Source organism: Mytilus trossulus, chromosome 7 (genome assembly GCF_036588685.1).
Source record: "Mytilus trossulus isolate FHL-02 chromosome 7, PNRI_Mtr1.1.1.hap1, whole genome shotgun sequence".
NCBI classification, from domain to species: domain Eukaryota; kingdom Metazoa; phylum Mollusca; class Bivalvia; order Mytilida; family Mytilidae; genus Mytilus; species Mytilus trossulus.
Genome location: NC_086379.1, coordinates 24,474,214 through 24,618,392, shown reverse-complemented (window position 1 = coordinate 24,618,392; position 144,179 = coordinate 24,474,214). Strand labels below are relative to the sequence as shown.

At 33.0% G+C, this 144,179-nt stretch overlaps 3 protein-coding genes and 1 long non-coding RNA gene across 14 annotated transcripts in view; 3 read left to right on the top strand and 1 right to left on the bottom strand.

Moving 5' to 3' along the window:
• Positions 1-25,876: 25,876 nt before the first annotated feature.
• LOC134724811 (uncharacterized) lies at positions 25,877-60,190 on the top strand. Of its 4 annotated transcripts, XM_063588086.1 has the most exons (3): positions 25,877-25,930; positions 31,257-31,341; positions 55,561-60,190. In XM_063588086.1, exons 2-3 carry the CDS (start codon positions 31,300-31,302, stop codon positions 56,635-56,637), a joined length of 1,119 nt encoding a protein of 372 aa, XP_063444156.1. In that variant the 5' UTR covers positions 25,877-25,930; positions 31,257-31,299; the 3' UTR covers positions 56,638-60,190. The 4 variants fall into 4 exon arrangements, with proteins under 4 accessions (XP_063444156.1, XP_063444155.1, XP_063444154.1 ...); XM_063588085.1 differs by lacking the exon at positions 25,877-25,930 and having other exon boundaries at positions 31,186-31,341; XM_063588084.1 differs by lacking the exons at positions 25,877-25,930; positions 31,257-31,341 and adding an exon at positions 48,724-48,844.
• A 12,487-nt stretch (positions 60,191-72,677) lies between these two features.
• On the bottom strand, positions 72,678-76,914 carry LOC134726922 (uncharacterized). Its single transcript, XR_010108676.1, has 3 exons — positions 76,560-76,914; positions 74,803-75,052; positions 72,678-72,997 (listed from the first exon to the last, which is right to left on the bottom strand). It is a non-coding gene; the product is annotated as an uncharacterized LOC134726922 (long non-coding RNA).
• A 6,875-nt stretch (positions 76,915-83,789) lies between these two features.
• Positions 83,790-130,893, top strand: LOC134724810 (cell division cycle and apoptosis regulator protein 1-like). Of its 8 annotated transcripts, XM_063588075.1 has the most exons (21): positions 83,790-83,855; positions 88,266-88,324; positions 92,057-92,274; positions 102,651-102,874; positions 104,445-104,559; positions 105,576-105,648; positions 109,428-109,656; positions 111,396-111,621; positions 112,276-112,556; positions 115,105-115,321; positions 116,083-116,160; positions 117,304-117,438; positions 118,552-118,626; positions 122,306-122,497; positions 123,576-123,767; positions 124,829-124,906; positions 127,157-127,235; positions 127,481-127,632; positions 128,695-128,839; positions 129,273-129,482; positions 130,287-130,893. In XM_063588075.1, exons 2-21 carry the CDS (start codon positions 88,276-88,278, stop codon positions 130,574-130,576), a joined length of 3,258 nt encoding a protein of 1,085 aa, XP_063444145.1. In that variant the 5' UTR covers positions 83,790-83,855; positions 88,266-88,275; the 3' UTR covers positions 130,577-130,893. The 8 variants fall into 8 exon arrangements, with proteins under 8 accessions (XP_063444145.1, XP_063444147.1, XP_063444146.1 ...); XM_063588077.1 differs by lacking the exons at positions 83,790-83,855; positions 88,266-88,324; positions 92,057-92,274 and adding an exon at positions 96,548-96,645; XM_063588076.1 differs by lacking the exons at positions 83,790-83,855; positions 88,266-88,324; positions 92,057-92,274 and adding an exon at positions 102,053-102,150.
• Positions 130,894-143,226: 12,333 nt separating this feature from the next.
• Positions 143,227-144,179, top strand: part of LOC134726290 (uncharacterized) — a 2,393-nt gene continuing 1,440 nt past the window's right edge. The window contains exon 1 of the mRNA XM_063590690.1: positions 143,227-143,660. Coding sequence (XP_063446760.1) covers positions 143,227-143,660 — 434 coding nt within the window. The remainder of the gene's footprint in view (positions 143,661-144,179) is intronic.

Sequence of the window (144,179 nt, the reverse complement as noted above, 5' to 3'; positions counted from 1 at the left end):
ATCTGTTGTGACCAATTCTTAAAATTATTGATAAGTTATCACTAGCCCAGTTGTCAGTACTATGGTGTTGACATGAATATCAATTATATGGTAATTTTTATAATTTTTCTGTTTATAAAACTTCAATTTTTTTTGAAAAAAACTAACGATTTTCTTAACCCAGGCATAGATTACCTTAGCCGGAATTGGCACAACTTTTTGGGATTTAGGGTCCTCAATGCTCTTCAACTTTGAACTTTTTGACTTTATAACTTTTTTTTATCTGAACGTCACTGATGAGTCTTGAATCGACAAAACGCGCGTCTGGCGTATTTAGATTTAACCCTGGTGCCTTTCATAACTAATCATATCTATATCATTAGGAATTGTATCCCTTAAATATAAACTATGTTGTCTGGTGATAATAAAATGTTATGCTCTGAATATGACTTTTCCCTTAACTAATTCTGAATTGCAATATCTAATTTTTTCAATGAAAAATAGGATGATATTAGATGACAATCATACTCTTGCAGATAAATAGTTGCATACATTTGAAGCAAATTCATGTTCAATTAAGATTGAATCAATGTATTTCCTGAAAGACTATAGATTCTAAATTTTCATGATTGATTTATCTTTGAAAATTAAGCACTTGTACACACAACATAAATCTAAAAAGAAGTTTATAACGAGGAAGGCAGTAAAATTCGTCTTATACTTGTTATACGTGTGATGTTGAAAAATAATTAATATAGTTTCTTATATTGACTTCCTTGTCTCGAATCTTAAAGCAAACATTTGTAACATTTCACTCACTTAAATAACTTTGTTGTATATCAATTTATTGTGTCAGTAAAAGTTTTGGCCACTGTTGGTTTAGAAAAACACGAGACCAACTTAAAACTGTGGGAGATCTTATGTGATTCAAAAAGATATGTAGGTCCTGCTCCAGATGTGGTATCAGTCGTGTATATGAATAACGGTCCAAATAGTATGTAATCATTTTTTTTAAGCGAGATCAATAAGAAGGCGTCAAACTAAAACAATCCCTCCCTTTCAACGTCAAATGACATACTTAAGTTTTGTGATATTTCTACTTTTCCTTTTAAAAAAAACCTTAAAATCGATTATTTTGCATCTGCATTGAATTAAAGTGTGAAACATCAGAGAAAACATTACATTATATCATTCTAATTGTATAGATCAACCACACAATGTTTGTATAATTTAAAGGCCAAAGTGTAGCAAATATTTGACAAGTTTGAAGTTGTGACATGCTTAAGTTACACAATGTTCATGCACATTGAGTTGTTTGTTCTGTTATAAGCTGCGACTAGTAAGGATTTTTATATGTTTTTTTCCCTAATAATCCAATAGTAAAGACTGGAACCAAGAAGATTTTTGGATAAGTATGATCTGTCGTGGTCCTGGCATGTGATTCCTTTTTCACCGAACAACTGACAGTGTACTTTCTCGAAACCTTTTTTTTTCTTTGCGTTGAACTTTACATGACAAATAACTGTTAATGATGTTTCAAATAAAAAGGGACCTTTGCACGAAAGTTGATCTGTATATTATGTTCTGTAAAATATATTTAAACCATCTGACTATCATAAAATTATTATTTTTTAGTGTCCTATGGTATATTCTTATATTGTATTAATGTTTTTTCCATTTTTATCTATTAACCTAATGTTTCTTAAATATTGTTAAATAGAAGGCAGAAATGCCCTCGGTCAGATTTGTTTTTCTTTTTTGAGAGCAATGCTCCTGAACTTGATACTAGTAAATGAGTTGGTCTTCCAGGTGTTTTAAGTCGTTTTAATACATCACAAATTATTATCATCAAACATTTACAATATTTAATGTTAACATTAATATTATATTACAAGTTATTGAACTATTGTTGTGAAATAGATCATATTGCACTGTAGTACTGAATTTAGATTTGATATTATGTAGTTTATGACTACTAATCATATATATATAAACAAATCAATAACATAAGTTGAGGTAATGACCGTCATCCATATAATACATTCTGTATGAGTTAGTTGACCACCGAATTCGACTTTCCTCAAAATTGAGAATAGAAATGGGGAATATGTCAAAGAGACAACAGCCGGACCAAAGAACAGATAACAGACGAAGGACAACAATTGGTCTTCAACGCAGCAGGAAAATCCCACACCCTGAGGTTGCCTTGTTCATATCATATCAGCTTTCAAAATATAAAAAAGACATAAAGTTTGATTGCAAATACCATTTATTTATCAAGAGCCTAATTGGACGCAATATGGCCGCATTTATTGATAAGATTGATCTCATAGCGTCCTACGACATTCTTATAAACTAGAATATTTTTTCTTTGTGCATTGAAAGTCGTATACTTGTGACAAAAACTCGTAAGCTTGTAAATCATTGGTTTACCATATCTACTGGCATCGTGGATCATATATACATATCGGTATGATATAAGGAGATGAGGAATGATTGACAATGGTGTGACAGCACCATAGAAGGACAAACTGTCAAAATCAGTGGCAAATGGTTTCACTTGATAAGTCGGCAAAAAGGACGATAAAAATACATGGAAAATATGAAAACAACACACCCAAATAAGAATACTAGAAGGCAAAAACTCATTGATTACGCCAGACATAAAACGAAAATACAAAAAGACACATACAATAGTATATAAAACACAATACATGAAACCTAAAAATGGTCAATACGAGCCCTACCAAATATGGGAGTGATCACAAGGCGGTCAAGCAAACCTGGTCCACATGTCACACTCATCACGTTATTCCTATAAAATATGCAAGTAAGTTGTATCAACAGCTAGTTCGTGGCCAAATACACCATTCAAATATATCATGTTCACCCAGAGTAATGTAACAATCAGTGCACATCTAACGGATTCGGTGTAAAGATATCATAAAAAGTCAGAAAACTCATGAATGTGTGCAGGCCAAAGTATAAATAATCGACTGAATGTAGGATAATAAGGACTAGTAACTGTGCATATGTAATATAGCATTATACGTTAAGTGATATTTTTATTATACCCCCGCTTTGAAAAAAGGGGGGTATACTATTTTACCTCTGTCTGTCCGACCGTCCGTCGCACCGTCCGTCCGTCCGTCAGTCAGTCCGTCCCATGAAACTTTCGTCGCATTTTTCTCAGGAACTACAATACAAGGATTTCTGAAATTTGGTTTCAGGGTTTATCTAAGTCCGCTATACCGTGTGATGCGTTTTCAGATTGATCACTTGACAACTTCCTGTTTACCGAACACTTGTATGATTTTACACATGATAGCCAAGTTGAAAATTTTCGTCACATTTTTCTCAGGAACTACAATACAAGGATTTCTGAAATTTGGTTTCAGGATTTATATAAGTCAGCTATACCGTGTGATGCGTTTTCAGATTCATCACTCGACAACTTCCTGTTTACCGAACACTTGCATATTTTTACACTATTAATATTATCCACTTGCGGCAGGGGTATCATCAGTGAGCAGTAGCTCACAGTTTCACTTGTTTTTCTAATGCAATGTTAGTACCTATACAACAATAATGATATTTTACAACAATGTTGAATTCATAAACGCTAACATAATTGTATACAAGGATATAAACTGAATAATTAAGGATGTGATATTTCGTTTCCAAAAAAGAATTTTACAAGTAAATGCAGTTGTAAAGTTGTTGATAATATAAAACTTTTTTATTCAAACTCTATGATATTTAAATTCCACTAGGTTTCATCGACTTTACTATGTTGATTAAATGTCAAGCTTATTATGAAAACAAATACAGGGGGAATAGGATAATTCATTTTCCCTGTCATTTGACGATTGCGGTTCGAATAAAGTTAATAATATTAAAACTTGGAGTTAGGTCAATGTTAACTTAAAGTAAGATGAAAAATCAATTAACTTCTACATTCATGTTTAAAAAAAGAAAGCCAAATCTTTTCAATAAATTATGTCAATTCTTAAATGTGTTTGATTTCTCAAACATGTTTTATAATAGTCAAAGGATTTTTTACAAACGCAACTTATCTATTATTTAGTTTGATATAATACTTATAGTAACCGATTAACGTACACGAAGTGATACTAATAGAACTACAATTTTAAATTGTAACCGTCCTACACTTTGATAGCTCTAAAAACCGTTCAAAATAAACGTAACATTTTCTTCTTAACTGTTGATGTAAATGTTCTTTGTTTTTTTAAGTCTTTGTTTACTCCTTGATTGTTAATGTCTTTCTTCCTAATTTTAATGTCTGAAAAAATTTCAGATTGACAGAAATCACTATTTACACTAAAAATTCAGGAATAAAACATACTGATAAGATTTGAATATACCTTTCGTGGTTGGATCAACACTTTGATATTTCCTTCATAGTACAAAGGAATACCATTCGTATGTTCTGCATGTTAGATACTTTTTTTGTGTTTGATAATGCAGAACCTGGATAAGAACTCGACAAGTTTGAGTTAAAATTAAGTCATCGGTGATACAAATGGTTCAAAGTTATTAGAACCGGGTCATATCAAATGTATATGATGTGGTATAACTTTCATTAAAAAGACAACGCACCATATACCAAAATAACCTAGATGTGATCAACTTTTTCTCATCGTACTGCTTCCAACAATGCGCAGATACAATACAGTAAAGTATGTCTCAAAAGGCAAAAGACACGACTCACCAACATTTTAAAAGATAACATCAACAGCCTGATAAGTGTTCAAATGATAAACGAAAAACTAGTATTATAGACCGTAAGCATTTCTATTTCAGGAAGGACCTTACATACGTTTAAAATGGAATAGTTATTGAGAAGTGATATATACGATGAGCAACGGCCTTAACAGTATGTATTCATTTTGAAAAGTTAAGATCAGTAAGTAGGCGTCAAAATAAGAAATTCTCTATCATCCATCAAGTTTACGTTTGCATTTAAAATACTTTGAATCGACTTTTTATGCAACTTTATTGAAAAAATGTGTTTAACATCAAAACAATATTCTGTATATTGTACGGTAATTGTATACCTAACCCACAACATGTTTGCATAGTAAAAAGACCAAAGTATAGAAAATATTTAATAAGTATTGCATGTTTAAATTTGTAGTTGTGAATGTTTAAGTTACGTCAGATTCATGCATTGTAAGATCAGGCTAGTAAAAATAGGTATATACCCGTCCTAATAATTCTTTGTTCTGTATTCCAGGGCTCATGTGATAGTGGTATTGTTATGGTTTCATCTGCCCTGGCTTTGGCCTGATGTATTCTTATACATTTTAGAAATATTATCTCAATTCTATGTAATCACTTAGAGTAGACGATTTTTTTTATTGAGAAAAACATTTTGCTTTTTTCGCATCGATGTTGTTTTTAAACTGATTGTGTCATTTTAGTTTGCTTGTACATTCTTTTTGATTTAATCATACCATATACAACTATCATATAACTATAATGGTAAGGTACTGATAAAATAAAGTTTACTATCGTAAATGATTGTGCCATTCTGCTGTTTCGGTTCGAGATGAAGCGTTTATAATGTGCACACAACGCGAGTATGATTTTATTTTTCTACATTTGAAAGTTATTTCTTTAAATATATCAGCATCAATAAAATTGAGAATATTGGGAATATGTAAAAAAGACAACAACCCGAAAAAAGAGCAGAAAACAGCCGAAGGCCACCAATAGATGTTCAACTCAGCGAGAAAATGCCGCACCCAGATGTGTGCCTCAGCTGGCCCTTAAATGAAATGTGTTGTATATGTACCTAACTCTTATAGTCATATGATAGTTGAATATGGTTCTGCTAAAACATTTATAATATTTAATGTTAGCATACGATTTTTAACTCAAGATAAAGTATTGTTCTGATAATGAACTTGAGAGTGATATGAATATTCATCGGGGCATAATGTTTAATTAAGATTCCCTTACAATTTGAAAAAAATATGCTCAAAGGCCACGTTTTCGTTGGTTTATACTTAAGAAATAGTTCATGGGGGCTTGAATATATCGTGATTTTACCACAGGTTGGCCTATTGTGACAAATATTTTACCCTGAGCGATGGCGAAGGGTAAAATATCGGCATTAAAGGACACCCCGTGGTGAAATCTAGATATATTCAAGCCCCATGATTTCAATTCTGATAGGACAAATACGGCAATTTTTTTGGATCGAAGCGCTCTAGGTGTAGGCAAATATTTTCCGTTCCCATAAATAAACGCACTAATAAACTGGCGTTAAAGAACGCAGCAAACTGCATTAGTAACATTCTTAAACTGTTTTAAATAACGTATTTAGACAGTTTTGGATGAATTGAAATGATATTTTATAGTCCAGTCAATCTAGCATAAATTTGACCCTAACCTAAAAGTAATTGCAACAGAAGTTTTTTAAGTTTAAATCTATAGCAGTATACCCCAAATATACACAGAAAAAAGTCCCATAAAATCTAACTTGAGGAAGACTAAAAAAAATCACCATTTAAAATTCCTATAGAGATTTGTATTGAAAAGGGAGATAACTCTTGCAAAAAAGGCAGAAATATCAATAAAAATTGATACAAAATTATAACTTTACCGCTTCTATTCATCACAATGTATTGATTCTTGATTTTGTAGCGGTCTTTACAGAATAATAAACAACTCTTAAGGTGTTTTCATATATTTCATCAAGCTATAATCCAGATTTCGTAATTCATTAGTTGACCATTTATTGAATTTTTCAACATGTCAAGGTAAAGAATCTCAAATTTAATAAAAATACTTAAGCATGTATTCTTCTTTTTGTGGTTTAAAGTTTCTTTTGATAAGTAATTTGCTGAAATAATATAATATACAGATATAAACATTACCAAATTTTCACATTATTTTTTCAAAATGGTTACAAAGCTTCAAATTCAAATTCTTAAATGAAAAATGCCACATCTTCCTATATCTATGAAAAAAATGAAACTACCCATACCATTTTGGTTTTGTACATTTCATGAGCAGAACATTATATATTTCAGTCAAATACAAACTTATAACCCCATCAAAGTATCAAACTGTACATACATTTTCAAGAAAAACAACCAAAAACTGACCAAAAAAGACTCATTTTTTAAGAGTTATCTCCCCTTCCAATGTTAATTTCCATAGGAAATTAAAAGTGCTGATTTTGAGTTTTCCTTAAGTTAGATTTAATGGGACTTTTTTCTGTGTATATAAGGGGCATAATGCTATAGATTAGAACTAAAACATTTTCTGTTGCAATTAGTTTGAGGTTAAATCTTAGTTTGACTGGACTATTACTTATATGTCTTATATGATGTTCTATAGTTATCAAAAGTACCAGGATTGTAATTTTATACGCCAGACGCGCGTTTCGTCTACATTAGACTCAGTATAAAAAAGGGCTTTTGCCACATTTTAGCATCGTTTGTTCAAGTTATGTTTCCTTGTTGTGATTATTTTCGAAATCACAAGCGTGTATTTTCCCGTAGAATGCTTACACTATAATGTCATCGTTCTATGACGTCGGGTATCTCATTCATAAAAAAACATATTACGTGGGAGTACGATCGGAACAGCACTGGCATATTTTACCACGGGTGTGTACTCAAAGCGTTTGAAAGGCGTCATGTTAGAATAAATAATAGTCAACAGTTTGTATATCTGATCAAACAGTATACTTTAAATTCGTAATTTGTAAATCAAATTATATTTTTGGACGGTCCTGAATGGGCTTCAGTATAATATCACGATCATATTGTAACCTTACAGATCATAGATTTAAATGACAAAGTGCATGACTACAACATAACATAAAGTGTAGCCTTTAAACCGAGGTTCATTAAATAGCATTACCTTGTTTGTAAGTAAATCGACCACCGACGTCGACTAGGACATTTTACTTTTGTTTTGTACATAGAGTTACATATCAATCATTATATAAGAATAAGGACATAAGGTTTGATCATCAATTACACATATCTCATCAGATGCAAAACAGAAACTTCTACGGCACTGCACTGCATTCCACAATGAGCAAAACCGAAACCGTACAGAAAGCTTTAAAACTCTTAAGCATGGTACAACATAATAAATGAGAAAATCAATGCCTGAATTGCGATTTTTTTTGTGTCATATGATGTCGTTTAGTTTGAACGAAATTAAAATATCCATTTACTTATGGCAATAACCTACAATATGCGTGTAATCATACAGTAAAGCATTATGAAAAAATCTTCTGGTTTCTAAGTTGGATTTTCACTCTTTAAAATATCATATCAGTTCGTTTGCCATGACTGAACTTGCCTGTACCAAGTCAGGAATATAACAGTTCTTAATTTTGCTATGTGATTATGGAATTTCCGAATTGATTTTCCTCTTAGTTCAGTATGTTTGTGATTTTACTTTTTGCTATACATAGAGCTTTATTCAGGTATTATTTGCAACCATATTTAGGGAAGCTGGAAATGAAAAGAATGTTAACCCTCCTTAAAAACATGTAAAAAACGATAATAAGCTGATTGAGTTAGTATGTGATTTTCTAGAAAAAAAAATAACCTATTTTTTTTCATTGTATTTTATTTTATTGTTATTCTAGTTTACGTTGGTACAAAGTTTCTGTCATCTTTAAATGATTTCAGACAAATTAGAAAAATGGAGAATTCATATCGTTTTGAAACACTTCAAAAGCAATTAAATTGTGGAGTAGATGATAGAACAAACGTTAATATTTCTAGGTTAATTAATTAAGGAAAAGTTCAAAACGTTTGACATTTTCTAAATGATCAAAAAGAAACAGACAATGATCCTGTTTCATTTGTCATCTTCTAGATATTGCCAACACGACATTAACATACATTATCTAATGGTCGATTGAAATTTCAATAAATCATGCAACTACAAATCTACTTTACAATCATAGGAACACCATGATTTTTTAAGGTACATGTAGTAGGTACATTTACACGATGAAGAACTAGATCTTCCATCACTGTATTAGATACCTAAACTACATAAGTGTCCTTACAAACAACGGTATATTGCTGGGTCTTCCAAGTGCTCCACGAAACCCCCTTCTAAATTATTAACATCTATTTTATCAGCAATCAAAAACGGGCTTCAAAGTTATTGTGAAACTGCCTATTCTAGAGGTGGCGTGAATCAGATGTGGTTACTTTAAAATTCCAAAGATCTTTTAGAGTACATACAATCTAACTCTCTTTCATCTTGTAACAGTATTAAAACATTTGACTTTGACAAGTTACCACATTCCAAACTAAAAGACAAATTAAAAGAGTTGGTATTACTTTGCTTCATAAAAAAGAATGGCGAACATAGATATAAGTATCTTGTCTGAGGGAGGGATAAATCCTACTTTGTAAAGAATCACTCTGATTCAAACAAAAAATTCTCTGAAACTGATATTATCAAGATGCTTGATTTCTTGATTGACGTGTTTTTCAACAGACCGGCATCCCAATGGGAACAAACTGGGCCCCTCTACTTGCTTACTTGTTTCCTTATTATTATGAGGCTGACTGTTTATTTAACGCATCATGTAAATATAACGGAATTTGATGAGACTGTTATTAAAGAGAGAGGGTTAGCGCTATAGAACCAGGTTTAATCCACCATTTTCTACATTGAAAATGCCTGTACCAAGTCAGGAATATGACAGTTCTTGTCTATTCGTTTTTGATGCGTTTTGTTATTTGATTTTGCCATGTGATTATGGACTTTCCGTATTGATTTTTTTGATTTTTGTGATTTTACTTTTTTCATGCAGGAACTTCTTAGGAAGAAAGATAAGAAGTTAGCAATATCCTTTAACTCTACTTTCCGCTATATAGATGACGTTCTTTCACTAAACAATTTGGTGACTATGTGAAACGCATCTATCCCATCGAATTGGAGATAAAGGATAATACAGATACAGTTAAGTCGGCTTCATATCTTGACTTACATCTAGAAATTGACAATAAGGGTCGGTTGAAGACAAAACTTTACGACAAAAGAGATGATTTCAGCTTTCAAATTGTGAATTTTCCATTTCTAAGTAGCAACATACCAGCAGCACCTGCATACGGGGTATATATCTCCCAATTGATACGATATTTCCGTGCTTGCATTTCCTATCGTGATTTTCTTGATAGAGGGTTACTGCTCACAAGGAAGCTATTAAACCAAGAGTTCCAAAAGGTGAAGTTGAAATCATCCCTTCGTAAATTTTACGGACGCCATCACGACTTGGTTGACCGTTATGGAATAACCGTTTCACAAATGATATCGGATATGTTCCTTACGTCGTAACTACAATCCCCTTCCCTTTCATGATTTTGACCTACCGAATTAGACTATTTACCGGATTTGTAATCACATAAGAAACACGACGGGTGCCGCATGTCGAGCAGGATCTGCTTACCCTTCCGGAGCACCTCAGATCATCCCTAGTTTTTGGTGGGGTTCGTGTTATTTATTCTTTAGTTTTCTATGTTGTGTCATGTGTACTATTGTTTTTCTATTTTTCCTTTTCATTTTTAGCCATGGCGTTGTCAGTTTGTTTTAGATTTATGAGTTTGACTGTCCCTTTGTATCTTTCGTCCCTCTTTTACAATGTTATGTATTTTTGTCTGAATTCAACCACTATTTCATAGCTTCATTACTTATCCCGGCTTCAGCAGGAAAAATAATCAGTAAATCTCTTAATTTCATATATGAGCGGACTTGTTCTTTAGAGTTTGGCACTACAAATTCGATACTTCTGATCTGAGAAACAGATAAATATGTCAACTTTTTACATTTTTAACTTGTTTTACAATATTTACTTATTTATCAAGATATTCGTAGGAACTATTTTGTTAAATACGTTCTGCAAAGTTAAATCAATAAAAAATAATGAACTCCGAGGAAAATTCAAAAAGCAAAATCCCTAATCAAATGGCAAAATCAAAAGCTAAAACACATCAAACGAAAGGATAACAACTGTCAAACACCTGAATTGTTAAAATTGAGAAAGGAACCGGTGAATATGTCAAAGCGACAACCACCCGACCATAGAGCAGACAACAGCCGAAGGCAACCAATGGGTCTTCAATGTAGCTAGAATTCCCACACCCGTAGGTACATACATTTTCTAATATAGAAAATGGTGGATTAATCTGTTTTATAAATAGCTAAACCTCTCACTTATGTTACAGTCGCATCAAATGTCATTGTATTGACAACGATGTATTACCAAAATAAACAGACACAATAAATAAACTGGTCAAAATAGAGTTATAGCAGTCAACATTGTGTTATCATCTTAATCTGCTTACCCTTCCGGAGCACCTCAGATCATCCCTAGTTTTTGGTGGGGTTCGTGTTATTTATTCTTTAGTTTTCTATGTTGTGTCATGTTTACTATTGTTTTTCTATTTTTCCTTTTCATTTTTAGCCATGGCGTTGTCAGTTTGTTTTAGATTTATGAGTTTGACTGTCCCTTTGGTATCTTTCTTTCCTCTTTTACAATGTTATGTATTTTTGTCTGAATTCAACCACTATTTCATAGCTTCATTACTTATCCCGGCTTCAGCAGGAAAAATAATCAGTAAATCTCTTAATTTCATATATGAGCGGACTTGTTCTTTAGAGTTTGGCACTACAAATTCGATACTTCTGATCTGAGAAACAGATAAATATGTCAACTTTTTACATTTTTAACTTGTTTTACAATATTTACTTATTTATCAAGATATGTGTAGGAACTATTTTGTTAAATACGTTCTGCAAAGTTAAATCAATAAAAAATAATGAACTCCGAGGAAAATTCAAAAAGCAAAATCCCTAATCAAATGGCAAAATCAAAAGCTAAAACACATCAAACGAAAGGATAACAACTGTCAAACACCTGAATTGTTAAAATTGAGAAAGGAACTGGTGAATATGTCAAAGCGACAACCACCCGACCATAGAGCAGACAACAGCCGAAGGCAACCAATGGGTCTTCAATGTAGCGAGAATTCCCGCACCCGTAGGTACATACATTTTCTAATATAGAAAATGGTGGATTAATCTGTTTTATAAATAGCTAAACCTCTCACTTATGTTACAGTCGCATCAAATGTCATTGTATTGACAACGATGTATTACCAAAATAAACAGACACAATAGGTAAACTGGTCAAAATAGAGGTATAGCAGTCAACATTGTGTTATCATCTTAATCTGCTTACGCTTCCGGAGCACCTGAGATCACCCCTAGTTTTTGGTGGGGTTCGTGTTGTTTATTCTTTAGTTTTCTATGTTGTGTCATGTGTACTATTGTTTTTCTGTTTGGAGTTTCATTTTAGCCATGGCTTTGTCAGTTTGTTTTAGATTTATGAGTTTGACTGTCCCTTTGGTATCTTTCGTCCCTCTTTTTTTAATCACTACTTTAGGCCACACCAATTTAATTTCTTGTTCTATGGATTTTTGGACTTCAAAAATTGGGGCGAGCGAGCGATTTGAAAATTTTAATAAAAAAATATTTAATTTGCAAATTTTTGAGGCGAAGCTTAAAAAGTAGAGGCGAGCGATTATAATTTTTTTTTGTAAACATAAAATAGTAGGTTTTGACTATATTAAAACTTGATTTATCACTTGTACCTTGACATTTCTTTAATTTATGAAATATTTTTCCCCTGTTCATGCTTTTCAACAAGAAATAATTGAATAATTAAATCTGGTCTATGTATGTGTGACTGACAATGAGACAATTCTTCATCCAAGTCATAATCAGGTTCAGAACAACCCCTTAATGTTATGAATATCCCTTTTATGAGGGGTCATTATATAAGTTATAATATATTTTTTTTTGTAAAAACACTTTAAGTACAAAAGGGCTAATATTTCCCCAAAGAACTATAATATTTGGTATTAAATGGTCAAAACGTGCCCAAGAATTTTGTAATATTCCTGGACTTTAACCATGTTAACACATTTACTTTAACAGTTTAATATTATTCAAAATATGTGGACCCATCCCTCTTTTAGAAAAGTTGTTTAAAATATAATGTATTTCTCCTCTTTTTGAGTAAAACATTCTAAGTTGTCAAAGGTTTTGTATAGTAGCACTATACAAATCCTTAGTATTTCTATTTTCTTTTCTACTTCAGTAAACATGGTAAAATGACCCCTTCAAGGCCCCTTGTCTGAGGGAAGGTTGTTCCCAACCTGATAATAACAAACATATGTCAAAGTACGGCCTTTTACACATAGCTTTTATCCCGACCAATCAGCAACCTTTAAGGGACCACAACTGAGTTTTGTACACAATTCGAACAGGAAAACCAACGATCTAATTTATATTTCCAAACGGTAAAATACCAATGAACCACATCAACAAACGATAACGGCTGAACGACAGGTCCTTGAATAAACCTGGACAGGTGCACAAACCTGCAGCGGGTATGATCGTCACCATACATTATAATTGCAGTTGAAGGCAAATCCTTCAGAAGTTCTTTGTACTTTATTTTAACAACGAACATTTTTTATAGGGAATACAAGTTAGGGGGAAAGAAACTAACGTTTTGTTCTGTACTGGTATTTCCGGTTATATCGGAGCACTCCAAGTGAAATAAATTGGTTTCATGCTGAAACAAATATTCTCGCAGATATTTACAGTGTTGTGGGGGTACTGATAGGTTTTAAATCGTTATATAAAGGCTAGACTGAGATTTTATAAACAAATGTTGCGATCTTTTTATAATATTTACAAAAAAACGGTGCGGGAAATGGACATGATTTCATTTCCGGATGCGGGAAGCGGGAATATAATAAAAATAAAAAAAATCTGTTTTGAAAAAAATAGGTGCGGGCGGGTCCGTCGAACAAGGAATCAAATTGGTGTGGCCTTATTGTATAATATTTCTGATCTATTTTTATGCCCCATCTACGATAGTAGAGGGGCATTATGTGTTTTGGTCTGTGCGTATGGCACGCCGTTTTTATATTTATTCAAATTTGAAGATATCTTATTTATTTAACAAGATCTCTTATTGAGTATTAAGATATCTTTAATTTTTATGAGATATCTTATTTAATTTGAAAGTAAATAAGATATCTCTATTAGTTTATAAGATATCTCTATAAGTTAATAAGATATCTCTATTAATTAATAAGATATCTTATAATGTATATAAGATATCTTATTAATTATTAGAGATATCTTATAAACTAATAGAGATATCTTATTAACTTATCGAGATATCTTATATAGTAAATAAGATATCTCTATAAGTTAATAAGATATCTCTAAAAGTTTATAAGATATCTCTATTAGTTTATAAGATATCTCTATAAGTTAATAAGATATCTCTATAAGTTAATAACATATCTCTAAAAGTTTATAAGATATCTCTATTAGTTTATAAGATATCTCTATAAGTTAATAAGATATCTCTATTAATTAATAAGATGTCTTATAAAGTATATAAGATATTTTACTTCTTTATAAAGATATCTTTTAAATACATACTTTATAAGATATCTTATTAATTAATAGAGATATCTTATAAATTAAAAGCGATATCTTATTAATTAATAGAGATATCTTATAAACTTATAGAGATATCTTATTAACTTATGGAGATATCTTATTAAGTAAATAAGATATCTCTATTATTAACTATATAAAAGATATCTTATACAGGTAATAAGATATCTTATAAACTAATAGAGATATCTTATATTTTAACTAAGATATCTTATATATTTAATAAGATATCTTTATAAACATTTTAATAAGATATCTTATTTAATATATAAGATATCTAATTTAATAAATCAGATATCTCAATTAATATATAAGATATCTCATTTTGTTATTAAGATATCTCAATTAGTTTATAAGATATCTTATTTAACTCAATAAGATATCTCGAAATTGAAAAAAATATAATAACGGCGTGTCATATGTGCGTCCGTTCGTCGGTCATCCTTTCGTCCGTCTGTCCTACCGTCAGTTCGTCCCGCTTCAGGTTAAAAATTTTGGTCAAGGTAGTTTTTGATGAAGTTGAAGTCCAATCAACTTGAAACTAAGTACACATGTGCCCTATAATATGATCTTTCTAATTTTAAAGCTCAATCAGTGTTTTGGCCCCAAGTTCACGGTTGACTAAACATAGAAAAGGATAGTGCAAATGTCAAGTTAAAGTTTTTTTGGGTCAAGGTATTTTTTGATGAAGTTGAAGTCCAATCAACTTGAAACTTATTATACATGTTCCCTGTGATATGATTTTACCCCAATTTCACGGTCCACTAAACACAGAAATGATAGTGCGAGTGGGGCAGCCGTGAACTATGGACACATTCTTGTTCTTTGTTAATTTACATGTAAAACACAAAAAGATAAAGTAAAAGTGGCATAACAGTTTTAAGAAATATGTTTAGAAAAAGATCTCTTTATTTAAATAAAAATATCCTTTTGAAACAATATTAAGTTTCATTTTTAAGGAAATTTAAATGTTCAGATGTAATATCATCAAATAATCCTTAAAACAATACATTTACAGTTTATGTTCTCCGTCATGTTTGAACGTTCCAGTTAAAAAGAATATTCAAAAATGCTTCCCAAACGCAACATGTTTATGAAGATATGTATTCTCTAACTTCAAAGTGAATAGAATATGGACACTTTCAAGCTTTCTCTGTAATCTATAACTATTTTTCAGATTTTCAGGTGTCTGCTCTTTGGTCCGATTGTTATCTCTTACGACAGATTCCCAATTTCCATACTCAATTTCATTGCTTTTATTACAAATAAACTCATCATAGATACCAGGATTAAATTTTATATTAAAGCTAGACGCGTGTTTCGTCTACAAAAGACTCACCAGTGACACTCGAATCCAAAAAAGTGTAAAAGGCATTATAAAGAGCTTTGAAGACAACTTATTGGAAAATAAATACGTGTATATCGAATCCATTAGGACCAATGCAAACATTTGAAACAATATATAACAAATGTTAGGTAAATAAAGATTCAATGAATGTAATTCCGTTAATCTCAATTATTTGGACAATATGAACTAGTTTGACAGGGGAGTTGCGACTGCAATTTTAAGATAAAGCTCATGGGGAAAAATGATTATCTATTATGTTTGATCATGTTGTACTTGTATAAAAAAAAACCTCTGAATTAAATATAGTATTGCAATATGACGAAGTACACAAATAAACTTGTATCGTAATGTTCTATATATCAAATGTTTAAATAATTTTATAGTTTTTTCTTGAGTTGTGCTGTAAAACCACAGTCCTAGGTAAGGGAATGGTTTGACGCCTGCAAACTTGATTTATCCCGTTACATTCTGCATATTTGTCCTAGTCAGGATTGTTTTCGTTTATTGCTATATGTTATATTGAGTTAGTTTTGTTCATTATTTTGAACACAGATCAGGCCCTTATGTTTCTAGTTTGAATTTCTTTCGTAAAAATATCAACGAAGCTATGTTTTGCAGCAGAGCTAAACATGACTGTCTCCGTATACATGGTATATCTGTTTTAAAAAAACACCCGATTTTAAGTGATTCAGAATGAGAATGTTCTTCAAATAGTTATGGCATACTGAATTCAGCAATTCGAATTCATAACATTTAGAATGGTTCACTTAATTGAAATAAGGTGTTGAAGATCAGAATAATGTCAATTAACGAATGTGTCGATGTACTGTTTGAACAGTAAAACGTTCCATTGTAGAGAATACTGTAAACAAGCAATCCATTCATACTATTTCAAGTATTTAAAATGTTCAGTTATGTAAACTTCGTACTAGGTGAGTTAGGTTATCTGACTTGAACATTCCTTTCACTTGATTTGATGAAAAAAATATTAAAATCACATTTGTAGGTTATTAACAAAATTTCAAACATAATAATAAATTTTGAATAAATTCGGTAACTTAAAACTATATTCGTTCATCAGTAATAGAAATGGCATTTTGCAACAACTGTTTTTGAATTATTTATATTTAGTCGAATTTTATAAATTTGCGTGTTTTTCGGGATAGAACAATTATTTTTCTATTTTACTGGTAAATAAAGACAACAGTAGTATACCGATGTTCAAAACTCATAAATCGATAGAAAATAAAACCAAATCCGGGTCACCAACCAAAACCGAGGGAAACACATTAAATAAAGTGAATGACGAAATAACATTAAAGTGTAACACACACAGAAACAAACTAAGCATTAGACAAGTTGATGAGAATAACAATTATAACATCAATACTAAATACATGAATTTTGGATAGAAAAGTAACCCGACACGTCTTATAATATTGTAAATTCACACTCAAATATAATAGGAAACAAATAACACAAAAGAAACACAACGTTAAAATGTAAATTGGGAGAAATCATGATAAGGGTCAACCATTATTATACCACTGGATGTTCTGGTTTAGAATTTTAGGACCTGTTCAGAACATTTTAAATATATATGGCGGTATTAAGGCGTGATGTTCATTTTTCGGCAGTATACAGACACACGGACGACAGATACAGATAAATATCCATTTAGTATGTACAAAATAATCAGACAACACCTTTTATATAGATATCGTCCTAAAGTTAAGGCTTTTATATATTTAAAAAGGGCAAAGATTTAGTATGGCTATCAATTAGACAACTATTCACCAGAGCCAAATTAAACAACCTCGATGTCATTAACAATAGCATGAAAAGGTCATCGTACAGTGTTCAGCATGAGAAAATCCATACAGTAAAATGAGTGGACATTACAAATGTATTACTAAAATAATTCAAACGGCATGATTTATGTCTGAGCGTCACTGATGAGGCTTATGTAGACAAAACGCGAGTCTGGCGTATAAAATTATAATCCTGGTACCTTTGATAACTATAATGTACAATAAAATGCACGAAAAACAAATATAATAGACAACAAGCATCCCTATTTTATGGAAGACCAACATACAGAAATATATGAACAACGGTATAGTTATTGAATAAGTAAAAACACAAAAATACTGAACTCCGAGAAATTTAAAAAAGGAAAATCAAAAATCAAAAGGCAAAATCAAAAGTCCAAACACATCAAACGAATGGATAACAACTGTCATATTTCTGACTTGGTACAGGCATTTTCTAATGTAGAAAATGGTGAATTGAACCTGGTTTTATAGCTAGCTAAACCTCTCACTTGTATGACAGTCGCATCAAATTCCATTACATTGTCAACGATGCATGAACAAAAGAAACATACTCAAAGAGTAAAAATGTAAAAAAAAATAGGGGTACAGCAGTCAATATTGTGTTATCATCTTAATATCACTATAAAAACAACAAATGAGACAGCGAAGCAACATAATTTGTATATATGGAGAACACTACACCCTGAAAAATGATCAAAGGCCCTGCAAGTAATGAAGACACATTGGTCTGCTCTTTAATCGGGTTGTTGTCGCTTTGACACATTCCCCATTTCCATTCTCAATTTTATTCATTGATAAAAATAAAGTTCTGTTAGTGTGTGTCAAATTAAAAATCAAATTTAAACGATTAAATGACATATTTTAGTGTTGTGATATTTTTATACATTGCTTTTTAAAATCTATCAATGGAATTGTAATGCAACTGTTTTGAGTAAGTGTGACAAAGATCAAAGAAACATCTTACATAATATTCTGTTATATGTATAAGAGATTCTCAAATTGAATTGATTGTATAATTGAAAGACCAATGTATAGAAAATATTTAACAAATAATGAATGATTGAATTTGATGTCGTAAGATTGTTAAAGTTGCTTAAGATGTGTTCACAGTCAGTTGTGTGTTATTTAATATTGATGATACTAAGAATTATTGCCTGCCATTGCAATTATTTCTAGAAAGACAAAGGTTTAGTTGTGGGTTAGCATGATCTTACACGACCCCGCTTTGTAAATAATCTCCCTTTTTAAACAAAATGATATTGGAATTGTTTGAACTCACTAAGAGTAGAACTTAAACTATCGATTTCGGGGATTTTTTTCGTAGAAAACTAGGATTATTTTCTGCTGACATCGACTTTTTCTTCACATTTAAATGTTGACATAAAATTATTAACAATGCTTCCAAACGTAATTGATCATTTCTCAAACTTCGGCCTAATTTATTGAAAGTAGATATAGGAAGATGTGGTGTGAGTGCCAATGAGACAACTCTCCATCCAAATAACAATTTTAAAAAAAGTAAACCATTATAGGTCAATGTATGGCCTTCAACACGGAGCCTTGGCTCACACCGAACAACAATCTATAAAGGGCTCCAAAATTACTAGTGAAAACCATTCAAACGGGAAAACCAACGGTCTAATCAACAAAAAAAAAACCCGAGAAACGAGAAATACGTATATATTACATAAACAAACGACAACTACTGTACATCAGATTCCTGACTTAGGACAGGTGAAAACATTTGCAGCGGGATTAAACGTTTTAATGGATCCAAACCTTCTCCCTTTTTCTGAAACAATAGCATAACATCACAAAATAGAAAAACACACGATAAAATATCAATTGGCAGACTTAACTTAAAAGATATGTTTAAGCCAGCTGTCCATCATTGAATTATAAGGATGTATCGTGTTCGTGTTGTTTATTCTTTAGTTTTCTATGTTGTGTCATCATGTTTTTTATTGTTTGTCTATTTGTCTTTTTCATTTTTAGCCTTGACGTTGTCAGTTTGTTTTTGAATTATGAGATTGACTGTCCCTCTGGTATCTTTCGTTCCACTTTTGTAACTGCCCTGTGGAATCTTCTCACTTTTTCAATTATGAGTTTTGCGCTTGCTTCTTTCTATTAATTCATTTGTTCATCAAATGTCCATATTATTTTAGCAAGACATAAATGAACAGATTAGACACAACTTTTTATGGATTTTAAAATCCTATGTTCCTCAAAAAGAGAGTCAAAATTTACAAAGACATGCAAACACTGTGATCAGGGCTATAAAAGAAAAAAAATATTACAAAACACACGACACAGAAAACCAAAGACTGAGTGACACGAACCTATCCAAAAACTAGGGGTTATCACAGGTGATCCGGAACGTATGAAAATCCTGATCTATATGTGCCGTCCGTCGTGCTGCCAATGTTACATGTAGTTCAAGCACGGTATTAAGTCTTAATTCAGTTCGTCACATTCGGGGAAAAAAATATCTGAAATTTCATCACGGTCAACCAAAGTCGTGATTGCGTCTGTAGAATTTAAGAAGGGATAATTTCAGCTTCATTACTTTGAACTGTTGGTTCAAAACAAACAATCAATTTTGCATTGTAAAACAGATTGCAAGATGATGTTGTACCGTTACTAAATATAGATTTAAATAAACTAAGTGCATTACTACTAATAATTGATAAAAATCAATACCTTAAGTTGTAACCTTCAACAGAGCTTCATTATAGACTATTATATATCTACATCCAACGCCGACTTCGAACTGTAAATACTTTTACGAGGGTGATAAAGGGGGGTGCTTGCACGAAAAAAATCGTGAAATAAGACATAATTTCACGTTGAACGTGAAATAATTTCTGTAATGAACGTTGCACGAAAAATAAATACTTTTATGTGAATCTTTTGTGACTGAGTCACTGTCTTCTTGTATATATTGATTCTTTGTTTTACTTGATATTCCCGATTTAGTATACACATTTATGATATAATTGGTTTACGGCTTTTAAAACAGTATTTCATAACGATCCCTGCCAAGTGTTAGAATTTTATTTGAAAAAATACCGAGCACGCTAAATAAGACTTTGAAAACCACGATGCACGTAAAATTAAATAAGCAGAACACGTTGAAAGAGACACCCGTCAAATAAAAAAGTAAAAACACGTTGAACGTGAAATAAAAAACGGGGATCACGTTGCACGAAAATAACCCTTTACCACCCTCTTTTTCTTACAATATAAAAGGAAACTGATGTTCAGTGGTTGTCGTTTGTTGATCTGATTCATAAGAATTTCTCGTTTCTCGTTTTTATATAGATTAGACCGTTGGGTTTCTCGTTTAAAATAGTTTTATAGATGTCATTTTATTGGCTCTTTATATCTTACTGTTTGGGGTGAGCCAAGGCTCCGTATTGCAGACCGCACTTAGACCTAGTATAATGGTTTACTTTTACACATTGTTTCTTGGATGTAGAGTTGTCTAATTTGCACTCATATCTGATCTTTGTATACATATATGGTTTAATAGCCAAAAAGAGGAATATTCACTAGAGACCAAAATTTTACGAGGAAACAAAGATACATGTGTACCTTAGGTCATCTGGATTATTTTACCTGTATATACAGGACTAGAACACATTATGAGACATCTTGTTGGTGGAAAATATATGTTGTCACTTGAAAAAGAAGTTACCAGTAAGTTGAATAGGCCATATGATATAGCATTCTTATGCCGACTTGACGTGTCTATGTATCTATACATTGCCACAATAAATTCAATCATTTCCTAGCAAGGGTATTATTGGTAGTATACTGATGGACACAGGTTTCCAGGTAACTAAATTTCTTTGTCCAAGTTATATGTTGGGTTCACGGAACTTGGTTTGAGCTAGGAACAGTTTATCTTAATGTTTTTGGTTTAATATTTTAATATTTTAAATATACTTTGTTCTGTTGTGTCGTTTATTTCCTCTTATATTTGAGTTTGAACTCACATTACTATAAGACGTGTCACGGTACTTTTCTATCCCAAATTCAGGTATTTAGTTTTAATGTTATATTTGTTGTTCTCATCAGATTTTGTCTAAATTAAATGCTTAGTACGCGTCTGTGTGTGTTACTTTTTAATGTTGTGTCGATGTTCTCTTCTTATATTTAATTCGTTTCCCTCAGTTTTAGTATGTAACCCGGGTTTGTTTTTATCTATCGATTTATGAGTTTCGAACAGCGGTATACTACTGTTGCCTTCATTTAAGATATAGACTGCTTTCAATGTAGATTCGCATGTATCGTAAAAGAGGGGCGAAAGATATCAGAGGGACAGTCAAACTCATAGATCGACAATAAACTGGCATGGCTATGTCTAAAAAGGAAAAGGACAAACAGACAGATAATAGTACACGACACAACATGAAAAACTAAAGACTAAGTAGCACGAACCACACCAAAAACTTTGGGTGATCTCAGATGCTCCGAAAGGATGAATAGATCCTGCTCCTTATGTTTCACCCGTCGTGTTACTCATAGTATTACAAACCGTGTTCGGTAGGTCACATTCGTGTAAAGGGAAGGGGATTATAGTTACGACGAAAAGAACATATCAAATATCATCTGTGAAACGGTTATTCCATAACGGTCAACCAACTCGTGATGGCGTTCGTAAAATTTACGAATAGATGATTTCAACTTCTCCATTTGAAACTCTTGGTTTAACAGCTTCTTTGTCAGCAGCAACCCTCTATCAAGGAAATCATGATAGGAAACACAAGCCCGGGAATATCGTATCAATTTGGAGATATATTCCGTATGCAGACGCCTCTGGAATTTTGCTACATAGTAATTGAAAGTTCACAATTGGGACGCTAAATTATTTCTTTTGTCGTAAAGTTTTGTTTTCAGCGACTCTCATAGTCAATTGATAGATGGAAGTCAAGATATGAGGCAGACTTAACTGTATATGTAGTATCTTTTATATATTGTTCGATGGGATAGATGCATTTAACATAGTAACCAAATTCTGAATTATTTAGTGAGAGAACATTATCTATATAGCGGAAAGTAAAGTTAAAGGATATTGCTAACTTCTTATCTCTCTTCCAGAAGTTCCTGTATGAAGTCAGCCTCATAATAATTACGAAACCAGTCGGCAAGAAGAGGGTACAATTGGTTCCAATTGGAGTGTCGACAGTGTGTTGAAAACACGTCCTCCAAACGTAACAAATATGTTGTCAATCAAGAAATCAAGCTTCTTGATAATGTCAGTTTCTGAGAATTTTTTGATTGAATCAGAGTGATTCTTTTCAAAGTAGGATTTACCCCTCCCCAGGAGAAGATACATGTATCTACGTTCTTAAAATATTGATAATATCTCTAATATAACAATTTAGTCACATGAAAATGATCAACTTTGCATGATCACATTTATGGATTGAAAGTTTAGTATGAATTTTGTGGTGTTGAGGTTTTTCCTAATAACTGGTATACAATATCAGATAAAACAAAGGCATCAATTATGCAAAAGCAAATGTTATAGATAATTCACCTGATTAAAGAATCAATCTGGTTTTAAATTTAACGATTCGATTTTAAATAGAATTATATTTGATCGCAGGTATTGTCAGTGTGCTATCAATTTTAACTAAGGACATCATTATTACACAACATCTATCATATTCTAACTACGCAGCAAAATGTAATTATTCTATCTGTTTGACTGCCAAATTGGCAAATATAACAGCCATAATCAGGACAAGAACATGATATGCAATTCAACAGACGGAAAAAGAGTACCGAAGATATTGATTACCAAATTCAAATGAGAGTAATTCAGTGATTGTTGTGTGTTATTGTATTATATATAACTCGTCTAACCATCACCCAACAATGTTAGATCTGTAAATTTCCTTTCGCAATTTGTTTGTTCTTCCCTCGCCGATATTCAAACCCATGCTACTGAGATATTGTGACACCAAATCGCCTGCACTGTAGCCGTTCCGCTAAGACCACACGACCACCTGGGCTTCACAAAAAAAAATCTTTCGATGGCCGTGAATTACCTTTCCTCGTCAGTTTTAGTCTATTGTCGTACTACAGTACATGATATATAAGGCATGGAGATGTTATTGTTACAGATCAGCTCCATTATCTATAGTAAAGGATCCTACAATAAATATGTTGTGTACAAGTTGTAAATATTTTGACACATACCATATTGCACCAGGTGATACAGGTTTATCTTCTAAAATGTACCAGTTTTCAATTCAAATTCATATACTTAAACCTAACATTTACAGTTATTCTCCTTGACCTCAAACTGGAAATGAGGATATATGAATGGTTTAAATTTAAATTTTATTTTTCTCCTGATATCATATTCATATTCATAAAAAGCCTTTCTGTCGTCTTATAAAATTGTTGTATCAATGCTCAGTATTACATTGAATGATATAGTCGTGAAAATATGTCAGAAATATGCGAAACAAAAGACTGTTTGCTTGAGTCTGAGTGAAGAAGCTCTTTCCACTTTATTTCTTCAACAAAATATTTGAAATGAACGTTAGATACAGGTATCAATGATAATTTCAGCATTTTTGAAGAAATGTAGGATGCGTGATTAAATTTCCCATGAAAAACATATCTTGTTTAAGTGTTCGTTTTGTTGTAATGCTCTGAAACATTGAATATTTCCCGCTTTGCAGACTTATGACCTCACGCATTCCTACTGCATGCGTCGTCCACACTGAAATCAGTGTAATACATTTTCCTACCGTAGCCATCGTGATTACCCATGAATGTCTCGAATGGTCGGTCTGAAAGCTGGAGTAAAAAACCATTCATGGGTATATGTTTGAGATACAATGGATAAGCGTGTGTTCGCTAAAATTATACCATGAGGCCAGAGAAAAAAAATCACGATAAATGAAAATGCTGGCGCCACAGCAGTGGTTTAATATCGAATCAAATGTCACAGATAACGTTTAACATAGTGAACTTTTCGTATTTATAAAAAACGTTGTTGTACAAACATAATTTACATAATGATGTTGTCAGCTGACAGTAAATGGGTTTTTGTTTACCTGCAAGGCTTGATCAATGTTTCATCTTGCACAATTCGATACGTTTAATTCAATACAGAACCACATTTACAGACACTCGTGAAATATACTTAGTAGTAACAAGAAATATGTGATCGATGGTCAATTTTCAATTGTGTATTTATACGCCTTGTATTATTCACTTAATATAATATTTTGGTACTCTGTAAAAACAAATCATATGATTAAATTGAGTGGTGTTTTGATTTTAATAAGTTCAGTTCGTCGTTGACTGTCTTTGTTATCGTGTTACCTTTATTATTGACGAGTTTAAATAAGACATATATAATGTGCCAGTCTCAACTTAACAAATTCCGTCAGTAATCGTAACACCATTTATATGCGCTTGTCTATTTTGAGTTAATAGTTGAATAAAGATCTGCCGTCTTCTGTAATAATTTATAACACAAATCAAGATATTTTTTTCAGTTTAAGGGCGCTGTATATATTAAGATACGTAGTTGATAGATGTTCACTGTAGAAGGTCTTGTCTAATAGTGACAACTAGATTTCACATTCTTTTGGAAAGAACGTGCATTGATTGAAAAGTCTCATCATAGTTTTTGTCCATGTACTTTTAAAATTATCTTCTTTATCGCTAAAATGAATTGTAAGCACAATTTTGTCTATTGAGAATTCAAAGTTTATGTTAACTCAAGACCTTATAGTTTCAGTAGTCAGACATTGTCTACACATTGATTGCTTCTTAATTACACCAAAAACAAAATGGAAATTTCTTTTATGGCAGAAGTCAAGAGACTCCCTGATGTACATCCCGTGCTGAAGGTGATTAGACGCGCCACTGTCGTCGCTGGCAACTATTTTCTGTTTAGATCTGTTGTCAATAGGATGACATTGCAAAATGTGAAACTGAAATTTTATTGACTTTTTTTCAACTGATAATTAACACAGCCATGATGGTTCAATAAATCATTGAAGCGTTCAGTTTTACAAGTTGGATGTCTTCGTCAATATTGAGGTACGAGTATCGCCAAACAATTTTACCTACCTGGGAATATATCAATTGATTTTAACAGAATTTGTGTTTACTTTCTTATGTTGATGTATTGGTACATTTGAGATTGTTTAATTATGGATAAGATGCTTTCTTTGTAAGTAAATCAATTTACATATATGTATTATAATTTTGTCATCCCGGGTGGATTGATCAAGTACACTGACATAGTTGATTGTAACTCTAAATAGGGAATATAATCCATGTGTATAAAGTAAAAAATACTAGATTTCAAAAAAAGTTATCCAAAACGTTATGAGATATGGTATGTTTTACAAGTAGTGATTGACTTTAGTGTTTACTTTCTAATATGGTAGTCTTAGTACATATTTGGATTCATGAAATATGGATAAGATTCTCTGTTTGTAAGTTAATCAATTTACATATATGTAATAACATTCTGTCCTCCCGGGTGGGTTGATCAAGTACTCCGACACATTTGATTGTAACTATAAATAAGGAATATGATTCATGCTCTGTCATCGTAAGTTTTAAATACTTGATTTTTAGTTATAAATCATATTTTTTTAAATGTTATAAAATATGGTTAAATTTACAGGGTGTTATTTCAAACTTCCCGATGTATTTATTTACTATCAACAGTTAATAAAGAAAATGTTACCGTTATAAGTAGTTAGGAAATTTAAAAGACTTTTAACCATAATTCTTAAAAAAAAAATCAAAATGTTATGAAATATGATTCTTTTCACACCATTTATTGTTTATAAGTTCCTCATGGATTTGACTGGTTTAACCCTCTTTTTCCTTGGTTTAACTGCTATTAGAATAAATATCAAGGACAATTTTTTCGTCAGTAAAAAAAACAAACTTTGTTAAATTATTGTTTTGAAAAATTATTTTTGGTAATAAAGTTCATTAAAAAAATATATGTGGGGAATTTATCGCGTTGATTCGACTCAGTGGCGTGAACAAACATCATTAGTGATGCAACAATACAAAGTGAATCATTTGAATTGGTTTACGATATCTTTGAAAATCTATTGATACATCGAACTGTCATGCATACAATTTTAAAACTTTAAAAGGTTCATATTCCATTCAATGCAAACAATACCACTATAAATGTTTGTCATGATATTTTTATGATAAGTCCATAAATAAATCGTTAACTTTTTGTGCTATTTCAAGTGATTGTTTTGTCTTTTTTTCTTCCTTTAGTTGATCGTTTTTCAATAATATGATTACGTCATTGGACGTAAAACTAACAATAAAAAATGTTCAAGTGTTTTAACAGATCAATAAATTGTGGCATAAGTTTGGTGCAAACGTCTGAACACGTTGTTTCTAAACTTTGACTGTGAACAAAATACTGCGTTACAGTGAGAATAAAAATGTCGTCACTTCCAAGAACCATTAATTAAAAGACCTAAGATATATGTATTGGTTATCACATTTCCATATTTCCTATGAGAAATACATCAATATTTTAATCAACAACCTCTTAATTTCTCAATATTTAAAAAAAAAAAACTCAACAGAAGTAAGAAGAATTGACATGAATGACAATGAAACAACTCTCCATCCAAGTAACAATGTGTAAAAAGTAAACAATTATAAGTCAATGTATTGCCTTCAATACAGGGCCGAAATCAATTTCTGACAAAATATTTTCGATTTTTTTTCCATTTCCGAGAAGTTTTAGATCCACTTCTACCATTACAAAAAATGCGTAGTCATCTTTTTTCCAAGAAGTAATTTTTCCACTTTTCCACATGCTTTCTCTAAATAAAAAAAAGAAGCGTTTCTTTATGTCAGTCAAACTTATATAATACCACACATTAAATATTTCAAATAATACGTTTGGTGTTACGTTTTTGTTAGGGGCGATCATTTGATATTCGGTGGGGGGGGGGGGGGGGGATATTGAAATAAAAAAACTCAGTCTTCATAATCACAAAAATAAATGGTTTGTTCTATGGTAGTTTGGAAAATAAATAACCTAACTTGCAACGAATTAAAAATAAATAACTCGGCAGGTCTGTTCGAAAGCATGTGAGATGGCACCAGATGTAACAAAGAATCTCTATACATGGTGATTTGAGTCCAGAATATTGTCAAAAAATGTTAAAACAGAACTTTCATTGTCAGATTAAGAAAGGGTCTGGGCAACACCCGAAAAAACATAATTTTGCATCATTAGTTCTATATCTTCTTGGTGTCTGCAGCTTCTCCAAAACCCTTCAAAAGTTTGTAACCTCGCTTCGCTCGGCGTAAATCATTTGCAATACTTTTAAGGGAGGCTTATTACAGCCAAACTTTAATCTCTTGTATGTATGCAATACATGTATATGCAGTTTGGAATTCAGCAGATTCATTTCCACAGATGATGATAATTAATTCTGATTAAAGGGAGTACACAATGACTTGACTATACATTTATTTTTTATAATAAAAATGAATTTAAAAATTGTATGTTTTCAAATATAATAAATATAGTTGTGAAAATAAATAATCAGTCCCTTGTTTTAATGAAAATAAAAAATCTTGCTTCAACAGTGCAGAAAATGAATAATCTGTCCTCTTAGTTTACAAAAATAAATAACCGATCAAAAACAAATCCTCCCCCCCCCCCCCAAAAAAAAATACTGATGATCAAATGGTCGTTTCCTTAGTCAAAAATATTAAACAACGACCAGTTATTGTCCCTGTTTTTAATATGATTTAGATCCACATTAACCAGCCGAGATGGTTTCGATCGTGAAGATAATTATAGATTACTTGAAAAGTGTTAGTAAATAATTCATCACATCAAGTTGTGCTAGATTCCACAAGGATTGTGTTTTACAATAAAAATATGCTGTCTTTTGATGGTTAATTAACGCCCAATGGCAAACATTACAAGATCGAAAATAAGTTCAACTAGTCTATACACACAAGCTGTAAGGAAAGAAGATAGATAAGGGGTCAATATGTATCAAACAGGAACGTAGCCTAAGTAATATGTTGATTCACAGGTGATAGACGGGGAAACTAACAAAAAGTCTACCATATTAATATTCTAAATAAATAATGATTTTAAAATATATCAACGATTTCATAGATTCCAGCGAAAAGTATTTCTCGTATATTCAGAACATTAGATATCGAATGTCAAAAAGCACTTGAAACAACTGCTGATAGACAACAACTCTTGACTGGCATTCGATGATTGAGTCGTGGCTATGGTAATGTCTACAAAGAAATATAATCGCTTCACATTTGATTTTCCTTTTGATAATGACTAAAATACATCTTAAGAGTGGTCAACTCCGAATACGACCCATTTTGACATATTTAAGTTTACGTACTGCCTACATTCAAAACAACAGGGCGAGGATATCAATCTCTTACATGGTCTGATGATGAATCTAACACATTGTATAGTTGTCTGACATTCCTGCAGTAACTATGCAAATGTGTTAGTTGTCCGAAATGCTTTGGGATGACCTATGCTTGTTTGTTGATAAACTCATTGTAAGTATCTAAATCACGAATATTTCAAATTTTATATAAAAATAAAATGTAAGCTGTTTTACGCCATTGTCCTTCGATCTATGGGGGGTAGTTGTCTAATTTTAATCATACCACTGTGACTTTTCTTATTTTGATACTAACCAAACAACGAGTAAATTAAAGGTTCAAAATCTAATATCTCACGAATAAGTTTCGATTACTCTCTTTACAATTTTGTTTCACGATTTTAAGTTTCAATTTAAATATTTATTTTGTGTTTTAATAAACTAAATTAATGTATATAACAGTTGATTTTTTATATTTTATGGAAGTCTGTAAGTAAATATATCTAGAATCCGTAGTTCTAACAATGACATGTACATGTATCATTCAATCATATGTCTCTGGTTGTTATAAACTTTTTATAGTCAGATTTTTTAGTTAACTAGAAATTGTGTTGGTATAGGAAGATGTGGTGTGAGTGCTAATGGGACAACTCTCCATCCAAATAACAATTTATAAAAGTAAACCATTATAGGTCAATGTACGGCCTTCAACACGGAGACTTGGCTCACCCCGAACAACAAGCTATAAAGGGCCCCAACATTACTAGTGTAAAACCATTCAAACGAGAAAACCAACGGTCTAATTCATATAAAAAAATATGATTGACATGTTTAAAGTAAAGTTGATTTTTTTTCATTTTCGGAAAGGTTAAAAAAATTCATGTAAAACTTTAAAAAAAAATGAATAAAAACCCATAAGTTTAAAATATTTATAGACCCTCGTGCAAGTGAATAATCTTTGTGTTGGTCAACTACTTGAAAATGAATTGGATCAAATAAAACTCTCATCACTAGAAGATGTTTAACATTATAAAGATTTACTGAATAAGGTCGAACACTTCTGTTTGAATAGGATGTTTACATTTTACGTCAACAGTTTGTCAATTTCCTTCTTTGTAGATTAATCTGTAGTTATTTTTTTTTATGTTGTATAGAGTATAAAATCATAAATATAAATGGTTCCTAAAAAAAAACAAAATACACGTATATACGAGAGGAAATACCGGTGTCAAATTTCAATTTCTCACGGTCAGTAAGTAAGTAAATTTTATTAAAATAAAATCCAGACATTGGACTATCATCAAATACAATACTATTACAAATTTGAAATCAACATGTGATGTTCAGTATAGTTGTCGTTTGTTGATGTGGTTCATAAGTGTTTCTCAATCCTCGTTGTTTTGTTTTTTTATATATTAGACCGTTGGTTTTCCCGTTGAAATGGTTTCACCCTAGTAACTTTTGGGGCTCGTTATAGCTTGCTGTTCGGTGCGAGCCAAGGCTCTGTGTTGAAGACCGTACCTTGACCTGTAATAGTTTACTTTTACGAATTGTGACTTGGATGGAGAGTTGTTTCATTGGCACTCATACCACATCTTCCTTTATACACATGCATGTGTTTGAAAAATGGAACTATGCGATGAAAGCCTCGTTTTACTTACAGGAAAAGCGATGCTGGACATGACAGTCAAGTTAATGTGAAATTAAAATGAAAGTGCTCCACCTTTATCGTTGTGATTGAAAACAAGTTGATCACACAAACTGACCTAATCAATTACTTTAACAGTTGTTTAAATGAAGTAATCAATAGACATTTACACGTTGGGCTATATAACGGAAAAATCAATTCATATTTCATTGGAGATTAAATACAAAAGAAAAATAGTAACTGTTCAGGTATATCCAAGTTCAAAAAATAAGACACAAGATTAACGGTGCTGGCAATTAAAGACAAATATACCCGGTGAATGTGATTAATTATGATCACTGTGGCCTTGGATTCTAAGTGTTCAATCAACCGTACCTGTGATTTTAATATAGACATATCTTTTTTAAGAAACAAACATGACGGTTCTTGTAGGTCGTGGTTCAATAAACTTAAATATATCCAATATTTACTTTCAGAAAAGTAAACCATACGTTTGAAGTATTTCAATGATCGGTGGATATGGGTAGCTTTAGGACTATTGGTAAAAAAATTAAAATGGCGGTGAGTAGTTCTTTTACTATTACTTATTATATATTGAATATTTTAGTTTCATTTAATCTTTCTACAAACAAAAGATTTATTTATGTTGATTTATAAGTCTTGTGCTTATATATATCGTATTTTGATTCAGTTTCACGTAAGTTCAAATGGAATAAGAAAAGAAAAAAAACGCAATCTGATTGTATCTTTTCGCGTTTGATATATGCTAGTTTTTAATGTATTTCGGGACTTTATTCATTTAATTTATTTATATATTTTTATTACCCTCTTTCCTTGTAATTTTCTTCCGGTAACCACCTTAAACTTTTAAATTCGCAAAATTTAGCACATAATATAAAGTTACATTTCCAACGGGATCCCGCTTACATGTTTAACCCCGCCACATTATTTAAGTATGTGCCTGTTCCAAGTCAGGAGCCTGTAATTCAGTGGTTGTCGTTTGTTTTATATGTTAATACATACTGTTTTTTGTTCACTTTTTTTTTTATAAATCAGGCCGTTAGTTTTCTCTTTTGATTTGTGGATTGTCTTATCGTGGCCTTTTATACTGAGCTGACTATGCGGTATGGGCTTTGCTCATTGTTGAAGGCCGTACGGTGACCTATAGTTATTTTTGGACAGTTGTCTCATTGGCAATCATACCAAATCTTCTTTTTTATATTCGTATTGGTTTAGTTTCGGGTTATAAGCCTTCAGAGTAGTCCAATAAGAACCATTTAGCTAACTGTAAGATCTGAACTTAGGGGGAGGGGAAAGTAATTCAATTTTTTATTTACTTTTATATAAAATGATCTCATATATTTAACCTATTGATAGAGAAGGATGTAAATTTAAAAATATTCAGGATATAGTTATTTGAATTAATGTTTTCTTTTCAAAATCGATAATGGATAATTTTGTCAACTAAATGATATGATATGTTTGAAAGTTAGGTCACAATTATTTTGTTACAGAGTGTACACATCTATATGCGGTATGGGGTTTGCTAATTGTTAAAGGCCTATAGTTGTTAATTTCTATGTCATTTTGGTCTCTAGTGGAGAGTTTACTCATTGGCAATCATATCACATCTTCTTTTTATATATATGAACATTCCTGTCAAGTTAAGATTAATTTTATGTATACCAATGCTGACTGGTTCTTGTCATGGTATGCGTCGACGTCAAACGTCTGCTGCTAATATCATGTCAGTTAAAAAAATCTACATACGGATGTTTGTCTATCGTATCGTTGTTTAGGGATCGTCTGTTTCAATTGTATTTAAATAAGGATGTTGGATATTGGACACTTTTCTATTTTCTATCTGGTCCTTCTGTCATTGAGATTGAACTGCTTGATCGCTGTATGCGTTTGTCCCTCAGTCTTTTTAGGTCATTTAGACGACAGAAATCATAATTTGAACCGACTTTTAATCTATCTTTGAACTTTTTAGTCAATCTTTGCTTGCTGCCGGACCATTGACTTGGCGGAAAGTAAAATCTTAACTTGCCCATATTAATTATATTCGGTTTTTTTTCTAACAGGACTTACGTAAAATTCTTTGCTTCATTTGATCATCTGATCAGATAGAAACATATTAAAATAGAAGAACAAACATGCTATTTTTGACATCTTATTTATGTCTATTTTGTAGCAAAATATCTTGTTTAGTTGAATGGAGAAGCTGCTTATATTATTATATAAACACAAAAGATTTTCTCAACAAGAAATTTTCTAGAAAATTTACTAAGGTTTCTTATAGTGTCATTTCTTATGGCCATTCGTCTTACTATATTGAATGACATGTGTTCTCCGTTAATTATGCCAATAATGGCATATTGATAACGTCACTCCGACGTCACCAGATATTGACAAATAAAATTAAGAATGGAAATGGGGAACATGTCAAAAAACAAAACGTTATTAGACAAACATGCATGTATTATAAGTTACATTTAAAGAACAAATAAATGTATCTTGACTACTTTTTTAAAACTTTTTTTTATCAATTTAAGGTATCTAAAAATCATACATTTACCGAACGAAAATGTTCCTTATCTATTCGCACATTTTTATGAAATAAATCAGATTTTAACATTTTAAAAACAACCAAATAAGAGAAAAATCAGATAAACGAGAATTTAAAAGAAATCATGATCTTGGTGGCACTGAAAGTTTAATAAAAGAAATGAAATTATATAAAGACATTATTTGGGACAACGTAATATATATATAGTAGGTAAAACCTATGACCTATTTCGTAATATAATTAGGTATATATCTTTTGAAATGGGGGAGTTATTTTTATTATATATTATAACTGGACCGCGGTTGGTAATCAATACTTTTAAATGATTTTGAAACCAGATATTTTTAATACCGGTACTCGAAAAACTAATTCAATTTTTAAAAAACTTGGCATTCACTTTCCATTCAGCTTACTGTCATGTATTATTTGAGTATTTTAATTGGGACATATTTGAGATCTTATTTAATTTATGGTTTAAGGGTGGGGGTGGGGGTGGGGGGGGGGGGGGGGCGGGTAATGAAAACTGAGCAAATTTTCATAGATTTTTGCATAAACTATATTTAAACGAAACAAAATGACATTAGAAAAAAAAACACATCGATACAAACAACAAAAAAATAAACAAATCTAAATTTAGTCTGAAAAAAGATTGGGTCTGAATAATAATGAATGACTGCCATAAACGAGCAAGGACGTTTAGTTAAAACATATCATCTTATTTTCAAAAGCAGCAAAATGGTTGACAAGCGTATTTGAAATATTGCTTTCCTCCAGATTAATTAAAGACCCCTCGAACAGTAAGGTTCAAAAAGCGATTGTTGTATATCGATATATTCATCAAATTTTTGCTCAATACAATGTGAAACTTTTTATCGCGTTCGCTGCGTGAACTCGCCAAAAAGATTTACATTGTGGCTCGCGGCTGATATTTTACGATATCAATGTGTTTAAAGCCCGAAAATCTCGTCTCCATCCACATCTCAATGTATTAATGAAATACACAATCCCCAGAAACATGCTGGTTAGACAAATAACCGATACAAAGAATAATGCCATTTCTATGATTTAATACTGACTACATCAACTCGAATATATCAGCTGACAATGACGGACAGGCTTGATATTCTCGTTGATAACGGTCAGTATCAAAAATAAAAATGCCAATTTTAAGAATATATATAGTCACATTGCGATTTATGGCTCTGACTTTCTCAGGTTTTGAGAAGTCTCATCTTATCGGACTGTGTTTTTTTTCTCTCTCCAATGTTCAATTGTGGTTTCGTTTAAACCGTATTGTAACTGTAACTTGCATACGTAGTTTTAAATGACAAAATATGTGAACAGATTTGTAATTCTCATTATAGTAGGATATATAGAACTCTAGTTTGCATTAAATCCCCTTAGGTATGACTAAAAAAGTAAAACCAATTAAAGCCCAAAGTAGACAACCTTCGATCAGACGCCGATATAACATAACCTATATACTAACACAATGATATGCAAAATATTTGTTTAATTGCTCAGAAGACAATTTCTAAATGAATTCCGTACCCAATAGAAAAATTGACCTTCTACCCGATTTAGTATTCAAGTTTGTGCTTGACAAACAACCAGTTATGATATCTTTAAATAGAATTCGTCATTTTCTAAAAAAGTTAAGTTAATAAAGACGTTCCCCATACTGATTTGCAATCATATATAATACAAGCTTATAAAACGTTACATTCTTTAACCTGCCTACCCACGCAAGGGAAAATCCAGAATCAAACATTTAAATGTATATAAACATTAACAAGCTAGCAATTAAATAAACCTTTTTATCTGTTTTGGAAACATCAAAATAAATATTTATGAATAGAGAAGATAAATAATCAATAACCAATCAAAAGCAAGCATCTGAGATTGTGAAAGCTCTTCTAAACAAGGTAACAAAACGTATAAGAAAAGTTGTGCAAGGGGTTTCTATAAATATACAAAACGGATGTTGTTTTAACACAATATATTGACTGGGTTGCCATCCAAATTCCTTATGAAGATACCGAGTCTATTTTAGATTTTAAAATTATGTCAATGTCAGATTTAATCGCTGAAATTGGTTACGTCCCGGAGAAAATACCAGATCATTCTCTTTTATACTGTGATATACACGTGCCTATGTGTGATGCTAAATATAACGAGAAATCAGATCACGCGTTCAATCAACGTCGGAAATATAAAGTGTCAGATATTCCAAATGATTTTTTAAAAACCGAAGAGATTTCAAGTAAAGTGCACGAAACCATCCGTAATATTGAAAATTCGATGAGGATTACAAAAGATGTTCAGAATGCATACGACAACTTTCAATCGCTTATTATTTGTGAAATGAATAACAGGTTACCAAGTATTAATTATTCAAACGGAAATATGAAACAGAAAAAGTCTCTATACAAGCCGTACTGGAATGAAACTTTAAGCCGACAATGGGATCAAGCGTGTATAGCTGAAAAAAAGTGGTTAAAAAGTAAAGGATCGAATTCAGCGAAACGTTATCTAAAAGAGGCATTCTGCGCAGAAAGGAAAGCGTTTGACCGTATCAATCGTAAATTCAAACGTCGGTACCAGCAAGAGGAACGTCAAAAATTAGAAGATAAACTTTACTCCTCGAATCAACGTGACTTTTGGCGATCGATAGGTAAAGTGGGAATACATAATGAACGCTCGAAATGCATTCCGTGTGCAATTGTTGATGATAACGGGGTTGTTCAGACAGATAAAGCAGCTGTTCTTGACCGGTGGAAATATGACTTTAAAACTCTGTTCTCGTCCGACAATACAGCTCAACTACCTACAGATAGCGATAACGTTAACACTGAAAGAGACGTATCTGAATTAAATGCGCCAATTACAAGAGATGAAGTATTACAGGCCGTGATCAGTGCAAAAGACAGAAAAGCGACAGGAATCGATGACATTCCGGCCGAAGTGTTGAAGAATGAAGTATCTGTAGACTTACTTTTCGAAATTATAAGTGGATGCTTTCGTATGGGAAAAGTACCATCCCAATGGACAATGGGTGTTATAAATCCGATATTGAAGCCGAATGCAGATGATAATCGGAATCCGTTAAATTATCGCGGAATCACATTAATTTCAGTACCATGCAAGATTTATTGTATTATATTAAATCTAAGACTCAGTCAATGGCTAGAAGAAAATGACTGTTTATGTGACGAACAGAACGGGTTCCGGAAAGGAAGAAGCTGTGAGGAACATATTCACTCCTTATTTTTGACTCTAAACGACCGAAAGATATCGCGTAAATCAACATTTGCGTGTTTCATAGACATGAAAAAGGCTTTCGACACGGTAGACCGTATATTACTCTGGTATAAGTTACAAGCGTTGGGCATCCGTGGTGAATTCTTAAGTGCAGTTCAATCTCTTTATACAGATGTACAATGTACTGTACGGGTTAACAGTGACAATACCCCGTGGTTTGACGTTTCTAGCGGTGTGAAACAGGGCTGTATACTGTCTCCCACGTTGTTTTCTATTTTCATAAACGATTTAGCCAGCAAAATCAACGATCTTAAATGTGGTTTACAGATGGACAACTCTATGCTTAGTATTTTATTATATGCAGACGACATAGTGTTGCTGGCTCCTGATGAAATTAGTTTACAGCGAATGATGGATACGGTTACCGAATGGTGTGAAAATTGGAAGTTAACCATAAATGGTGATAAGACAAAAGTTGTCCATTTCAGACCTTCTACAATGACAATCTCGCGAAGTACATTTTCTTGTGGTGGACAATCGATACAGTTCACAGACTCGTACAAATATCTAGGTGTGTGGCTTGATGAGCATACAACGTTTCAAAAGAATGCAAAAGAGCTCGCAAAGTCAGCTAGTCGAGCTCTTGGAGCGGTATATGGAAAAGTGATATCAGCCGGTGGTGTGACCCACAGTGTATTTAATAAACTTTATTCAACTATGGTAGAGCCTATACTCCTCTACGGAAGTGGAATTTGGGGCTTTAAAAACTTTAGCCAAATCTCGACCGTGCAGAATAAAGCATGTAAACTCTTCTTGGGTGTAGGAAAACACACTTCGAATATAGCGACGCGCGGAGATATGGGCTGGACCTCGACCAAGACTAAACTAAGAAAATCGTGTGTACGCTTACTATGTAAACTTTATAGACTTGATGAGAATCGACTCCTAAGTAAGATTTGGAGATGGTCATCCAGAAGAAGAAAAGGTTGGACTTTTGAGGTGAATAAAATTGTGGACAAGGTGGACAGTAATATTGTTGTACAGGACATTGGCGTTTCTGTGAACAATGCAATGCAAGTGGTCCATGAAAAACTCATCAACTTGGACAATGTAGAATGGCGAAATGAACTTTCAAATGATAAAGGCAACCAAGTAAATGGAAACAAACTTCGTACCTATCGACTTTATAAAGACAATGTTAATGTTGAAACATATACCAGAATAAACATTCCAAAATATCAGAGACGATGCATGGCAATGTTTCGCGCTGGCTCGTTACCGCTAGCCCTGGAGACCGGGCGTTACTCCAGGCCGCCTACTCCGCTTGAACATAGACTTTGTAGATACTGTGAACTAGATGAAATAGAAACAGAAAAACATTTTCTAATGACATGTCCATTATATTCAGATTTGAGATATGACTTTTTACTTGAATGCGTTAAATATATTGAAAATTTTAACAGTATGAGTTTAAATGATCAATTTGTTAATATCATGAACTGCGAAGAAATACAGCAATATTTTTGTAAGAGTCTGCATAAATTCTTTTTACGTCGAAAACTTTTCACTTTTAACTAGTGTTAAAACAAGATTAAGGTCAACCTGATTTTTTCTTTAATTTTAATTTATAACTTTATACTGAAGTATTTTTATTTAATGGATTGCAATTTTATTAACTGTGATAGATCTAGTAACATTATTTTACTTTATTTTTATTCATTACTTTTTAATCGCCAAGTTTATTTTGTTTTTACTTAACAGATAACGTATTTGTAAATTAGTGTTAATACAGATTTTTATAAGAATTTAGTGTAAATATAGAGTTTTAAAAGTGTCTCATAAGTCAATTTTATGGCTGGGTATTGATTGAATGTTTTATGTGATGATATGTATATTGTGTACTTTATTATGACAATCAATATGTGACACTATAATAAAATAAATTTATCTTATCTTATCTTCATCCAAATTTTAAAATTCGGGCTGAGAATTGGGGCGTAGCAGAATTTGATTGGTTAAGAGCCGTTTAATTGATCTTACATCAAATGAATATAAAAAATTTGTTCGATTATTGTGTATGGCGTCGTTAAGGTAGATCGGGTGTCTTTTTAGACGATAGATTTTTCTAAAATTCTGTAAAAGACTTCTGGGTCAATGTTCATTCAATTTTTAATATAATATATATTGCAAAAAAGTGAAACCCTGACGTGTTAAAATGCAAACATCATATACACAAGTGACAAGAGACATGATAGATGTTTTAAAAAGTCAAGTTGATATTAATAATAATATGCATTATATTATAAGTATATAATTGACCAATGTGGACCTTATTTCTGCAATTCCATAGATTGCTTTATATAGTCTACAACACTAGACACAGTATCTTTATTGGGATCTAGAATAGTTTTAGAATAGAGTTTGAGTCAAGCTGGTTAAAATTAGGATAATGAGTTTTAATTGCATTTATAAGGGAATGGCTTACATAACTGATAATTTTGCAATGAAGGAAAAAGTGTTTCTCATCATCTAAAATTTTACATACTTTGCACAGTCTGTGTTCTCGTTGAATTTTTAAAGGGTCACGGACTTTGTTTTTTTAATTTTTTTAAAATATATTGAAATTGATATATATATAATCAAGGTTGTTTTAGTCTTAATAAAGAAAATTACAAAGAGACAAAAAAGACAATTTCCTGTTTTGGTCAAGTGCCTTAATACAAAGGTCATCAGTATAATGAGACGATGGGCAGAACGGTTAGAACGTGAAAGTTTTGTAGATTATGATACAACTCCTTGGAACACATATTAAGGTAAACAAAATGCTTTGTTTTAAGTGTTTAAACATGTCTTTTGGAAACATTTGAGCACAAAACATTGTTGAAACAGGGCCCCAGATAGCTCCGACTGGATGTAAAAGTTGTGTAAATTCTTAATTTATCCGATTTGGTATGAAAAGCGATAACATATATTTTTTATAAAGATGACCAAAGTTGTTTATCAGAAAGTATATGTATACAATAAACTGCAGATACTGAAATTCTACTGTTTACCAAATTGAACCGGAACAATAACTTTAAATTATTCACTTTATGAGCAAAAAAAAACATCCAATGAAAATAGCTGTCCTATATAAATATTTGAAATGTATTGGTAATCAAACATTTAGTAGAACTCTCAAGATTTTATATACTCTTGTTGATCAATTTATTGATGTATTTTTATTACATAAAACTGTTAGAGGATGCATATGCACTGATAAGTTCTGACCTAGAAAAGTTGTACTTTTGTTATTTTTGAAGTAGAAATTAGGTGTAAGTGTTGTCTCGGACTTATCGTATAATGTTTCCTTAAAAAATGGAATATATGATGTTCTCATACACGTGTAGGGATTGCATAATGAACAGAAAAAATTTGGTTGGTTGTATAAGTAATCAATGAATCGTGACTAATCGGGCTCCCCCTTAGGCAGTCAGTGGGACCCCCTCTTATGAAAATTTCTAAATCCGCTACTGCTTAAGTGTTTATTCATATAACTTCAATATGTAATCATTTCGGATATGCCTGTAATATTTGCTGCTAAAAAAGTTAAGCATGATTAATCAATCAATCAAAGTTTCAAAAATCGGGGTCGGTCTTACACAAATCATGGTATTTTCATTATTAAAATCACACTTGATATTCCTGTAATATTTGCTGCTGTAAGTTTAAAATGATTGACCAATCAATCAAAATATCACGCTTTTCTTAACAAGACGAAAACAAATGACAAAGAGTCGGTCAAGCCTCTTCTTAAATGAAGATTTTTGGAAATCATTTCAAACTGGGTTAATTAGTCAAAATTAGTACACACTGACGCGCAAGAAAACTAATTGTCTCTAGTTTCTAGATAAGTATGGGTTCTATCCAATTTTCTAAAAATTGTAACATTAACTTTGTCTATTGACAGTACAATAATGAACTTACTGAGACGTACAAATTACTTTGGAATTCAATTGTTGCTTAAATACCATTTCACAAGGGAGAAAGATCTAGCAGATAAACTATCTTTAACAATACTGTCAAGTCAGTTTTTTTTTGCACTGATTACGACCTAAGCTGGTAGTAATAATCACCCTGTTGTTCTTTTGAATTTGAATTTAAAGTAAATGTATTTAAAAATATATTTATAACTCCATATGATAAACTGAAATGTTCCTTTCCAAAAATTGTTTCCATTATCGTAGCAAATATTTATTTATATTTTCTAGATGTGCATTTGCTGCACTTTTGAAAAAAATAATAATATGTTGAACGTGAATGTTTAGAAGTAGGTGGTAAACTAATTGTCCGGTGTTTTTGTTACGCTTACGTTTTCTGAGAGAATACTGACGTCGTAAATGGTTTTTGTAATTTGAAGACGTTACATTTGTAGACTCAGCTTTGTGCACGCCGTCTTCAGTTTTCAATTACATAATGCTAAATGAAGTATTTTGGAATTTTCATGTTTTTCTTTTTAAATCACGAGAAGGATGTTTTTTTTCAAAATTAAGCTGTATAAGAACCAATTGAAAGACAAGAGTGCGGTTGTAAATAAAATAAATTATGTATCAATTCAAAATGCATTCAATGGTATTGACACAACTTTTACATTTTGAATGAACATATTTTAAGTATTTTCTAATCTTATAAGTGCTAAAGTAGCATTCTAACATTTAAATATTGGTTGATCCCCTTTTGGGATAAGTATATTACATAAACATTCAATTAAAAGTACCTGGTTACCGAGGATTAGTAGTCAACTGCTACTACATTTTGAACTGACTGGTAATGTTAATACAACAATTCTGTCAGTCACCAAGTACTTCTATTAATCTAATTTATTTATTGAATTAACCAACATTATTACTTGACATTGTGTCATCATCCTGTTTAGATATATAATGCATAAGCAGGTATTATCAATATTGATCTAACTTGCTTTGACAAATAATGAGCTTTCTCCAGATTACACGCGTGCCCTTTTTCTCTCTAGAAATTAATGAGACGTGCGTTGCTTATTCGGAAGTCATTGTTCGGCATTAAGGTTTTAAGCGTTTATTATCCTCAGTCGGTTGTAAACTGTTTTATATCTGTCTATACGTCTTTCCAATCGTTCCATGAAGCATCCATAGCATTTTCCAGGAACTGCATATCAGAGCTTCCTGGAATTTGGTATCAGGTTTAATAGGATCGTGATAGACTATAGATCCGTTTTTACATTAATGTTTCCTCAACCAACTGTTTACCGATTACATATTAGTTAACATTCATTGGTCTTCAATTCCCTGTTAACCGAATACTTGTAGCAGGGTCTCATTAGTGAGCAATAACACCAACTTAAAAAAACTTTCTGAACTGTCAGCCGTTGGGTCTGCATGCCCCGAGCGTTTTGCATTTTTTTGGCGTTTCCAACATTTGGGCTCGAGAGTACCAAATGAAGGTTGTTCCAGAAACACTAGTTATGTGCACAGAAATTATTTTTTTTATTGTAAATTTTATATAAATTTTGCATCGAGGGTTATCTAGAACCAAAATGGAGGGATATGTTTATAAATTCCAATAATAGAATGTTGGTTTCGAATGTCATCATTGCTGTTCGATTGTTTCAGTATCTAGATTTTCTGTAGTTCATATGACCAATTATGATCATTAAAATTCATAATCAGATTAGCTATATGTGACAGTGATTATTGAAATACTGTCATAAGTGGAACATTGAAGTTAATACTGAAAAAACAAAAGTTATAGTATTTAGAAATGGATGGCAACCAGTAAGTGCCAGATTCTTCTACGACAATAAAGAGCTAGAAATTGTAAATTCCTGTATATATCTTGGCATGATGTTTTATTTTAATGGAAAATTCTTACAGACTCAGAAACGTGTGTCTCAACAGGGATCACGAGCTCTATCGTCATTGTTAAACTCAGTGAAAGATTTGTTCTTGTCAAAGAAGAAACAACTTGATCTATTTGACAGTATGGTGGCCTCTGTTCTTAATTACGCTTCGGAAATATGGGGTTTCAATCGAGGTAAAGATGTCGAGATTATTCACAATCGTTTCTGTCGATATATTTTAAAAGTTGGCAAATCTGTCCCAAATTGTTTTTTATATGGAGAATTGGGCCATTTTCCTATGTACATTATGAGAAAATTTAGAATTTTGAAATATTGGTTGAATATCTTATCTAACAAAACACCTATTGTTTATGATGTTTATAAATTGTTACTTGATGATGCCAATAATGGAAAAAAAACTGGGCTTCTAATGTACGTGACTTACTATTTGATAGCGGTCTCAATTATATATGGTATCAACAATCTGAAATACATACTACTGAATTTTTTTATGTAATTAAAAATAGAATTATAGATCAGTATATACAAAGCTGGTTATCATATGTAGAAAAGAGCGAAAAACTTAGTATTTATAAGGATATAAAGTTAGAATTTAGGTTTGAGGATTATTTAGATTTTTGTTATAATTCACACTTTTTAACTAAATTGCGAAGTGGTACATTTAAACTGAATATTGAAACAGGAAGATATACTGGCATGGCTAGAGAATTACGTTTATGTAAATGTTGTAATATGCAGTGTGTTGAAAACGAATACCACTTTTTACTAGTATGCCCTGCCTATAGATCAATTAGGCCTATATATTTGCCAAAATTCTATTGTTCTTGGCCAAACCTTACTAAATTACAGTATCTATTTAAATCAAAGTCTGTTTTACATATTAAAAAATTGTGTAACTACATAAAATCTGCGTGGTCAATCAGATCACATATTGTTACTTAATGTTATTTGCTTTCTTGTAATGATTTATATGTATTGTTCTCTGCTGTTTATCATTTGTCATGTTGTAAATATGTTTTTCGTTGCTATAGCATATATATGCTTTTTGCAATAAAGTATTCATTCATTCATTCATATGATTTTTGTATTTTTATTTTTAATCATAGCAAATGTATTTAAACATATTCATTGGATGATTTGGGATTATGATCATTAAAATTCATAATCAGATTAGCTATATGTGACAGTGATTATGATTTTTGTATTTTTATTTTTAATCATAGCAAATGTATTTAAACATATTCATTGGATGATTTGGGATTATGATCATTAAAATTCATAATCAGATTAGCTATATGTGACAGTGATTATAATTTTTGTATTTTTATTTTTAATCATAGCAAATGTATTTAAAAATATTCATTGGATGATTTGGGATGTTGTCTTTTGGTGTGTTTTGTTTATCGATTCCCATGGAATTCCTCACTTAGGCGATGTGCGTTCTTGACGATAGTTAATCCGAGCAGCAATTCTAACGCAACCAAATAAGTTGTATCATCGGTAACTTTCATTCGATAACAATGATACAAAAAAGTATTCGTATCTTCAGCAAACATGTAATAAAAATCAGTGTGCCATGAATGTTTATATTGATTAGTTGTTGCTAGCGAAATAACATCATTTATATTCAAATTTTAATATAGTTTTTTTTTAAATAAGTACTGCCATGACCGCAAATTTTATTCAACATTTTTTTGTTATCAAAAGCAACATAAAAGTACTAAATTCATTTTTTGTTCAATCAATAAATATTATGTTTTCAATCATTTCTTTAAATAACCTAGCGTTTTTTTTTTTAACTCATTTGGTATGTTATAACTTGATCGTCCCATAATTCCCTTTTTTCTGTTAACCAGTAGAAAATTGAATCATTGAACATTTGTGAACAAAGCCACTTTCAGTCAACTAAGCTATATCATGGCGGCAAGTTTGTTTTTTTCATTTATGGCGGAAGCTAGGGAGAACTACTGATATTCGACTGGAAAACTGGAAATCAAGGTCAATTCAGGAATTATCAAACTCACCTTTCACGAGCTGTTTTCGACTCACCACCTCGGCGTATATCGATAAGAGATCACCATAGATGAACTTCTAAGTGAAACTTAGACCTCTTAACCACCAAGGCCCTGGTCAGTAGAAGAATACAAACATATGCGATAAATATTTGTATTACAGATGTTTATACAAAGCTATAAAAAGAAGATAATAATTCAAAGAATAATCACAGTTACAAGCTTTATAACGCCTTTTATATAGATTAAGAGTTTGCTCATATATCTGCAACTTCACCAATATAGGACCTAGTGATTTGTCTATTCTACATTTCAGTGAAAAACGAATATATTTTTTTTAAATGAGATAACAATAAATGAATGTGACCAACGAACGAATCTACGATAATTTTTCAAATACATGTTTAGATTTAGCAAACTTGTCAATAAGCTTTTAGCTTAAGGGGCTACGTTTAAGTTGTCAATCAGATTTATCCGAGGAGATAAAAAGCTTAATTTAAATGGTGCGTACATGTTAAATGTCTATGATCCACAAATCAGTTTTTCCTGGTAAAAATAAATTGAGACCTGCAGTTTTTCGTTTACATGTGATACACTAATTTTTATATATCGCTATTGACACTTGATGAATTTGCATAAAATTTATAAACTAGTATTTAGATTTTTTTTGATTTTTTTAAAATCCGCTGATCTAAGGGTACGCATCATCAAATTACAATAAAGGTCCGGCTAAGTCTGTTTAGTTAAATTTAAACTGAATGGAGTAAATTGATTTAAATAAATTTCATAACGTATAACGGACTTTACACAATGCATGTTTAGGATTTTCCCAAAATGAATCTGTTATCTGTTTATATATGACGAGGGTGATCAGAAATGGATTACTAAATATATATATATAGATATTATTTGGAGCATTGTTTCATTAAAATATTGCCAGGTAAGTTTAGAAAAGAATCAATACAGCACTTTGCAATTGTGTTCAAAACTTTTATTAGACGATGATATCAAGATTTCATATGCAATCAGAATTACTCATGGAAGTGACAAAACTTTGAATTAAAAAAGTATTTCCTAATGCACTCGTTTTGGGTTTAAGTCCAATGGCAGATATTACAACATATTCGATTAATATAAGCTCTGGAAATGTCGTTCATTGATCGTTATATGCACGCGCGAGAGAGAGAAAATGGAAGGGGGTTCTAAAATTTAAATTAAATATACTACACTAGTAATCTGCTGAATATATAAAGCAAAGCAACATAATAATATATACATATAATAAGTACGTTTAAACAAGTGACAAGTCTACGACAAATCCCAGTGAAGGTGACACACGGTTGAAAACACATACATATTTATATATACTCCATTTAATAGTTTGAAATAATTTAATTGATTTTATCGTTTTCTTTATGGTTGAATGAATGAATCCTTGCAAAAACATTCGTTATTGAACTAAAAATTAGTTTTAAAAGTTTACTTGCTTATGACCCCATATACTTATTGTAAGTGTTACCTCCAAGAAGTCATTCGTTACGAAACTTCTGCATAAATCTTATTTTGAATAGTGAATCTGTAATCATACATAACGAAAAAATTACTTTAAATAAAATGATATAAATAAAGTACAGACGTCTGATTGAAAAATTGTACTTTTATCCTTTTAATTTAAGTTGCCAACTCAGACAAACTCATAGAAATAACATAGTTTTTTTACATATATATCTTCTACATAATTCCGTTAGCCTTTATTTCTTTGTGAACTCAAAAACATTGTCACGATTTAATTTACTGTATTGTTGAAATGTTCATTGACATGCAACAGACTGCATACATTGCATTGTTTTTATGCACCTCAATGGAGAAATATAAGATATGTGTCAAATATTGTTCTGAATGACTTATAGCAGTAAAAATAAGAATTGTCTGCATGCAGAAATGACTATACTTTGATCATCGTTTTAGGTCAATATCATTCAAACAATGAGCCTCGAGTTCACAGTATGACGTAAAGGATTTGTTTAAAAAAGGATAACTTTAATTCACAAACAAATCACTTCAATCAGCTTGTATATCTGATATTCAAATAGAACGAAACATGCATCCTAGTTTAACTGGAATTCCTTAGTTTCAATCGATTTTTATATAAACCGTGAAGTTTTTCAAACAATCGTGGTTTTGTTTTGTAAACGATTAGAGGAAATGTGTGTAAATAAATGTCTTAGTGCACCTCAATTCTACTGTTATTCCCTCATTTATGGTAATGCCGTTCTAGCGTGTGTTCCTCTGTCCGTACTGTATGTGATCTTGCAAATTAAACAATTCCTCCTACTTGATCAGTTTTACAAACATAATCCTGATGAAGGTAGATTTAGAAATGCGCTTCGAAAATATTTTTGAATAATTGGGACAAAAATGACTGTTATTGATTTGGGGATGTACGGCGGGCGGACGGGCGGGTGCTCGGCCGGGCGGCAATCAAATGTTGTCCGTGCATTAGCTCATGAACCGTTCAACCAAAGTTTTTAAAATTTTAATATGGTGTTACTGACTGACAACTGAATGAAGGTCAAGTTCGCTGAATAATGGCGATTTTGACTTTTACCGTTCAGGAGTTATGGTTCTTGAAAGATCGTAAAATGGTGTTCCCAGTCGTGTCCGTGCATTTTCTCATGAACCATTCAATCTAAGCTTTTCAAATTTTTAACATGCTGATACTGATGACAAAATGGAGGTCAAATTTGATATTGACGATTTTCACTTTCACCATTCATCAGTAATGGTTCTTGTGATATTGCCAGGACACAAATAAATGTTAATAAATCTGGTTTGCTGTCGTTGTGACAGCCTCTTGTTAAGTGATGTTTTGACTTTTGATGCCCATGTACAACACACACAGCGTGAAAGCAATATCATGCAGAAGTCTTGTTCGGGAATTTTGTACACGAGGCACGAAAGTATAAGAAACCTACCCAACTGACAGTTACAAATCAGTATATTTACATTGGGAACGGGAAATACGGTCCTACTGTCTATATGCAATCTGTGAGAAGGAAAATCTTAATGGTTTCTCCGAATGTACTGTTTTCTGTTAAATTTATTTAGATTTCTCATTTGACAAAATTGCGCATTCAAAAATTATAATAGGCAGTATAAAGTGTAAATTAATAGAATTTATACCGTAAGGGAGACAACTCAAAGCAATTTTCATGTCAAATAGTTAAATTCGAGTCGTGGTCGATTATGATATGCTCTATGAATGAAAGAGAAAAAATCCCAAGTCACCAACAAAGGTTTCTAGGGTTTGATATTCAGGTAAATAAAAGTCGCTGATTAGCAGACTAAAAATATTAAGAAGAAAAAAAAATGAAAAAAAAATAAATAAGGGGAAGACAAAGGATTCTGAATAGTTTTTTTGACAATCAATTTCGTTTTTAAATTGAAACTAGCAGATAAAATGTATTTTTACATCGATCACATAAACAATCACATTTCTGACATTGTAAAAGACATATTGTTAAAGAAAATTGTTTGTGGATTTAATCAAGATTGTTCAGTACTTAATGTTATGACATAACACTCATGCCTTAATCTTTTGTGATATTAAGTCCTGCGTTTAAGAGGAAATGTAAAGAATCCCACTTTGACATCTGAACAAAAATTATCCAATTTAAATCGACTGCAAAGTAACAGATATTGTAACCCCACCCCATCCCCACCCTCCTTCTATGCTTTAAGGATAAGAGCTGATTTGTTTTCTTTTTTTCATTTATTCGCTTTTTTTTCTTTACATGTAAAATTTAGTAAATAAACAAATCAACCGAGCGAACATTGGCATGCTATTCATATTCATGAGTAAAACAGTTTGGTTTCAATTTTATAATAACTTTTTAATGTTTTGCCCCCTTTATATTCCACGAATTATATGTTAGTTATTTCGAATAGTTTAAATTTAAAAAATATATTTGCAGCGTCATAAGTCAACTTTTACTATAGAATTTGATCATTCAATATATTTGTACTGTACGTTGTATGTTATACATTTGTATTTGCTTTGTTAACAAACGTGACACTTTAAAAAATGAATTATTAAATTTAGAAAAATGTATTTTACAACCAATTAGTGATCATTGTTGGAAATTGCAACGAACACAACCGAATTAGAAATATATTGATTTGCAATCAATTATAATATTTTTAACCAATTACCTACCCTTGTAAACAAACCATGCGTGGTAACCCTGGGTCATAGTAAAGTCGGATACCTAAGTAAAGATGTCAGCTATAAGGAAACCATCGAATAATTCCCGAATAAAAGCAGCTATTTTAGCTTTCGTTCAGGTTAGTTTTTTTTAACATTTTAAATTCTAACAGTTTTACACCTGTAAACTTATAATCAGATAAATGATAAAGGTTTTGATATCTCTGTTTCTTGCTGTATCGAAGTCGCCATGACAAGCTTGGGGATCGATACAATTGTATTTCTAGTGTTTATGTAGTTAGTTCTACAAAATGACAACACTTAAAAGGTAATTAATTTCATTATTTTTATTATACTTAAACTTCTTAAACTTTTTCTTTGTTTATTTCTATATCTTTGTAAGGATAAACATATGTGTATCTAATACACCTTACAGGTAAATTACCTGGTAAAATTACAGGTGTAACAATGGTAAGGCTAAAACACGGAAGTTTAACGTAAATGAATTAATAAAATGAAGATGACAATGGACATTCTGTGACAGTTCTATAATGTTAATAGAACACCAATTGGCGACATACACGTTCCATTACGAAGGACGCTTGTACTGTGCCGCTTGTACTGCAGCAGACCCGTGAACGATTAATAATTCATTGATCTAATGACTATAAACCGACTGTTTACAAGCAATTTGTTAAGGTTTTATTTCCATGGAGTCATTTTGGATATTTATCTATAATTTATAAAACTTGAAAAGAACATCCCTTTTGCCATACAGCTTCAGGGTAAAACACATCCATACGGAATGTACAAATGTCATATGGTCATAGTAAATATTTACATCTGATCTCGGCTTACCTCACTGGTTAGGGTCAAGGATTTGTATATGGTATAGTATATTATATATGCTTGGATAGGTCAACCACCGTTTGTGTCTCTATATATTGTCTTCCTAGTTACAGAGTAATAGAGACAGGGCCGGATACAGTCAAATTTAAAGGGGGTTCCCATCCCAGGACAAAGGGGTCCGGTTCAACCACCAGAGACCCTCGATCCGCCACTGTCTCAATACTATTGGCAAATAGAAAGAAAAAAAAAACAATTGTAAAAATACTTAGACATGTAAATGAGTGTCACTAGTTCATCAAAAACAGCCAACACCTTCTTAAAATTTAAAATGTATGACTTTGTTTAAATTTTAAAAGATATTGCCTGTTTTGGTGACATGTTGAAAGAAATAATACTAGATGAGCTATCATAAGTTTGAGATGATTTTTTACAATTGTTTTTTTTTGTTGTTGTTGACGAACGAAAGTATAGAATATAGCAATAGATGCATCATGATATAAGCATTAAAAAAGATTATAATTTTTTACCGAGGCACACGAACGATGATACAATGAACTAATTTGATTTGTAAATAAGATAAGCGATACCACACTACATGACTAAATAAAGATATAATATAAGTAAGCAATGGTTTTTTTTTTATCACCGTTCTAAATACAGGACATGTTGTCATCCAGTTACATGCGTGTATTTAGACGGGGCTTGCTTTTGAAACAGAAAGTGTAATTTATAGGTAAAATTATTGCCAATGTTTTGACAAAATATGGTCCTCTAACTCTCAACTCACAAAAGAGCCCCCTAAGATCGAACCATGGAGCCATTCCTGCACTGGAAAAAAATATGCACTGAAGAAAAAATGTTTTAAACACTTTAATAATGTTTTTCAATGTTAAATTTTTGTATTGTTTATTTGTGTTATTCAGTACACAATCCTTTATTTACTTTGGATTTTATACGAATAAAATATCGCATCTTATCGTATCTTAACTGTGTTTGACAAGGAGCTTACATGCAGATTTGTACAGTAAATTTACTCTTTATATTTACTCTTATTCGAATATATTTTTAATGTTTTGTGGGCAAGAAAGTTGAATTATTTCACTGCAGTTAATCAAACACCAATTCACGACTTTTGAAAAGTGGTTCATTTGTGACGTTTTCCAAGTAAAATAATTTATAGCTTTTCTTTTTCCCTTACTGATAACATTGTATCAATGCTTTCGTCAAACAAACTGCAGGATATAAACTTTTTTATATCGGCTATCAACCTGTCAACAGAGCTAAGATATTGAAATGAGTCATGAACTTGAATTAATTTATGGTCAACACAGATATTGTTGTGAATATGTTTGAAGTCGAAGATTTGGTAATTGTTGTGTAATGTTGATACCAAAACGGTTAAAATAGACACCTCTGATTGAAACACTCACTAAAATGAACCGCAGGTACTTGTCTCTGAAAAAAAGTTACCCATACCTTCATATTCAAGATATATATTCAGGGACAATACTTATAATTTACCCAGAGATAAGTGTGACTGGTACGCATTTTTGTGAATTGAACAGATGAAGCCCGGCTACTGGTGCGGGATTTTCTCGCTGTGTTGTAGACCCATTGGTGGCCTTTGTCTCAGTGTGTTCTGCTCTTTGGTTGGGTTGTTATCTCTTTGACTAATATCCTATTTCCTTTCATAGTTTAATAAGGAATTGAATGCAGCTTTCCCCTTCATGCTAAGTAAGCCAAACGAAAGTAAAATTAGATCAAGAGCAGAGTTAAATATCACCATATTTATTATATTTAGACCAGAGAAAAAGCAACGAAATACTGTTAAGTCAGCAATACTGGAATAATAGATACGTGACAGAGCAAACTAGAAAATCTATGATTATTTCACCTTGTATAAGATGTTCCTATCTATCTCCGATTTCCCCTAGAATTTGTATATAAGTTGTCACGATAAAAGGATGTCTATATATAGATATCACATCATTTGGGTTGAAAGATGATACATGACGTTACGCGGAGATATTGTTTTTAGATGCCATTTAAGACAAATCTATTAAAAAAAAATTACCCTATTATTTACTAGTGCTAATGATTGACCCTTACCCCACATTTACATAAGAACATTCACATTATCAATTATTTCTTCAGGTTTCAACAATAAATTCTATCTTTATATTATTCTCAACACTATAATTTGCCAATATGAAATTATTTTTATACTATTGTGCTATTTTCAATACGGAAAATATTATTGAGGGCAACTTTTACGATTTGCAAATCTTTATTGGAAAAAAAGTAATAACAGCTTTTGAAATTAGAAGTATTGATATTTGTTGGTATGTGTCACAAACTTATTTATTTTAATGGCAGTAAAGTATTGATTTATGATACATAGCATTGTTGGCATAAGAAACGATGCCAATTTAGATACAGCAGATAAGCATTACGGCAGATCCGCATTTCAGCAGAAACTCATTTTGTCAGATACACATTTAGGCAGACCTGGAGAGGCTGGTACACATTTTGACAGTGTCTTTATAGTAATTTTTAACTTTATATATTTGTTGAAATGTAAAACCCTGAAAGACGTATCAGAGGTGTAAGCCCCTTTCCGGACCAAAAGAAAAAAACATAATTAGTATTTTAAATTAAAAAAAAACCACAATAGAATATTAAATATAGTGACAAAAGACACGGTGAATACAAAGGGTACATATAATGAAAGAGGAAAAATACTAGAGGTAGATACAAAACCGGTCGTAGAAGTCCTTTGTGCCCCTTTGAATGCAGTCTTTCTTCCGTTTTACGCCCCCCCCCCCATTTTAAAAAGTTCGAGAACCCGCCCATAAATAATGCTTTTGAATTTTAAATTGTTGTGAATTCCCCTTATCAAAATTAAAAGTATATGCAATGTATACAACTATGTAAGATAAACTATTTACAAATGTTATCAAAGAAATTGACACACTAATCATTAGTCAAAACAGATAAATATAAAGACTGGTGCAGACAAACTTATGATTTACTACTTGTAAAAGTATATTTAGCAGTAGTTGCTTGGTACTTAGAACCCTTAAGGTTCATGTGGACCCTATGGCTAAAATGGCCGTATTTTCACCCTAAAATTTACTCCGAGTACAGACAAACCTGCGCATCTGTAAAAAATTTCAGGCATAGCATGCCCTAGATAAATGAATTTTATATATGTTTTATGTTTAAGAAAAATAAAAACTTACCAGGATTTTGCCGTGCACTTTTTTTCATTCCTCCAGAAGGTGCCAAAATAAACTAAGTTGGGAAACAGGTTTGAAAACTTCCCCACAGGTAAAAATTAAAGTGAGCATTTTTAATTGACATGGACATTAGATGGACAATAGATACCTGATCATAATTGGTTATTTAAACTGTGTATCTGAGTGGACCATATCAAGGTAAACTCAACTGTTTGTTAATTTTATCATCTTCTGCAGAGACGAAAAAAAGTGTACGGCAAAATCCAGTTAAGTTATGAATTTTCTAAATCATACAATGCATTTGAATTCTATTTATCTAGGGCATGCCATGCCTTAAAATTTTTCCTGATGCACAGGTTTGTCTGTACTCAGAGAAAATTTTGAGGTGAAAATACGGCCATTTTAGCCATAGGGTCCACATGAACCTTAAAACTGTATACTTAATGCACTAAACGAAGATGACTTGTTAAGTATCATGTTATAATTTGTAACGTCTCATTGTAACATGATATACCAGTATAAAAGATTTATAAGACTCTTTGTTTGTCTGAAACATCTAGCACAGTTAGGGAATTAAGATAATTCATTGGTATAGTTGTATATCTTACGTTCCCCTATACATGTATACCTAAACTAGTCCGCCATTCCATCTAAAGCTTTGCCCCGTTAGTGTAGTGCTAAATGAATACAACAGGGGTTCATTTTACTATAAAACTTTAAAAGAAAGCAAGGTAGACGATAGACTTTACTCTTTTTGACTGTAAGAGGACAGGAACTTCCGAAGAGAACTGTCCAGTAATAAATATTATAAGTAAGGATACCATGATCTGCTAGTACAAAAGTAGATGTGGTATGATTGCCAATAAGACAACTGTCCACAAGAGACCAAAATGACACAGACATTAAGAACTATAGGTCACCGTACGGCCTTCAACAATGAGCAAAGCCCATATGTCATGGTCATCTTTAAATGCCCCGAAATGACAAATTCTAACAAAACGACATTTTGATTTTGTTTGATTACATACAGAGGGCACCACGATTGCTTATTTGGTGTCCTCTTTTTCGGAAGGGATAATAAGAGTTCATATTTCACACTCCTTTTGCATTGGGCCTTAAGTTAGATGAAATTAACAATAAACAATGTGTCATGCACTTTTATCATTGACAATTGTATAGACATATTGATTTACAACTTTCTTCGTGTACGTAGTAACTGTACTAAGTGTTCGTTACTTTAAGTAAACAGAAAAAACGAGATAAATTATGATTTTGTAAAGTATCAAGTCAATATGATTAGAATTTGAAGTCCTGTTTGTTATGATCAATTTGTGAAATAAAATGGGAAACAACCTTGAAAAGTGTACCTAGTACTCGTTCAGTTATGGAGAACCACATCTTGTTTTTTTGTGATATTGTGAGAATTTGTTTTTACGCATGGACATTCAAAATTATGATGAGTGATTATGCACATATATAATTGTCCCGTATTTAGGCCAATGGTGTTCATTTCAAAACAAGGTTATTTCTACAGGTATTCACTAGCTTTTGTTTGCAGTTTCTCTAAACTATAAAGCACTTTCAATGTGTCACGTATACATATCGAAATATAGTTTCCTATGGACTGTGTGTAAACGCATAATGCTATGTTTTCATAGTTTTGTTCATCTTCAAGTATTGTTTACGCTGATATATATATCGCTTTTATAAATACAGAATACATTATGTAACAGGAGGTTTTGAAAAGAATTTTGCAAATCAGATACACGCTTAAGATTTGTTTAAAAAATGGACAAAAGAACTTTAATAAAAAAAAAATCAGCAATACATTTATAACAAATATTATGCACATATGGAGTTTGCAGTATTAAATCTCAGAAATTGATTGTTGTATTGTATAAGATATATACATTGTATTAATTACAAAATGCATATCATGATACCCTGGGTTGTTAAAAATCTTAAGACATGAATAATCAATAACATATCTTATGTGTATACATTTGTCAATTTATGCAACCATGGAATTTAATATAAGCTCCTTTTGAATTGCAACAAACACAGTAGTTCGGGGTTTAAAATTAGAACGGCTTTGTTTCCTATTTCAATAACTGTTGAGATTGGTTTACAGATACATTTATTTTAAGTATTAAATCAATATATAATTCACTACAGTTTTAATCTTGTTTTGTCAATTGGAAAAGAATCATGTTTTTAATCTTGAACCTGGATAAACAATCTTAATGTGATTGAACAAGTCCACCTTTGCACTAATGATATGAAAAATACATGAGGTTGCAATTTCTGTTCAAAATTTTTAGTTTAGATGATTACATTTAAAAACAAACCCATCTGTTCATGAACATATTTGAATATTTGCTAGTGGATGACAACCAAATAATAAAACAAATAAATCTTTTATTTCAATTAATTTTCTAATTTTGTAAGTCTGCTTTGTAATTTCACAGCTAATATAGAAAAAAGGGGGAAAGCACATTTCAAAATTATTTAAAAAAAACAAAAAAAACGAAGAAGTTGCCTATCTAATTTCAGATTTTTCATCTTCCATTTCAAGTCGAATAGTTTCATGTCTAAAACGCATAAAATATATCCATACCATTTAACTGATAAAACATAATCGCTTCCTGCCATGTGAATAAAACGAACATAAGTTCCACACTTCTCGACATTATCTCCCTTTATCTTATGTCTGTAGTGCTTTATCATAGTTGTTACTATTTAACTAAACATTATTTCCTCTTTTCCAGATGCCTAGAATGCAGAGTAGTTCCAGCCAATGTTGCTTATGTTCTATTGGTGTGTTTATGTTTCTATTTGGCATCATAATGATAGCTACGGGTGCTAGTCTTATTCTTAATTACGGGATAGTAAACGACGATTTGTTGCTACCAGAACTTAGAAACGATGAAGGAAAGAAAATTGTAGGAATTGTTTTAATATGCGTAGGGTTAGTTTTTGGAATAGTGAGTGTGTCTGTAAGTGCTTATTACTTTTGCGCGCCTGAAAAACATCCAACTATCAAACCGGATGATATCAGAAGCATTTCTAATGGAAGTACTTTGTCTGGTACAAGACTAACATCTACACAGAGATCTGGTTCTAGACCTGGTTCTAACCAAAGTGCAAGAAGCGGTTCTAACCAAAGTGCACGAAGTGGTTCTAATCAAAGTGCAAGAAGTAATGGTCAAGGGGCAAGACGGAAGGTTAGTCCAGCTGATGGACCACTCAAACCGATCGAAAAATCTTCAGGGAGTCAATTTTCTCAAAGTATACCTAGTGTTCACCATAGATCGAAAAACAAACATAAGACGAAAAAGAAAAGCAAGCGACTTGTAACAAAGACACCATTAGAAGATATAAAAGAATTAGATACGGTGTCCAGGAAAACAATGGACATCGGTGACGATAATAATTACGATACTCCACGAAGCCCGAGTGAATTAGACTCTGCTTCGATTAATACTAGTGAAACGTCTAGTAGAGTACCAACATACCACGTGACAGATTATAGCATACAACAGACAGATCATAGCATAATAGTACAAAATGGGAGTAGCATAAACAATTCGAATCATTATGACATGCAAACAAATAACAGTGAGATTGACGCATATCATAATGCTCTTCCGGGCACAGCGTCCTCGGAAAACGACAGTGACGATCAAATCATAAATAAAAATAAAAGAAAAAATCATTCGCATGGTAGTCATGACAATCCAACTTTCGATGGTTGTGAATTAGAATCCACCGGAAGCGAGTCTACAATCAACAAAGCAATATTAAGTGATGTATACGACGAAAAGTCCCAAACTTCATCATTGTGATAGTAGTTTTTTTTTTAAATACAACGCTGTGACGTCTGCTGGTTTCAATCGTCACTCGCCTGCTGAATTTTGATTGGCTGGTCCACTCATGTGATAACATATTTGAATGAAGTGCTGAATATTATAAGTCACTGGTGTTTTTAATGTTCTATAACTAGTAGTTACATGTTAAAATGTGTCGTATGCTTGTGTCAAAATGCCAAATATCTCCGTCTTTAAAGTATAAATGAACTGTTTATTAGAAAATATTAAATGCGTTGCCTCCAAACGCTAGATTCATACACTATAATCATAAATGCCACTATTTTCTGGCACTTACAATGTTGCCTATACTTTAATACTATACCAGCTGTCATTAAGTGTTCTCCTTGGTTTTCAGAGGTCCTCTGATCGTTTCCTCAGAAGTGTAGAAGAACATGCACCAATAAGGCCGATATGGTTGTAAACAGTAGAACTTTGCAAACTTTTATTCTGAATTCAATTCAATATATTCAATATTTTCAATTGTCCATATTTAAACCATCGATAATTCTCAGATATACACATATTTTTTCATTTCTCATTTTTTTTCTGACAATCATTGTTATTTTATATAATACGAAATCATTTGAAGTAGAAGTTAAAATGTCATTTTATAAACCTTCAATTTAGATCGTAGAAACAATCTTATTTCTAGACAAGCAAGAACTGACTTGTTTCTGATAAAACAGTATAGTTGCGAAACATATTTTTTATAGATCAAGGACAAACCGCGCCTACAATCTGCAAATTATAAGGCTAGTTAACAAATTTAATTCCTTGCATGATTGTTTACATTAAAATTAGCTTACAGAAATTAATTAATAAAAATTTACATTCTGAAAAAAACATATACAGTATATATTTAGTAGTTACTATATACACGAACTAAAAACTAAAATCTCCGTTATAGCTTAGTATTTCATTATTCGGCCATTTAGATAAAGTTTTGTCTGTCACCAACTGCCTTTGGTTTAAGCCAGATGCTCATGTTTGTTCCACCGTGATTGAGTTGTACGAGTTTAAACAATCATATTAACAATCGTTTTTCATAGTGTAGTCGGGTAGGTTATTCAGGGAGTACACTACTGACCAATTTTATTATTGTATTTAGATATGAATTATTAATGTTAAGAGTTGTGGCAATCTAATTGAAATATCGTTATCTGATTTAATTATACTCATATGAGTATACTCTTATATGTACGAGCACGCGAGTTAATTTAGGTCTGAATTTTTATCAGATTTGAGGTGTGTGTGAGAGCGAAATTTTGGTGCACTTGATCAATGCAGAACAGTCAGAGTATAATCTTTTATTCTTATACATATATTTTTTTGAGTGTTATTTAAACTGAACAGCTTTTTACATGCCATTTATTTTTGTCAATGCAAATTTGTAATGTATGCAGTATGCAGTATACATTTGTAGATAATCATTGTTAATTCTGGTCAATGCAAGCTCATGTAGTGTGTCTGTTAGAAAGATATTTCTTCATATTTTGTATAATTTAACTTATTTTTGTCTGTAAACGAAATATTTTTTTATATCACCAATAATTACTGTATATTTTTTCACCTATTTGTCGTGTAGACAGGTACATAATTCGAAACCATTTTTCAATTCAAGAAGTGGAAAATAATCTTTCAGTTAATAAGCCTAACTATTTAGTATGAGTAGTTCTATTTTTTTTCCAAACAAAACTTGGTTTGCTAGGGAATGTGTCATTTTCAATCAAGTGAAGTTTATATTTGGGAATACAAAAAAAAATCGGAAGTTGTCATTTCATGAATCTAATAGTTTCCATTATTTATTAAATCCAACATGCAATTAAATGCCTGTATTCTATGAATATATTGTTTATGAATTGCAAGTATCCGGTTTGCATGGTTGTAGGTTTTTGAATCATCCTTTTGGGACAAATTTCGACTTTTCGTCCAAACAGAGATACAATAGCCTGATTATTATATATATGGTCCGAAATAAAGAGTCTGTGCTCTTTATTGATATGACTACTATTTGCTTATTTTAATTTCTTTTGATTACAACTTTTGAGAGAAAGATAAAGGCGGCTGCAATAAGTATAATTTCTATGATGGGTTCGTCTCTTTAAAAAAAAACTCATCCAGAATATGCATGAAATATTTGCCACTGGACGTGAAGCAAACATTAATCACTCACTTTTTTGTGTCAAATCCTGCAATAATCCCTTTCCAAAATGATTTACAGTCAAAACTGCTGATGAAACATTTTTTGTGATATTTGTCTAAACTTCTAATGTATATTGTTATCGATTGAAGATCGGAAATTACGTCATTAAACTTTCAAATGTTCACAATTGAAATCAAAGTTTTGAGATTCAGTACGAAATAAAGTTAAAATTGAAATGATCAAAACTTGCAGTTAATTTGAAAACTTACAACAGTTTACGACAATCATAGTGCGGGTTTCTTCTTAATATATCATACGACAGACTTTGCCACTGATATTGCCAAAGTTTTGTCCCTATATAATAAAGCAGGATACAGGTATTCCTCAGGTACAATGTATAAACTGACATTATGTAATAATCATCTACGTCACCAACACACGAATTTCACTCGACAACCTTTTTTTATTTTAACAAAAAAAGGTATTTCCCCTGTTTTTTTTTAAATGGATGTAAAGAGAAGATTGAGTAAAACATACATCAATAAAACATTAACTTGAGCAAGGAACATATAACCGTTTCCAGCTTGAACTTGAGCAAGGAACATATAACCGTTCCCAGCTTGAACTTGGAACTTGCGAACCAAATATGACAATCTGAGAATATATGACATTGAACATTGAGCAAACAATTACTGATCGATAAATCTTACATCGTCTACTTTGTTCATTAATTCAAACGAAAGACATTTAAAGTTAGAATAAAATTGTTTTCAGCTCGCTCTTTGAATATATTTAGATTTATGCCAGGTTCTCCTGAAGTTAGTGGTATAAGTGGAGAGTTGTCTCATGGCAATTATGCCACCTCTTCTTTATTATGTCGAGGAACATATTCCTTAAAAATCATAATTATATTGATTGAAAATCATGAAATTAGCAGGTGATTATTTTGAGCCTTAACTCTCTCGAAGACTGCATGGTCTCTTTACAGAGACATTATTCGGCTAAAGTCTAAGTAACTAAGATAAATATAGCATAAGTAATAAAACAACCAAGTTTTGTATGTCCCTGAATACGAATAAGCTGCACAACATTTATATTATTTACATAATTCGGTATCGGTAACTGTGATAGTGATGCATTGACCCTAATCTTTCTGATATTGCAATAAATTTGTGTATTATAATCAATATTGCAAATATAACGTGATAAAAAACTTGATAATAATTATTAAAAAAAAACATGTTTAAGGGATTACAATAGTACTGCCTTTGAAATATATTATACAGTTCTGTCTAGATTGCTTGTCTTTGTATAAGTGAAGAATATCTTTATTATTATGTTATCTTATGATTTTTTTGAAAATAAAAATCAACATTTAAAAAAACATCAGGTGTTATAATAATTAAATTCAATATTTTACGAAACATAATAAGATATGGACAGTTATTCATTGGAAAGCATTTTATACGCACTGATGAAGTTGCATCCAGCATAAACGTTTGTGATTCCGTTCCACATACATATTAGAAGATGTGGTATGATGAACAATGAGACAACTCTCCATCCAAGTTGCAAATTGTAAAAGGAAAACCCGTATAGGTCAAAGTGCGGTCTTCAATACGGGGCATTGGCTCACACCGAACAGCAAGCTATAAAGGACCTACAAAAAAATACTAGTGTAAAACCATTCAAACGGGAAAACGAACGGTCTTATCTATATAAAAACGAGAAACGAGATACAACTATGAACCACATCAATAAATGACAAGTACTGGACATCAGATTTTTGACTAAGGACAGGTGCAAAAAATTGTAGCGGGTTGTAACATTTTAATGTTACCAAACCTTCACCCTTAACTGAAACAATATTGTAAAATCGCAGCATAGAAAGACACACTATATAAATAACACATAGCTGAAAGGGTGATATATTAGATTGATACTCCGAGAAATATTGTCACCCGCTAAATAAAAAAAGACGTAGTAACACAAATGAACATACACATAACGAACACACATGCATTAATTAATTTCCTGTCCAAGTGTCTGTATATGTTTAAGCTTACACACCTGAATAGCAAGAGCATTGGAGGCCTAGTTTGGTCGAAACAATTGTATATAACTTTATTTTCGTAAACCTAAGTACATTGTTACAGTCGATTTCATTGAGTGTGTAGGTAAAGGTAATATCTTTGGTTAGCTTTCTTGTTAGTTGAACTCTGAAGTCATTATTAGATCAGGTATACCAGCCTTCTTTCGAAGTAGCCTAGTCCAACAGACAGATATGATCTTTAAAATAACATATACTGCTTTGCCACAAATCATGCTGAATGAGCAAAGACCTGTCATCTGAGTTTGATAATATGTTTTGAGTTGAGTCTCGTGTCTTACTGTGGTTAGCCCATTAAAAATCGGACTGAGCGTGCCAGTCTTTTACATAGTAGGGAATATTTATACTTCATTTGACTTATCATCGATCTGTAAATCATGTATTTTTTCATGTTGGCCGTTTTGCAGTCTTTATTAAAGTATAAATCAATCATATATCAATTGGTTATAACTTTTTACACTGAGCAACAAAGATGCAAAAAGGAGGCACACAAGTGTCAGTTATGTGTAGTCGTATCACCGTGTAACAACAGGCTATGCATTCATTACTTTTGATCTTCACTTAAGCTGGGGTCACACATTCACGATTATTTACTACCGTTCTTGATAGGACCATTCCCGATTAAAATTTATTAAAAGTCTGATCAAGATCCTGTGAATCGTTGTTGCCAAAAATTGAGACGAAGGCAAAAACACATCCCGTTGACTGACTTCTGAGGCCTGCTTCTAATGATCCCGACAACAATGATAGTCGTGTCATATACCATTGTGTAGATAAATCAATTTAGATTTACGGCATATTAAGTTTAAGTAGGTTTGACAACCGAAAAATAAAAAAAATAACGTGAATTTGGGACTGGGTATCATTATTCAAAAATTTAGTTAAGTACCTTGTGTTATATTAAGGTATTACCGAAATTACACAAAAAACCATTTAAATTCCGTTTCATCTCCGCTTCGAGTAAGTGTTCTACTACTAATCTATCAGTGCTTCTAACCACCTCCCTAACTACTATCAAAGAACTGGTTATTAACTTTTGTAATAAAGCTTATGAAAATAATGGTATTAATTATTTTTGGAGTGTTAAAAACTCTTTAGAGGTTTTAGATAAAATACATGCTTTCAATGGTCCTTACAATTCTGTTGACAGTTATGATTTTTCTACTCTGTACACTACACTTCCACACAATCTTATAAAGAAAAAGTTTTTGTATTTGATAAAATGGTCTTTCGAAAAATCTCATTGTAATTTTATTTGCTGTAACTCGTTTAAGGCCTTTTTCTGTAACGAAAAAGGAAAGTATGCTAGATACACTTACTGGAAATGTGAGGATATGATTGAAGCTTTAAACTTTCTGCTTGATAACATTTATGTACGTTTCGGCGATAAAGTGTATCGTCAGGTAGTAGGTATTCCTATGGGCACCAACTGTGCCCCTTTAATAGCAGATTTATTTCTATATTGCTATGAATCTCAGTTTATGACCAAACTCAGTAAAGACCCATCATTGTTACATTTGGTTGATACATTCAAAAATACCTACCGTTATCTCGATGATATTTTTTCGTTGAATAATCCAGAGTTCTTTAAATATACTTCAGAAATTTACCCAAACGAACTTACTTTAACTAAATCTAACATAAACAGCAGCAGTTGTCCTTTTCTAGATTTAGACATTTCAATTTCAAACGGGAAACTTCACACTAAAATTTACGACAAAAGAGACGATTTTTCATTTCCTATTGTTAATTTTCCTTTTTTAGACGGCGATGTGCCTTTGGCTCCATCATACGGTGTTTATATATCGCAACTCGTTCGGTTTGCCCGTGTGTGTTCTGATGTCATAGATTTTAACGAACGTAATCAATGCATCACTGGTAAATTGTTGTGTCAGGGATTTCGATACCATAAATTACTTAAAACTTTTACTAAATTCTTTCATAGATACAAAGATTTGATTAGTAAATTTGGCTATACCTGTAGAAAGCTTATTAAAAATGGTATTTCTCATCCTAAATTTTATGGTAATATTGTACTTAAAGCGAGGAAATCACTATGTGATCCTTGTAAACTCATCGAACCTTTAAACAAACTTATAAGTAAGGGTTATCGTACCAATATTGTAATTAGATCTCTGAATATAGTTCACATTGGCACTAATATTGATTTTGTCATTAGCAAATTAAAACATAACTAAATTTCATTATCTTTTGAGGCGAGATGTATAGGGGACACAGCCACGTTAACTTTTATTTCTATAGAAGTCGCTCTTCACTATACTACTACCTGTCGATACATTTATTTTTGGCATTGCACAAGTCATGTCTTCTTTGACTATTAATGACGTTAAAATACTAAATCCCTGTGATGTGTTTTAGTCGATTTTAGTCTCTGATGCATGATTTTTTACTATTAATTGGTTTTGGCTTTTAACTAGCTGTCAGTAACTGCGAGTACTCTCAAATCGTATTTTCTTGTTAATTCGACCTGTTGATACTGTTTATAATGCTTTTTTGTCATTTTTTATTTATATGGATCTTGGCTGTATACCAGCTTTGATTATTTGTAATATCTTCAATTTTTCACTTATTCTTACAACATTTGTATAAACTTCAAGATTATAAAAAACCGGTTTTTTTCTAAAGTGAACATTGATTGGTTAAATATTTCTCAGTGTGTTTGAATTTGTTTGATAGCCTTTTGGTCATGACTGTTTGTCTCTAATATTTAATTAACTGCATGTGCATTTGTATTCAGATATCGCAGATCAAATTTATTCGTTCTTTGTGTAATCATACGTTTTTTGATTGAGTTAAGTCTGCTTATTGATATTTTATCTTATGTTTTTATATGTTGTGATGTTATGCTATTGTTTTAGAAAAAGAGAGAAGGTTTGGGCCCATTAAAACGTTTAATCCCGCTGCAAATGTTTGCACCTGTCCTAAGTCAGGAATCTGATGTACAGTAGTTGTCGTTTGTTTATGTAATATATACGTGTTTCTCGTTTCTCGTTTTGTTTATATAGATTAGACCGTTGGTTTTCCCGTTTGAATGGTTTTACACTAGTAATTTTGGGGCCCTTTATAGCTTGTTGTTCGGTGTGAGCCAAGGCTCCGTGTTGAAGGCCGTACTTTAACCTATAATGGTTTAATTTTTAAATTGTTATTTGGATGGAGAGTTGTCTCATTGGCACTCACACCACATCTTCCTATATCTATATAGGAATATTTTTTTTGAGACAAGTGCCTGTGAAAAACAACTATGAAAAATTACTCCGGATCATTCCCGTTCCACAGGACACCGTCCAGAATACACAAGACATTGTTCGGAATTCGATCCGATACAGCAGAATCTGTCACGACATAGCCACGATTGTAATCCGACAAGACAAAATCGGCTGAGTTGCCCCGAATGTTACGGGACGCACCTAACTGTCGGGATGCTTTGCCGAACTATTCGGACCCTTCCCGATCCGTAGGAATCTGTTACGAACTAAAACGAATGCGTTCAGACAATGATAGGACATTCCAGATAATTGAGGATACTAATCCGACTTTTTCACTTTTCGTGTCGTATTGCTGTCTGATCTCAATCGGGAGCAATAATCGGCAATGTGTGAACCCCGCATTAACTATGCATGCATTGACAGAGTATCATTGAAACACGTGTTTTATGCGTAAATGACCGGAGGCTGAAATATGGCTGACCATTACACATTAATGTATTTAAAGATTGAACAACATATACTCCAGAAAGAGCAGTATCAACTCGGGTGCTCTGGAAGGGTTAGCAGTGTCTATGCAACTATATTATCTCGAGTCGTATTAGTGATGACACGTAAAAATGTCATTCCAAAAACATATTTTAAAACAAAGCAAAGCCGTTATATTTAACAAACCAAAGAGAGGTTGAAGCTACGAAAGGGAAATTCAAACTTAAAGTCGACGACAAACTGCCAACATAGTGGCAAGCAAAACGACCAATTATGGACAACAACAAATAGTCCATGAAACACAACTGATCATGAGTAACACATCCTTACCAATTACCGGGGATGATTTTAAGTGATATGGGACACCATAACATTACAAATTACTTGTACATGTGTATGTCGGTTCTCTATCAAAGCATTATGTGCCTGTACAAGCCAGGAGCCTGTAATTTAGTGGTTGTCGTTTGTTTATGAGTTACATATAATTGTTTTTGTTCACTTTTTTATATGAATAAGGCCGTTAGTTTTCTCGTTTGATTTGTTTTACATTGTCATATCGTGGTCTTTTATAGCTGACTATGCGGTATGGGCTTTGCTAATTGTTGAAGACCGTACGGTGACATATAGTTGTTAATGTCTGTGTCTTTTTGGTCTCTTGTGGTCAGTTGTTTCATTTGCAATCATACCACATCTTCTTTTTTATATGATGTAATGAAAGGATTAGCAGGTCACTATAGTTCCCCCTTTGAAATCATCATTGTGATGTTCATTGCATGGCTTTGATATGGCATATAATACAAAGCTACCTCTTGTCATCTGTAAAGCATATTTCGCTCGATAATTCAACGATTACAGCCATTCAGTCAGATTTTAATACTAAGGGAGATTATCGTAATTTACTTTTAGCTGTATTTTTAATTGGGTATAAACGATTTCAGGCCTCTGTAACAACTGTTTAAGAGAATAAAGTATGCATTCCTTCATTCAGTTTGCTTCAACCAAGTATACATAAACTGTAAAATCTTACAATTAATTTATTTTGCAGCCGTATGTGTGACGTTTGAACGCTAGGTTGTTGTTTTTTTGCATTTTGAAATGACCGAGAGAGGGGTGACTAGATTGTGGCTTCGACAAATGGGGCATATTCGTGATAATCTCTGGTATCAGTAGTTATTTCCAACAAATATAGAAATAAAGGCAATAGTATACCTCTATGACGTGCAATTATGTGAAATAAAAACATTCTATTTGAAATATAATAGATCTTTGATTTCGATATCCTTATATGTTCGAGCACGCGTGTTAATCATACAGATAGGTTTTAATTAGATTTAAGAACATGAGAGCACAAAAGTAAAACATTATCCAATAAAAGGGAGTAGTTGTTTCATAACAGTCATAGACGTTTGTCTATTCTGTTGCTATAATTAACAACACACAGGATAGACTATTTTTATCTACCGAAACGTCTTAAAATAGTACAAAATTATAAAAAAAAAACACACATTTAATGACATTTTCTTAATGATTGATTATTTGAATTGCTTTAAAGATTACACCAACTTTATCTTTGTAATTTAGCAACCCCTGTTTTTGTAATACTGTTATTGGAAACAGGATAGACAATACTACAGTATAATCAAAATTTAGATTTATCGCAACTTGCTTCGAAGAAAGAGATCTATTTTTTAATTATATTTGGTTATATTATTAACAGGATACAATTCAATTTGGTGAAACATGTATATCAAAAACAAGATGTAACGTACGTTTTTGTTTCTAAAAAAACTAGTTAAAAAAATGTATGGCAAAACTAAGTATTACAATATGTAGAAGGTCAAGGTGGTAATTTTTACAACATTTGAAAAACAATTTTACAGAGAATTAATTTTCAGTACAACATGAATTTCTAGACACAGTTGCAAGCAAAGACATACATTTTTTTCTCTCTCTTGACTCCTCTTTATTGTTAACATAAAAAAGCGGCTTAAAATTTTGTCGAAACTTTTTTTTTAACAGCGGAAAACCTATTGAAAGTAGTAACATAATAGTCAAAATCTTGCATCGCTTTTAAAAGGGGCACTAGCTACGAGATAAAAAATTAAATGTGATTTTCTTTTGTTCTATCAGTAATGGAGGTGAAATAGAGAAAATAAATAAGAATTCTTTTTTTAGGAGCCAGTATTGTTACATTGTGTCAAAATAAGCCAACAAATTTTCGATGATGACTTATTCACTTGGAAGTGAATAATTCGACCTCATTGAAACCGCAGTCATGTGAACCTAAATTTAACCCCTTAGCTAAAGTTGAATTGCGCTTGAAAAATGCGTGTTCAGTTCTTCAAAGGAAAAGAACATCAATATTGAATGTAAAATAAAGGTAAATCATTTGAATGACTGATTCGATACACTAAAAAATCATCCTTATACAGATAAAAACGATAATTTACATATATGTTTTACCTATAATATGAAATTAAACACATTTAGAAAAATACAATTGCACGAGTTCGCGATCTATTTATATCTACATTTATGTTTCTTTCGCTTGTATGACTGTCGTTAGTCTTTGGAGGTCAAATCGATATCTAATTATATGACGTCTCGACTAAAACACACGAAACAATGATACATTTTATTGAGCCTATGTCTTGTAAATGGTTTATTTAAGACTTTATATAATTTGTATATACGTTTTAGTATGTTATAAATCATGTATGAGCATTTTAATCATATTGGTGAACATGGATTTGACAGACAATGCCCGTTTCAACAACTTTTAGTTGTTAATTTCTGTGTCATTGTGTCTCTTGCGAAGAGTTGTCTCATTGGAAATCATACCACATCATGGGTTCTTTGTTATATTTTAAATTTATTCGGATGGAAGTAAAAAGACTATCTTGACGCTAAACACACAAATATAAGAAAATAAACTCATGAAATACTAGAATAAACTATTGTCACCTTCCGAAAGTTTATGGATGGCGTCTTTCAAACTTTCGGAAATCCTTTCGGAGCACCAGAGATGACCAATTAATGTATTATTGGTGTTTGTGTTACTCAGTCTTAAGTTTTCTATGTAGTTTCTTATGTATATTTGTTTGTTTTTTCGTCTGATATTTTTCACCTTTGATATTATCCAGTCCCCTCCTCTTCACTCTTGGCAGCTTAAACCAACATGTGTGGGTATAGTGCTGTAGAGGAGGGGACTGAATCGTTACCCTTGGCTAGCGAAGATGATTTTTCTGCGACTGATGAGTATGTTTATTTTAATTCTGTCTCTTTAATCTTTTTTTCGGACTTCAACTTTACAATAATAACCATTAATTTAATGAAAGCAATATTCCTATACCTTTGAAATAATGAAATGAAACGAAAGCCCAAAATAGTGTATCAACTGGGGAATAGTAATCAAAGGTACCAGGATTATATTTTAATACGCCAGACGGGCGTTTCGTCTACATATAACTCATCAGTAACGCTATGATCAAAATAGTCATAGAGCCAAACAATTACAAAGTTGAGGAGCATTGAGGACCCAAAAGTCCAAAAATGTGTGCCAAATACGGCTAAGGTAATATATTCCTCACATATACACTATCTACGGGGCGCCGAATGGGACTCTTGTGGTTTTGTACAAAATTCAATTCTGTCATAACAAAATCATTTTTGTCTTACAAAACTATGTGCTACAGACTTGTTTTGTGAGAACTTCAATTTTGTGATGACAAAATTCATTTGTGTAGACAAAATTCATTTGTGTAGACAAAATTCATTTTTGTCATGACAAAATTCATTTTTGTAGACAAAATTCATATTTGTCATGACAAAAGTCAATTTTGTCTTAAAGGTATGCAAATATAAACATATTTGCATACAAAATTGACTTTTGTTACCTGATATGGAAATTAAATCACAAAAGTCAATTTTGTACGGTAAGATTCAATTTTGTGAGACAAAATTGACTTTTGTGAAACAAAATTAACTTTTGTGAGACAAAATTGACTTTTGTGAGACAAAATTCAATTTTGTCATTTTTGTTGAGACAAAAGTCAATTTTGTTAATTTTGTTGAGACAAAAGTCAATTTTGTCAATTTTGTTGAGACAAAAGTCAATTTTGTCAATTTTGTTGAGACAAAAGTCAATTTTGTGACGACAAAATTCATTATTTATGATGTCAAAATTCAATTTTGTAACAACAAAATTGACTTTTATGAGACAAAATTGACTTTCGTGAGACAAAAATCAATTTTGTTGAGACAAAATTCAATTTTGTTAATTTTGTTGAGACAAAATTCAATTTTGTCAATTTTGTTCAGACAAAATTCAATTTTGTCAATTTTGTTCAGACAAAATTCAATTTTGTTAATTTTGTTGAGACAAAATTCAATTTTGTCAATTTTGTTGAGACAAAAGTCAATTTTGTCAATTTTGTCTCACAAAAGTCAATTTTGTGTAACAAAAGTCGATTTTGTATGCAAATTAGTTCACAGAAACCAAACTAAACTAATTTAAATACAAAATTGACTTTTGTCGCTCAATTTTCAAATTAGGTAACAAAAGTCGTCTGTGTAACAAAAATGAATTTTGTCATGACAAAAGTGACTTTTGTCCGCTGATAGATAATTTTGTATGACAAAATTTCAAATTTGTAGTATGATACAAATTTTGTTAAACTGAACTCATTTTTGTTGAACAAAAGTCACTTTTGTCCGTACAAAATTGAATTTTGAGTACAAAACCACAAGAGTCCCATTCGGCGCCCCGTACTATCTGAAGGTGCTAGTAGTATGTAACTATACATAAAAGTGAGAAGTTTATATCTAGAAAAGTCGTAATAACCGTTTTTGTTGTATACTTATTGTCAATTTATGGATGCAAAGCAAACGTATTTGTATTTGTGGTATCTTTATTTGGTTTAAACATAATTTATTTACTCAAAGTAAAATGGATTGGACACAAGTAAGCCATACTTATTAAGTCCGCTCCGATTAACAATACATTTCAATATGAGCATGCATTTATTCAGAATATACAATACTCTACGAGTTTAGTCTTTATTCAGTGTCAATAAGATAGACATGTATGCGTTTTATATTGAATTATTTAGTCAGAGGACATCCATATATAGCGGAGCGGGAAGTTAAAGAATTAAGTTAATTTTCTACTAGAACCCAATGTTCACATTTGTCTTATACATGTTATATAAACAATGCAATATGTAGCAAAACAATGTGCGCGACACGTGTCTTGAAAAACAGTCAGTAGAGAAAGAAAAATCATGACATTTAGTAAATTAATAAGAGCGTTCCACCTATGTCATGTATATGTCGTCGCCAACATTTAGAAATGAACGCAATAGCTTGCTTGTACAACTTGCTATTATGTTTTGAAAAGAAGAAAAAAACTATATTTTCATGTGTACGAGCATGCTAGGTAATACAGATATGGATTTGAATTCGATTGGAAAAACTAGACAACAAAAGAAAAAAGAAAAAAAAGAAGAGAGTAGTTGTTTCATACCAACATTCATAAATAAAGAATATTGTCTATCTTTTCACTATAGTTAAAGTAACAGGATAGATTATTTCTAAATTTATTGAATCGTCTTAAAATAATAGTAAATAATCATATTTTTTTTAAAACATTTAATGAATTGATTCATTATTTGAAATCCTTTAAAGGTTACAACAACCTTAACTTTGCATTTTAGAAAATACTGTTTATAATAATGCTTTTGGAACCAGGATAGAGAATTGTAAAATCTAATTTAAATTTAGATGTATCGTAAATTTCGTCAGACAATCTAATTGAAATGTTGATCTCTGATTACGTTATACTGCATATGAGATCTAACAACTATCAATATGTAGTTTCACTTCTGAGGATTTCACACGTGACTTTTTAAACCAATTAGAATCAATCTTAACAAATCTTTGCAGTCCATTCTATACCTAAATGTATAATATGGCTTATCTATATCATGAGGATATGTCCAGAGAACATCGAAAGATAAAGCCCGACAGTTTGTTACTCGCTTCAAAAACAAAGTCGATAAATAAAGCAGTTTTGTAGACATTGACATCGAATTAACATTACAAAATAACATTCAATTGAGATGTTTCTCTAAGTGGGAAGCTTAAACAGACATGAATAATCTTAATTTGTTCCGCTCAGCCCCCCCCCTTTTTTTTTCTCGATAAAACGAACCCGTGGCCAACTTTCAATCGCAGGGTTTAGTTACAATTTACCGAGTTTACGAACCCCGAAAAAAAACATGGTTCCATACTACAAATGAAAGGCAGGCATTGAGTTTGGAGGAAATTATTCCAAGGGGGTGGTGTTTTTTCTCTCCAATTTCTTTAAGGGGTTTATATTTGTTTTTTTTCAAGAACTATGACAACATTTGCTTGAATCTAAAATCAGGCAGTATCAACTGTTCAGGGTTTGCTCAGTGTGGCATTTATTATAGTATAGAATTAAGATGGGCAGTTCAATTGGTGCATATGTTTTGTGGTGGAGATTGGAGTTTCTTAAGGGCAAATTATTGTTGCAGGAAAAATGGGACACCAATATCACAGACTAGGGTGAAGATTAAGACACTATAAAGCACAAAGACTTTAGGCGTGGTGATAAGTGTGGGCCATTTTCTGCATTAACCGTGTTGTCCAATTTTAAGATACCCTATTATATTAATCTGAAAGTATAAAAATTGTAAACTAAGTTTACAATTGTGTTCCAATAAATATGAACAATATATTTGACTAAAATATTTGCATGCAACAGAGCTCTATTCTGTCATTAACTTGCATACCAAAATGTGGCTTTCAAGCCACACTGAATTCTATATATTTGAAAAACCTAAAGTAACTTTACTTTAATTGAAACATTTTAAACAAGGCTAAAAGAATATATAAAGTTACAAGTACATTTTGTACCTGAAGCGGTGACTTTCGTCTTCCACCTTCCTGAGTGTATAATATGGACCAGTGACTATCTCGAAAAGTGCTTATATTAGTGTACATGTATATATGGTTAATTTTGATGCGCTTTGAGTTCATGCACAACTCATGCCATTTGAATATATATAAATAAAATTTAAATAATAAAGAATTGCTTTAATTTTCTATTGTACTAATTTAAATATTCAGTACGTAAAACCAAACATAATGTACAAAGCAATAAATTGTTTCAAAATATGCAGCGCAAAACTATTTGTCATCAATCGTCAAGAAACATGAATATGATATGAATGTGAAACATATAACACTGATAACACAAATAAAACAATATGTTCAATAATGAAACAAAATTGATACATGTATCCGGTGACACACACCCCTACCTGCAAAAAGTTCCGTCTCAAAACCAATATATCAAACCTATGACACTTTTGAAATTTGGGCAACCTAGATGTGAATGCGGTAAACGCCTCTATACCATATATATAGCAATGACCAAAATTCAGGATACTTAATAGGATTCAAACAAATAACAACAACAAAAAATATTAAAAAGTCAAATGAAATAAAAAAAAAAATTCCCTCATTACTATGAATTGTTTTTGACAAACAATCAATCCAAATTCTTGCAAATAAAATGTAGGATGTACCTTATCCACTAATCAGTTGCACAAATATCTAAATTTCCCACTCTTACATACATGTATATATCATTTAAATAATAATAAAGAGTTAGGTCCGATCCATATTTGAATACTTTTTCAAAATATGCATATGGTCTGAATGTACACTTACAGTCTGCCAGATTATAAGACGTTGGTCAAGTTTATTCGATACATATACATGTATATCATTAAAAGTATAAACATCACAGTTCAACATAACCGAAATCTTAAATTAATATAAAAAGTTCAATTGTAATTGAAACAAAAAATTAATGTTATTTAAAAGTTAATCTCCTGTACAGTATATCACGGAAGAAAATGGACATAAATTATATAAAAATCTGTTCCAAAAAAACTAAAAACTATAATAAAATAGTGTTAAAAAGTAGGCAAAGAATGAATAAGTTTTTGTAGATAGTCGTCTCATTGGCAATCATACCACATCTTCTTTTTTATATTTGTTATTGTGAGAAGAGTAACTCTGGATGTAGGGTTGCTGATATTATTATTAAGGATGCAATTTTATACAAACTATTATTTGGCATATTGTTAGGTTATGAGTGCAATAGAACTTTTGACATACAAAATTGAAAATGTAATTTGTAAAACAAAAGGAATTTCATTGCATGCTGCTGCAAAACAAGCATGGGTGCAAATGCAAAGGAACAGGCATGAACAAAACATGTAAATGTAAGAAATATGATTTTCCTTCCGTCAGCAAGTGTCACCAGGGACGAGAATGCTAAAATAAGATTGAAACAGACAATTAAATGCAGAATTATTCAATTTCAATTGATGTAATGTTTTCCACTTTATTCCTTTAACTGTCTTATATTAATAAGAAATACTCAATAAAAGTATTTTGATGAATATGTGTCTAAAATAAACCCATATGTTCCAAATACATGTACGGTCAAGCTCGTACTAGATCATATGAGTATACTCGTACTGGACCGTACACGTACAATCCAAATACTTATATGGTCTGGAATATATAAGCATAGGTACTTTCTCCTTGTAATTAATGATGTATGAAAAAAAGTAAAAACACAAAAATACTGAACTCCGAGGAAAATTCAAAAAGGAAAATCAAAAATCAAAAGTCCAAACACATCAAACAAATGGATAACAACTGTCATATTCCTGACTCGGTACAGGCATTTTCTAATGTAGAAAATGGTGGATTGAACCTGGTTCTATAGCTAGCTAAACCTCTCACTTGTATGACAATCGCATTAAATTCCATTACATTGTCAACAATGCATGAACAAAACAAACATTCTCAAAGAGTAAAAATGTCAAAAATAGGGGTACAACAGTCAATATTGTGTTATCATCTTAATATCACTATAGTAAAAAACAACAAATGTAACGAAGAAGCACAAAAAGGCATACATCAAATTTAACATACTCATATTGCTTTTCTTATACGACTTAATTTATCTATGTAAAGTCTACCCGTGAAGGATAGAAAGTTTTCAGTTCTGGTGTAAAATTGTGCGCTTGAAATTCACACAGGTAATCATAAAAATAATTTTGTCGTTCAATTGACGGCATACATAAATGCAGAGTCACGTAAAGTAGATATAACAAAAAACATACTTAACAGTAGAAGTAATAATAATATATAAAATAATTCTGTGGTTCAAAGTATGACGGGATACATAAGTACAGTTTCACGTCAAATGTATGAAAGTATAACAGTAATTATTTTTCAGATCATTTCATTGGATGGACCTATTCTTCAATGTAGTAAATACCCATGTATGATTGGAAATTTTGTTATGTATGGTCATGTAACATTGTGTAATTACAAATGACTTAAAAAAAAATAATTACATGTTTAGGAACATTCTTTAGATATCATAATATTGGAAAGTATTATATATATATATACCATGTATACATGGGCTTTGCTCATTGTTGAAGGCGGTACTGTGACCTTAGTCCTATAGTCATAATTTGTTAATTTCTGTGTCATTTTGGTCTCTTGTGGAGAGTTGTCTCATTGGCAATCATACCACATCTTCTTTTTTATATAACATACCATGATCCTATTGAAGACTAAAACAGACCAGCTGCAATATAACATTTTTATTCAAATTCCATACTTCAGGACTATGACGATCCAGCAACTTTCAGCAGCAGTACATGATGTAAATTAACTCATTCAAAATAATTAATTACAATTGCAAACTGTTTATTAAGAAGCAGTTTGACAACTGAATAACCATCTTGAGAATGATTTATGGTCAAGTTTATTTTCCATGTTTTCAGCACATCAATTCACATCTAATAATAATTTATGACAGAATTCTGTAAAACAAAAAAAGACAGAACATTTAATTCATTCAATCATTAATGAAATTGACAGTTGATATTGTGATACATAATTTTTGGTATATATATATCAAAAATGTATTTGAGAACAAACTTAAGATATAAATGAAATAAGTAGACAATAAACTAAAAGTCTATTCAGATACTTTTTTTGTCTTTATCATCATGATCATAAATTTAAAGTATTATATCATACATTATACATACAATACATGTACCATAGGCTAAGATCTGTATGTTGAAACTCTAGAGCTGGTTCACAACCTATATCTGTAGTGCCATTCTCAGATTCATCTTCAGATGCTTGTAGTGGCTTTTTCTGTGTCACTGTCTGTGTGTTTTAAGAGTTCCCTCCACCGTGTTATTTGTTTGGCCCAGTCACAAATTGAAAGAAACATTGTCAGAATCTAGGGTTTTTCAGACTGGAGTCCAAACTACTGTTTGATCAGACACTAACCTGAAATTAAAGAGTTTTATAATTGGTCTTCATTAATCCCATATAATTGTGTTACATTTTTATATGTAAATGTCCAAAAATAATTTGTTGAAAAGCTGATAATCATCCCAAAATTTGTAATTTATATTGTTGACTATGTACATGTATGACAGACAAAAATTTCCATAACAAGTTGTACAATAAGCTGTTTATGGGAACATGACAACTCAACCTTTTCCAAAATAAATAAAATTTGTAAGTTTACATGTACATAATGTACAAGTATATGTGCAATAACAAGCCATTAATGGTGCACTGACACAACAGTGTTTATCATTCCCCTTTCTTAACTTCTCTGCATCCACCTTTGTTAAATTTACCAACCTTAGTCTTGATTTGAGTTTTGAGAATGGAGTGTATATATAGTTACAATGTACACATATGAATTGAGAGAGATTTTAACTTCTATGTAATTTTAGCTCTTGTGGAGAGTTGTCTCATTGGCAATCATATTTTTATAGCGAATCACTGAGCATGTCTGGAGCCCCCTCCCCATAGGTAAGTCAGCAGGACCTGCACACAAACCTGAATTTAGTTACTAAGCTATTTTTACTTGTTCTACTTGTATTTTTTATCTATCTGATGAGTTAAGCCTTTTTCAACTGATTTATATAGATTGATCTTATGTTGTACTGTCACATGACTGTTATACCACTGTCCCAGGTTAAGGAGAGGGTTGGGATCCAGCTAACATGTTTAACCCCGCCACATAATTTGTGTATGTGCCTGTGTACTGTGTTCTAGATATTCCGGTAAGTCATTTATAAAGATAAAAAACAGTATTGAGCCCAATACTGTTCCTTGTGGTTCACCAAATGTTACTGGTACAGAGGTGAAGAAAATGCCATTAATGACTACTGTTTGTATTCTGTCCTGTAAAAATGCCTGAATCCAATTAAGTGTGTTATTTTCAATACCATAGAATTTGAGTTTGTAAAGGAGGTGACGATGTGAAACTTTGTCGAACGCTTTAGCGAAGTCCATTATGATTAAGTCAATTTGTGTGTTACTATTATTTGATTTTGATCAAGCTAGTTCGTGAATGAAGTCTATTAATTGTGTTTCACATGACCTTGATTTTCTGAAGCCAGACTGAAGATCAAATAATATGTGATGTTTTTCAAGATGAGACATGATGTTACTTGTAATAATTAGTGGCAGATCTAGAAATTTTCATTAGTGGTGGCCCACTGACTGACCTAAGAGGGGGCCCGCTCCAGTGATCCCTATATATGCAACCAAATTTTTTCCCCAAAAGGGGGGGCCCGGCCCCCTGCCCCCCTCTGATAAATATATGTTCCATTAGCTTGCAACATATGCAGGTTAAAGATATTGGCCTGTAGTTTACGGGTTTGTATTTTCCCCCCTTTTTGAAAGCTGGGGCTACATTATCATGTTGGCATGTAATTTAGTAATACCTGCTTCAGTGATTGTTATTTTTGGCATTTTAATGGGTGGGGGCTTGTACCTTTGTCTGGGATGCTCCATGAGCTTGCAACGTATGCAGGTTAAAGATATTGGCCTGTAGTTTACAGGTTTGTATTTTTCCACCATTTTGAAGTCTGGGGCTACATTAGCATGTTTCCACTCCTGAAAATTATAGGTGTATCTCCAGTTTCAAGTGACTTTTAAAATGTTAAATTAAGTAAGAAAATTTACTTAAAAACTCTTTCCGTTGCCCGTAGGAAGCATGACTATACAATCTCTGTGCTTCAAAATACATGCAAACTTTGACTTTGCTCACAATTTAGCCCTTAAACTTTGTGATGAGGCAAAATATCTGTTTATTCGTTTTCCAAATCCTCTTTCATCCTTCGTCGCCATCTTCAAACATTCTTTTGAAGACCTTTCATAAGGACGATTTTGATTGGTCAATATAAATACTTTCTAGGGTCAAAAAAAGGTTACAAAAGCGAAACTACATATTGATAGTTGTTAGATCTCATATGCAGTATAACGTAATCAGAGATCAACATTTCAATTAGATTGCGTCAGAGAAAGAACATACCAAAAGCAGATTAAATTTTGCAATGTTAGTAACAGGATATATTCCAATTTGGCGATTTTTTGAAAACGCGAAAACGTACGTCCCTGTTAGTTAAAAAAATTAACATTTTCAAATATTATTGGTTACATAGTGTGCTAGTGATCCCATATATACCGTATTACGTCACTGGCACACTATGAAACGAATTTATCTTAATCTTATCTATCAAAATGAACAAGTCTTCAATACAGTTGGCATTCAAAAACTACTTCCTTTGGGCTACAAAAACAGTGATGAGTCTTTTTTTGTAGACGAAACGAGCGTCTGGCATACATACAAAATTTAGTGCTGGTATCTATGGTGAGTTTATTTAAAACCACTGGGTCGATGCCACTGCTGGTGGAGATTTATTTCCCCGAGGGTATCACCAGCCCAGTAGTCAGCACTTTTCGTGCTGACAAAAATTGTCATTGATATGGTTATATTTATAAATTAACTGTTTACAAAATTTAAAATTTTTTAAATACAAAGGATTTTCTACCGCAAGCATAGATTACCTTAGCTGGATTTGGCAAAACTTTAAGGAATTTTGGTCCTCAATGCTCTTCAACTTAGTACTTTATTTGGCCTTTTTAACTTTTTTGGATTCGAGCGTCACTGATGAGTCCTTTTTGTAGACGAAACGCGCGTACAAAATTTAGTCCTGGAATCTCTGATGAGTTCATTTACAAACGATAGACATATATTGCTGAGTCTTTAGTTTTCTATTTAGTTACCTATGTTGTTTTTTAAAAAAAAATTTACGATTTCTCATCTCTGATAGCCAAGGGTTACGATCCAGTCCCCTCTTTACCCTTGGCAGCTTAAACCAACATGTGTGGATGTAATGCTGCAGAGGAGGGTATAGGATTGTTACCCTCGGCTAGCGAAGATAATTCTTCTGCGACTAATGAGAATGTATATTTTTTATGCATCATTTATGGGCAAGATGTTTTCTAATATGTGCGTTCGTTCGTCTGTTGTACCGTTCGTTCGTCTGTCCTGCTTCGTATTCAAGATGTTGGTCGAGGTATTTTTTGATAAATTTGAAGTCCATTCCACTTGAAACTTGGTACACATTTTTCCTATAATATGATCCTTCTAACTTAAATGCCAAATAAGAGTTTTTATTCCATTTTCACGGTCCTATGAACATAGAAAATGATAGTGCGGTTAGGGCATCCGTGTACTACAATGTAAGGACACAATCTGATTTATTATCCCTCAATGCCTTGTGTCTCTTCAATCCTTTTTCGGACTTTAACTTTACAATAATAAACATTAATTCGATGAAAGCAATATTCCTATACCATGGAATTAATGAAGTGAAACGCAAGCTCAAAATATTGTATCAACAGGGTGATATGTATTCTATATGAATTTGCTAGTAGAATGTAACTATACATAGCAATGGGAAGTTTATATCTAGAAAAGACATAATAACTGCTTTTGTTGTATATACTTACTGTCAATTCATGGATGCAATTCATGATGCAAAGCAAACATATTTTGTATTTGTGGTCTCTTTAATTGGTTTAAATATATTTATCTACTCAAAGTAATAGGGTTGGACACATGTCTGCTCCGAATAACAATAGATTTCAATACAATATATATTGATATGAGCATGCAATAATTTAGAATATACTGTCAATAAGATAGTAATGTTTACGATTCACATTGAATAATTCAGTGAGAGGACATCCATATAGAGCATAACCCTGAAGCACGGGGGGGGGGGGGGGGGGGGGGGGGGGGGGGCACTCTACTGTCTCCACACGGCACTAAAGACAAATTCTGTAAAAAATAAAATTCAGAATGGAAATGGGAAATGTATTAGAGAGACAACAACCCGACCATATAACAAACAATGAACTAGAGAAGTTCTCGCTCGGACACACACTCCATAATCTAGTATATTATAAGAGCATCAACCTGAAGCACGGGGAGGCACTCTACTGTCTCCACAGGGCACTAAAGACAAACTCTGTAAAACATAAAATTGAGAATGGAAATGGGGAATGTATAAAAGAGACAACAACCCGACCATATAAAAAAAACCCAAAGAAATAGAGAAGTTCTCGCTCGGACACACACTCCACAATCTAGTATATTATAAAAGCATCAACCTGAAAAAAATAAAATTGAGAATGGAAATGGGGAATGTATCAAAGAGACAACAACCCGACCATGTTCACATTTGCCTTATACAAACAATGCAACATGTAGCAAAGAAATGTACGCGACACGTTTCTTGCAAAACAGTCAGTGGGAAAAGAAAAATCACGACATCAAGTAAACATAATTAAGAGCGTACCACCTGTGTCATGTATATATATAATATATGTCGTCACCAACATTTCGAAATGAATAGTATGCTTGTATAATGTGCTTTTCCTGTTTTGAAAAGAAAAGAAAAAACTAATGAAAATATGGATCTCTGATTCCTTTATTCTCATGTGCACGAGCACGTTAGTAAATACAGATATGGATTTTAATTCGCTTGGAAAAACTAGACAACAAAAGAAAAAAGAAATATTAATAATATATAGAGAGTAGTTGTTTCATACCAACATTCATAAATGAAGAAAGTTGTCTATATTTTCACTATAGTTAAAGTATCTGGATAGATTATTTCTAAATTTACTTAATCATCTTAAAATATACATGATAACAAAAAAAATTACATTTAATGAAATGTTTGATTATTTGAACTCCTTTAAAGGTTAAAACATCTTTTTCTTTATATTTTTCAACCATTATGTTTGTAATACTGCTATTGGAAACAGGATAGACAATGATACAATAAAACTAATATATAGATTTATCGTAAATTTCGTCGGAGAAAAGTAAAGCAAAATCAGAGATCAATACATTTTGTATTTTGATTAGATTTGGCAATATTAGTAACAGAATATATTTCAATTTGACGATATATTGAAAACGTGATAACGTACGATTCTGTTAGTTAAACAAATTAAAACTTCAATAATATAGCATTAGTTTAAGGGAACTTCCTTGTGTTGTGAGTATTAGAAAGAGAAAAAAAATATCTTTACTTGATGAATTGGTTTTTTTAGACGTACGTTGTTTCATGGTGGTAATTTTTACAACCTATGAAAACCAATTTTTCAGTGAAGTTTTTTTTCCAGTAAAACATGGAAATTTGGCATCAGCAATCAATACACGCTAGAAGACAAGAAATCCCTTTTTTGTTCTTGAAAACCACTTTGTTATTCATAAAAAAAAACCAGCTTAAAGTTTTTTTGTGTTTTTTTAATTGTCTCAAATTTAGCATGTTATCATAAGATCTGCAAATTTGTGGTCGCTTTTTTTTTCATCCCACATCGGGATTGGTCCCCTGGTTCTGTGACATCGTGGCAACCCCGCCTGCATGGACCACTGGACAAACTATGATCATATATAACACGATAGCTTTAATTAATTTCAGATCAACTTTGTTGTTTGTCGGGATGATAATATCATTACCATGCCGCCACATCAAATATATATTAACATGAAATAAAATATCATAGTTTCACAGGAGTTTGTCTAGACGAAATTTTTACAATATTGATCATAGTTGGTAATTCAGTTATATAACTCATTGCACCATACTCTGAACAATGCAAAAGAATATAATTAGGCCGCATTTCTTTCTAAAACATACGATGCAAACGGCTAAGCGCGCACATGTTTGATGTTTTGATCATTTCTTTCAAACACACATTTGCAAAGTTTACATAAACTTTGACAAACTATGGCCGCATGTCTTTCTAACCAAAATTTTGTTAACGTTGTGTCGTGTTTGTTGATGTTTTCTAAACGATACAAAAGTAGAAAAAAATTCATTGTTTAATAAGTCTTTACTTACCCTGTTTGAACTTTCAATAATGTATGCACATGTTGTTGGTATACAGACTTTTTAAAAACGTAGAAACAAATACTTCGTTTAATAAGGTTGAAGTAAGAAGCAAATGTAGCGTTTGCACTAACATACGACAAACGACAAACTGCAAACGCATTTTTATCGTTTGTCAAAGTGTATGTAAACTTTACAAACAATTTTTTGAAAGAAATTATCAAAACATGTGCGCGCTTAGCCGTTTGGATCGTTTGTGTTAGAAAGAAATACAACCTAAGCCAACGCTAAAAAATGCGTCTGCAGTTTGTCGTTTGTCGTTTGTTAGCACAAACGCTACATTTGTTTCTCACTTCAATCTGATTAAACGAAGTATATGTATCTACGTTTGTAAAAAGTACCAACAACATGTGCATACATTATTGAAAGTTCAAACAGGGTCAGTAAAGACTTATTACACGTTGTTTTTGTTTCTACTTTTGTAGCAATTTGAAAACACCAACAAAATGAACAAACGCGGCACAACGTTTACAAAATTTTGGTATGAATGAAATGCGGCCTAAGTCACTAAGTTATAGTTATTGATCAAGCAAGTCGGTATACTAGTATATTATATAATTTAATCTGAACGACTCGGGTGACCCTTTATAAACCGAACGACGTAGGAGTTCGGGTTAAAGGATCATTACGACAGAATATACCGATTTACGAAAAATCACAAAACCTTTTCATAAAAAAACTTTATAATATGGTCATTTGAAGTCAGTTCTTTACATCTATAACCCAATTTCTCTAATTCTACGGAAATTTATCCCTTTCCGAACCCATTGTATAACAAAATTTAATCAACGTGTGGTTGCTGGTGATCTCAAAAGATCATTGGATGATTTTAAGGGTCATGACCTTTTTAGCCAACTGGATGAATCAAAATATGCCAACAGGTGTTGATGAAATTGACAACTTCGTGCAATGTGAAAGGCACTCCAAGGGGATTTTCGGTTAACAAAAAAAGAAAATGTATTGTTAAATCATTAGAGAAACAGATTCTTACATAGTTACTCGTGGATTATCGGATTTATCATTTCGAGGCGGCTCGAACTTTAAAATTGATAATTTAACTATCTCGATTGGATAAATCCGATAATCCACTGGTATCAATGTAAGAATCTATATATATCAATCATATAAATGTAGCTTTGTCGTCACCGAAAAAATACTTTTAGTAATAGATTCAAAACTGATGTGATTTTTATCTTTATTCAAATCATTTTCTTTTTATAGATTTATGACACACTAAACGGATAAACTATTCAGATGGCTAATTTAATACTTATTTAACATTTTAAATCTAAATCAAATTTTGGACGAGAAAAATACCTTTCCATTATTAAGAATTTTTAATAGAGAAGAAGATTTATTATTTAACAAAACTCCGAAAATCACTTAAAAATTGAGTCCGGAAGGTATCAGGGTACTCTCCTAAATATCGGAACTTATACTCCATGTAACTCTATAGATGTGGATAGTGAATATCATTTTCTGTTTCAGGGGTGTTACATTTGATTATGATCGAATTCATCTATATTTCAAGAAACAGCAAAAAGTTATCTTTTTCTAAATAGTGTCTGAAGGGATAAACTGACATGCCTAATGAAAACAGAAGAAATCCAATTATCACTGCTATTAGCAAAAAGAAAAATAACAAAAATACCCAGCTCTGAAAGAAAATTCAAAACGGAAAGCCCCTTAACCATGTTTACATAATTATGGCATAATCAAAAGTTGAAACACATCAACTGTTATATTCCTGACTTGGTACATACATTTCCTTATTCAGAAAATGGTGGATTAAACCGGGTTTTATAGCTAGATGAACCTCTCACTTAAATTTGTATTAAAGTCGCGTAAAAATTCCAAGGAAAATTATTTCTAAATGTATTTGATGGTGTGGCGTTTTTCCGTTTTTCTCTCTGTTGCATTTACATCGAGAACTGCGTGAATACCACAGTTCCTATCGTATGTTATTTTCTCTGCATCAGTTAAGAAGAAATTTTATGAGCTCTTAAGCGCATAATCATAAGGCATCGTCCCTTAGCACCTGTTGCAGTTAAACAATCAAATACATATGCATTTACAAAAAATATCTGATACGTCTGGAGTGGCAACCCTAAAAGACCTTTGTCGAATGATTTATAATAACTTGTGTGTCTCTGTATCAATATCAAGGTTTATTATATGATTTTAGTGTTGAATACAACAAATATTTGTGGAAACAAACATTCCGTCGAAATTCATGAAAATAATAATTTGTAGCGAGACATATATTATCATGACAACTGAAATTTTCATTACACAGGAACCAGCAAATTTTGAAAATAAAGTGAAATTAGAAATATCAAACAAGTTTAAAACCATCGAAAATGTTGATATTCCAAAGAGGAGGGTATATGGCATTTCCTATATGAAAAAATTAGAACATAACTGTAAACTTGTACAGTTTGTACTCAGTATAAGTCAGAGATATGAAACAGTTATTGTATATTAGAAAGCCACAAGTTATACATACTAGCGTATGGTTCCTCTACAAAGGGGGTTAAAGATACAGAGGTAAGGTAAGTCCATATCAAATAATCATTTCACTTCACAAACTTACAACTGGATATTTACACGACGATTTATTACCATCGAATTCCTTGACAACAACAACATAATAATAAAAAAAAGAGTCCAGTCAGCAGGAAATTACAAACATGGTCGTTGTTGTTGTATTTCTTTCAAATAGTATTGTGGTTTCTAGTGTTACCATTTCTCATTAAGCGTACTTCCGGTTAAACATTATTTATCTTTTGTCAGGGAAAAGTCAATATTCCCCAATTGTAAGTTTTAGTACGTTTAAAATCGTGATTTTATTGATACACATTGATCCAACCTAAATCAATTTGATTTGAAACTATCAAATGAAGTAAAAAAAAATCAGAAACTATCTGTTTACATTTTTTTGGCTTTTGCGCTTGTTGGCCGGTACCTCGAATTACCGAATAACAGTGTTATTATCCGAATAACTCATGTAATTACCGAATAACTCTTCAAATATCAATATTAACACATTTAAATGACTTTTAAACATATATTATTGAATAAAATTATAATAGAAGTGTATTTTATAACCTAAAAATAAAAAAAAAGTTGCAGGTAAGTTAATATTGATCATTATAAAATTATGTGTACTTCCAAGATGGCGACCAAGGAAATAGTAAGGAATGAATAAAAGAAAGATTGCATACAATCCCTCAACGTGTTCATCTTAGACCACCAAAGTGGAGCCCTCACGCCACGTCACGGCAATGAACAATGTGAGGGTGGGCATTTTTTAAAATAAAATATGGAATAGTAAACTATTTAAATTAGTTTTTGTTTTAATTTTAGTTATTAAAAAAATATTATCTTTATCATATTTTTATATTTGTGATTTAGAAATGGATGTTAACTAAGCCCCTTTAAATCTATAAAATTACTGTATATACAGAGAATTGTCTAATAATTGTTTTTCAGAAAGGATTTGAAAATTTAACCAGTACATCAAAGCAATGCAATTACTCCAATCACTAATTACTTTTCATAACAATTTACTCAACATTAAATAAAATGTAATTAAGAATTGTGTTGATTGCACCATTCAATGCAGTTGTTGTGATCGTTGGGTTCACAGTGCTTGTGTCCCAATGGATGATGCATTGTTATTGGCCTGGTCAGATGTGTCTCTAAAGTTCCTTTGTAAAGACTGTTGCTTTACAGACAACAAGTATGACATGGCCAAGGCGTTAGAAAGGTAAGTAATTTTCATACATACCTTTTATTATAAGCTATACAAATGCGAAATTGGGTTTTTTATATTATAAATAGAGAGTGAAACAAGAAGACAATCTTTCACCTAGTTTATTATATTTCATTTATTTCTTATTTCATTTAAAATGTATTTAATTTACTTAATTTAAGTTACTAAAAAATCAGAATTAAAAATAATAAAATAATACTCAATTAATATTCTTCTAAAATTAGTATTTACGTTTTTTTTATTGCTACTTTTATTTATTTTCATACATTGAATAATTTGATAGAGATAATGAGTTAATTAGTTCCAATAAACAAAATAATCATTACCTCACACTTCTGTTAGATTGTTAATTCGGTTGTTGTTTACTGACACGTGCCCATTACATAATTAATCATTAAGAGATAATGAAATTATATTACATTATGGACACTCTGCATTAAACAGGCTTGTGACTGTCTTGGTATACCAAGGCTGCATTACCAACACCAATAATTATAATAATGAAAAATAGAACACAAATAAATATTTACAACTATATACAATATGTACATCCTATGTTAGTTTTCTGTCAAAGGGTAATAATGTTCAATGTTTCACCAATAATTTTTGATTATTTAAAATAAAAAATTATTAAAAAAAGATATTTTAATAAAGGTAATTTGAGTTTTCCTGTTAAAAAAAGCTTTCTTCTGGCAAATTCTAATTTGTAAATTATAAAATATGTAAGAACTTTTGGATTATTTTAGTCATTCGATGTTAAAAAAAACCCCTCTTCTTAAACAAAATACATTGCACGTGGAGTCATTGAGAAAATAGTTCAGTTCATTTCCTAACTTTGTTAATAAACCAACTGACCGACTTCCTCAAAGCTACTAAGAAGGCACGGTAACCCTCTTCAGTGAAATGTATCCCGTCACGAGCTTCGTATTCCACCCTATAAACATTAGTTGGCTTGAAATAATGTACAAAATGATTTTCAAGAGCTATGCTTTTCATCATTTTGTTCACTATCTCTCGGCGAACTGTACATGTATGCTCATCGGGAGTGCAATACCAAGGTTTTTTTCTTGTAAGTACATGCGATGTACTTGTGCTGACGCCATTGTTAAACAAACTACATAAGCGAGTTCTCGGATGATTGTGGTGTATGGGATAAAAACAAAGGGTCAACACCGAAACAATACTACCAACAAACATCAAACGGATTACGACTCATTTTTAAGAAAGAGGGAGCTTACTGCTTGGTAAAAAGAGTTAACAAGAAGAAATTGAAATTTTTTTCTAAATAAAGTATTTTCGCGGACTATGACAGATAAGCCCGTGCCTTGTACAGGATATCTTAGTAGTTATAATTTTTTTACAATAAATTCTAAATAAAGTATTTTCGCGGACTATGACAGATGAGCCCGTGCCTTGTGCAGGATATCTTAGTAGTTATAAATTTTTTACAATAAATTCTAAATAAAGTATTTTCGCGGACTATGACAGATGAGCCCGTGCCTTGTGCAGGATATCTTAGTAGTTATAAATTTTTTACAATAAATTCTAAATAAAGTATTTTCGCGGACTATGACAGATAAGCCCGTGCCTTGTGCAGGATATCTTAGTAGTTATAATTTTTTTACAATAAATTCTAAATAAAGTATTTTCGCGGACTATGACAGATAAGCCCGTGCCTTGTGCAGGATATCTTAATAGTTGTAATTTTATAGATTTAAAGGGGCTTAGTTAACATCCATTTCTAAATCACAAATATAAAAATATGATAAAGATAATATTTTTTTAATAACTAAAATTAAAACAAAAACTAATTTAAATAGTTTACTATTCCATATTTTATTTAAAAAAATGCCCACCCTCACATTGTTCATTGCCGTGACGTGAGGGCTCCACTTTGGTGGTCTAAGATGAACACGTTGAGGGATTGTATGCAATCTTTCTTTTCTTCATTTTTACGTTTTCCTTGGTCGCCATCTTGGAAGTACACACCGATATCCATAATTTTATAATGATCAATATTAACTTACCTGCAACTTTTTTTTTATTTTTAGGTTATAAAATACACTTCTATTATAATTTTATTCAATAATATATGTTTAAAAGTCACTTAAATGTGTTAATATTGATATTTGAAGAGTTATTCGGTAATTACATGAGTTATTCGGATAACAACACTGTTATTCGGTAATTCGTGTTACCCGCCAACAATGGGTAACACGAATTACCGAATAACAGTGTTATTATCCGAATAACTCATGTTATTACCGAATAACTCTTCAAATATCAATATTAACACATTTAAGTGACTTTTAAACATATATTATTGAATACGATATCATGTGCTTTCGAAAATTATTTGGAAACGTTTAAATTGTCTAGAATGCATTTAATCTAACTACGTCTCTGTATCATTGTGCCTCTTTTGAAATTATTGTGGTAGCTGACTGCACTGCAGTTCAGGCCAGCTTGAATAATTTATGGTGCACATTTTGTGCCTTATATGGGGGGCATTGGGGGGTTCTGATCCCAGATCCGACTTACTTTTTTTGGTCAGATTCATGTTTAGTCGCTTACACAATGTATGTAAGCAATTCTCAGTTTTTTGTTATTTCTTATGTCCTGCTAGAATTCATTTACCGTTTCATACCTGTCACTATTTGCGGTGGATTTCCCCCATGTAGGCTCCCAAATTGAAATTTTGAAAGAGCAATTTTGTCCACAATTATAAACAAAACAGGTGCATTTATAAAGATTTTAGGCTTGTAAAAGTATGAAGAAGCCAAAAAACAACATTAAAATGTATTTTAAGGCCCCCTTGAAGATTTTTTAGGACTAAGGTAGCCATCTAGCACTCAAAACCCCCATGGGCATTTTAAAAAGTTGGCAGGTATGTGTTTTCCCAACACAATAATTGACTTTCATGTCTCGTGTTTACAAAAAATCAACAATTCCCAGTCACGCTTATACCCTTATGAGACCAACTATATGCAAGCTAGACCCTGCAAATAAATCTTTTTTGAAATGTTCTTCTCTTGACCCATGATATTGTGCCTCTGAACTATTGACATCATACAACAATCACTTGTCCATTATGGCGTCAAATATTTTCTACTATGACATTAAAACCTTATGTACTCCTATGTCCAGTAATGGCGACAGCAATAAAATTTATCATGTGACTCACAGTGAGGGTACAAAAATCTGAAATTAACAATAAACATTTACTCCATTTGCTATTGCTACAAAATGAGACAATGACAAATGAAGTATGAAATGAAGGCTCGATCATTATAAAAAAATGATGTTTGATACTTGATGATAAATGGCATAATATGGGCTATTAAAAATTGTATAGTTAATAATATAATAAATAAATTGAAAAGATATGAAAAATATTTAAAGAACTGTTATTCCAGTAATGAGCATGATGAGTGTATTTTCTGTTTTCCAGAAAGTTAGCCATGTCACAGTTTGCGACTCCAAAGAATCCACCCTGGGCAAGACAGTCTGGTATGTTATAGGTTAAAAAAAATCTGAAGAAATATAGCTACATGTACATTTGTATAGAGCATTACTTTACAGTATATATACAGTCAGAGGACTTACTTAAATGAGTGATTTTCCTTCCCAAAAATCACTTCTTTAAGTATCATTATTTCAATAACACCCAATCATGAACAGTAGAATTTTATTACATAATCAGAAAGATGAAACCTTGAACTTTGCAGGAAAAATACTCCCACTGTTAGGAAAAATCTTTTAAGAAAGTATCAGTTCATTATGTTAAGCCATTATTGTAGCATTTTTATACGACCGCAAATTTTGAAAAAAATTTCGTCGTATATTGCTATCACGTTGGCGTCGTCGTCGTCGTCGTCCGAATACTTTTAGTTTTCGCACTCTAACTTTAGTAAAAGTGAATAGAAATCTATGAAATTTTAACACAAGGTTTATGACCATAAAAGGAAGGCTGGTATTGATTTTGGGAGTTTTGGTCCCAACATTTTAGGAATTAGGGGCCAAAAAGGGCCCAAATAAGCATTTTCTTGGTTTTCGCACTATAACTTTAGTTTAAGTTAATAGAAATCTATGAAATTTTGACACAAGGTTTATGACCACAAAAGAAAGGTTGGGATTGATTTTGGGAGTTTTGGTTTCAACAGTTTAGGAATTAGGGGCCAAAAAAGGGCCCAAATAAGCATTATTCTTGGTTTTCGCACAATAACTTTAGTTAAAGTAAATAGAAATCAATGAAATTTAAACACAAGGTTTATGACCATAAAAGGAAGGTTGGTATTGATTTTGGGAGTTTTGGTCCCAACAGTTTAGGAAAAAGGGGCCCAAAGGGTCCAAAATTAAACTTTGTTTGATTTCATCAAAATTGAATAATTGGGGTTCTTTGATATGCCGAATCTAACTGTGTATGTAGATTCTTAACTTTTGGTCATGTTTTCAAATTGGTCTACATTAAGGTCCAAAGGGTCCAAAATTAAACTTAGTTTGATTTTGACAAAAAATGAATCGGTGGGGTTCTTTGATATGTTGAATCTAAAAATGTACTTAGATTCTTGATTATTGGCCCAGTTTTCAAGTTGGTCCAAATCTGGGTCCAAAATTAAACTTTATTTGATTTCATCAAAAATTGAATAAATGGGGTTCTTTGATATGCCAAATCTAACTGTGTATGTAGTTTTCTTCATTTTTGGTCCCGTTTTCAAATTGGCCTACATGAAGGTCCAAAGGGTCCAAAATAAAACTAAGTTTGATTTTAACAAAAATTTAATTCTTGGGCCTCTTTGATATGCTGAATCTAAACATGTACTTAGATTTTTGATTATGGGCCCAGTTTTCAAGTTGGTCCAAATCAGAATCTAAAATTATTATATTAAGTATTGTGCAATAGCAAGTCTTTTCAATTGCACAGTATTGTGCAATGGCAAGAAATATTTAATTTCACAATATTGTGAAATAGCAAATTTTTTTTTAATTAGAGTTATCTTTCTTTGTCCAGAATAGTAAGCAAGAAATATCTTATTGCAAGAATTTTTTTTAATTGGAGTTATCTTTCTTTGTCCAGAATCAACTTAAATCTTTGTTATATACAATATACAATGTATATTCACTTTTTACTACCAACTGATAAATTTAAATAATCTTTACCATTCAGTGATAACAAGCAGTTTTTTTACATCTTAATATTTTATGATGTATTTAAATGAGTAGTTATTGTTGCAAACTCCATTAGAATATTTTAATTGAGATTAGTTTTGGAATAAGGGAAAGGGGGATGTGATTAAAAAATTGGGTTCAATTTTTCTCATTTGAAATTTCATAAATAAAAAGAAAATTTCTTCAAACATTTTTTTGAGAGCATTAATATTCAACAGCATAGTGAATTGCTCTAAGAGAAAACAAACATTTTAAGTTCATTAGAACACATTAATTCTGTGTCAGAAACCTATGCTGTGTCATCTATTTAATCACAATCCAAATTTAGAGCTGAATCCAGCTTGAATGTTGTGTCCATACTTGCCCCAACCGTTCAGGGTTCAACCTCTGCGGTCGTATAAAGCTACGCCCTGCGGAGCATCTGGTTTCAACTAAAATAGAATTTGCAGCTAAATGATAGCATCAAGGGCATAAACCTTGCTTCTTAAAAGAAGTAAAAAGTTCATTTTATTTAATTTTACTAATCATTGTAAAAGATATTATTTAAACCTATGTGTTTAAAAGTTTGATAAAACTACAAAATCACAATTTGTGACAAAACTTCGAATTTGCTACTAAAATAAGTGATTTAAAAATCACTTATATATTTCAATAAGTCCCCTGACTGATACAAGATATACATGTATGTAAAGTCACATAATTTTTAAGTCAAATTCAATTTAACTAAAAGGTGGAATATATTTTACATAGTTGAATGGCTCAATTTTACTAGAAAACATGCATTGACATGTGTTTTTTAAACTTTCTTTATGAGAATCTTTTATCCAAATCTTTAAAAAGTATACCAGTTGCTCAATTACATGTACATTGTAGGTACATGTATTATCCTTGAATTCCTCGTACTATATTTCATTTCAACCAGAAGCTTTTCTGTATTCAGTGACAGCTCTTGTTAGAAATGTATTAAATTTGTGAAAAACTCAGGAATAGTGTGTAGGGAGAAACCGTGAAAAACATGATGAAAGAAAAAATAAAAAAATGTGAAAAGAAGAAATTTTTAATGCACCAAATATTTAACAACTGTTATGAAACATTTCAAATGTAGCTTATAGGAATTGTAAAGAAACTCAAATAAAAACAATCATTCCACTTCTTTTTCATATGCTCTATAATACTATGTGTTAATTTTTTATCAAGGTGGCAATCATTCATCTTTGGCTCAAACTGGACATTTAGCAACAAACAATCAATCAATCTTTGGCTAAAAAAACCAAGGACCTATATACGTCCCTGCAAAAAAACAAAGTTATTGAACATCTAAAGTTTTTGATCATCAATAGTTGTTGCCCATTATATTTTATGGATTCATAATAACGATATAAAACATACACAGACATGACAGAGGACCTTGTTCAATAATTTCCCATACTTTATAATTATCAGAAAACTGTTTTCATATGAACTGCAGGTAATAAATTAAAAATCATTAGTGGTTCTAATTAGATTTCAGTAAAGCAAAGAAACTGCTTGTATTTTGAGTGATAAGAGTTGAATGTGTATACCAGTAATTAGGCTTAAATATAGAGAATGAATTTTTTAAATGTTTGTCAACAAAAAAGTGTTTTTTATAATAAATTTAAAGTTAAAACATTAATTTAAAGATCTTTTGCAATTGTCTTTTCTGCCTTTGTTTGCCTTCATTTTGAGTACATTAAAATCGGATATTATTTCATGCATTCATTAAATTTATTTTGAAGAATGGACAAACATTTTAGACTAATTAATTAGATTTAAGGAAAATGTACATATGTAATGTATGTTCATGTAGCAAACATCAGAATATATTATTGCAATCATTATTCACAAATAATAAAAAAAGAATTTAATTTACTGTATAATGTTTTTCTCTAGAGTTTTAATAATAGCTCTATTTACATGTAGAACAAAAGAACAAAAATTGATTTCTATCTACTTATTATAACATACCATATTTTTCTTAAGAAGAAAACCCTAACATAAATGTATTTATTTGACGACACATAGACTAAAAAAAAATCAAAACTTTTTTTTCAGCTACGCCAGATATGAACACCATGAACACTGTTTCTACACCAAATTCTATTTCTATGGCACAACAGCAGGCACAATCTATAATGCAGGCACAACAGTCCCCCTCAATGATGCAGCAATCTCCCATGATGCAGCAGTCTCCTACAGTGTATTGTATGGGGACCACTACCCCCACGTTACAGACTCCACAGTATGCCACACAACAGTTGTTAGGGTTACAGGTAGTTCACTTACAATAACACGTCATTATTACATTATAATCTCCCATGATGCAGCAGTCTCCTACAGTTTATTGTATGGGGACCACTACCCCCACGTTACAGACTCCACAGTATGCCACACAACAGTTGTTAGGGTTACAGGTAGCTCACTTACAATAAAACATCATTATAACATTATAATCTCCCATGATGCAGCAGTCTCCTACAGTGTATTGTATGGGGACCACTACCCGCACGTTACAGACTCCACAGTATGCCACACAACAGTTGTTAGGGTTACAGGTAGTTCACTTACAATAACACGTCATTATAACATTATAATCTCCCATGATGCAGCAGTCTCCTACAGTGTATTGTATGGGGACCACTACCCGCACGTTACAGACTCCACAGTATGCCACACAACAGTTGTTAGGGTTACAGGTAGTTCACTTACAATAACACGTCATTATAACATTATAATCTCCCATGATGCAACAGTCTCCTACAGTGTATTGTATGGGGACCACCACCCCCACGTTACAGACTCCACAGTATGCCACACAACAGTTGTTAGGGTTACAGGTAGCTCACTTACAATAAAACATCATTATAACATTATAATCTCCCATGATGCAGCAGTCTCCTACAGTGTATTGTATGGGGACCACTACCCCCACGTTACAGACTCCACAGTATGCCACACAACAGTTGTTAGGGTTACAGGTAGTTCACTTACAATAACACGTCATTATAACATTTTAATCTCCCATGATGCAGCAGTCTCCTACAGTTTATTGTATGGGGACAACTACCCCCGCGTTACAGACTCCACAGTATGCCACACAACAGTTGTTAGGGTTACAGGTAGCTCACTTACAATAAAACATCATTATTACATTAAAGTCTCCCATGATGCAGCAGTCTCCTACAGTGTATTGTATGGGGACAACTACCCGCACGTTACAGACTCCACAGTATGCCACACAACAGTTGTTAGGGTTACAGGTAGCTCACTTACAATAACACGTCATTATAACATTATAATCTCCCATGATGCAGCAGTCTCCTACAGTGTATTGTATGGGGACCACTACCGGCACGTTACAGACTCCACAGTATGCCACACAACAGTTGTTAGGGTTACAGGTAGTTCACTTACAATAACACGTCATTATAACATTTTAATCTCCCATGATGCAGCAGTCTCCTACAGTTTATTGTATGGGGACAACTACCCCCACGTTACAGACTCCACAGTATGCCACACAACAGTTGTTAGGGTTACAGGTAGCTCACTTACAATAAAACATCATTATTACATTAAAGTCTCCCATGATGCAGCAGTCTCCTACAGTGTATTGTATGGGGACAACTACCCGCACGTTACAGACTCCACAGTATGCCACACAACAGTTGTTAGGGTTACAGGTAGCTCACTTACAATAACACGTCATTATAACATTATAATCTCCCATGATGCAGCAGTCTCCTACAGTGTATTGTATGGGGACCACTGCCCCCACGTTACAGACTCCACAGTATGCCACACAACAGTTGTTAGGGTTACAGGTAGCTCACTTACAATAAAACATCATTATTACATTAAAGTCTCCCATGATGCAACAGTCTCCTACAGTGTATTGTATGGGGACCACTACCCCCACGTTACAGACTCCACAGTATGCCACACAACAGTTGTTAGGGTTACAGGTAGTTCACTTACAATAAAACATCATTATAACATTATAATCTCCCATGATGCAGCAGTCTCCTACAGTGTATTGTATGGGGACCACTACCCGCACGTTACAGACTCCACAGTATGCCACACAACAGTTGTTAGGGTTACAGGTAGTTCACTTACAATAACACGTCATTATAACATTATAATCTCCCATGATGCAACAGTCTCCTACAGTGTATTGTATGGGGACCACTACCCCCACGTTACAGACTCCACAGTATGCCACACAACAGTTGTTAGGGTTACAGGTAGTTCACTTACAATAACACGTCATTATAACATTATAATCTCCCATGATGCAACAGTCTCCTACAGTGTATTGTATGGGGACCACTACCCCCACGTTACAGACTCCACAGTATGCCACACAACAGTTGTTAGGGTTACAGGTAGTTCACTTACAATAACACGTCATTATAACATTATAATCTCCCATGATGCAGCAGTCTCCTACAGTGTATTGTATGGGGACCACTACCCGCACGTTACAGACTCCACAGTATGCCACACAACAGTTGTTAGGGTTACAGGTAGTTCACTTACAAAAAAACATCATTATTACATTAAAGTCTCCCATGATGCAACAGTCTCCTACAGTGTATTGTATGGGGACCACTACCCCCACGTTACAGACTCCACAGTATGCCACACAACAGTTGTTAGGGTTACAGGTAGTTCACTTACAATAAAACATCATTATTACATTAAAGTCTCCCATGATGCAGCAGTCTCCTACAGTGTATTGTATGGGGACAACTACCCGCACGTTACAGACTCCACAGTATGCCACACAACAGTTGTTAGGGTTACAGGTAGCTCACTTACAATAACACGTCATTATAACATTATAATCTCCCATGATGCAGCAGTCTCCTACAGGGTATTGTATGGGGACCACTACCCGCACGTTACAGACTCCACAGTATGCCACACAACAGTTGTTAGGGTTACAGGTAGTTCACTTACAATAAAACATCATTATTACATTAAAGTCTCCCATGATGCAGCAGTCTCCTACAGTGTATTGTATGGGGACAACTACCCGCACGTTACAGACTCCACAGTATGCCACACAACAGTTGTTAGGGTTACAGGTAGCTCACTTACAATAACACGTCATTATAACATTATAATCTCCCATGATGCAGCAGTCTCCTACAGTTTATTGTATGGGGACCACTACCCCCACGTTACAGACTCCACAGTATGCCACACAACAGTTGTTAGGGTTACAGGTAGCTCACTTACAATAAAACATCATTATAACATTATAATCTCCCATGATGCAGCAGTCTCCTACAGTGTATTGTATGGGGACCACTACCCCCACGTTACAGACTCCACAGTATGCCACACAACAGTTGTTAGGGTTACAGGTAGTTCACTTACAATAACACGTCATTATAACATTATAATCTCCCATGATGCAGCAGTCTCCTACAGTGTATTGTATGGGGACCACTACCCGCACGTTACAGACTCCACAGTATGCCACACAACAGTTGTTAGGGTTACAGGTAGTTCACTTACAATAACACGTCATTATAACATTATAATCTCCCATGATGCAGCAGTCTCCTACAGTTTATTGTATGGGGACAACTACCCCCACGTTACAGACTCCACAGTATGCCACACAACAGTTGTTAGGGTTACAGGTAGTTCACTTTCAATAACACGTCATTATAACATTATAATCTCCCATGATGCAGCAGTCTCCTACAGTGTATTGTATGGGGACCACTACCCCCACGTTACAGACTCCACAGTATGCCACACAACAGTTGTTAGGGTTACAGGTAGCTCACTTACAATAACACGTCATTATAACATTATAATCTCCCATGATGCAACAGTCTCCTACAGTGTATTGTATGGGGACAACTACCCCCACGTTACAGACTCCACAGTATGCCACACAACAGTTGTTAGGGTTACAGGTAGCTCACTTACAATAACACGTCATTATAACATTATAATCTCCCATGATGCAACAGTCTCCTACAGTGTATTGTATGGGGACCACTACCCGCACGTTACAGACTCCACAGTATGCCACACAACAGTTGTTAGGGTTACAGGTAGCTCACTTACAATAAAACATCATTATTACATTAAAGTCTCCCATGATGCAACAGTCTCCTACAGTGTATTGTATGGGGACCACTACCCCCACGTTACAGACTCCACAGTATGCCACACAACAGTTGTTAGGGTTACAGGTAGTTCACTTACAATAAAACATCATTATTACATTAAAGTCTCCCATGATGCAGCAGTCTCCTACAGTGTATTGTATGGGGACAACTACCCGCACGTTACAGACTCCACAGTATGCCACACAACAGTTGTTAGGGTTACAGGTAGCTCACTTACAATAACACGTCATTATTACATTATAATCTCCCATGATGCAGCAGTCTCCTACAGTGTATTGTATGGGGACCACTACCCCCGCATTACAGACTCCACAGTATGCCACACAACAGTTGTTAGGGTTACAGGTAGTTCACTTACAATAACACGTCATTATAACATTATAATCTCCCATGATGCAACAGTCTCCTACAGTGTATTGTATGGGGACAACTACCCCCACGTTACAGACTCCACAGTATGCCACACAACAGTTGTTAGGGTTACAGGTAGCTCACTTACAATAACACGTCATTATAACATTATAATCTCCCATGATGCAGCAGTCTCCTACAGTGTATTATATGGGGACCACTACCCGCACGTTACAGACTCCACAGTATGCCACACAACAGTTGTTAGGGTTACAGGTAGCTCACTTACAATAACACGTCATTATAACATTATAATCTCCCATGATGCAGCAGTCTCCTACAGTGTATTGTATGGGGACCACCACCCCCACGTTACAGACACCACAGTATGCCACACAACAGTTGTTAGGGTTACAGGTAGTTCACTTACAATAACACGTCATTATAACATTATAATCTCCCATGATGCAGCAGTCTCCTACAGTGTATTGTATGGGGACCACCACCCCCACGTTACAGACACCACAGTATGCCACACAACAGTTGTTAGGGTTACAGGTAGTTCACTTACAATAACACGTCATTATAACATTATAATCTCCCATGATGCAGCAGTCTCCTACAGTGTATTGTATGGGGACCACTACCCCCACGTTACAGACACCACAGTATGCCACACAACAGTTGTTAGGGTTACAGGTAGTTCACTTACAATAACATGTCATTATAACATTATAATCTCCCATGATGCAGCAGTCTCCTACAGTGTATTGTATGGGGACCACCACCCCCACGTTACAGACTCCACAGTATGCCACACAACAGTTGTTAGGGTTACAGGTAGTTCACTTACAATAACACGTCATTATTACATTATGATTATAATCTCCCATGATGCAGCAGTCTCCTACAGTGTATTGTATGGGGACCACTACCCCCACGTTACAGACTCCACAGTATGCCACACAACAGTTGTTAGGGTTACAGGTAGTTCACTTACAATAACACGTCATTATAACATTATAATCTCCCATGATGCAGCAGTCTCCTACAGTGTATTGTATGGGGACCACTACCCCCACGTAACAGACTCCACAGTATGCCACACAACAGTTGTTAGGGTTACAGGTAGTTCACTTACAATAACACGTCATTATAACATTATAATCTCCCATGATGCAGCAGTCTCCTACAGTGTATTGTATGGGGACCACTACCCCCACGTAACAGACTCCACAGTATGCCACACAACAGTTGTTAGGGTTACAGGTAGCTCACTTACAATAACACGTCATTATAACATTATAATCTCCCATGATGCAGCAGTCTCCTACAGTGTATTGTATGGGGACCACTGCCCCCACGTAACAGACTCCACAGTATGCCACACAACAGTTGTTAGGGTTACAGGTAGTTCACTTACAATAAAACATCATTATTACATTATAATCTCCCATGATGCAGCAGTCTCCTACAGTGTAATGTATGGGGACCACTACCCCCACGTAACAGACTCCACAGTATGCCACACAACAGTTGTTAGGGTTACAGGTAGTTCACTTACAATAACACGTCATTATAACATTATAATCTCCCATGATGCAGCAGTCTCCTACAGTGTATTGTATGGGGACCACTACCCCTGCGTTACAGACTCCACAGTATGCCACACAACAGTTGTTAGGGTTACAGGTAGCTCACTTACAATAACACGTCATTATAACATTATAATCTCCCATGATGCAGCAGTCTCCTACAGTGTATTGTATGGGGACCACTGCCCCCACGTTACAGACACCACAGTATGCCACACAACAGTTGTTAGGGTTACATGTAGCTCACTTACAATAACACGTCATAATAACATTATAATCTCCCATGATGCAGCAGTCTCCTACAGTGTATTGTATGGGGACCACTACCCCTGCGTTACAGACTCCACAGTATGCCACACAACAGTTGTTAGGGTTACAGGTAGCTCACTTACAATAACACGTCATTATAACATTATAATCTCCCATGATGCAGCAGTCTCCTACAGTGTATTGTATGGGGACCACTGCCCCCACGTTACAGACACCACAGTATGCCACACAACAGTTGTTAGGGTTACATGTAGCTCACTTACAATAACACGTCATAATAACATTATAATCTCCCATGATGCAGCAGTCTCCTACAGTGTATTGTATGGGGACCACTACCCCCGCGTTACAGACTCCACAGTATGCCACACAACAGTTGTTAGGGTTACAGGTAGTTCACTTTCAATAACACGTCATTATAACATTATAATCTCCCATGATGCAGCAGTCTCCTACAGTGTATTGTATGGGGACCACTACCCCCGCGTTACAGACTCCACAGTATGCCACACAACAGTTGTTAGGGTTACAGGTAGTTCACTTACAATAACACGTCATTATAAAATTATAATCTCCCATGATGCAACAGTCTCCTACAGTGTATTGTATGGGGACCACTGCCCCCAGGTTACAGACTCCACAGTATGCCACACAACAGTTGTTAGGGTTACAGGTAGCTCACTTACAATAACACGTCATTATAACATTATAATCTCCCATGATGCAGCAGTCTCCTACAGTGTATTGTATGGGGACCACTGCCCCCACGTTACAGACACCACAGTATGCCACACAACAGTTGTTAGGGTTACATGTAGCTCACTTACAATAACACGTCATTATAACATTATAATCTCCCATGATGCAGCAGTCTCCTACAGTGTATTGTATGGGGACCACTACCCCCGCGTTACAGACTCCACAGTATGCCACACAACAGTTGTTAGGGTTACAGGTAGTTCACTTACAATAACACGTCATTATAACATTATAATCTCCCATGATGCAGCAGTCTCCTACAGTGTATTGTATGGGGACCACTACCCCCACGTTACAGACTCCACAGTATGCCACACAACAGTTGTTAGGGTTACAGGTAGTTCACTTACAATAACACGTCATTATAACATTATAATCTCCCATGATGCAGCAGTCTCCTACAGTGTATTGTATGGGGACCACTACCCCCACGTAACAGACTCCACAGTATGCCACACAACAGTTGTTAGGGTTACAGGTAGTTCACTTACAATAACACGTCATTATTACATTATAATCTCCCATGATGCAGCAGTCTCCTACAGTGTATTGTATGGGGACCACTACCCCCACGTTACAGACTCCACAGTATGCCACACAACAGTTGTTAGGGTTACAGGTAGTTCACTTACAATAACACGTCATTATAACATTATAATCTCCCATGATGCAGCAGTCTCCTACAGTGTATTGTATGGGGACCACTACCCCCACGTAACAGACTCCACAGTATGCCACACAACAGTTGTTAGGGTTACATGTAGCTCACTTACAATAACACGTCATAATAACATTATAATCTCCCATGATGCAGCAGTCTCCTACAGTGTATTGTATGGGGACCACTACCCCCGCGTTACAGACTCCACAGTATGCCACACAACAGTTGTTAGGGTTACAGGTAGTTCACTTTCAATAACACGTCATTATAACATTATAATCTCCCATGATGCAGCAGTCTCCTACAGTGTATTGTATGGGGACCACTACCCCCGCGTTACAGACTCCACAGTATGCCACACAACAGTTGTTAGGGTTACAGGTAGTTCACTTACAATAACACGTCATTATAAAATTATAATCTCCCATGATGCAACAGTCTCCTACAGTGTATTGTATGGGGACCACTGCCCCCAGGTTACAGACTCCACAGTATGCCACACAACAGTTGTTAGGGTTACAGGTAGCTCACTTACAATAACACGTCATTATAACATTATAATCTCCCATGATGCAGCAGTCTCCTACAGTGTATTGTATGGGGACCACTGCCCCCACGTTACAGACACCACAGTATGCCACACAACAATTGTTAGGGTTACATGTAGCTCACTTACAATAACACGTCATTATAACATTATAATCTCCCATGATGCAGCAGTCTCCTACAGTGTATTGTATGGGGACCACTACCCCCGCGTTACAGACTCCACAGTATGCCACACAACAGTTGTTAGGGTTACAGGTAGTTCACTTACAATAACACGTCATTATAACATTATAATCTCCCATGATGCAGCAGTCTCCTACAGTGTATTGTATGGGGACCACTACCCCCACGTTACAGACTCCACAGTATGCCACACAACAGTTGTTAGGGTTACAGGTAGTTCACTTACAATAACACGTCATTATAACATTATAATCTCCCATGATGCAGCAGTCTCCTACAGTGTATTGTATGGGGACCACTACCCCCACGTAACAGACTCCACAGTATGCCACACAACAGTTGTTAGGGTTACAGGTAGTTCACTTACAATAACACGTCATTATTACATTATAATCTCCCATGATGCAGCAGTCTCCTACAGTGTATTGTATGGGGACCACTACCCCCACGTAACAGACTCCACAGTATGCCACACAACAGTTGTTAGGGTTACAGGTAGTTCACCTACAATAACACGTCATTATAACATTATAATCTCCCATGATGCAACAGTCTCCTACAGTGTATTGTATGGGGACCACTACCCCCACGTTACAGACACCACAGTATGCCACACAACAGTTGTTAGGGTTACAGGTAGTTCACTTACAATAACACGTCATTATAACATTATAATCTCCCATGATGCAGCAGTCTCCTACAGTGTATTGTATGGGGACCACTACCCCCACGTTACAGACTCCACAGTATGCCACATAACAGTTGTTATGGTTACAGGTAGCTCACTTACAATAACACGTCATTATAACATTATAATCTCCCATGATGCAGCAGTCTCCTACAGTGTATTGTATGGGGACCACTACCCCCACGTTACAGACTCCACAGTATGCCACACAACAGTTGTTAGGGTTACAGGTAGTTCACTTACAATAACACGTCATTATAACATTATAATCTCCCATGATGCAGCAGTCTCCTACAGTGTATTGTATGGGGACCACTACCCCCACGTAACAGACTCCACAGTATGCCACACAACAGTTGTTAGGGTTACAGGTAGTTCACTTACAATAACACGTCATTATTACATTATAATCTCCCATGATGCAGCAGTCTCCTACAGTGTATTGTATGGGGACCACTACCCCCACGTAACAGACTCCACAGTATGCCACACAACAGTTGTTAGGGTTACAGGTAGTTCACCTACAATAACACGTCATTATAACATTATAATCTCCCATGATGCAACAGTCTCCTACAGTGTATTGTATGGGGACCACTACCCCCACGTTACAGACACCACAGTATGCCACACAACAGTTGTTAGGGTTACAGGTAGTTCACTTACAATAACACGTCATTATAACATTATAATCTCCCATGATGCAGCAGTCTCCTACAGTGTATTGTATGGGGACCACTACCCCCACGTTACAGACTCCACAGTATGCCACATAACAGTTGTTATGGTTACAGGTAGCTCACTTACAATAACACGTCATTATAACATTATAATCTCCCATGATGCAGCAGTCTCCTACAGTGTATTGTATGGGGACCACTACCCCCACGTTACAGACTCCACAGTATGCCACACAACAGTTGTTAGGGTTACAGGTAGTTCACTTACAATAAAACATCATTATTACATTATAGATAGTAAATACTGTACATATGAAAAAAAGGAGATGTGGTACGATTGACAATGAGGCAACTAATTCACCAAAGTTCAAATGCTCCATTAGTCTTAAAATTTTAGCTCCACACTTGCATGACTTGTATTATTATCACTGGTACTATAATTTTTTTTAATTTTGTGGTATATAGATCATTTTGGAAAAACAATCAGTATTTCAAACAATATTTCATTGTTTTGTAATAAAATTAAGATAAGTACATTTTTAAATTTGATAATAGTTTTCAACTTTTAGAATCTTTTTAATACATGTAGCTCCAGATAATTTTCTCAGTGATCCTTGATGAGGTAAGATTTTCCCAAAAAACTTTGGAGAAACATTTATAATTCTAAGATTTTACTGCAGTACAATTATTTTATAACAATGTAGAAGACTTTTCACTGAATCTCCTATTATTAAATTATTTTCATGACTTTACAGCAGCAAGCATTGCAACAGCAAGGTCCACCACAAATCATTCCACAGCCAGGGATAGCTATCCCTACAACCCTAGCCTCAAACCAACAGGTAGCACCGGTCAGTTACCCTAATCCCAGGCAAGTGCAGCAGGCAACACCACCTAAACAACGAGTCTTTACTGGTACAGTCACCAAGCTTCATGACAACTTTGGTTTTGTTGATGAAGATGTTTTCTTCCAGACAAGGTAATTAGGTGATACCGAGATAGTTAACTATATTTGGTGTATTTCAGGGTACTGAAAAACCAGAAATATTATTAAATAGATAAAAATGCAGTTGGAGTATTCATTATAGGATTTAACACATATTTTCTAGAGGTTATTGATGTGTAAACCGGGGCGATTAACTCACAAACTGAATAAAAGTCCGAAGACTTTTATGTCAAGTTTGTGAGTGAGAGACCCAGTTTACACATCAATAACCTCTAGAAAATATGTGTTTAATCCTTATAATTCTTCAGCCAAACATACACGATTATTAATTTACATTATTACTTTGATGGCTAGATCTACTATATGTACCATCAGAAGCACAATGGCATGTCGTAACTAAGGAGTACGCCGCCATCTTGACTTTCTAAAAATTTAAATGTTCGATAAATGCAACAGAATCTAAAATGAACTAGCACCTACCTCAAATACTTCATTTTAATTAGATACTATCCGAATTTAAGTGTACAAGTAACGAAATAATCTTCCGTCAGAAAGTTTTCAATCGTATAACGTCGTGTTTGGCTTGATGTAAATTCGCCAAGTCAGTCGTGAAATTTCCCAGTTTTTTATTCAAATTTTATTTTTATACATTTTCAAAGCTATAGTGCATTTATTTTGTTTCTTTTTTTTTGGTTATATATGCTTTAGAATAGAAACAACTGTTATGCAATTGTTTTATTATCTCAACTTGCTGAAAATCCCGGGATCCCTGCAAGAATGTGTATCGCGCATGAATAGATTACAAAAGTAGTTTCGGAAACATGGTTTATCGAAGTGTAAACCAAGAGAAAAATTCTACTTGACCAATCCAATTCAAGTATTTATAGATATGCAAATGATATAGTTTATAACATGCTAGACAAAACCCAAAACTAAGGCACAGGGATTTTATTACTGTTTTTGATGTGAAATTTAGTGATGTATTCAACACAAAGTCAAAACTGATACACTTAGTTCAAGACAGTCCTGCCACCATTCCATGCGAAATTTTGATCATACTACATCAGTGCAATGAGAAATACAGATGTCTGATGGGTATTTATTGAAATACAGACTATATACGTCAAAGAGAGCTCTTTCAAATCTGTTCCAGTACATTCAAAATAACATTACAGAGGTCATGAGCAAATACTGGTGATGTCATTGATTATGGGGTCATTCACTGAGAAAAGTGTCTGAGATTCAATAGTTATTATTTATTTACCTGTGCACTTTATTTTGGAAGCTTGTTTTTCATGAATGTTAAATTTCATTTGAAATGAAGGTTAATTTAGGAATGACATAATATAAAAAAGAAGATGTGGTATTATTGCCTATGAGACAACTATCCACAAAAGACCAAAATGACACAAACATTAACAACTATAGGTAACCGTACGGCCTTCAACAATGAGAAAAGCCCATACTGCATAGTCAGCTATAAAAGGCCCCGATAAGATTGCTTTTAATAAATAATGTATTATGATAAATCATACATGTTATTATATGTATATGTATATGACAGGGAAATAAATCCGATTATTATCCTTGTAACTTTTTGCAGTTGTGTAAAAGGCCTGATTCCAAAAGTTGGTGAGAGAGTGTTAGTAGAAGCCACCTACAATCCTAACATGCCATTCAAATGGAATGCAACACGAATACAACTCCTTCCTAATCAGGTAACATACTCCTCCCTTGATTGAAATACATGTATGACATTTAAAAACACTGGTTATACTTCTGAAATATTATATTCGAAATTGTAGTCATTTTTTAAGGGGGAATTTGTTTTATTAGAGGGCTATTGCAGCTGAAACATAAAATACTAAAATTTTCACTGAATCAGATGTCGTTTTGAAAAAATACATGTCATGCATGTATAATGTGTAAATTGAAATAATTGAAAAAATAAAGATAGGTCCTTGAGATACAGACATTTTAGAAAAATCTCTGTACCTTTATAAAATATATTGGAATTATTGAATGTTAAATAAATTAAAAAATTAATGGAATTTCAAAATATATATAATAAATAGTAAATTGAAAAACAATATCAAGAAATGTACTGTTCAAAACCATATATTTTTTTTCGTATCCTCATATATTCAAATTTCCTAACAGATCCTTACCATTGAAAATACAACTTAACATCAATGACAGTACAAACTCCTGTTGTGTATAATATATAGATTCCTACACTGCAACAAGTGTATTATGATATTTCTCCACACGAGACAGTTAAATTTTATTATTTAAAGCGCCAGGCTTGTCGAGCATTTTAATCATTAAATTTAACTGTCAAGAGTGTAGAAATATCGTAAAACAGGATTTATAGCATGTGAATCTGTTTCTCTGATGACTTCAATCATTCTTTTTCAAAGATTTTCAGAAACTTGTGTTCTTTTTATGATGTCACCAGGCAAGGTCTCCTTTTTTCATGACATCACATAAGGAATATTTAGAAGAAAATTTTGACGTCATAATCAAATTTCGACTAATCATTTGCCGGGAAAAGATTTTTCACTAGTGAGAAGAAAAAAAATTCTCACACCAGTCAGGAAATGTGGAGAGAGCACAAAAATTAGAGAAAAAAGCTTAATGCTTTGTGGAACTTTATTTTAAAATCTTCAATATTACTGTATAGGCTTAAGTGTCAGGCTAATTTATTTATCTTCTATGTTTTTATCAATTTCAGCAAGGATCAAACCAAGGAAAACCAAGTGTAATGGGACAATCTGTACCATCATCATTAATGGGAGATAACCCAGGTAAGTTCTCACTAAGGTAAACCAAGTGTAATGGGACAATCTGTACCATCATCTTTAATGGGAGATAACCCAGGTAAGTTCTCACACCAAGGTAAAGCAAGTGTAATGGGACAATTTGTACCATCATCTTTTATGGGAGATAACCCAGGTAAGTTCTCACACCAAGGTAAAGCAAGTGTAATGGGACAATCTGTACCTTCATCTTTTATGGGAGATAACCCAGGTAAGTTCTCACACCAAGGTAAAGCAAGTGTAATGGGACAGTCTGTACCTTCATCTTTTATGGGAGATAATCCAGGTAAGTTCTCACACCAAGGTAAAGCAAGTGTAATGGAACAATCTGTACCATCATCATTAATGGGAGATAACTCAGGTAAGTTCTCACACCAAGGTAAAGCAAGTGTAATGGGACAGTCTGTACCTTCATCTTTTATGGGAGATAACCCAGGTAAGTTCTCACACCAAGGTAAATCAAGTGTAATGGGACAGTCTGTACCTTCATCTTTTATGGGAGATAACCCAGGTAAGTTCTCACACCAAGGTAAATCAAGTGTAATGGGACAGTCTGTACCTTCATCTTTAATTGGAGATAACCCAGGTAAGTTCTCACACCAAGGTAAATCAAGTGTAATGGGACAATCTGTACCATCATCATTAATGGGAGATAACCCAGGTAAGTTCTCACACCAAGGTAAACCAAGTGTAATGGGACAATCTGTACCATCATCTTTAATGGGAGATAACCCAGGTAAGTTCTCACTAAGGTAAACCAAGTGTAATGGGACAATCGGTACCATCATCTTTTATGGGAGATAACCCAGGTAAGTTCTCACACCAAGGTAAAGCAAGTGTAATGGGACAGTGTACCTTCATCTTTTATGGGAGATAACCCAGGTAAGTTCTCACACCAAGGTAAAGCAAGTGTAATGGGACAGTCTGTACCATCATCTTTAATGGGAGATAACCCAGGTAAGTTCTCACACCAAGGTAAACCAAGTGTAATGGGACAATCAGTACCTTCATCTTTTATGGGAGATAACCCAGGTAAGTTCTCACACCAAGGTAAACCAAGTGTAATGGGACAGTCTGTACCTTCATCTTTAATGGGAGATAACCCAGGTAAGTTCTCACACCAAGGTAAAGCAAGTGTAATGGGACAGTCTGTACCTTCATCTTTTATGGGAGATAACCCAGGTAAGTTCTCACACCAAGGTAAAGCAAGTGTAATGGGACAGTCTCTACCATCATCTTTAATGGGAGATAACCCAGGTAAGTTCTCACACCAAGGTAAACCAAGTGTAATGGGACAGTCTGTACCTTCATCTTTTATGGGAGATAACCCAGGTAAGTTCTCACACCAAGGTAAAGCAAGTGTAATGGGACAGTCTGTACCTTCATCTTTTATGGGAGATAACCCAGGTAAGTTCTCACACCAAGGTAAAGCAAGTGTAATGGGACAGTCTGTACCTTCATCTTTTATGGGAGATTACCCAGGTAAGTTCTCACACCAAGGTAAAGCAAGTGTAATGGGACAATCTGTACCATCATCTTTTATGGAAGATAACCCAGGTAAGTTCTCACACCAAGGTAAAGCAAGTGTAATGGGACAATCGGTACCATCATCTTTTATGGGAGATAACCCAGGTAAGTTCTCACACCAAGGTAAAGCAAGTGTAATGGAACAATCTGTACCTTCATCTTTTATGGGAGATAACCCAGGTAAGTTCTCACACCAAGGTAAAGCAAGTGTAATGGGACAGTCTGTACCATCATCTTTAATGGGAGATAACCCAGGTAAGTTCTCACACCAAGGTAAAGCAAGTGTAATGGAACAGTCTGTACCTTCATCTTTTATGGGAGATAACCCAGGTAAGTTCTCACACCAAGGTAAAGCAAGTGTAATGGGACAGTCTGTACCATCATCTTTAATGGGAGATAACCCAGGTAAGTTCTCACACCAAGGTAAACCAAGTGTAATGGGACAATCGGTACCATCATCTTTTATGGGAGATAACCCAGGTAAGTTCTCACACCAAGGTAAAGCAAGTGATATGGGACAGTGTACCTTCATCTTTTATGGGAGATAACCCAGGTAATTTCTCACACCAAGGTAAAGCAAGTGTAATGGGACAGTCTGTACCTTCATCTTTTATGGGAGATAACCCAGGTAATTTCTCACACCAAGGTAAAGCAAGTGTAATGGGACAGTCTGTACCTTCATCTTTTATGGGAGATAACCCAGGTAAGTTCTCACACCAAGGTAAAGCAAGTGTAATGGGACAATCTGTATCATCATCTTTAATGGGAGATAACCCAGGTAAGTTCTCACACCAAGGTAAAGCAAGTGTAATGGGACAGTCTGTACCTTCATCTTTTATGGGAGATAACCCAGGTAATTTCTCACACCAAGGTAAAGCAAGTGTAATGGGACAGTCTGTACCTTCATCTTTTATGGGAGATAACCCAGGTAAGTTCTCACACCAAGGTAAAGCAAGTGTAATGGGACAATCTGTATCATCATCTTTAATGGGAGATAACCCAGGTTAGTTCTCACACCAAGGTTAAGCAAGTGTAATGGGACAATCTGTACCATCACAGTGATATTGTTTGCCTAAAATTAATGGAGAATAAAGGCTTTTTCCCCTGGAGAAGAATCGTAATTTAAAAAAAATGGCTTAAAATAATTCCCAAAACGACAACTTTTTCCTAAACAGTGCAGTCTCAGAAGAAGTTGCATGAATACAAACTGAAAAACACTCATTTAAAAAATGTTCATGCTTAAAATGACTATATGTAAACACTTTAGGGTCATCACTGACAAAATGGGGTCTTATTTTAAAGCAGGGTTTGACTCTTAAAAATGGGTCTGTAAATTGAAGTTTCAGTCAAATTCACAGTTTATTTTAAATTTCCCAATTTGATGAAAAAGATGCATATTTTCCCAATAAAAAAGGGTAGTGGTAGATTTGAAAAAAGCCAACAATATCACTGCATCATCTTTAATGGGAGATAACCCAGGTAAGTTCTCACACCAAGGTAAAGTAAGTGTAATGGGACAGTCTGTACCTTCATCTTTTATGGGAGATAACCCAGGTAAGTTCTCACACTAAGGTAAAGCAAGTGTAATGGGACAATCTGTACCATCATCTTTAATGGGAGATAACCCAGGTAAGTTCTCACACCAAGGTAAAGCAAGTGTAATGGGACAGTCTGTACCTTCATCTTTTATGGGAGATAACCCAGGTTAATTTCCAAACTGAAGAAACAAATAAAATTGAGAATGGATTGTTTGACCCCAGCCTGTTCAAACAGAAGACTTTAAAATTGCTATATCCTGCTTCTCAGCTTAACATGCAGTAGTAAGGAATAAGCATAAAGACTGTTTCAGTTTGGCTCAGAGTTAATATTATGTGTACAGAAAGGATGACATGTCTTACTATGGACTGTTACCTTGTAAAGTAGCACTTTAAAAATCTGGATCAGCATGTCGAGTCTAGTACAAAGCAGGGTTATTATTCATATTGCAATTACTTTTAAACCATCCTGTATATGCATTTAATTTGCCACTGGAACCATTCATCATCAGCATGAAGTTGTCAAACTAATAAAACAACATTTAACTTTATCTTTAATGGGAGAAAACCCTGGTAACTTATCTTACTATATTTTGATACTTTTTTTAGCTTTTGAATTTATATGAAAGGTCTTAACTTTATTTCAACAGTTAGGTTTATGTAAATTCCATGAAATAATGTAAATGATAATATGTGCTGTTTTAGGAAATAGGCCATTTTCATCAAAGAAAGGAGATAGATTCAGAGACCGAGAGAGAAAAGGCTTCAGTGATATAAAGAAAGAGCCTAGAGAAAGACCAGAGAGACCTTTACCTCTAAAGAAGAGGTCTCGTTCAAGAACCCCTAAACGTGGAGATAGAAGTGGTAGTCCACGTAGACGTATGAGAGTTGTACCAAGATATGTAGTACAGATACCAAAATTATCATTCAATTTGTAAGTTTCAAATTTATATATCGTCCTAAACATACATTGAATATTTGCCACTGGACATTAAGTTACCAACAATCAATCAATCAAACTTATATGTTGTTGTTTAGTAGCTGTTTCATTACTTTTGTACACCATATTTTGATCTATGTATATGCCACTTAATTATTCACTAAGAATCTGTCAAGCCAATCAAATATTACGATTATGAAAGGAGAAAATTTTTAAAGATGATAGTTCTATGTAATACTAGAACAAAAATATTAAAACATTCAAGTACAAAAATTGTATGATATGTGTTTTACTCACTTTTGTGTGACATTTTGATTAAGAACACTAGCTACAGACTATTAGTTAGAAAAACAACACAGATACTGATGATATAGATATAGGAAGATGTGGTGTGAGTGCCAATGAGACAACTCTCCATCCAAATAACAATTTAAAAAGTAAACCATTATATGACAATTAAAAGAGTTGGTATTACTTTGCTTCATAAAAAAGAATGGCCAACGTAGATACAAGCATCTTGTCTTAGGGAGGGATAAATCATACTTTGTAAAGAATCATTCTGATTCAAACAAAAAATTCTCTGAAACCGATATTATCAAGATGCTTGATTTCTTGATTGACATCATATTTGTTACGTTCGGAGGACGTGTTTTTCAACAGACTGTCGGCATCCAATGGGAACAAACTGTGCCCCTCTACTTGCTGACTTGTTTCTTTATTATTATGAGGCTGACTTCATGCAGGAACTTCTTAGGAAGAAAGATAAGAAGTTAGCAATATCCTTTAACTCTACTTTCCGCTATATAGATGACGTTCTTTCACTAAACAATTCAAAATTTGGTGACTATGTGGATCGCATCTATCCCATTGAATTGGAGAAAAAGGATACTACAGATACAGCTAAGTCGGCTTCATATCTTGACTTACATCTAGAAATTGACAATGAGGGTTGGTTGAAGTCAAAACTTTACGACAAAAGAGATGATTTCAGCTTTCCAATTGTGAACTTTCCATTTCTAAGTAGCAACATTCAAGCAGCACCTGCATACGGGGTATATATCTCCCAATTGATACGATATTCCCGTGCTTGCATTTCCTATCATGATTTTCTTGATAGAGGGTTACTGCTCACAAGGAAGCTATTAAACCAAGAGTTCCAAATGGTGAAGTTGAAATCATCCCTTTGTAAATTTTACGGACGCCATCAGGAGTTGGTTGACCGTTATGGAATAACCGTTTCACAAATGATATCGGATATGTTCCTTACGTCGTAACTACAATCTCCTTCCGTTTCATGAATTTGACCTACCGAATTAGACTATTTACCGGATTTGTTATCACATAAGCAACACGACAGGTGCTGCATGTGGAGCAGGATCTGCTTACCCTTCCGGAGCACCTGAGATCACCCCTAGTTTTTGGTGGGGTTCGTGTTTATTCTTTAGTTTTCTATGTTGTGTCATGTGTACTATTGTTTTTCTGTTTGTCTTTTTCATTTTTAGCCATGGCGTTGTCAGTTTGTTTTAGATTTACGAGTTTGACTGTCCCTTTGGTATCTTTCGTCCCTCTTTTATAGGTTAAAGTACGGCCTTCAACAAGTGATATGTTTTATGATTACTTGCAAATATGTATGATATGGGTGTGTTTTTTTTTTTATATAATAATGAAATATTTATGAAATATTTTATGATTACACACAAAGATCAATTATATGTTTTTCCATTAAATTGTAGACAAGCAGCTAATGTGGTTACACTGAAGTCTAGGTACAGCAGTATGTATGTCCCTAGTGATTTCTTCAAAGCCAACTTTACATGGATGGATGCTTTCCCATTGACGAGGCCATTTCAGTTAGGACGTAACTGTGAGTTCCATGTCCTTCACAAAGATGTAGAGTCTATCAACACTTCAGATGCTTTACTCGATCCACCAGATGCTGATCATAGTTTTAATGCTAAGGTGAGAAGATCATTAGAAAATAATGTATCCAAAAATTAAATTATAGAAAAACATTCAACAGGCAATTATTTCATTTCTTTAATGCTTTTTGCACACCTGCTTTCAGAAAATGGTATTTTATTTTTATTTTCCAATATACACATTCTATATGAATGACACTGCCACTATTTTTCTCATAGATTCAAAATTAGACTTTTACTATTTTCTCAGTAATAATGTATTAGGTTTTGAAATTCTATGTTTAGCTTTTGCTGATCTTATTCTAGGACAACAATATAGAAAAGAAAGATTATTGCCAATAAGACGACCCTCCACAAAAGACCAAATTACACAGAAATTATAAGAAACAACTATAGGTCACCATACAGCCTTCAACAATGACCAAAACCCATACCGCATAGTCAGCTATTAAAGGCCTTGAATTGACAATGTAAAAAAATTCAAACAAGAAAACTAAAAGCCTAATTTATGAACAAATTGGATGAAAAACAAATATATGTAACACATAAACTAAAGACACCAAAAAAATGCCTGTTTTAGATACTAACATTTTATATGTAACATAAACTAGATCTGGAACATATTTATTTTTATAAGTATTTACAGTATTTGATTTAGAGGGCAGTATTTTTGTAAGTTTTTTAATTATTTCAGGTTATGCTTCTATCTTGTCCTGAGTTAGAGGATTTATACCACAAATCGTGTTCACTGTCAGAAGATACTGCTGATGTTCAGGAGAATTTTGTACATCCTACAAGACTTATCCATTTTTTAGTTGGTGTCAAAGGCAAAAATGAAACCATGGCAATAGGGGGTGCATGGTCCCCATCACAGGATGGTTTGAATCCAGACGAAGACCCAAAAGTACTAATTAAAACTGCTATCCGTACAACAAAAGCTTTGACTGGTATCGACTTGTCAGCTTGTACCCAGTGGTTAGTATCTAAATAGTTATAGTTAAAACAGATACCTTATCAGCCTGCAATGTTAAATTTTCTAGACTTTCCTGTTGCAATATTTTTTTCTTCATTATAGTTTAACCGGAACTTATGTTCTTATTTTCTTTCAAAGAGCTTTTCTATTTTAGTTTTATCAGAAGCTACCGGTATTTATAAATGTTCATGTGTTGAAACAGATATTGTGTGGGCAAATATATATCCAGAATCTAGCAATTCCAGCTAAAAGAATATTTATTTACCACATACCATCATCATAGATAGCTCTTGATAAAATTTGAATTGAAATGACCAGTTGCAGGGAATTCCTTTAAACATATAGCCCATCTGCAGTTGTTTGTTGATATGTGTGTATGTAGTGTGTGTATAACTGTGTATATCTGTGTACATATGTAGCTATAGTGTGTGTATCTGTGTGCATATGTGGTTATAGTGTGTATCTGTGTGTGTATGTTACTATAGTGTGTGTATCTGTGTGTGTATGTTACTATAGTGTGTGTATGTAGCTATAGTGGATGTGTATCTTTTTGTGTGCTTGTATGTATTTTCACAAAAAAATCAACAATTCAGAAGTTAATAATAAAACCTTACATTAATTTCAGGTATTTTTTGAAATAAGAAATCAGATTTATACAAATTAGTAGTCAGTGTGTTCTTTTTATTCCCACAATGATTTTAATCAAGTCAAGATAGAAAACCAAATATTTTATACTTTAAGCCTTATAGGTCATCCAGTTTTATTAATTTACATAAACATACATGTATAAATGCCTTTCATTGAAGATAATAACATAAATATTTAGAAACATTTATAACAGCAACAGTAATCTTTCCGCATTTTTTGCATGAAATGTCAAAGTGTTGTAAAAACTAATGTATGCAACCCAATAGTTATATTAAGCTAATCCCATAGATCTAAAAAAAAACTTGGGATATTGGAATCATGTCTGCCTTATAATCAGCTAAAACCTTTAAGAATTTGTTTAACACTATCCCAATAAATGCCTCCTACTTTGATAATTGAGCTGTTTACTTCAGATTTTTATGCCCCACCTAGGGGTATTATGTTTTTCAGTCTGTGCATCTGTTTGTCAGTCCTTTCATCTGATAGTTTGTCTGTCCTGCTTCAGGTTAAAATTTTTGGTCAATGTAGTTTTTGATGAAGTTGAAGTCCTATCAGCTTGAGATTTAGTACACATGTTCCCTATGATATGTTTTTTGTAATTTTAAAGCCAAATTGAAGTTTTGATCCAAATTTCATAGTCCACTGAACATAGAAAATGATGGTAAGAGCATCTGTGAACTATGGACACATTCTTGGTATTGTGATTTCTTTAATATTTGGAAATAAATTGGTAAAAGAATTTTGTGTACAGTTTCTTAAAAGTTGTAAAATACGGTGATTTTAAAAGTAAATTAGAAATTATATTTGAACTCTATTAAACTGAACTAGACATTTGTATCCAAACTTTATTTAAATATCTTTTCAATATTTTCTTATTGGTAAATTCAGTAATTTTAAACCAATCAATCCATGTCTGCTCATTTATTTGTTTTGCAATTTATTGTTGAGCATACATGAAGATAGTAGTCATGGTAGTTGCTAAACACTTTGAAAATAGACTCACAGGTCTTAATTATTTGCAAGCTCTCTCAATATTACTGAATATAATTATACCTAGGCTAGCTAGACATAAATGTATAAGAAATTCACTAAAAATGGCTAAAAATTTATTGTACAGATTTTTTCAGACAGTGTAAGACCAAAATAGCTATTCAGTTTTAAAATTTACTGTGGATTCATTATTATTTGTGTGATTACCATTTTTTTTTGGATTTATTTGGAAAAGATAAAGGCTGACAAAAAATCAAATATCTATGAAAAAAGAAGTTTATTTCAATCCATTAAATTATATCCACAAAAAATAAATGAATCCACAGTACTTTTATACTAGTTTTACTAAATGATGATTGGTTGTCATTATTATATAGTTCTTCTTAATGGTTGACACAATTTATAATGGCATTCTTTGTTTGAAACTGAATATTGGAAATACAGATCCCGTGTGAAAGCTTTGCTTACAAGATCTAAATATATTTTCTGTTTATAAAGACCTTTAGGGATCCTCTAGTTTTGTTTGATTTATACACACCTTCAAAAACATAAAGGCTGAAATTTCATTGGCTGATATAATAATTACCGAAACAGTAAAATAGAGTGTTTTAAGATCCATGTAAGGAAAGCTTTTACAAAGGACCTATTTTAATTAGATTGATATCCTTTAAAGCTCTTTGACCTAACCTATATTAATAATGAAGTGTATGTCAGTAAGCAATGTGAATTAAATTAATAACTTTTTTCTGTTTTCAACTTAATTTGCTTTTAAAGTAAATCCTGAAATCATATTCCACAAAAAGAAAAGAATCTATTCATAAGTATTTAATGTAATTGGAATGATTAAGTATATATATAATGTAGTGTATACAAATACTAAAGTTATTTGTTTTCCTAACCCTTCCTATACAGGTACAGATTTGCTGAGGTGCGGTACTTACGACCAGAAGAGATCCATAAAGGCAAGCACCTGCCAACCAGAGTTGAGACTACGGTCATTTTCTTCCCAGATGTATGGAGTTGTAGTCCATCCCGCCTTGAGTGGGCATCGCTACAGACAGCCTACAAAAAACAACTGCAGAAAAAGATAGCCGCCATTTCTGATGGCCCTAAAGACACAAGCTCACAGGCACAGACTTTATACTTTTGGTTTCTTTTTATCTAGGTGTTAATTTGTTGAAGACCTTTATGTAAAGGTTATTCAACTAAGATTAGATCATCACAGAGACCCTGAAAAAATAACCAGACACAGGGTTGTTGATGTAGAATTTATTTTTCATTAATCATATAGCTGCAGGTTACACAGTAAACGTTATGATTACGATTTAACGTGAAATAATTTTACTTTTAATTAATTGGAAAAAGAGTTTATGACTTTTATTGTTTTGACTGCAACAGTTTATTCTTTTGGCTTAATTTTAGAATAGACCCAAGCTATATAAAAAACACATTGACAGCGACTTTTGATATAGAACAAATTGTCATTTCTCTAATATCTATTCAATAGGGACAGAAGAATATGGCATAAGAAAAATAAGTCATGAACACTTTTTGCAATATTTAGATAAAAAAATCTGTAAACTTTTTTGGATTAAAATTTAAGACTTAAGTCACTTAAAAAAAAGAGGTTTGTTTAATTGTTACATCTTAACATATAACTGCTTTGAGATTTTATATTTAGCAATCATTTTTTTTTTTTTTGCTTTTCTTTTTTGTAAGCTAATTTTCATTCTTAAAACAGATTAAGTATTTCTGCAAATGGAACTTCTAGAGGAACATGTCAACATCATATTGGCATATTCAATAAACAAACAATAAGTTATTGAACTTATCAAAAAGTTGAAGTCTGTGAAAATTCTGTTCTGATTATCTTGTGTGTTATTTCTTAAGGAAGAAGATGAAGACACAGAAAATGTTGAAGTCAGAGATCCTACCCACTTCTCACAGCTAGATCCCAAGGCTATGAAGGTATGTTTGGCTGTACACTCATTTCACTTTAAGGCTTTAAGATATATTATGTCTTTCTTACTTATCAATTAAAATATGTACAGACAAAGGCAAGAATTCCCACTTTGAGACCGTATTATGAGTGGACGAGTGAAAAAGATAAATCACATAGAGATATCTTTTACAAAAGTTTATATTGCGACACAAAACAGTTTATATTGTGACACAAAAATGTTATGATAGATGTTCTCTTACAAAATGAAAATATTTACCCTTATCAAGCACTATGACTACCTTGTTGTTTTTCCTAGGTTGCAACATTTGAAAGGCAAGAGGAAATATGCTAGACAAAATTATTTTTATATAGTTATTTTTTTTTGGAACATATGAGGAATGATATTTGATAGATATTTAGTTCATTGTAATCTTCTAGTTCAAATGACCATAAAAGTGACTGTCTATTTTTATCTCTCTTTATGTTTGTTTATTTTGAGAACATATTACTAGATGTCAGTCTGCACGGTTAGCCACTAGTCCGATGCCCAAGACTAGTTAAATTTGGTTCGGACTAGTTAGTTTTTGCAAAACTTTGTTTGGTCCAATAAGAAAAATGTCAAAATATTGGTCTTCGGACTAGTGGTTGAAAAAGTTTTTGGTGCAGACTGAGATGTTCTCACAGCTAGATCCCAAGACATATTACTAACTATGCATTTTTCAATGTTGCTAATTTTGTAAACTTTAATTTGTCTAATGATTGTTCAATTTCAAATGAATTTAGAACCTGGAAAATTTTAAACTATGAAAAATTCGGAAGAAATATTATAAGTGTGCAAATATAATGTAAATCTGAGATTTATGTATTTAATGTACTCATTGAGTTATAAATAAAGAATAAAAAATATCAGAAATACTTGAGTGGTTACAAAATAAAAGTTTATTAATTGTAGTTTCTTGTGTATATTTTTGGAGTTTAGTATGACGTCCATTATTACTGAACTAGTATACTTGTTTGTTTAGAGGCCAGCTGAAGGACGTTTTTGGGTGCAGGAGTTTCTCACTGCATTGAAGACCCATTGGTTGCCTTCTGCTGTTGTCTGGTCTTTGGTCGGGTCACTGTCTCTTTGATACATTCCTCATTTCCATTCGCAATTTTATCTGTTACAGATTATAGATTTACGACGAGAATTAGAGGCTCGGACATTGAGCAACAAAGGATTGAAGTCACAGCTGATTGCTAGACTGACAAAGTCACTGAAGATGGAACAAGAGAAAGAAGAAAGTGACGAACAAGTGAAAGAAGTAAGAATGATAAACATGAAAACTACACGAAAATACATGATAGAGGCATGTAACGGGCCTGCTAAGTATAAACACTACACAAAAATACATATGAGATGGTGGCAGGTAAATTGGATGATCATGTCTTTTTAAGGAATAAGGAAGAAATATTTAAAGGAGAAAATTAACTATTTATACCCTGGTTTAAAAAATGGAGTTATACTGTCCCATGAATATTTTTCGTCACATCTTTCTCAGGAACTACACCATAAAGATTTCTGAAATTTGGTATATAAAGTCAGCTATACCCTTTGATGGGTTTTCAGATTCATCACTCAACAACTACCTGTTTATCAAAATGAGCAGTAGCTTGCAGTTTGACTTGTTTTTTTTCAAATTTTACTTTCGTTTATTAAAGAAAATTTGGCTGGTTTTTGATTATACCCCCGCTTTAAAAAAGGGGGGGGGGGGGTATACTGTTTTACCTCTGTCTGTCCTTCCGTCAGTCCGTCCGTCCCATGAATATTTTTTGTCACATTTCTCAGGAACTACAATATAAGGATTTCTGAAATTTGGTTTCAGGGTTTATTTAAGTCAGCTATACCGTGTGATGGGTTTTCAGATTGATCACTTGACAACTTCCTATTAACCGAACACTTGTATGATTTAACAAATGATAGCCAAGTTGAAAATTTTCGTCACATTTTTCTCAGGAACTACAATACAAGGATTTCTGAAATTTGGTTTCAGGATTTATATAAGTCAGCTATACCGTGTGATGCATTTTCAGATTCACATCACTCGACAACTTCCTGTTTACTGAACACTTGCATATTTTTACACTTTTAATATTATCCACTGGCGGCGGGGGTATCATCAGTGAGCAGTAGCTCACAGTTTCACTTGTTTCATCTTGACAAAATATGTCCCATTGTTGTACTTTTAATTTGTTTTGAAAATTTTATCTTTACCTATTGTAGACATTGATGGAAAAAAAAAATGAAAACATCAAAGAAACAATTTTAAATAGTTGATAGTGTAGATGATGACAAGTTGCAATACTGATTGTGAAGGTCTCCACTCAGATGGACCAATATAAGTAAATTCAAGTACATGTTATTATATTATCTGCAGGAAGCTTCAACTCCTATGGAAGAAGAAGTACTAAAGAATTTAGAAGAGGAAAAAACAGAAGAAAAAAAGAAAGAGGTATACATTTAATTGTCCATGGTTTTGTCACATTTATGGCCTGTTAACCTGAGTTTGGGAATCAGCAAAAGAATATGTTTTTTGTATGAAAAAAAACATTGTATTATTATTGTTGCATATTTTTAGGCAGTTAAGCTGCCTTATGCGAGCACCCTTGATTTGTGTGCTATCCAATAAATGCTGAAATACGTGCCATTGTTATCATCTAGCTGGCTACTATATTATTTGTAACTTATTAGACAGTTTTTTTATACTTTTCATTCTGGATTACAAAAAATATGACCAGAAAAACCTTAAATGATCATCGATTTTCCCAAAAGTTTTGAAGTTGCACATAGGAAGTAGAGCACATTAGGAATCCTTATGTAGTTTATTATCCCCTGAGCTTTTGGCTAAGACGTCGAAAGAACAATTGTATGAAATATCTAATCGCCGAAAATCTCTAAAGACAAGTAGTTAAGATTTCCCAAATTGCAAAAGTCGTAGGAATATTGTTTGTCATCAATACGTAATCAACTACGTATATAAGTTCAACTGATCACTCTGTTGGCGGCAATTTTGAATTTAAAAGAAGACGAAATTTTCGTATCTTTATAATTTGGATGCAGGAGTTCAAATTAGCGAGGTCTACGACCTTCCACTTTTGCAGTCGGACTTTCTTCTTGGTTACTAGCAGAAGGTCACCAACAGGTCTTCAATGTAGCGAGAAATTCCCGCACCCGGAGGCGTCCTAGCATGCTTAAAGAGAAAAAAAGAAAACACAGTGAAGAAACAGGTCGTACAGCATGTGCAACGACCTATAGTTGTTAGATTCTGTGTCATTTTGGTCTCATGTGAAGAATTGTCTCATTGGCAATCATACCACATCTTCTTTTTTTTTTATAATTAATCATTTCAAATTGAAACACACCCCATTTTTTTCGGAGAAAACAAGAGAAAGGGAAAGAATAATCGGTGTCAGACATATGACATATTCAATTCTACGAGATTTTGTTTTTGGATTTTTTAATCTGAAGTTGTTACAAACGCTATAGTGGATACGGTGTATTTGATAATTAAAAGTCAAACTTCGCCAGGAATCCTTACAGGCAAGTCTTACAATGCTATAAAGGAAACACTTCAATTCTAAAAGCATATTTATGACTTGGATGAAAGGTTGTCAAATTGAAACTCATAACATATCTTATATCTATGCGTAGGGTTCTATTGATAACACCAACTTAAATTACCGGTTAACCGGTTAATCGGTCGAACGATTATCCGAGTAACCGGTTAGGCAAAAGTGTACGATTTGACAACACTAAACAATATATATATATTCCTGATAACAGTATAATTTTTTTTATCAGTGATAAATGTTGGTAATGCGCATGATGCGTGTTAAATGCTTTTCAAGTTGAACATATTATTGCAATTTCAAGGGGTATTTTCAAGTCTCCCAAACAAAGTTTAACTTAGGCTTTCATAGAATGTTAGACTAATTTGTCTAGGTGAGCCATCAATCTTTTGTTTGTGCATTGGGGTCTATTAAGGGGTATTTTGGGGGCAGAAAGAAGGGTGGGGTTTACTAAGAACCCTATGGGATTTTATTTTCTAAAAATTTTAAATGAATATAACTTGAAAACTGTAAGTGAAAGATACATGTAGTGTTCAGGAATGATTACAGGACAATAAAACAAATCAATTGAAATAAAGGGGGAGTCCCTTGGGGTCATCCACACCCCCTTCAATTTGGGAATATGCTTTTATCTTGTAAATGGTCCAGATTCCCACCCCTAAACCTCATATATTCTTGAATGGGATGATAAAACAAATCAAATGAAATTAAAGGGAAGTCCCCTGGGGTCCTTCCCAACTCGTTCAATTTTAGAATGTGCTATTATCTTGTAAACGGTCCAGATCCCCACCCCTAAACCATATATATTCTTGTAGGGGACAATAAAACAAATGAAATGAAATAAAAGGGAAGTCTGTGGGGGATCACCTCACCCCCTCTTGTTTGAAAACTTGTAAACGGTTAACATCCCCACCTCTAAACCATTTATGTTCTTGTATGGGACAATAAAACTAATTAAATGAAATTAAATGGAAGTTCCTGGGGGTCACCCCCACCCCGTTCAATTTGAGAATGTACTATAATCTTGTAAACGTTCCAGATCCCCACCCCTTAACCATATATATTCTTGTAGGGGACAATAAAACAAATGAAAGTGATATAAAAGGGAAGTCCTGAGGGGGTCATCCCACCCCTCTTGTTTGAATTTGTAAACGGTCTATATCCCCACCTTTAAACCATATATATTCTTGTGGGGGACAATAAAACAAATGAAATGAAATAAAATGGAAGTCCCTAGGGGGTCACCCCACCCCCTCTTGACTGAAATCTTGTAAACGGTCAATATCCCTACCCCTAAACCATATATATTCTTGTATGGGACAATATGGCTAATCAAATGAAATTAAAGGGAAGTTCCTGGGGGTCGCCCCCACTCTGTTCAATTTGAGAATGTGTTTTTATCTTGTAAAGGTCCAGATCCCAACCCCTAAACCATATATATTCTTGTAGGGGATAATAAAACAAATGAAATGATATGAAAGGGAAGTCCTGAGGGGGTCACCCCACCCCCTCTTGTTTGAAAACTTGCAAACGGTCAACATCCCCACCACTAAACCATATATATTCTTGTATGGGACAATAAAACAAATCAAATGAAATATAGGTAAAGTCTCTGGGGGTCACCCCTCCCCCTCTTGTTTGAATACTTGTAAATGGTTGGGACCCCCACCCGTAAGCCATATATATTCTTTTATGGGACAAAAAATCAAATCAAATGAACATGGGACCATATGAATGGCGAGTAATGGGAGCTTTGTTTGGGAGACTTCGTAACAGCATCCTGTTACAATTACTTCTTAACTGGCCACCCGCTGATTGATACTTCGACACAAACGTTTGTGTAGATAAGATTGAAACAACAGCAGGGGTCCAGTTAAAATTACTTCTTGTTTTCTTCTCAATTTTGATAGGTCAGTTAACATAGCTGGAAGTTTCTTATATAAAAAAAAAAGATATGGTATGATTGCCAATGAGACAACTATCCACAAGAGACAAAAATTACCTAAACTTGGTAACGATCAAGATCCCCACCCCTAAACCATATATATTCATGTATGGGACAATATAACAAATCATATGAAATATAGGTGGAGTTCGTGGGGCCACTGCTATTGAAAACCTTGATAAAATATGAATTATTTGCCTTAATGATTAATTCATCAAATGAACATAAGTGTACAATTAAATATGAATGTTTAATGTTTGTTCGTTTAAAACTTTAAAAAAAAAGTTGAAGCAACATTGCCACAGTTTTCATAATTATGTTTGCCTTGGTTTTTGGTTAACTGCCTACAGTGCTTACAGCGCTTTGATTTTTTATCATACAAACAGTTGTCAACAATAAGGCTGAAAGACAGAAACTGGTTAAAAATGCTTTGCAAAATTCCATTTGCTTACTTTTCAATGCCATGGTTAGTAACATTAAGTGTTGAAGAAAAAAAATGCATCTCTAGAGCATAAACATGACAAAATTGAATTTGTTTCTCTTATTTTCAATTCATTTTTGCTATAAGTAATTAATGCCATAGGTTATTATTTTTTTATCAATTTTATTCTTTTTAGGAAGAAGAAAAGAGGAAGAAAGATGAAAGAGAGAAAGTATCATTAGAAAGGAAGTATGCTCTACCAGAAAACCCCGCTATATTGGTGCATCCGAACCCTCTGGCTAAGTCTGGAAAGTTTGATTGTGCTGTCATGTCTCTCAGTGTCCTACTGGACTACAGACCGGAGGATAACAAGGAACACTCATTTGAGGTTAGATTTCATGTTCTATGTCGTCACTTTAAGTCCATCTTCAGTCTTGTATACTGTAAATTCAGAAATTATTGCGTGTACTTATTATTGCAATTTTGTCATTTTAGACTTAAATGCGATTTAATTTTTTTACGATTTTGAGAAAAATCCTGTTAGGTTTATATGTAATATTTCAAAATGGGAGTTTAAATTATTGCGTTTACAACTCTGTTGCATTTTTCGCAATAAGAAAACCCTCGCAATAATTTCTGAATTTACAGTATTAACCAGTATAAATGATTGTTACTTTTTTTTTTAAAGTAATGTTCTCGAAAACTCATGTCCCTACAATTCCTAAAAAACAAAAATCGATTAAAAAAATCTTATTAAATTCTGGTATATAGTAATTTGCATATAAATGGGTAAGTTATCTACCAAAGTGAGTGTTATTCTTCCTGTATAATATAATGACTAAACATTGTAGATGTATTTTAAAGCTTTGTAAAATGATGCTCTTTTCTAAAATATCATCTACCTTTTTGTTAAATTTGGATCTGAATCATATTAACGTCATTCCCTGATCAAGTTTCATCTGATAACCAAGATAAAGAAATACTGTGGCCACCATTTGCAGATTTTTAAGTGAAAAGGATAGCAAATCTATAATTCATGTGGGAAAATAAAATTTAACCATGCACTTATGTGGAACAACTTTTCACAATTTTTATTGTTCTTCAACTTTAATTCCATTTAGCCATCTTATCACCACTGACAAGTCTTATGCTCTTAAAAAAATTGTTTGACAGCTGTAATCTTGATGCTAGCTAGTTAATTGTTTTGTTTTGTTTTGTTTGGTTTGGTTTGCTTTGCTTGCTTGCTTTGTTTGTTTTAATGTTCGGTCAAGCATTGTAATTTATACTGACATCTGAAATCAATATAAAAAGGCAGAGTTAAATTTGAATACATTATTGTTTGCAGATGTTAATCTTAATTACATTGCTTGATAAAAATTTAATGTAAACAAAGGAAGCAAACCAAAACTTCAACTTGCAAGGATTCAAAAAAACAGCTGTAATATTAAAACCATTTTGATTGACAGGTGTCGTTGTTTGCTGAATTGTTCAATGAAATGTTAATGAGAGATTTTGGCTTTGAAATCTACAAATCTTTGGTACGAGCCCCAGAAAAGAAAGAGGAAGAGAAAAAAGACAAAGAGAAGGAAAAAGAGAAAGACAAGGATAAAGACAAAGAAAAGGAAAAAGATAAAAAATCAGAAGAAAAATCAACTAAAGTAAGTTATGGTTGCGTTTGATGCTTGAATTGTTTACGGTTCATGTACATATATATAATACTTTACTTGATTTTGGGACATTTAAAAGTAAGAAAAAGATAAAAAGTTATGTAGTGTTATTATAACTAGTCAGTTCAAATAGTTTCAGACTTTCTGTAGACGTTTTGCCAATTTGTAAAAGATAAACAAATTTATCAGTCGTCCCACTGTCTATATCACTCTGTTCAGCTCTTAATATTATTCCGTATCATGTCTTTGTGATGTCAAATACATTGATCGGCCTTAATAACTTTGACCCAGACATATCAGCGACGTCATAATGTTTGAACCGACGTTAATAACTTTGACCTGAACTTATCAAGTCATCTTTTGTGTGCTGGTGAAACAAAGAAAACACTTCTGAAACACGCAAATATAGCCCGATAAATTGTTATCTGCATATTGATATTGTAAAATATCAGCTGCTTGACATTATATGAAGACTTTTTGATCTCGTTCGCTACGCTCACTCGTCAAAAAGCTTCATATTATGTCTCACTGCTGATATTTTACGATATCAACATGCAGATAACCTGATAATTGATACGTATTGATATTTATTTGCATAAGGTCGATATCTATTCATTGCTTAAATTGATTTTTTCATGGATTTTTCATTTGTGATTTTAGAGGTTTGATAAAAATATAATATTTATACTTTGTACTTTATAGCTATTGTTTATATATACATGAAGAATAAAGAATTGACAAGTTGGGTTTTCAATCTTGATATTCTTTACATGTTTATTGTATTAATTAAAATTCCCTGCATGTGCAACTCAAAGCGCAAGAATTAAGGGTTTTTTCTTATTAAGGAAAATGATAAAAGTTTTGTTATTACAAGCACAATAACTTTGACAATGCAAACTTGAAATAAAAATGATGAATGCAAGAATATGCTTTATTGTTTATTTCATATACTAAAACAAGAATTCATTGATCATTTTGTCCCCTTTAAAAATGTTGTTGAATAGAATTATGAAAGCATCACAGATTTTTGTTCATATATTATGTTTTGATAGGAGCCAACGCCTAAGAAAAGAAAGAAGGATGAAGAAACAAAAGATAGTAAGAAAGATGGTGAAAAGAATGATAGAAAGGTATAATACTCATGTCTCTTCTTGTCACATACATACACATACACATTCAATTGTGAATAATTAGTTTTATATACAACGATTTCCTATTTAATTTGATATTGTCTTTTATAGCTCACCTGGCCTAAAAGGCCAAGTGAGCTTTTCTCATCACTTGGTGTCCGTCGTCGTCGTCAGTCGTCGTTAACTTTTACAAAATCTTTTCCTCTGAAACAACTGGGCCAACCAAACTTGGCCACATTCATCATTGGGGTATCTAGTTTAAAAAAAGTGTGGTGTGACCCAGCCAACCAACCAAGATGGCCACCATGGCTTAAAATAGAACATAGGGGTAAAATGTAGATCTTGGCTTATAACTCTGAAACCAAAGCATTTAGAGCAAATCTGACAGGTCATAAATAGTTTATCAGGTCAAGATCTATCTGTCCTGAAATTTTCAGAAGAATTGGACAACTGGTTGTTGGGTTGCTGCCCGTGAACTTGCAATTTTAAGAAATTTTGCCATTTTTGGTTATTATCTTGAATATTATTATAGATAGAGATAAACTGTAAACAGCAATAATGTTCAGCAAAGTTAAATCTACAAATAAGTCACCAAAGACTAAAATGGTCAGTTGACCCCTTGAGGAGTTATTGCCCTTTATAGTCATTTTTTACCAATTTATAGTAAATTTATGTAATCTTTTACAAAAATCTTCTCCTCTGAAACTACAGGGCCAACCAAACTTGGCCACAATCATCATTGAGGTATCTAGTTTAAGAAATGTGTGCGGTGACCTGGCCAACCAACAAAGATGGCCGACATTGCTAAAAATAGAACATAGGGGTAAAATGTAGATTTTGGCTAATAAATCTGAAACCGAAGTATTTTCAGCAAATCTGACATGAGTTTAAATTGTTTATCAAGTTAAGATCTATCTGCCCTTAAATTTTCAGATGAATCAGACAACTGGTTGTTGGGATGCTGCCCCTGAGATGGTAATTTTAAGGAAATTTTGCCGTTTTCTGTTATTATCTTGAGTATTATTATAGATAGAGATAAACTGTAAACACTAATACTGTTTAGCAAAGTAAGATCTACAAATAAGTCAACATGACCAAAATGGTCATTTGACCCCTTCAAGGAGTTATTGCCCTTTACAGTCAATTTTGTAAATTTTAAGAATATTTTCCTCTGTAACTAATTGACCAAGTTCATTATAAATAGAGATAATTATAAGTAGCAAGAATGTTCTGTAAAGTAAGATCTACAAACACATCCTATCACCAAAACACAATTTTGTTATTAATCCATCTGTGTCATTTGTTTAATATGCACATAAACCAAGGTGAGCAACACAGGCTGTTAAGAGCCTCTAGTTGTTTCTTTTAGTACAAATTAAATAATTGATAGTGATATTTTTATCCTGCTGTTAATTGTGAGCTCTAGGGTTCATTGTTTAAAGACTTTCTAACTTCTGTCAAGATGAAGGACAGCTATACGAGCAATGATCCTATGATACAATAAGAATTTCTTAGTACTGTATTGTGGGTTATTATTGCGGGTGAAAATTTTGTGAATTTCATTGAAATATACGGAAAATGTTGGCCATCATTATTTTTGTGGATTTAAAACTCTTATCTATATGTTTGCATGTGCCCTTTTAAATTGGTCGAATTTATTTTGGTGATTTTGTTCTATTTGTGAAATAAGTGATAATTTACACCCCACGAAAATAACCCGCTATACATTATTGCATGTGATCAAGTAAATTTCCCTTCTGAGCATGAAATAAGATTGGAATAGATTTATTGTCTGATTTAAGATAAAGACAATCATGTGAGGAGCCAATGATGTATAAAAAGCGATAATTATTTTTTATTGCAATTTTTGTTTACCAATTTTATTTAACATTTATTCATGCTGTTAAAAATAAGACCAGATCATTACTATGGATACAAATGAAGAAAAAAAATCTTCACAAATAAATTGAATATTAGTTTACAAATTATAATAAAACATCTGACAATATCTGTCATAGCAAGAAATTAAAACACCTGAATTATAAGAGCACCCATAGGCAGTTGTGTTTTTACATATTATTGCATTGTTTGAACTTAGTTCTTTGATGTGTCAACTATATACTTGGACGAAAGGTTCACATTTAACAACTTGGGTCGAATTCCTGATTTTGCTTTAAAAAAACTTTCATTTTTAGTAATCGATCAATTATGCAGATCAAATTGTTATTTTCATTGTAACTTTATTTTTAGGCTTATGTGGTCAAAAAGGATGCTGACGATAAAAGTGAGGAGAAGAAAGAGGAAGATGAAGAGGAATCAGATGATAAAAGTAAGGTCCAAGTTTGTATCTAACAAAAAACATTATGTAAGATTTGTAACTGAACACTTCCAAATGTAAACCAAAAAGTGAGGTCCTTGTACCGTAATATAAAATCCAAATTCTATCGTGAAAAAGTACCATGGTTTCACCTCAAAAAATGGTTTTAAAATATTTGTTTTTGCAAGAAATCTATATCATATTGTTTTTACAGTAAATTGAATTTTAATGATCAAATGTAATATCTATTTTTGCAGAAAAGAAGAAAGATAAAAAGAAATATTTCACCAGGTTCCCTGCCCTGCTGTTATCCTTTACTTACTTTGATCAGAACCATACTGGTTACCTGATTGACAAGGATGTAGAGGAGATCATTCACACTATAGGTCTACAGTTATCTAGAGCTCAGGTATGTATCAATGAAATCTTTAGTCCCTAAAACTGAAAAAAAGTCTTTTTCATACACCATGTTATTTTATAATATGAATAAAAGTAAATGTACAGTTTATGTTATCGATACAGCAACTCAACAACACAATAGAATTAGAAAAGACATCTAATAACAAACATGATAGCATGAATAAAAAGTGAAAGCCTCACCCCTATGCATTTTACTATTAATCCTCTATGGACCATATAACTTATAATGTAATAATAATTAAAATTGACAACAACACTTCAAAAGATCTGCAATTTTATTATCTATGTCTACATGTTTCGCCTGCAAGGCAGGCTTCATCAGGACAATTTTTATACAGAAATTGAGCCCCTGAAGTACTCAAAGTGGTGCATTGAATTTGATGTCGTCATGGTGAGAGAAACAATGAAAAGTGAAAGTAGCAATACAGAGTTATAAATAGATAAGATAAATATAGAAAATTAAAGTTTGTATACAATGTAACTTGAGTTCGTTTTACTATTATATGATACATGAAATTGTTCTAAAGGCTTGGCATCTAATAGGACGAACTTCCCATGGTTCCTACCACTTCGCAAGGCTTCTCTTCCTACCTGGCCATAGTTGGAGGTTACTACTTCCCGGCGCGTCGGCAACAATAGGAAGATTATGATCGCCGCTGTGGATAATAATATTGTCAAAAGCTGTTCCTTTGTTAATTATTTGGTGACTATATAATTTTTGGATCGTCTGCAGTAGTTGGTCTGTATAATGGCATAGTTGTGAATTCCTAGTTCATTTAAGATCGGCGCCCGTGGTACGTTTCTTCTGCAATCATTTATATCTGCTATCATTTATAGATGTATAGGTGGTATCGGACATCTTGGTCATCTTGATTCAGTTGTTATTTCGTTGTAAGTATGGAATATTCCTTGGTCCATGTATATGCTGGTGGGCTGTAGATCGGCGCTGTTAGCTTGGCGGTTCCTTTATAATGTAATAGTTGAATATTGAAAAGTTTTTTAGAAAAGCAAAAAAATATAGCATAATGTTATGTATTATTATAACCAACAGGTGAAGAAGTTAGCCCAGAAATCTGTATCACGGGATTCCATACACTACAGGAAGTTGACAGATAAACCACTTCCTGGTCAGGTGGTGGACAAAGAGGAGGAGTCTAAAGAAATCAAAATCATAGATACAGAAACGCTAGCATTAGGTATCAAACAAGAAAAATGAAAGTTACAATTTTTTAGAAGTTTAGATTTGCACTTGGAGAATTTGGCTTGGGTCAAAATAATTTAAAGTTCATTTGATGTAAACATTGCAAGAAATGGAAGCAGGATGTGTTTCTGGTGGCAAAGGATTCCTTATTTATTGCAGACCTTATACTTAAGTTGTCAAATTTCAAATTAGCATTGTTAAAATCAAAATCTAAATCTTTGAAAGAAAAAAGATGTATCAAAAATTGCAAATCTATTTAGAGACATGCCACTTTGAGTTGTTGCTTCAGGAAAATTGTATATCCACTTAATATGCTAAATAATTTAGCATTCATTCTATAATTACTAAGTTTTACAACATTGACAAGATATCCAGTTACTGAATATCAGAATAGCAGAAAATAAAAAAAAGTCTTACCAATTTTTCAGGCAATGCAGAATATGATCCTGATTACAAAGATTCCAAGTCGGGTAGTAGTAACAGAACACCAAAAAAGGGGGAGGATGAAGTACTGACAGGAATGATCAATTATAAAGGATCAGTCTTAGACATAGAGAGTTTGTTAGACAGATTAGAGAAAAGTGAGAAAACAAGGCTGGACATGGAAAAGGAAATGCAGAAATTATCAAAAGATAGAGGTAAAGTACCTTTATACTACAAAAAATATAACAAATATATTTCAGTGTTTTCATTAAAATTCTGATTGAGAATGTACATATTAACTTACTTGGCTAATAAAAACACAAATATAAAACAAAATGGTCCCTTCATTTGGTATGTAGCATCATTGAAAGGTATGCATGTTTGTTAAACAGGGTTCCCTTTACCTTGACCTCGTTTCATGGATCGGTGATTGGCAAGAGGTTTTCATTGTAATGTTTGTTTCTCATATACTATAACATTAGGTTGACTAAATTATTAAAAGGGAATGATTTTAAGTCGTACATTTTCGTCTGACAGGGTGTATTTGACATTACTTCACTTTCACAAATTACTAATGATGTTAATGTTATGGGATAGCAGTTGTAAAATCTTCACCTTAAAGACATTGAGTATAGCATTCAATCATGATCTATAAAGACAAATGGGACTTTTCAGCATACTCCTATTATGCTGCTGTAAATGGATATATATAGATTATCATTGATCATCTCAACGAGATTGATTTTCTTGCTAGAACTGGTACATTGAAAATGAGAAGAGCAATCAAATTGAGATGACCAAGGATAATCTGTTTATCACCATTTTACCTATGACGACGTTATTAATTTCATGACAACAGCACTTGCGCCCCCTTAGTTTATAGCAACAATTTTTCATATCACTCTACTGTTCTGAGAAAGGAAAGTATGAGTCAGTAAATTCAAAGGAAAATTTTGTAAAATAGCAATAATCTGATGTCTATCATTTTACTGAGAGTATCACTTCGTTTTGCTTTTCAGATACAATCAAGACAAATTTAGAAACGAAAGAAGAATCGAGTCAAAAATTGAAGGAGGAACTGAAACAAGTAAAACAAAAACTATCCAATCAGGAAAAGCTAACCAACTTCTCTGAGTCAGCGAGTAAGAAGTACATATCGGCTCTGATGCTGTCGAAAGATCATCTAACTACCATGCTGGACACTGTTTCTGCAGCGTTGGACGAAAAAGATATAAAGAAAGAAGACATACTGAAAAAGGAAGAAGAAAAAGTTGCGGTTAAAAAAGAAAAAGTTGAAAATGGGGATTGAATATGTTGTATGATTTGTATATCATTGTTGATTATTGTTGAAGGAGACTGTTATGTTTTTGTTGGGGTGTTACTTGTACACTATTTGATGCTTAGATAACACTGATTGATCCTAAAATACATGCAATTAAATGTGAAATTGACATGAGGAAATAGCAATGGTCTTGAATACACACAAATATAAATGAAACACAAGAAATTTTATGTAAATCATGATGATATGACTTAATCAGACATTTTGTGTATCATAAATTGACATTGATTTGTTTCACGTGCAGTCAATGTGAATGAAAAAATAAATAAAAATAAAATTTCTCATTCTGGGTTTGTGTTGTCTGAAATCTATAAGCTGGAAACAAATGTTCCCTTGTAAAACCACTGGGTTAGATGGAATAATTCTTGGTATTGGTATGAATAAAGGTGGATGTTGTGTATATTTGTATGAAACAATAATGAACATGACGAAGAAAAACATAAAGTCTTAGAAAAGTAACATACATGTCTTTGACAATTGATATGTGACTTGAAAGAATTTCAAGCTCTATAATCTTGTTTAAAAAAAAAGTTTAATTTAAAAACAAAGACTATAAACAATGTAAACCAATTGAGAAATTACAAGGTCAAACATTTAAGAAATCACATGGTCAAACATTTAAGAAATCACATGGTAAAACATTTAAGAAATTACAAGGTAAAACCTATAAGAAATTACAAGGTTAAACCTATAAGAAATTACAAAGTAAACTTTATACTTTAAATTATAATGAAAACTTTTAAGAAATTACATTTAGGAAATAACAATTGTAATGCATTTGAGAAATTACAAAGTAAAACATTTGAGAAATTACCAAGTAAAACATTTGAGAAATTACCAAGTAAAACATTTGAGAAATAATGAAGTAAAACATTTGAGAAATTACGAAGTTAAACATTTGAGAAATTTCAAGGTAAAAGCTATAAAACTGGTAAGAAATTATATGGTAAAACATTCAAGAAACTACATTAAAATTTTATGGTTGTAAATTACAAGAGTATAAAAAAGTTGAGAAATTATGAAGTAAAACATTTGAGGAATTACAAGGTAAAATTAAACATTTATTAAATTACAAGGTAAAAGTTTTGAGAAATTGCAAGTTAAAAAAATGAAAAATTACAAAGGAAACATTTGAAAAATATCAAAGGTTATACATTTTAGTAAATACTAAGTAAAACATTCGAGAAATTACACAGAAAATATTTAAAAATATTGAAAAGTACTGCAGTTGATTCAAATGACAACTAGTAACGCACTGTTTTAAAACTGCAAGTTAAACAAAAAACACTTAGATAATAAGTTAGTTTTTATACGACCCCAAAACATTTTGGGATCGTATAATGGTATGATGTCGTCGTCTGCGTCATCATCCGAAGACACATTGGTTTCTGGATAATAACTTTAGTTTAAGTGAATAGATCTTCATGAAATTTGTTCAGAAGGTTCAATACCACAAAAGGAAGGTTGGGATTGATTTTGGGGATGATGGTCTCAACGGAATATGAATTAGGGGCCTAAAAGGGGCCCAAAACAAACATTTTTCTAGATTTTGGATTTATTTTAGAGGTTATGGGGCCAAAGTTAAGGAATTAAGGGCCAAAAAGGGGTCAAAACAAGCATGGTTCTAGTTTCCAAACAATCATGACAATGTGTGTTTAAGTGTATGGATCTCTCTGAAATTGTACTACAAGGTTCAATACTGCAAAGGAAAGCATGGGATTGAGTATAGGATTATTGCTCCAAGGGGGTATCAAAAAGTTTGGTGGGGGGTTACCATTTTTTGAAGGGGTTCCTTTTTTTCAAAATTTTTCAAATTTAGAATTTTGAAAAGTTTCAAAAAGAAATCTTCAATTGCACAGTATTGTGCAATAGATTTGTTAGATCTTTGACCACATTAATTTTGTGACAAAAACCTATATTATGTAAAAAATTCGATCACAATCCAAATTCAGACAGAATCAAGCTTGAATATTGTGACCAAATTTTCCCAACTGTTCAGGGTTCAACCACTGGGGTCGTATAAAGCTGCACCCTGCGGAGCACCTGGTTCTGTTATTTTTAAGCGGAAAATTAATGAAATGCTAAAGTTCTATTTAAAGAAATAGAAAACCCTGATTATGGCTTTCTTAATGACTAGTGGCAAATGGATTATTCAACATATTCAATGTTTAATGCATATGTTAGACCAGAACTAAATCAATGATAAATACAAAATAACTTCTGCAGAGTCTGTCAACTGAATCACTTGTGTAAGGGAGTATTTTAGATTAAGGCAGAGGCCATCTACTCGCCCCTCAAAGATTTGAACATTTTTCAACAACTATCCAAGGAAGCTTCCATTCAGTTGATCGATGTTTATTTTTGAGCTAATCTGGCCTCTTATTGACATATGAAATTATGCACTCTTCAGTTTGAAAGAGGGGCGAGAGATAACAGATGGACATACATACTCATAGATCGAAAATAAAATAACACTATGGCTAAAAAATTATTGAAAGACAATCAGACACATACAAAGTACACAATTCACAACATAGAAAACTCAAAAGACAACACAAACCACACCAAAAACTGGGGATGATTTCAGGTGCTGGGGAAGGGTAAGCGTTCATTGAAGAGTGAAAGTTTTTTTTCACAGATATAGGCAGACCTTTTCACTTCCGACAGGCCATCTACAGGAAGCCACAGTTTAAAACTTCCCTTCATTTTGACAATGTTTATTCTAAGCTAATCAGGCCATTTATTGGCATAAGATGGCCATATTTCATCCAACAATTGAAGTCTGTACTTTTTCATCTATATTTTTCTATGAGGAAGACCGTTACAACTACTTTTCAATTGTCTTTTACATACCGATGTAACGAGTTTTCACCTAGATGGCTGACGTCACTAAAAATAGACCATACCAATAATACCCACCAAATGGTTATTTGTACACAACTGGTAATCCTACATATTCTTCAACATCATTTACAAGGGATACAATTTAACAAAATCACAAAACTGTACTTCTTTCATTAGTTTTAACATCAAAGAAACGAAGAAAATATTCTGTCTTTATACTGGATACCAAAACTGAAAAAGAATTGTGCATAGCTGAATCATCAATATGTTCAACTAAACATCCATCTAAAGTGTTTATTACTGTAAAAGATGGCCTTCAAAAATGATGTAATGAGAAATAGTCAACCAGTAGTGTCCATCTAGTTTTGATCCTAAAAAAAAGCTAAAGATCTGCTAAATCGTAGATCACAATCTCTGCAATTTTGTAGCAGCATTCAGACCTTTGATTTTTCTATGCTTGGCACTACTATTCCCCACGACCTATTGAAAGATAGACTTCGTCATCTAATTAAACAGCATTATCTTTGAAAATGGGAATCTTAGATCTAATTTTCTTGTTTTGGGTTAAAATAATCTATCAATGAAGATTAAAGTATAAAAAAGCTCTGCGCCGTCGTATGGTGTTTACATGCCTCAATTGATACGTTGTGCCCGTGCATGTTTACACTATACTGTCGTCATATACAGGAGTGTGCCCTATCGCCGAAACTGCTCCAACTGAGTTCAGAGGGGGAAATATCAAATATTACACTCCGTACATTTTATGTACACCATCACGATTTGTTGATATATACGATGTGTCGTATGCGCAAAGAAAAATAGGATGTCATATCAGAACATAATACCAAAGCACTAACATGTTATATAGGGACTTATAAAATATACAACAACATACACTAAAAGTATCAGTTTGAAGGTGAACCATCAGCTATTAGTAACTTCTTTCTTTGACTTACAAAACGAGAATCATCACATGGTTTTTGTCTCGCTTGACGGAGTCAAAAAGCGAGACATAGGTATGCTGTTTCCGGCGTCGGCGACAACAATTTATTAGTTTGTGTGATTAGGTCTAGATTATAATGAACCAATAGTGGTAAGTCAAAGATATTTGGTATGCAGTTGTATTAGTATTGGCACATCTCATTATCATTGAGATTATTTGGCCCCGCCCCCTCAGTCATGGTCAATTGACTTTGAAATGTTTGCTTAATTTTCTTGTATTAGTTTTTAATTAGGTCAGATTATGGGGAACCACTATTGGCAGGTTAATGATAATTGGTATGCAGTTGTTTAAGCTTTGGTACATCTCATGTCCATGGAGATTATGTGGCCCCGCCCCTAAGTCATGGTCTATTGACCTTGCAAATTTTGCTTTATTTTCATGTATTAGTTTGTTATTAGGTTTGTCTATGGGGAACCACTAGTGGAAGGTAAATGATAATTGGTATGCAGCTGTATTAGCATTGGCACATCTCATAACCATAGATATCATTTGGCCCCGCTCCCTCAGTCATGGCTTATTGACCTGTGAAATTTTGTTTAGTTTTGAATTAGTTTGTGTTTTGGTTTGTTTAAAGGGAACTACTTATGATAAGTCAATGACAGGGTTTCAGCTAGGATTTTGAGGGCTTTAGTCACTTTTACGCGTGATAAAAATCAGCCTTATTTTTTTATAATAGCAAGGGGTCTAGGATCTTTATTAAACTAGCTATGCATATATGTTCAAGTCCTTCAAGGACTAGTCTATGATCTTTGAAGACTTGAGAATTGCTAATGTAGGCAGTTATTGGCAATATTGAATGAATTGACTGATGTGATGCTAAGATATGAAGATAAGAACAGGGATCTGGTAATATGCTTCACAACTTCACTTCAGTTATTTTCAGGGGACACCCCTGATCAACAAAAGTTGGGTGCCTCTATTTTTTAAAGCACTGCACAAATGAACTTGTAACTCACAATCATTTATATGGGGACGAAGTCCCCAATAACGGTAAAAAAATCAATAAAAAAAAATTCGGGAAAATTTCCCGAATTTTTCATTGTACTAATGAACTCAAAATCGTTCATTTTTTTTATGTCATGTTTTGAAATCCCGGACCTGCGCAGAAATCTACAATGTACGTCCTTTTTCCGGTTTTGTTTGTATGAATCTTTGAGTAAAATATTTATTTATAAGTCAAGTATAAATAGGAAGGAATGCAATAGTCCTATAACATATGACCTCGGGGGCATTATTCACTATTTCTATTTGCTGTTCTGATATTTTCTTTTTACTATCAATGTGCCACCCGAGGTCATATCGCTATAGGCCAAATTCGCGTAGCAAAAAAAAAATCTCAAATCAACATGTTCACCTTGTTTTTAAGTGTGTCCAATCATACTAAGAAGCGAAATATCATATAAGATTGCTTTAAATGATATCGGTTCGGTGGGATAGATGCGTTTAACATAGTCACTGAATTTTGAATTATTTAGTGAAAGAACATCATTTATATAGCGGAAAGTAGAGTTAAAGGATATTGCTAACTTCTTATCTTTCTTTCTATGAAGTTCCTGTATGAAGTCAGCCTCATAATAATAAAGAACAAAGTCGGCAAGAAGAGGGGCACAATTTATTCACATTGGAATACCGATCTGTTGAAAAACACGTCCTCCGAACGTAACAAATATGTTATCAATTAAGAAATCAAGCATCTTGTCGATAATGTCAGTATCAGAGAATTTTTTTTTGAATCAGAGTGGTCCTTTACAAAGTAGGATTTATCCCTCCCTAAGACAAGATACTTGTATCTACGTTGACCATTCATTTTTATGAAACAAAGCAATACCAACTCTTTCAATTTGGAACTTGGGAGTTCACTAAAAAGGTGAGCTCACCGATATTTTTCGATCAATTCGTCTGAAACTAAAGATGGCGTAAATTAATAGTATCTATAAAGGCAAAAATATAAGAGGTTATTTTTTTTTATCGTGTCCAATCTTTTCTACCAGACACTGGAATTAATACCAAGGACATGCTATTCAATTAACGTTTGCAGACGAGGACATCTAGCTTCAGAAAATTATTGAAATTTTCAGGAGCGGGTCCACCCAAGGGGGTATCAAAAAGTTTGGTGGGGGGTTACCATTTTTTGAAGGGGTTCCTTTTTTTCAAAATTTTTCAAATTTAGAATTTTGAAAAGTTTCAAAAAGAAATCTTCAATTGCACAGTATTGTGCAATAGATTTGTTAGATCTTTGACCACATTAATTTTGTGACAAAAACCTATATTATGTAAAAAATTCGATCACAATCCAAATTCAGACAGAATCAAGCTTGAATATTGTGACCAAATTTTCCCAACTGTTCAGGGTTCAACCACTGGGGTCGTATAAAGCTGCACCCTGCGGAGCACCTGGTTCTGTTATTTTTAAGCGGAAAATTAATGAAATGCTAAAGTTCTATTTAAAGAAATAGAAAACCCTGATTATGGCTTTCTTAATGACTAGTGGCAAATGGATTATTCAACATATTCAATGTTTAATGCATATGTTAGACCAGAACTAAATCAATGATAAATACAAAATAACTTCTGCAGAGTCTGTCAACTGAATCACTTGTGTAAGGGAGTATTTTAGATTAAGGCAGAGGCCATCTACTCGCCCCTCAAAGATTTGAACATTTTTCAACAACTATCCAAGGAAGCTTCCATTCAGTTGATCGATGTTTATTTTTGAGCTAATCTGGCCTCTTATTGACATATGAAATTATGCACTCTTCAGTTTGAAAGAGGGGCGAGAGATAACAGATGGACATACATACTCATAGATCGAAAATAAAATAACACTATGGCTAAAAAATTATTGAAAGACAATCAGACACATACAAAGTACACAATTCACAACATAGAAAACTCAAAAGACAACACAAACCACACCAAAAACTGGGGATGATTTCAGGTGCTGGGGAAGGGTAAGCGTTCATTGAAGAGTGAAAGTTTTTTTTCACAGATATAGGCAGACCTTTTCACTTCCGACAGGCCATCTACAGGAAGCCACCACAGTTTAAAACTTCCCTTCATTTTGACAATGTTTATTCTAAGCTAATCAGGCCATTTATTGGCATAAGATGGCCATATTTCATCCAACAATTGAAGTCTGTACTTTTTCATCTATATTTTTCTATGAGGAAGACCGTTACAACTACTTTTCAATTGTCTTTTACATACCGATGTAACGAGTTTTCACCTAGATGGCTGACGTCACTAAAAATAGACCATACCAATAATACCCACCAAATGGTTATTTGTACACAACTGGTAATCCTACATATTCTTCAACATCATTTACAAGGGATACAATTTAACAAAATCACAAAACTGTACTTCTTTCATTAGTTTTAACATCAAAGAAACGAAGAAAATATTCTGTCTTTATACTGGATACCAAAACTGAAAAAGAATTGTGCATAGCTGAATCATCAATATGTTCAACTAAACATCCATCTAAAGTGTTTATTACTGTAAAAGATGGCCTTCAAAAATGATGTAATGAGAAATAGTCAACCAGTAGTGTCCATCTAGTTTTGATCCTAAAAAAAAGCTAAAGATCTGCTAAATCGTAGATCACAATCTCTGCAATTTTGTAGCAGCATTCAGACCTTTGATTTTTCTATGCTTGGCACTACTATTCCCCACGACCTATTGAAAGATAGACTTCGTCATCTAATTAAACAGCATTATCTTTGAAAATGGGAATCTTAGATCTAATTTTCTTGTTTTGGGTTAAAATAATCTATCAATGAAGATTAAAGTATAAAAAAGCTCTGCGCCGTCGTATGGTGTTTACATGCCTCAATTGATACGTTGTGCCCGTGCATGTTTACACTATACTGTCGTCATATACAGGAGTGTGCCCTATCGCCGAAACTGCTCCAACTGAGTTCAGAGGGGGAAATATCAAATATTACACTCCGTACATTTTATGTACACCATCACGATTTGTTGATATATACGATGTGTCGTATGCGCAAAGAAAAATAGGATGTCATATCAGAACATAATACCAAAGCACTAACATGTTATATAGGGACTTATAAAATATACAACAACATACACTAAAAGTATCAGTTTGAAGGTGAACCATCAGCTATTAGTAACTTCTTTCTTTGACTTACAAAACGAGAATCATCACATGGTTTTTGTCTCGCTTGACGGAGTCAAAAAGCGAGACATAGGTATGCTGTTTCCGGCGTCGGCGACAACAATTTATTAGTTTGTGTGATTAGGTCTAGATTATAATGAACCAATAGTGGTAAGTCAAAGATATTTGGTATTCAGTTGTATTAGTATTGGCACATCTCATTATCATTGAGATTATTTGGCCCCGCCCCCTCAGTCATGGTCAATTGACTTTGAAATGTTTGCTTAATTTTCTTGTATTAGTTTTTAATTAGGTCAGATTATGGGGAACCACTATTGGCAGGTTAATGATAATTGGTATGCAGTTGTTTAAGCTTTGGTACATCTCATGTCCATGGAGATTATGTGGCCCGGCCCCTAAGTCATGGTCTATTGACCTTGCAAATTTTGCTTTATTTTCATGTATTAGTTTGTTATTAGGTTTGTCTATGGGGAACCACTAGTGGAAGGTAAATGATAATTGGTATGCAGCTGTATTAGCATTGGCACATCTCATAACCATAGATATCATTTGGCCCCGCTCCCTCAGTCATGGCTTATTGACCTGTGAAATTTTGTTTAGTTTTGAATTAGTTTGTGTTTTGGTTTGTTTAAAGGGAACTACTTATGATAAGTCAATGACAGGGTTTCAGCTAGGATTTTGAGGGCTTTAGTCACTTTTACGCGTGATAAAAATCAGCCTTATTTTTTTATAATAGCAAGGGGTCTAGGATCTTTATTAAACTAGCTATGCATATATGTTCAAGTCCTTCAAGGACTAGTCTATGATCTTTGAAGACTTGAGAATTGCTAATGTAGGCAGTTATTGGCAATATTGAATGAATTGACTGATGTGATGCTAAGATATGAAGATAAGAACAGGGATCTGGTAATATGCTTCACAACTTCACTTCAGTTATTTTCAGGGGACACCCCTGATCAACAAAAGTTGGGTGCCTCTATTTTTTAAAGCACTGCACAAATGAACTTGTAACTCACAATCATTTATATGGGGACGAAGTCCCCAATAACGGTAAAAAAATCAATAAAAAAAAATTCGGGAAAATTTCCCGAATTTTTCATTGTACTAATGAACTCAAAATCGTTCATTTTTTTTTATGTCATGTTTTGAAATCCCGGACCTGCGCAGAAATCTACAATGTACGTCCTTTTTCCGGTTTTGTTTGTATGAATCTTTGAGTAAAATATTTATTTATAAGTCAAGTATAAATAGGAAGGAATGCAATAGTCCTATAACATATGACCTCGGGGGCATTATTCACTATTTCTATTTGCTGTTCTGATATTTTCTTTTTACTATCAATGTGCCACCCGAGGTCATATCGCTATAGGCCAAATTCGCGTAGCAAAAAAAAAATCTCAAATCAACATGTTCACCTTGTTTTTAAGTGTGTCCAATCATACTAAGAAGCGAAATATCATATAAGATTGCTTTAAATGATATCGGTTCGGTGGGATAGATGCGTTTAACATAGTCACTGAATTTTGAATTATTTAGTGAAAGAACATCATTTATATAGCGGAAAGTAGAGTTAAAGGATATTGCTAACTTCTTATCTTTCTTTCTATGAAGTTCCTGTATGAAGTCAGCCTCATAATAATAAAGAACAAAGTCGGCAAGAAGAGGGGCACAATTTATTCACATTGGAATACCGATCTGTTGAAAAACACGTCCTCCGAACGTAACAAATATGTTATCAATTAAGAAATCAAGCATCTTGTCGATAATGTCAGTATCAGAGAATTTTTTTTTGAATCAGAGTGGTCCTTTACAAAGTAGGATTTATCCCTCCCTAAGACAAGATACTTGTATCTACGTTGACCATTCATTTTTATGAAACAAAGCAATACCAACTCTTTCAATTTGGAACTTGGGAGTTCACTAAAAAGGTGAGCTCACCGATATTTTTCGATCAATTCGTCTGAAACTAAAGATGGCGTAAATTAATAGTATCTATAAAGGCAAAAATATAAGAGGTTATTTTTTTTTATCGTGTCCAATCTTTTCTACCAGACACTGGAATTAATACCAAGGACATGCTATTCAATTAACGTTTGCAGACGAGGACATCTAGCTTCAGAAAATTATTGAAATTTCAGGAGCGGGTCCACGCAAGGGCGTAATGGGCGTACGCCCCCCTTTCCACAAAAATAGCCCCTATCATTATTTGCTTTATTAAATAATTAAACACATACTCTGAATTCTTTTTATACTAATTCCTTATCCGATGGGGACTTGGACACCTTTTTATACAACAAAAACGGTAGGTAAATCCATACATGAAATGGTTGTTTTGTGTAGAACTTCTCCAATGGCCATTTCACTTGTACATGTACCTGGTGGATACTTGCTAGATAAATATGACACCGAGACGGTATGTTCCGACGTACAGGGTTGCATTTTTAGCTCATTTGTCTAAATCGGGGGATGTTTTTTCTCCTTGTATTTGAAAGGGTCAGGTTTGACTATCTAAAACGGGGTATTATAAATACAATGTTACACCATTGTTTCAGATAAAGGCGAATGTTTGATACAATTAAAATGTTTAAACTCGTTGCAATTGTTTGCACCTGTCCTATAAGTCAGGAATCTGATGTTCAGTAGTTGTAGTTTGTTGATGTGGTTCATACGTTTTTCTCGTTTTTATATAGATTAGACCGCGTCGGTTTTCCCGTTTGAGTGGTTTTACACTAGTTATGTTTGAGCCATTTATATCTTGCTGATCGGTGTCAGCCAAGACTCCGTGTTCAAGACGGTTTTTTTTTTTTTTTTTTTTTTTTTTTTTTATCTATAATGGTTTACTTTTATAAATTGTGGCTTGGATGGAGAGTTGTCTCATTGGCATTCACACCCTTTTATATATAAACTAAATGCAAAACAACGTTCAGAAATGCCCATATAACAAATTTTATATCATATTTGGGAACTTTTCAAGAGACCGACAAAATATTAGTTGAAATTTCTAAGGTATACATAATGATTATAAAGACGCAAGAAAAACATTTTTATTTTTATTTTTCAACATTTCCCTTTATCAAGGTTCTGAAACAAAATTCTGGAAAGGGGGGTGGGGTAGGGGGTTTTGATTTTATTAAAACACAATGGTTATCTAAGGCAAAATGTGGGAGTTTTTGCGATTGAGATTTTTTTTAATACTTTTCACAATGCATGATTGATCATGTGGTGTGACAAATTAACTCCCTTCTTTCAAGGATAGATTATCGTTTCATAAAACGCTAATAAGAATTTCCTTTTTGTCTTTTATTCTATTCTGTATCTTAAAGCTATAAACTACGTTTAAACAACATTGAAACCGACCGTCGTTAAACGATGCCATAAGTTCTTTTTTTTTATTTGGATTTTATATTTCGAAAATTAATCAAATCTGGGCGCCATATTTAAACTGGTGTTATTGAGCTCCGACTCGAGAATAAAATTTTCTTAAAGTGATGGATTAACTATTTCTTTAGCACAAGTAAGTAATTCTTTTAATAGTTTTTGTGCTCAAGTTATTTAATATGATGTTTGGCCCGTCAAATATTTGACCTAGAAAGAATATTGAAGCAATTTTGTTCCGACCTGAAATCATGTCGGAAAGTGCTAAAGGAATTTCACGTATCTCGATATGACTTCGCATTAAAAAAAAAATAAAAAATGAAAATATCAGTATAAAAACGTTAAAAATTGAATAAGAATGCGAAGTCATATGTTATAGGACTAGGAATGCAATACCAATTTCATTTTTAATGATTCCTTGATTTGACAAAACGTTACCTGATGGAAGCGTTTCTTTGTTTACATTGCATATGACGTCATAGTTAAATAACGTCACAACTAAAATCCCTAACAACAGAACCAAAATCGGAAACGTTACGGTATTTCCGTTAATTTGTTTTAACAAATATTTAAGTTACAAAAAAATAATTCATACAGACTTCGTCCCCATTTACAGGTTATGCCTGCCTCATATTATCCTTGAAAATACGTTTCAATCGATATTTGGAATCAATTTCTTTAATATTGGATAGAAGGATCAGCATCTTTACTTAATGTGACGATTATAATGACTGTAAAAGTGTTGACTGTAGATCACGTTAACTTTCGATTTTTAAACGAAATGAAACGGAAACGGGAAGTGACAATTGAAAAATAATTTCAGAATAAAACCGGACTCATTTACGAATTTTCACGCATGCGCAAAACATAGAACAGGAAGCACCTGTTTGCAAGTGAAAATATTTACGTTTTGAATAAAGTTCATTCTTTGTATATGTAAGAACATGATAATCCTCTTCTTCATGGTTAAGTACGAGCGTTAGCGAGTACTTATCATGAAGAAGAGGGTTATCATGTTCTTACAAACTTAGAACATATAAACTCTATTCTTGATTAATTATATGTACTGTGTTAAATCAGAGACATATATACACAATATGTGTATATATGTCTCTGGTTAAATGGTATACATGAACACAGTTCTTGAAAATATGGCCAAACAAATAACCCCTCTAGCTAACTGTCTTGCTCTATTGACTATTAAAAGTATTATTATTTTCAAGTCAGTAACATGTATGCATCTTTAAGTCTAAAATGAATCAACTTGTTGGAATTGGAACTTTTGAATTAAAAGAAGAAGTGTCCGAGAATGATTTAATGCTTTTACCTACTCAGGACCTTGTAAAATATGAAAACGAGCCGGTCGTGTGTGAGGCTGAGGCCCCGCGTAGATTTTCTGTTCCATTGTCGGATTCAGACTTACAAGAGAGAATTCTTAAAGCTATTCCGAAAAAGACTAGAAATAACAACAAGTGGGCTTTAGGCGTCTGGGTTGCGTGGACTTTAGAAAGAAATTTGTATCAAGAAACAATAACTGATGGTGGTAATGCAATACCAAGTGATCCGAATTTACTCTCAAATGAACTTTTAAACCATTGGATGGCACACTTTATACAAGAATGTAGACGTGTTGATACCAGTCCTTATCCACCAAATTCATTGGTCCAGTTAGCATCAGGCATTCAAAGGTAAGTTACAAATTTTAAATTTCAATATATATAACACCAGGACAGCCGTTACAAGTAAAATCATCAAAATCAACATTTTATTGGAATTGTAGTCCACAGCTTCCACAATACAGTATATAGCGTTTGATGTAGATGTTACATTGTACTAAAACTATGAAAATGTAATTTTATGAATTACATTTGTGTTGATTTTGATATTTGTTTTTGTAACGCTGTCTTAGAGTTCGGTATAGTTAAACGGGTTGGTGGAATAGGGGGGGGGGGGGCAACAACTGTTGAAATACGTTCGTTTACTTGTTTTAAGGGAGCAAACATTTGATTTCGAGTGGAAAAGGGGGGTTTGCATTCTGGGTTTTTCAATACATATTGGAGACGAACTTTGACCTGAATCCTCATTTTACATTTACTGTGTCATATATATCTTGCCTTTTTTTTTACTTTTTGTCATGGGTCATACTGCTTTTTTTTGCAAAAGGTTTCACCTGTCCTTTTACATTTGATTTTAGCCCCTCTCCTTAA

What these genes read in the sequence shown, in the direction of transcription:
- LOC134724811 (XM_063588084.1), top strand. Translation starts at nt 48,779, where the DNA reads ATGTCAGCTATAAGGAAACCATCGAATAATTCCCGAATAAAAGCAGCT. An exon ending in CTATTTTAGCTTTCGTTCAG is followed by an intron (nt 48,845 to 55,560) that starts GTTAGTTTTTTT and finishes CCTCTTTTCCAG; the next exon opens with ATGCCTAGAATGCAGAGTAG.
- LOC134724810 (XM_063588075.1), top strand. Translation starts at nt 88,276, where the DNA reads ATGTCACAGTTTGCGACTCCAAAGAATCCACCCTGGGCAAGACAGTCT. An exon ending in ACCCTGGGCAAGACAGTCTG is followed by an intron (nt 88,325 to 92,056) that starts GTATGTTATAGG and finishes CTTTTTTTTCAG; the next exon opens with CTACGCCAGATATGAACACC. An exon ending in CCAAAATTATCATTCAATTT is followed by an intron (nt 109,657 to 111,395) that starts GTAAGTTTCAAA and finishes ATTAAATTGTAG; the next exon opens with ACAAGCAGCTAATGTGGTTA.